This window comes from Oncorhynchus masou, chromosome 13 (assembly GCF_036934945.1).
Source record: "Oncorhynchus masou masou isolate Uvic2021 chromosome 13, UVic_Omas_1.1, whole genome shotgun sequence".
Classification (NCBI taxonomy): Eukaryota; Metazoa; Chordata; class Actinopteri; order Salmoniformes; family Salmonidae; genus Oncorhynchus; species Oncorhynchus masou.
In genome coordinates, this window is record NC_088224.1 from 24,830,587 (window position 1) to 24,950,217 (window position 119,631).

Genomic DNA, 119,631 nt, shown 5'->3' on the forward strand with positions numbered 1-119,631 from the left:
ACTGGTGCACTTCACAAAATAGATGGCATCATGAGAAAGAAAAATTATCTTGATATATTGAAGCAACAAAGTTAAAGCTTGGTCGTAAATGGGTTTTCCAAATGGATAATCACCCCAAGCATACTTTCAAAGTTGTGTCATAATGGCTTAAGGACAACAGAGTCAAGGTATTGGAGTGGCCATCACAAAGCCCTGACCTCAATCCTATAGAAAATGTGTGGGCAGAACTGAAAAAGCATGTGCGAGCAAGGAGGCATTCAAATCTTACTCAGTTACACCAGCTCTGTCAGGAGGAATGGGACAAAATTCACCCAACTTATTGTGGGAAGCTTGTGGAAGGCTACCCGAAACGTTTGACCCAAGTTAAACATTTTAAAGGCAATGCTACCAAACACTAATTGAATGTATGTAAACCTCTGACCCACTGGGAATGTGATGAAAGAAATAAAAGCTGAAATAAATCATTCTCTCTATTCTGTCATTTCACATTCTTAAAATAAAGTGGTGATCCTAACTGACCTAAAACAGGGTATGTTTACTATGATTAAATGTCAGGAATTGTGAAAAACTGAGTTTAAATGTATATGGCTAAGTTGTATGACACAAAATTATTGGTTCTCTTCTGACTTCAACTGTGTGTATATATATATATATATATATATATATATATATATATATATACTTTTTTGTGTGCGTGTTTGGGCAATATACAGTGGGGCAAAAAGTATTTAAACAGCCAATTGTGCAAGTTCTACCACTTAAAAGGATGAGAGAGGCCTGTAATTTTCATCATAGGTACACTTCAACTATGACAGACAGAATGAGGAAAAAAAATCCATTAAATCACATTGTAGGATTTTTAATGAATTTATTTGCAAATGATGGTGGAAAATAAGTATTTGGTCACCTACAAACAAGCAAGATTTCTGACTCTCACAGACCTCTTTAAGAGGCTCCTCTGTCCTCCACTCGTTACTTGTATTAATGGCACCTGTTTGAACTTGTTATCAGTATAAAAGACACCTGTCACCAGATACTCAACTAGTCTAAAGAAGGCCAGTTTTATTGGTTCTCTAATCAGCCCAACAGTTTTTAGCTGTGCTAACATAATTGCAAAAGGGTTTTCTAATGATCAATTAGCCTTTTAAAATGATAAACTCGGATTAGCTAACAACGTGCCATTGGAACACAGGAGTGATGGTGGCTGATAATGGGCCTCTGTATGCCTATGTAGATATTCCATTTTAAAAATCTGCCGTTTCCAGCTACAATAGTCATTTACAACATTAACAGTCTACACTGCATTTCTGATCAATTTTATGTTATTTTTGCCTTGGCTCCCCAGGGACTTTACCCACACACTGCTACTGGTCCTTTCGGGAGCCCAGATTGTATTTATAAATCCCATCATTGGATGGTTCGGTAGTTGGGTTTTCCAAGGGACTCCATAGGCCAGTATAGCTGACCTAAGTTGTAAATATAGAAAAAAAGAGTTGTAATGTGTATGTGTCTTTCAAATCTTGGAATGTTCTCATACCATTACTGTCCATGATATTGACATGGGTACTGATCCCACATTTGGACCATTTGGGGGATGCAAAAGACCACCCTCCAGATCACAAGTCATTATTGTGAAATATTGGAGTATGGGCATGCCATTTTGATTCCCAGTTACATCGTTTTTCAAAGTAGAGCCAAATAGAGATTGTGTGAGCAATAAAAGGACCAAAGCTTTATTCAAATAAAATAAAATCACATTTTATTAGTCACATGCACCGAGTACAACAGGTGTAGACCTTACAGTGAAATGCTTACATAAACGCCTCTAACCAACAGTGCAGTTTCAAAAAATATGGATAAGAATAAGAGATAAATGTAACAAGTAATTAAAGAGCAGCAGTAAAAAATAACAATATATACAGGGGGTGCCGGTACAGAGTCAATGTGCGGGGAGCACCGGTTAGTTGAGGTGGTATGTACATGTAGGTAGAGTTAATTAAAGTGACTATGCATAGATGACAACAGACAGTGGCAGTGGTATGGAGAGGGGAGGGGGGAGAGGGGATGGCTATGCAAATAGTCTGGGTAGCCATTTGACTAGATGTTAAGGAGTCTGATGGCTTGGGGGTAGAAGCTGTTTGGAAGCCTCTCGGTCCTAGACTTGGCACTCTGGTACCGCTTGCCGTGCGGTAGCAGAGAGAACAGTCTATGACTAGGATGGCTGGAGTCTTTGACAATTTTTATGTTACCTAATCTATGGATTTCACATGATTGGGAAAACAGATATGAATCTGTTGGTCACAGACACCTTAAAAAAAAAGTAGGGGCGTGAATAAAAAAACAGTCACATCTCCTTTGCATAGAGTTGATCAGGCTGTTGTTTGTGGCCTGTGGAATGTTGTTCCACTTCTCTTCAATGGCTGTGCGAAGGTTCTGGATATTGGTGGGGAACTGGAACAAAGCCGGATGTGGAGTTCCTGGGCTGGCAAGTTTACATGTTGTCTGCGGTTGTAAGGCCGGTTAGACGTACTACCAAATTCTCTAAAACGATGTCGGAGGGGGCTTATGGTAGAGAAATTAACATTAAATGATCTGGCAACAGCTCTGGTGGACATTCCTGCAGTCAGCATACTAATTGCATGGAACATTTCTGGGATACTTTAATTCAAATCATGAAACATGAAACCTGGGACCAACACTCTTTAACTTATATTTTTGGTTGAGATGGAGACGTGAATCAAAACAATGTCAGTTATACATTTGTAGACTAATTGGATATTGAATTGTGTTTAGTTGTCAAATAAACCAAATATTAACATTTGAAGGATATGTATCTTCTGCTTGGTTAGTTCCATCTGAGCCACTGACTTGATTCCAGTTTGTCCACAAATTAACCAGTTGGATTTAGGGGGCGCTATTTTAATTTTTGGATGAAAAACGTTCCCGTTTTAAACAAAATATTTTGTCACAAAAAGATGCTCGACTATGCATATAATTGACAGCTTTGGAAAGAAGACACTGACGTTTCCAAAACTGCAAAGATATTGTCTGTGAGTGCCACAGAACTGATGTTACAGGCGAAACCCAGATAAAAATCCAACTAGGAAGTGCCGCATTGTTTGACACCGCCTCATGCCAATGACTCCTTATATGGCTGTGAATGAGCTATGAATGAGCTTACGTTTTCCACGTTTTCCCCAAGGTGTCTACAGCATTGTGACGTCTTTTTAGGCCTTTCCCTTGAAGAATGGCTGTAAGGGACCATATATGGCATGTGGTCACATGGTGTCTCCCGCAGAAAACCTTGCGTAAAATACTGAGGTAGCCATTTTTCCAATCACTTCTTATGAGAAAACAACTGCCTCGACGGATATATTATCGAATATATTTGTTAAAAACACCTTGAGGATGGATCCTAAACAACGTTTGTAGTGTTTCTGTCGATATTATGTAGCTAATTTTGAAAAAAGTTTGGCATTATAGTTGTAGCATTTTTCGGTCGATTTCTCAGCCAAGCATGGTGAAGAAACGGGAGCTTTTTCGCCTACAAAAATAATATGTTTTGGAAAAAAGGAACATTTGCTATCTAACTGGGAGTCTCCTGAGTGAAAGCATCCGAAGTTCTTCAAAGGTAAATTATTTAATTTGGTTGCTTTTCTTATTTTTGTGAAAATGTTGCCTGCTGCCAGCAGAGCCTAACATAGCATTATGCCATGATAAACTTACACAAATGCTTGTCTAGCGTTGGCTGTAACGCATATTGTGAAAATCTGAGATGACAGTGTTGTTCACAAAAGGCTAAGCTTGTGTTTGAATGTATTTATTTCATTTCATTTTTTCGATTTTCATGAATAGGGAAAAGTTTCTAGGGGTATTTATGTCCGTTGCGTTATGCTAATGCGTTTGAGGCTATGATTACGCTCCCGGATACGGGTTTGCTCATCGCAAATGGTTAATAATATATATGTTGGATTAACATCTCCATCTCAACCAAAAATGTAAATTAAAGAACACGACTAAATCAAATCAAACTTTAAGTAAACTTTAAATAAAGTTTGATTTAGTCATATTATTTAACTTTGATTATTGGTTGAGATGGAAACGTGAATCCAGCGTATAAATTGATTAATTAAAACTGAAACCAAAGCAAACACAATTCAACATCACTTTTGCAATACAGTAAATAGCCTATTAACTTGTCGACAAGTTGACAAATTATGTGTTGGAATCATGTCTCCAACTGAACCAGAAATGGAAGTTAAAGAATAGGATTAAGACAGTGGATGAGATTAAACTATTTTTCATTGTCAACCAAACACAATTCAATAAAAATTTTAATACAGTAAATAGTCTAAAATTAAGGCTGTCTTACAAACTAATGTAACAGTATTTATTCAACCTTAAAATGAGTAACATCCATGGCAACAGACCGTAACTATACATATCTTATTATGTAATCATAGAAAGTGTACATGTTCAAGACAGCACGCAAAGGTTGCAGGTCTGTGGAGATCTTCACAATATAAATATCTGTGCAGAATCTTGAACAGAATTGATCACTTGTACTTTTAATGTAATCTCCACTGCAATCCAGGTCATTTGGTTGTACTATTAGATGAAGCACAGTGATAACACATTAAGTTGTTGTATAAATACAAAAAATCTGTCCTTGTATTTCCATTGGAATTCAGACCCAAGGGTCTCCCGGTCACGGCCGGCTGCGACAGAGCCTGGACTTGAACCCAGAATCTCTAGTAGTACAGCTAGCACTGCCTTAGACTGCTGCGCCACGCAGAAGGCCTAACAACGTGCCTTTTAATAAATCTCAGCTCTGAAAATGAAATTTCCCTAGTGTCATCACAGTCACGACATTCCTAACATTCCCCTCTTTTTTGACTAATGATGATGAAGTTGGCTTTAAACCAAGACTCTTTCTTTAGAAATCTCTTTGTGTTTTGGTATTCGTTTTGTAGTCCTCCATTCTCAAGTGTCTCTGTGTCGTCACCAGTCTCAACGGTCTTCATCAACGTTTGTTACTTTACAAACAACGTTTGGGGGGAGAGAGGGGAAAGAGGGAGGTGAAAGAGGGAGGGAAAAGAGGGAGAGAAAAGAGAGAAAGAGGTATTAAGGGATTTACACTTCAAATACTCCTTCACTCTCACACATCTCCCTACTCATTATAGAACAGATGATAATATACAGTACCAGTCAAACGATTGGACACATCTACTCTTATGTGTTATTTCATCATTTTGATGTCTTCACTACTATTCTACACTCTAGAAAATAGTAAAAAGAAATAAAAACCCTTGAATGAGAAGGTGTGTCCAAACTTATGACTTGTACTGTAGTTGATCGTAGGAGCTGTTCTTTCATCCAAATGTTTCTATTCTTAAAAAACAACAACATCGCACTGTGCACAGACTTCAATTCAACATCTATTCCTTGTTGATAATTTAATTGAAATTATGTGGAAACATTTAACCAGTGTTTGCCCAGTGGTATGAAACTTGTTTTTCAACTCTTCACCTCTTGACTAACCAGGTCGTTGCTAAAAAGAACTTCTCCATGACTTCTAAATAAAGACGTATTCATGACAAATAATGTTTGACCTATTGACATCACAAAATCATATTTTGTTTTTGATTCAGTATCGGTTATATGAGTAAAGCATTTTTTCCCCATTGTAAGGCAACATTGATGTTGTGGGACTTCTCTAGTGTTAGGAGAGAACACTCTCATTTTTTGAGCATGTTCTAATCTAGTGTAATCCCTCAAACACAGAGGGGATTTGAGAACAACAACACATTATTGTTTAACCTCTTGAATTGTTAATGCTGCTTCAATATTTTATGCTCCAGTGCCAGTCAACCACTGACATAATGGTTTTGGTTTCTTTCAACGGTCAGACAATATCTTTGAGCCCTCAGTTACGCCTTCAACCATTCACAGCTCTGTTTTCTCTCTGTTTCTGCCTCTCCCCTTCTTTACCCCTCTCTCTTTCTATCCCTCTTCTCCCTTCTCTCTCTCTTCTACTCTCATTTGCAGCACCAATAAACATATAATATTGATCAGAAATGTGGAGTGTACTACACTGGGGGGTCCAAGTCCTGTGATTAATAGAATTTTAATATTAAAATAGATAACTAAATAATTAACTCATAAATAAATGGATGGATAATACACTGAACAAAAATATAAACGCAACATGTAAAGTGTTGGTCCCATGTTTCATGAGCTGAAATAAAAGATCCCAGAAATGTTCCATATGCACAAAAAGCTTATTTCTCTCAAATTCTGTGCACAAATTTGTTTACGTCCTTGTTAGTGAGCATTTCTCCTTTTCAAAGATAATCCATCCACCTGACAGGTGTAGCATATCAAGAAGATGATTAAACAACCCAATCATTACACAGTTGCACCTTGTGCTGGGGGCAATAAAAGGCCACTCTAAAATGTGCAGTTTTGTCACACAACACAATGCCACAGATGTCTCAAGTTTTGAGGGAGCGTGGAATTAGCATTCTGACTGCAGGAATGTCCACTAGAGCTGTTGCCAGAGAACTGAATCTTCACCTGCAGGATCGTCTGAGACCAGCCACCAGGATAGCGGATGAAACTGTGGGTTTGCACAACCAAAGAATTTCTTCACAAACTGTCAGAAACGGTCTCAGGGAAGCTCATTTCTGTTCTTGTGGTTCTCACCAGGGTCTTGACCTGACTGCAGTTCGGTGTTGTAACCAACTTCAGTGGGCAAATGCTGACCTTCGATGGACACTGGCACTCTGGAAAAGTGTGCACTTCACGGATGAATCCCGGTTTCAACTGTACTGGGCAGATTGTATTCTGTGGGCTAGAGGTTTGAGTAGATGTCAACGTTGTGAACAGTGTATCCCATGTTGGCAGTGGGGTTATGGTATGGGCAGGCATAAGCTACAGACAATGAACACAAATGCATTTCATCAAAAAGCCATTTGAACGCACAGATATACCGTGAAGAGATCTTGAGTCCCATTGATGTGCCATTCTACCGCCTCTATCTCCTCATGTTTCAGCATGATAAATAATGTACAGCCCCATGTCGCAAGGATCTGTGCACAATTCTTTGAAACTGAAAATGTCCCAGTTCTTCCATGGCCTGCATACTCACCAGTCATGTCACCCATTGAGCATGTTTGGGATGCTCTGGATCAATGTGTACGACATCTTGTTCCAGTTACCGCCAATATCCAGCAACTTCTCAAAGCCGTTGAAGAGGAGTGGAACAATATTCCACAGGCCCCAATCAACAGCCTGATCAAGTCTATGTGAAGGAGATGTGTCGCGCTGCATGAGGCAAATGGTGGTCACGCCAGATACTGACTGGTTTTCTGATCCACACCCTTACCTTTTTATTAATGTATCTGTGACCAACAGATGCATGTATTCCCATTCATGTGAAATCCATTGATGAGCGCCTGATGCATTTATTTCAATTGACAAATTCCCTTATATCAACTGTAATTTAGTGAAATCTTTGAAATTGTTGCATGTTGCGTTTATATTTTTTTCAGTGTATTACAGTTTTTCTCAATTGCTAAAACACTAAAACCCCATTGGCTGAACAAAGTTATCAGTTGCCTGGACTCATTTAGCTCATTATGCCTTAAACCATTTCACATGGTAACACACAGTCTGTTGTCAATACCTTAAACCATTTCACATGGTAAAACACAGTCTGTTGTCAATACCTTAAACCATTTCACATGGTAAAACACAGTCTGTTGTCAATACCTTAAACCATTTCACATGGTAAAACACAGTCTGTTGTCAATACCTTAAACCATTTCACATGGTAAAACACAATTTGCAGATCTCACTTAGACTTTTCAGCAAAACTCTACATACATTCTCATTCTCAAAACACATTCTGCACTCTAATGCACATGTCATCCATACTGGTAAACACAAGTGGCAACAATCAAATACAAATAGAGAACCCATGTCATTGATTGAGCACAACCACTCAAATTTGATTTAACCTGTTTCAAAGGATGCGACACAACCAATATAAGCCAGTTCAGAGAGCAAACAGGTTGTTGGAGGTGGGAAGGAGAAAGTCTGAGAATGGATAGAAGACAAAATGTGAGAGGACGAGAACGAGTGCGTATGCGAGGTGGGCGACGAGGAAGAAGAGGAGGAGGAGGGCAAGAAAGAGGAAGAGGAGGACGAAGAGGAAGACAAAGAGTGGAAATATCTGATGAAATTCGAGCAACAGTTATAGACCATGTTCTTGTCCATGGACTGACCATGAGGGAAGCAGGACTTAGAGTGTAACCCCATTTGAGACAATTTTCTGTGTCCACCATAGTAAGGACATTCAGAGAAGAAAACAGGTACACTATACTACTGTATTTTTGTAATTGCACATTTACTGTACTACACTATATGCAGCTGTTTCAATAGACATTTGTAAAGTTAATCACTGTATGTATTGTACTGCATGAATATGTTTTGTAACTGCACAACTACTTTTTGTAGAATTGTAAGGCTGCCACATGCAGGTGGAAGGGCAGCTAAATTCACTCGGGAGCAAGAGGCCGTTATAGTTGGCATGGTCCTTCAAGATAATGCAATACGACTCAGAGAAATCCAGGAACGAGTGATACAAGACAACACATACTTCCAGGGAATCGACAGTGTGAGCATTTCCACAATTGACCGTGTCCTCCATCGTAACAGGATGCGAATGAAACAAGTATACAGAGAACCTTTTGAGCACAACTCACCAAGAGTGAAAGAACTGCGAGCTCAGTATGTGCAAGTAAGTGTACATTCAGAAACATTTACTGTAATCCAGATTGTCTACAGTACTAACACATACTATGCGAATGACATTACTCTTCAGTACATACAATGTATGTGAATCAGAAGCCGAATTGTACTCTACAGTATAGCACTGTCTCTGTACGACTTACAAAATCCGACATACAGTATATTGTATTTCTACACAGACAATATTTGACTTGGAATCCTTGGACAGACCCCATGAGTTCATCTTCGTCGATGAAGCAGGCTTCAATCTAACAAAGAGGAGAAGGAGAGGCTGAAACATGATTGGACAGCGGGCCATTGTTGAAGTCCCTGGTCAACGAGGTGGCAATGTCACAATCTGTGCTGCTATCAGCAACCATGGTGTTCTACATCACCATGTTACACTCGGGCCATATACCACCCATCACATTCTAAGATTTATTGCCAATCTAAGAGTTATTTTATATGAGCAGCAGGGTCAAGAGCTAATTGAGAATCCCATTCCCACCTATGTGATAGTGTGGAACAATGTCAGTTTCTACCAAGCTGCTCAGGTAAGGGAATGGTTTAACATCAATTGGAAGTTTATGAACTTGTACCTCCCTCCATACTCGCCTTTCCTGAATCCAATTGAGGAGTTTTTCTCCTCTTGGAGATGGAAAGTGTATGATAGACAACCCTACACCAGAGTAAATCTGCTGCAAGCCATGGATTTAGCCTGTGGTGATATAGGTGAGGAATCATGTCAGGGCTGGACACGACACACAAGAGGCTTCTTCCCCCGTTGCCTCAGGAGGGACAATGTTGCTTGTGATGTCGACTATGTGCTCTGGCCTGACCCAGCCCAAAGACAAGAAGAAGCACATTGATCACATGTTTACTCCTTTTATTTTGTCCCTTTTAGTATTGTATACTGTAGTACAGTGCATTGTAGGCTGTATACTGTACAATGGACAAATTGTATGACCCTGAACATTGTGCTTTCCATTGATTAACAGTACTGACTGCTCAATAGATTTTGACTGGTTGCAGGTTCATATCTGCAGGTTCATATCATTTTTCGGGGGGATTGTTTACTGACTGCTTGAGAGTGTATGTAATTTCGATCACTTTGTTTATGATTTGAGAGCAGTGTTTGATTTTCAACATAGATAAAACTGTTTTGAGGCGAATGTTTAATTTTGCGAGAGGAGTCAGAGGTGATGTAAATAGTGCTTGAAGATGAGGTTTTGTGTTTAATGTTTTCAGGAAATGGAGCAAGGTTTCAGAAATTGTGTTTTAGCAATTGAGAAAAACTGTAATAAACTTGAATAGATAATATTCACACATTTTTATATACAAATATCTATTTGTACCTTCGTTCTAGCTCAGTGTTTTGTGCAAGTGTGTAAATGCACCTGTGCACGTGTGTGGAGGTCATATTCAGTTGTCAGTGTGTGTTTGTGTGTGACCCTCTATTGATTGCGCAAATGACAGTCATGCTGTGAGTCTGATAAGTGTATTGATGATCTGATGTAACCCTGAGTTAACCCTGTGTTATCCAAGTAGAACAGGTTTGCTTTGTTCAACTGCTATTGACTAAATCATTATCCCACCATCTGTCACCACTTTGTATCACTCTGTTATAATATCATTATCTGATGACTTTTAAATGTTGAGCACATCCCAATGTTTGTCTATGTGCGTTTGAGTGTGTGTGCACCCGACTGTGTTCCTGTGAGTGTGTGTGTGTGCCTTGACATATTGAAGAAACATACAGTACATTCACCACTTCATCATGTCTATTCGAAAGAGATAAGAGTTAGATCGGCCTGAATCCCATGTCATTAACATAGAGCCTGAGGGCTGAGGGGATGAAGTCAAGCTCTGAAGTCATCACATTTTTCACATCAAATAGACTCTGATAGACCCATCTCCTCTGGAGCCAATTATTGTCTTCTTTTCATAACACAAAGACAATGAAATTCAAACTGAAAAAACAATGAGAGAGAGAGAGAGGGAGAGAGAGAGAGAGAGAGAGAAAGAGAGAGAGAGAGAGCAAGAAGAAGAAGAAAAAAGCGACGGGAGAGCGAGGGCGAATTAGTGCTATCCTGGGGGTGTGTATTAGCAATTCTGATCGTCATGCTACCTCGGTTCTGGAATTGTTCTGGAAAGTTCAACAGATACTCCAACAGTCAATATACCTGATAAATATTCATGTTAATAATGGGGAATATGAAAATATGTGCATATTTGTGAACAGTTCAAGCTGTTACAGTCATTATGTTTGGACCACGAGGATTGTTGTTGCCTGGCAAATGAGTAGAGAAAAGGAGAAAGTCCACAGGTTACATTAAGATGGGGGGAAAATCCATTTTAGATAAACATTTGCTATTTGCTAATGAGTCTTATGGAAATAACGTGTAGATGACGGAGCAAGAGAATCATGTAATGCTTAATAATGAGAACACACACTCCAGTAAGAATAGTGCAGGTCAGGGTTGTTGTCAATTTCATCCCAATTCTGTCAATTTGGAATTAATGAATTAAAATATCAATCGAAGAATTAAAGAAGTACAATTTATTCCGAAATATAATTGTAGTTTTTTAAAATATCATTTTCTACCTAGAAGCTCACTTCTATTTGAAATGTCAAGTCTCAATAAGAGTCAGAGGTTTAGAATGATTCTAGAAGTTATATTTACTCAAATCAATCCCTTGCCATGTACTTTACATTGATCATTATGTTTGGTTGAACTGTGCTTGTGAGATAATCAAGTATTTTCATAAAAAATATCACTTGAAGATTTTGTTCAGAAATGCACATAAACACATATTTGCAACACAGACACAGACACACACACAACTGTCTCTGCCCACGCATCAATCTGTTTGCCGTTAGTTCAGCGACTTTTCCTGTTGACCCGACGAGACATAGTTGGAACTCGTTGTAATTGAACTATGATTCATCCCTGCTCTCCTATGGTTCATTTCACAACAGATAGACCAGGGGTTAATGAACTCTGCTGGCTCAATCGGGCACCTATCTGTTTTTCTGTCTGGTTCAATCCTTTTACTTAGTCTTGGTGTGATAGTCAGGCTGTGTGTTTGTGTTTGTGCGTGTGTATGTTTGTGTCTGGTGTTGGTGACGTCATCTTCCCTAAGAGTGGAAGTTCGGTGCCACGTACACTACCGTTCAAAAGTTTGGGGTAACTTAGAAATATCCTTGTTTTTGAAAGCAAAGCACATTCTTTGTCCCTTAAAATAACATCAAAGTGATCAGAAATCCCGTGTAGACATTGTTAATGTTGTAAATGACTTTTGTAGGTGGAAATGGCTGATTGTTTTATGGAATATCTACATAGGTGTACAGAGGCCCATTATCAGAAACCATCACTCCTGTGTTCCAATGGCACGTTGTGTTAGCTAATCCAAGTTTGTCATTTTAAAAGGTTAATTGATCATTAGGAAACCCTTCTGCAATTATGTTACAGCTGAAAACTGTTGTTCTGATTAAAGAAGCAATAAAACTGACCTTCTTTAGACTAGTTGAGTATCTGGAGCATCCGAATTTGTGGGTTCAATTACAGGCTCAAAATGTCCAGAAATAAAGAACTTCTTCTGAAACTCGTCAGTCTTCTTGTTCTGAGAAATGAAGGCTATTCCATGCGAGAAATTACCAAGGAACTTAAGATCTCGTACACCGCTGTGTACTACTCCCTTCACAGAACAGTGCAAACTGGCTCTAACCAGAATAGAAAGAGGAGTGGGAGGCCCCGGTGCACAGCTGAGCAAGAAGACAAGTGCTCAACTGGCAGCTTCATTAAATAGTACCTGCAAAACACCAGTCTCAACGTCAACAGTGAAGAGGCGACACTGTGATGCTGGCCTTCGAGGCAGAGTTGCAAAGAAAAAGACATATCTCAGACTGGCCAATAAAAAGACACGATTAAGATAGGCAAAATAACACTGGACAGAGGAACTGCCTAGAAGGCCAACTTCACGATCAATTAGTCTTTTAAAATGATAATCTTGGTTTAGCTAAGTCAACGTGCCATTGTAACACAGGAGTGATGGTTGCTGATAATGGGCCTCTGTACGCCTATGTAGATATTCCATTAAAAATCAGCTGTTTCCACTACAATACTCATTTACAACATTAACAATGTCTACACAGGATTTCTGATCACTTTGATGTTATTTTAAGGGACAAAGAATGTGCTTTGCTTTCAAAAACAAGGATATTTCTAAGTTACCCCAAACTTTTGAACGGTAGTGTACGTGGCACCGAACTTCCACTCTTAGGGAAGATGACGTCACCAACACTAGGCTACTCTTCTACCTGGACACCATATTTGGGAAACGATGGGGCGGCCATCGTATTTGGGTAGTTAGGGGAGGACGAACCATCTCATAGTAATCAGGTCACTGTGACTCCCGGGCTGGAAACAGGATTTCTAATGATGGGATATGATGGGATACGATTACTGAGAGAACATCAGGTAATGTACCTACTGGCCTGGAGACACACATCACATGCACACACACACATCGACCATACCCAATCCTGATGATGTCTGAGAATATAGCACAAAGGTCTTATATAACATCTTTCAAATCAGACAAAGAGAGGAACACTGTGTAATACAACCCTAGTCATCTAGATTTCCTATCACTTTCTTTCCTTCTGAGGTTTAAAGGGATTGTTCACTTTTTAGATTTTTTTTGCTTATATTTCAATTGTTTTCTTCAGTTTTTTGTTGTTGTGAGTATTATCCTTGGCTGTTGTTGTTTTGTCCATTTCATAAGTGTTTCATCCATTTTAAAGACATGGTCCAGTACTTTGGCAAGTAGTAAGTACTTTTTAAACCTCCCACTTCGGGCTGGCGGATGTGTCAATGTGTAGTTTATAAATGGATAACCTATGAGCAGAATTAATGTCTTGTCTGGGTGCAAGACGTTGGTGTCTGCGACGGGGCTGGTTTTCTTTTTGTAATCCGTGATTGTCTGTAGAACCTGCCACATACGTCTCGTGTTTGAGCCGTTGAATTGCGACTCTACTTTGTCTCTATACTGACGCTTAGCTTGTTTGATTGCCTTGTGGAGGGAATAGCTACACTGCTTGTATTTGGTCATGTTTTGGTCGCCTCGCTTTAAAAGCAGTGGTTCACGCTTTCAGATTTGCGCAAATGCTGCCATCAATCCACAGTTTCTGGTTAGGGAAGGTTTTAATAGTCACCGTGGGTACAACATCCCCGATGCACTTGCTAATAAACTTGCTCACCGAGTCAGCGTATACATCAATGTTGTTGTCTGAGGCTATCCGGAACATATCCCAGTCCGCGTGATCGAAGCAATCTTTAAGCGTGGTCGGACCAGCATTGAACAGACCTGAGCGAGGGTGTTTTCTGTTTTAGTTTCTGTCTATCGGCTGGAAGCAACAAAATGGAGTCGTGGTCAGATTTGCCGAAAGGAGGGCGGGGGAGGGCTTTGTATGTGTCGCGGAAGTTCGAGTAACAATGATCCAGAATGCTGCTAGCTCGAGTTGCGCATTCGATATGCTGATCAAATTTAGGGAGCCTTGTTTTCAGATTAGCTTTGTTAAAATCCCCAGCTACCATAAATGCAGCCTCAGGACATATGGTTTCCAGTTTACATAGAGTCCAGTGAAGTTATTTCAGGGTAGTCAAGGTATCTGCTTGGGGGGGATATACATGGCTGTGATTATAATCGAATGCAATTCTCTTGGTAGATAATGCGGTCGGCATTTCATTGTAAGGAATTCTGGTCAGGTGAACAAAAGGACTTGAGTTCCTGTACGTTGTTATGATTACATCAGGAGTCGTTAATCATAAGGCATACACCACCCACCACCAGAAAATATATTTAATAAGATAAAACTTTAAAATAAATTAACTATCCCTTTAAAGATGGAATCCGTGGTAGGGGAAACAGCACCACTGGCCGCCCCACCACTGTTGTTACTGTAGATTTTGTGCTCTTCCATCACCAGTGCAATAACGTCAAAGGGGAAAAAACAGTGCTCGTTTTTTGCAGTGACTTCTTTGCTGGTGTAATATTGTAAACGGATATGGCTGTTTCACCATTAAGTATTCTAGATTTAATCTCTTATACTCTTATGTTGTTGGGAGTTTGAAGTTATTCATATAATCTACAAAGAAAACTCAAGTTATCAGAGAGCAGATTATTTTCTGTTGAATGGTGTTTCAGATTCAGTAGAATCAGTAGAATGATTGTTTTAGATTCAGTATGAGACAGTAGAATGTTGTTTCAGATTCAGTAGTCAGTAGAATGTTGTTTCAGATTCAGTAGAATGTTGTTTTAGATTCAGTAGTCAGTAGAATGTTGTTTTAGATTCAGTACGGAACAATTGTCACGACCGCCTCGTCGCCGGCCTACTTGCTGCCACTGATTATTTCCTCCCCTCCTTATGTGTTTATTGAGTGCACCTGTTTTGAGTTGGGTATAATATTAGTGAGGCTTTATTAGTCAGCCGGCCCGCCTGGTTCCTTGTGCGGGATTCATTATTGTGACCTTCTGTTTTGTGTAACTTGTGTGCACGTCTGTGGGTTACGTGTTTTCCCATTTCGTGGGTTTTTCTGGACAGTTTAAGTCCCCGTTTGGGGGCGTTTGTTTGTTTATACGCCCTGTGTTTCCGTGGGGTTGGCTTATGTTCGCCGTTTTTTGTGCATTAAAATAGCACTCCCCTGAACTCTCTGCTTCCTGCGCCTGACTTCTCACCCACTACACTCAGAACGTTACAACAATAGAATGTTGTTTCAGATTCAGTAGTCAATCAAACATTTCAGATTCAGTAGTCAGTAGAATGTTGTTTCAGATTCAGTATGAGACAGAATGTTGTTTCAGATTCAGTATGAGACAGTAGAACGTTGTTTCAGATTCAGTATGAGACAGTAGAACGTTGATTCAGATTCAGTATGAGACAGAACGTTGTTTCAGATTCAGTATGAGACAGAATGTTGTTTCAGATTCAGTATGAGACAGTAGAACGTTGTTTCAGATTCAGTATGAGACAGAATGTTTGTTTCAGATTCAGTATGAGACAGTAGAACGTTGTTTCAGATTCAGTATGAGACAGAATGTTGTTTCAGATTCAGTATGAGACAGTAGAACGTTGTTTCAGATTCAGTATGAGACAGAATGTTTGTTTCAGATTCAGTATGAGACAGTAGAACGTTGTTTCAGATTCAGTATGAGACAGAATGTTGTTTCAGATTCAGTATGAGACAGTAGAACGTTGTTTCAGATTCAGTATGAGACAGAATGTTGTTTCAGATTCAGTATGAGACAGTAGAACGTTGTTTCAGATTCAGTATGAGACAGTAGAACGTTGTTTCAGATTCAGTATGAGACAGAATGTTGTTTCAGATTCAGTATGAGACAGTAGAACGTTGTTTCAGATTCAGTATGAGACAGAATGTTTGTTTCAGATTCAGTATGAGACAGTAGAACGTTGTTTCAGATTCAGTATGAGACAGAATGTTGTTTCAGATTCAGTATGAGACAGAATGTTGTTTCAGATTCAGTATGAGACAGTAGAACGTTGTTTCAGATTCAGTATGAGACAGAACGTTGTTTCAGATTCAGTATGAGACAGAATGTTGTTTCAGATTCAGTATGAGACAGTAGAACGTTGTTTCAGATTCAGTATGAGACAGAATGTTGTTTCAGATTCAGTATGAGACAGTAGAACGTTGTTTCAGATTCAGTATGAGACAGAATGTTGTTTCAGATTCAGTATGAGACAGTAGAACGTTGTTTCAGATTCAGTATGAGACAGAATGTTTGTTTCAGATTCAGTATGAGACAGTAGAACGTTGTTTCAGATTCAGTATGAGACAGAATGTTGTTTCAGATTCAGTATGAGACAGTAGAACGTTGTTTCAGATTCAGTATGAGACAGAATGTTGTTTCAGATTCAGTATGAGACAGAACGTTGTTTCAGATTCAGTATGAGACAGAATGTTGTTTCAGATTCAGTATGAGACAGTAGAACGTTGTTTCAGATTCAGTATGAGACAGAATGTTTGTTTCAGATTCAGTAGAATGTTGTTTCAGATTCAGTAGAATGATTTATTTTTATTTTTATAATATGTTTATTATTTTCCAATAAAAAAAAATGAAAAAAATAAAACAGAGATAGAAACATTGACAAAACAAAGCTTCATTCACACGTACAATGAAACAAAATCCTATTATGAGGTACATACAGTTGAAGTCGGATTACATGCACTTAGTTTGGAGTCATTAAAACTCGTTTTTCAACCACTCCACAATTTCTTGTTAACAAACTATAGTTTTGGCAAGTCGGTTAGGACATCTACTTTGGGCATGACACAAGTCATTTTTCCAACAATTGTTTACAGACAGATTATTTCACTTGTAATTCACTGTATCACAATTCCAGTGGTTCAGAAGTTTACATACTGTCACGCCCTGACCATAGTTTGCTTTGTATGTTTCTATGTTTTGTTTGGTCAGGGTGTGATCTGAGTGGGCATTCTATGTTGGATGTCTAGTTTGTCTGTTTCTGTGTTTGGCCTGATATGGTTCTCAAACAGAGGCAGGTGTTAGTCGTTGTCTCTGATTGGGAACCATATTTAGGTAGCCTGTTTTGTCATTGAGGGTTTTTGGTGATTCTCTGTGTTATGTTGCTTGTCAGCACAGTGTTTTGATTAGCGTCACGGTTGTCACTTTGTTGTTTTGTAGTGTTCCGTTTTTTCCATTAAAATGACGAACACCTACCACGCCACATCTTGGTCCTTCTCTCTATCTCCAGACGGCATCCGTGACACATACACTAAGTTGACTGTGCCTTTAAACAGCATGGGAAATTCCAGAAAATGGTGTCATGGCTTTAGAAGCTTTAGAAGGCTAATTGACATCATTTGAGTCAATTAGAGGTTTGCCTGTGGATGTATTTCAAGGCCTACCTTCAAACTCAGTGCCTCTTTGCTTGACGTCATGGGAAAATTGTAGACCTCCACTGATTCATCCTGGGGAGCAATTTTTTGGGGTGAAAAGTGCAAATCAATCCCAGAACAACAGCAAAGGACCTTGTGAAGATGCTGGAGGAAATAGGTACAAAAGTATCTATATCCACAGTAAAACGAGTCCTATATCGACATAACCTGAAAGGCCGCTCAGCAAGGAAGAAGCCACTGCTCCAAAACGGCCATAAAAAAGCCAGACTACGGTTTGCAACTGCACATGTGGACAAAGATCATACTTTTTGGAGAAATGTCCTCTGGACTGATAAAACAAAAATAGAACTGTTTGGCCATAATGGCCATCGTTATGTTTGGAGGAAAAAGGGGGAGGCTTGCAAGCCAAAGAACACCATCCCAATCGTGAAACACAGGGGGTGGCAGCATCATGTTGTGAGGGTGCTTGCTGCAGGAGGGACTGGTGCACTTCACAAAATAGATCACATCACGAGAAAGGAAAATTATGTGGATATATTGAAGCAAAATCTCAAGACATCAGTCAGGAAGTTAAAGCTTGGTCGCAAATGGGTCTTCCAAATGGACAATGACCCCAAGCATTCTTCCAAAGTCGTGGCAAAATGGCTTAAGGACAACAAAGTCAAGGTATTGGAGATGCCATCACAAAGCCCTGACCTCAATCCTGTAGAGAATTTGTGGGCCGAAATGAAAAAGCGTCTGCAAGCAAGGAGGCCTACAAACCTGACTCAGTTACACCAGTTCTGTCAGGAGGAATGGGCCAAAATTCACCCAACTTATTGTGGGAAGCTTGTGGAAGGCTACCTGAAATGTTTGACCCAAGTTAAACAATTTAAAGGCAATGCTACCAAATACTAATTGAGTGTATGTAAACTTCTGACCCACTGGTAATGTGATGAAAGAAATAAAAGCTCAAATAAATAATTCTCTCTACTGTTATTCTGACATTTCACATTCTTAAAATAAAGTGGTGATCCTAATTGACCTAAGACAGGGACTTTTTTTACTGGGATTAAATATCAAACTCAGTGAAAAACTGAGTTTAAATCTATTTGGCTAAGGTGTATGTAAACTTCTGACTTCAAATGTATATAAGAAGACAGCATATAGTCAGTGCAGTTAAGCCAAAAATAAATATTGATTGGAGTACAGCACAGAGTAGCAGCAGATCATCAACCCAGTTATGAAGCGGGACTAGACCATTTATCCAGTATCGGCTGCCATATTTTGTAAAGCGTTGGACTTCTATTGGAGGTATTGTATCGAAACCTTTCCATATGCATTACATTCCCTAAATCCCGTAACCACAATTCAAAGGTAGGTACAGTCTCCATTTTTCAAAATTGCAACATGAACCTTTTGGTTAATAGAGTACAACGAGAGACAGCCTTCCCTTCCTGGTTATTCCCATCAACTGTACCAAACAGAGAGATCAAGTCAGTAGAATTTTGATTCAGATTCAGTAGAGTCAGTAGAATATTGTTTCAGATTCAGTTGATCCTTCATCACAGAGGAGGAAGGTAGATGGTGAGCCTACATTACTGAGAAGAGGGGAGAACATTCTTTCTCTCCGGCCTTGTTTGTCTCCTCTGCTCTGTGTCACTAATGCAGATAAACATTGTGTGTGTGTGTGTGTGTGTGTGTGTGTGTGTGTGTGTGTGTGTGTGTGTGTGTGTGTGTGTGTGTGTGTGTGTGTGTGTGTGTGTGTGTGTGTGTGTGTGTGTGTGTGTGTGTGTGTGTGTGTCCATCTGTATTGTGGTAGTGAGTAGTGGACGATAGGCATGAAAATGGCAGGAGGAACAGAGAGGGTCAGATGATATGACTGTATGTCTGCCTAGGCAGGTTTCCAAAGATCCGGGTTAATTTGACAAAAGCAATGTCTCAAGAAAAACATTGCGACATGTCAATTGGAAACGGCCGATACAGGAACATTTTCTAAAGATTGACAACATTTTTATCCTTTCGACATATGTGGATTTTTATTTTGTCTCACTTTATTGCGACAAATTATGATGAAACTGTTGGTTGAATAAATTATGATTGCAAAATAATTTTTAAGGTACGCGGGGCACGTGATGTCATCTCATAACTATAAAACTCCACTGCACATTTAATTCTAAATTCCAACTGCTTACAAAATCAATTTGTTCAACTGTATAAAAAAAGTGTTTCTTTGCAGGACAAGGATTGTCAAGAATGCCTGAATTTCTTTGCATTGCTTTTCGCCATCCAATTATTTGAAATCCACAGGACTGCAAGTTTCATCATGACAGGGACCATGGCGATAAGTTGGCACATGAGAATTATTAGAATATGGCAAATCTTAATCAGTTCTTGCAATCTATCCATACTGGCTTTTGTGTGCTAACTGAGACATGAAACAGATAGGTGGGAGGGTATACAGGCTGTCACCAAGTTGTATTGTTTTTGGTGTGTTGTAATTATGTCCAGCTGTTTTTATCAAAACAAGATTGTAAATGGAAACACACCGTAACAGGCAAATGACGTGATCTTCCTGTCTGCTGTTTTCAGCTCTCTAGAGACAGCAGGAGTGGTAGAGATACTCTTAATGATCGGCTATGAAAAGCCAGCTGACATTTACTCCTGAGGTGCTGAATTGCTGCACCCTCGACAACTACTGTGATTATTATTATTTGACCATGCTGGTCATTTATGAACATTTGAACATCTTGGCCATGTTCTGTTATAATCTCCACCCGGCACAGCCAGAAGAGGACTGGCCACCCCTCATAGCCTGGTTCCTCTCTAGGTTTCTTCCTAGGTTTTGGGCTTTCTAGGGAGTTTTTCCTAGCCAACGTGCTTCAACACCTGCATTGTTTGCTGTTTGGGGTTTTAGGCTGGGTTTCTGTACAGCACTTTGAGATATCAGCTGATGTAAGAAGGGCTGTATAAATACATTTGATTTGATTGATTTGAAATGTCACATCTATTTTCTATGCAAACTTTCTAAATGTCGACAAAAAAATCACTGGACAAGTTAATGGAAGCATAGCTACAGACTGCTTTTTGCAACACAGAGACAAATCTCTCCTGAATGATGTGTGTAACCTTTATTTAACTAGGCAAGCCAGTTCAGAACAAATTCTTATTTACAGTGAAGGCCTACCCCTGCCAAACCTGGACAACACTGGACCAATTGTGCACCGCCTTATGGGACTCCCAATCACAGCCAGATGTGATACAGCCTGGATTCAAACCAGGGACTGTTGTGACACCTCTTGCACCAAGATGCAGTGCCTTAGACCGCTGCGCAACTTGGGGTTCAGTGTCCCATGTAAGAATTAGGGTTAGGGTTAGTGTTAAGGCCAGGATGTAGATGTGAAGCTAGGGGTAGGATTGGCCGCACAGGAAGCATGACCCGGGAAAAGGGTAAAGGCTATCCCTGACCTATGAAAGAGCTCTGGTCAATATTGTAGAAATGTCAGTTGATTGGCTGGGACAGAGAGGAGCTTTGAACAATGTTTGTGTTGAAATCTCAGACAACTCCCTGGAGCTTTCTCTCTTCCTCATATCTCTTCCTTCTTTTTCTTTCTCTCACTGTCTGATTGTCTCTTTCTCTTTTTTCTCTGTCCTCTCCATCTCACTCTGCCCCTCTCCCTCCCTCCTTCCTCTCTCCATTGGCTGAGTGGGATGATGCTGTGAGAGCGCCATGGCCAATCAGGTCCTACAAGTTTCATCTATGTCACACATACGACACTCCTACGTCAGGGTTATGTCAAGCCTACGACAGCTGTCATGAACACTCTTATCCGACTTTCTATTCCTTCCATCTATCTCTCTCTCCATCCTTCTCGCTCTCTCCATACTCTCTCTCTGCGTACTCTCTATTGTCTCTCTTTTTCAGAACTGTGCTTCTCTCCTGTCGTCACATCTGTCAGTGCCACTGCAGCGTCTTAAAACTTGGTCACAGTGGAATTGACCAAACATCTTTGATAATACTCAGAATATCACAGTACACAGGGATATATGAATAACAACAGTATTGCGTAAGAAGTGTTGCTCAGTTTTTTATGAGACACATCTCTCTGTACCATTTACAGGGATGGTTATTCACTGGCATCTTCATCATGCTGTCAGTGAGGTCAGCTATTCGGACCTGACAGCCAGAGAGCCAGGTCAACATTACTGTGGATGTGTGTGACTTTCTCAATTCGAGTGAACGCCACACACACGTATTCTTGAACGCACACATGCACGCAAACACACCACACACAAACACACATGCATGCATGCAGGCACACACAAACACACATGCATGCAGGCACACACATGCTCTTGAGAAGACTCAGGTCTGGATTCAATCAGATCAAGCGTTAACCGGCGATAGCTGACACCCACATAGCTGATGTTTTGTTGGTGTTGGAGGCAGAACTGTGTTGGAGCTGTCAAATTAGTAAGCATCTGTTCTTAATAATTGTCACAAAGTCACACTGGTGTTAGAAGTTCAGAACGAGAAAGTGTAGGCTATATAGAAATAGTTATGCGCCAATTTCAAATTTCAACAAAATAATGAGGGTTTCTATCAGCCCAATCGAGGCTTAGATTACGTCTCACGTTCTAGTGCTTGAACTTATAAACAAGGTTGCATGGGATATCTCTCAATGCGACTCCGTGCAGACAATTTTTTTTATATTTATTTAACAGGAAAGACATATTGAGAACAAAAGGACTCTTTTTCAAATATGCCCTGTATAATACAACATAAATATACACATTATACCAAAATAAATACATACAGTTGAAGTCGGAAGTTTACATACACCTTTGCCGAATATGTTTAAACTCAGTTTTTCACAATTCCTGACATTTAATCCAAGTAAAAATTCCATTTTAGGTCAGTTAAGATCACCACTTTAATTTAATATTGTGATATGTCAGAATAATAGAACAGAGAATAATTTATTTCAACCTTTATTTCTTTCATCACATTCCCAGTGGGTTCGAAGTTCACATACACTCAATTAGTATTTGGTAACATTGCCTTTAAATTGTTTAACTTGGGTCAAACATTTTGGGTAACCTTCCACAAGCTTCCCACAATAAGTTGGGTGAATTTTGGCCCAATACTCCTGACAGAGCTGGTGTAACTGAGTCAGGTTTGTAGGCCTCCTTGCTCGTACACACTTTGTCAGTTCTGCCCACACATTTTCGACAGGTTGAGGTCAGGGCTTTGTGATGGCCACTCCAATACCTTGACATTGTTGTCCTTAAGTCATTTTGCCACAACTTTGGAAGTATGCTTGGGGTCATTGTCCATTTAGAAGACCCATTTGCGACCAAGCTTTAACTTCCTGACTGATGTCTTGAGATTTTGCTTCAATATATCCACATCGTTTTCCTTTCTCATGAAGTGATCTATTTTGTGAAGTGCACCAATCCCTCCTGCAGCAAAGCAGCCCCACAACATGATGCTGCCACCGATGTGCTTCACGGTTGGGATGGTGTTCTTCGGCTTGCAAGCCTCCCCCTTTATCCTCCAAACATAACGATGGTCATTATGGCCAAACAGTTCTATTTTTGTTTCATCAGACCAGAGGACATTTCTCCAAAAAGTACGATCTTTGTCCACATGTGCAGTTGCAAACCGTAGTCTGGCTTTTTTTATGGCGGTTTTGGAGCAGTGGCTTCTTCCTTGCTGAGCGGCCTTTCAGGTTATGTCGATATAGGACTCGTTTTACTGTGGATATAGATACTTTTGTACTTATTTCCTCCAGCATCTTCACAAGGTCCTTTGCTGTTGTTCTGGGATTGATTTGCACTTTTCACCCCAAAGTACGTTCATCTCTAGGAGACAGAATGCGTCTCCTTCCTGAGCGGTATGATGGCTGCGTGGTCCCATTGTGTTTATACTTGCGTACTATTGTTTTTACAGATGAACGTGGCAACTTCAGGCGTTTGGAAATTGCTCCCAAGGTTGAACCAGGCTTGTGGAGGTCTACAATTTTTTCTCTTGGCTGATTTCTTTTGATTTTCCCATGATGTCATGCCAAGAGGCAATGATTTTGGAAGGTAGGCCTTGAAATACATCCACAGGCAGACCTACAATTGACTAAAATGATGTAAATTAGCCTATCAGAAGCTTCTAAAGCCATGACATCATTTACACAGTAACTGAACAAAAACAAGATCCCACAAACTCAGGTGGAAAACAGGCTGCCTAAGTATGATTCTCAATTAGAGACAACGATAGACAGCTGCCTCTGATTGGGAACCATACCCGGCCAACAAAGAAATAGAAAACTAGAATGACCACCCAATTCACACCCTGACCTAACCAAATAGGCTCTCTGAGGTCAGGGCATGATAGATACAGTGAGTTATAGTTGAAATAATCTGTCTGTAAACAATTGTTGGAAAAATTACTTGTGTCATGCACAAAGTAGATGTCCTAACCGATTTGCCAAAACTATAGTTTGTTAACAAGACATTTGTGGAGTGGTTGAAAAACGAGTTTTAATGACTATATATGCAGTTGAAGTCGGAAGTTTACATACACTTAGTTTGGAATCATTAAAACTCGTTTTTCAACCACTCCACAAATGTCTTGTTAATAAACTATAGTTGGAGTCATTAGAACTTTCTTCTGAAACTGAAAGTCTATTCTTGTTCTGAGAAATGAAGGCTATTCCATGCAACAAATTGCCAAGAAATTGAAGATCTCGTACAACGCTGTCTACTACTCTCTTCACAGAACAGGGTAAACTGGCTCTAACCAGAATAGAAAGAGGAGTGGGAGACCCTGGTGCACAACTGAGCAAGAGGACAAGTACATTAGCGTGTCTAGTTTGAGAAACAGATGCCTCTGTCCTCAACTAGCAGCTTCATTAAATAGTACCTGCAAAATACCAGTCTCAATGTCAACAGTTGAGGTCATCAGACTGGGGTGAAGGTTCACCTTTCAACAGGACAATGACCTTAAGCACACAGCCAAGACAACGCAGGAGAGGCTTCGGGACAAGTCGGTGAATGTCCTTGAGGGATCCAGACAGAGCCCAGACTTGAACCCGATCGAACTTCTCTGGAAAAACCTGAAAATAGCTGTGCAGCAACGCTCCCCATCCATCCTGACAGAGCTTGAGAGGATCTGCAGAGAGGAACGGGAGAAGCTCCCCAAATACAGGTGTGCCAAGCTTGTAGCATCAAGACGACTCGAGTCCGTAATCACTGCCAAAGGTGTTTCAACAAAGTACTGAGTAAAGTGTTGGAATACTTACGTAAATGTGGTATTTCAGTTTTTTTTATACATATAAAATAGCAAAAATGTCTAAAATCCTGTTTTTGCTTTGTCATTATGGGGTGTTGTGTGCAGATTGATGAGATTTTTTTTTTTTTTTTTAATCAAGCTTTGAATAATGTTGTAACCTAACAACATTTGGAAAAGTCAAGGGGTCTGAATACTTTACGAATGCACTGTATATATATATATACACATTAAAATACAAAAACACAGTCATGAGAAGCACAAATAAAACATTACAAGTCACCCAGTAAACAATGGCAATGCCTGTTTTAGGTATAATGTTTTAGGTATAATGTTTTAGGTATAATGTTTTAGGTATAATGTTTTAGGTATAATGCTTTAGGTATAATGTTTTAGGTATAATGTTTTAGGTATAATGTTTTAGGTATAATGTTTTAGGTATAATGCTTTAGGTATAATGTTTTAGGTATAATGTTTTAGGTATAATGCTTTAGGTATAATGTTTTAGGTTTTATGCTTTAGGTATAATGTTTTAGGTTTTATGCTTTAGGTTTTATGCTTTAGGTATAATGTTTTAGGTATAATGCTTTAGGTTTTGTGCTTTAGGTATAATGTTTTAGGTTTTATGCTTTAGGTATAATATTTTAGGTTTTATGCTTTAGGTATAATGTTTTAGGTTTTATGCTTTAGGTTTTATGCTTTAGGCATAATGCTTTAAGTATAACCTCGGGCGGTAGGTAGCCTAGTGGTTAGAGTGCTGGACTAGTAACCGAAAGGTCTGACAAGGTAAAAATCTGTCGTTCTGCTCCTGAACAGGCAGTTAACCCACTGTTCCTAGGCCATCATTGAAAATAAGAATTTGTTCTTAACTGACTTGCCTAGTTAAATAAAGGTAAAACAAATCAAATTAAATTGGGTATAATGCTTTAGGTATAATGCCAGGAGCCACAGTTCCATCTCCAACACCACCAAAACAACGGCTATGGGGACGTCAGCTAAAACGGATCTGATTGAATAGAGCCCTTAGTCTGACATGAGAACATTGTAGAGCTCTGTCAACAGAAAACTTCTTGCTGAACAACAAACAGATTGTTGGGATGATTGGGTGTGTGTGAATGACAATGTGTGTGTGTTTACTCAGGCGTAGCAACCTGGATCATCTCTCTGGCACTTTGTAGACAAGATAAGCCCTGTACAGCTAATTGGCTCCTCTGAGAACACACACACTGAAAATAATACATACACAGAAAAACACACACACACACACTCGCCTGCGCACACACGCAGTGTGTTGATTGGTGTGTGTGTGTGCAGTCATACTTAATGGTGTGTGTACTAAAAGGCACTTCCCCACCATCTGGTGGGTTTCACCAGGTGTATTGTGGGTTGTTGTGTCCTACTGACATCTGAGTCGTGACTGAAACGCTTTCTGGACTGTGTGTGTGTGTGTGTGTGTGTGCTCAAGTGCACCATTGAAACAGTATGAAATGTTACGTTCTCTGGTTAAATGTACTAAGGCAATAGTGACATCAAGCTGTAGAGAGAGGCAACTACAGCTGGTACCACTACAGCTGGTACAGAGTAACCCAGTGGTCACCTACTTCAAACAGTTAAAAGTGTGCAGGCTTTAGCTTCAGCCCAGCAATAAGACACTTTTTGATCACCACATTGAATAGTTTGATGATTAAACTGCATTAGGTGTGAATGATCCCTGGACCAGAGTTGGGTACCTTGAGATGTGTATGCTTAATTTGTGTTTGAATCATGCAACAACATTGATAGGAGATTTGTGCAACAACAAAAAAATCCAGTTATACACAAGTATTTCAGGATTTAGCCCTAATTGATTTGAGGATGGGAATTCACATATCCTGCAACTTCCCCTTTCTCCACTAGAGGGCACAGTGTACAAAATGTACATTCCAGTACATTTTTTAATTACTGTCATTTAGCAGACACGTATCCAGTGTGACTTACAGTAGTGAGGTCATATATTTGAATACCTTTATTCATACTGACCCCCGTGGGAATCAAACCCACAACCCTGGCGTTGCAAGCTCCATGCTCAACTGACCGAGCCACACGGGACCTGGATGCTAGTTTGATGGATGACGGTCTACTCCGCTGCACCATCAGAGAGTTCTAGAAGCCCAATGTTCCTTTCTATTCTTGTTTTCCAAGAACTCCACTAAATCAGTTACATATATGAGCATTTCCCAAAAGCTTTCTGAATGGAGATACAGGGAAAAGGAAAGGTTTATACAAGATTTTGCGAGAGAGAGAGATGAGATTAGTAGCACAGTCTACATACATCTATAATAATATGACCTTGAACGCATGCAGCTCTGTCCCCTGCAGCACAACAGGAGAGGGTACCAGAGTTCAAGGATCGCTTTGAACAAGAATGATACTAACTCTTACACAACGTAGGGGCTCAGTTGAGTTGATGAGATTTCTGTCTTCAATTTGAGCAAAACATTTTTTTTAGACAACTGCAAACCAAGGAGTTGGTCCGATGTGGTGATTGTCCTCCCCGTTGCTTCAGGAGCAATAGAGGTCACAAGAGGACATCTCTCTCCAGAAGGGGTAAGATTCCTCCATGAGTGTTTGTGATGAAGGATATTCTTTAATTATAATAAAACAATAAATAATCATAACAATGGTCAAACCTTCTCACTTAATCAGGAAATAGCTTGCAATTTATGTGAAAAAAAAAGAGCTACAGACAGAAATCAAAGAAATACAAGTTTATTTAAGTGTAAACCAAATAACTGCATAGGAAACGTTTAACGTCCACAGAAGACAGAGTGTAGCAGGTAACCGATATATTATAGTCTACTTTGCCATATTTCGACTGAACACCTGACATCGGCACTTCCACACCAACCACAGTGTGAAAGGGGGAAACACAAACGCACACAGGTATGCGCATGCACATACACACACAAAAGTACACCAACACAAAACACTCATGGATGTGCGCCCCCCCACACACACACACACATATAGAAGCGCCAGCAGCACCCATCTAAACTTGGCTGGTCCCTGCCTTCCTCCTACCTCGTGGACTGAGAGGAGAATACATTCAGTGGTTTTCTGTTCAACAACACGATGCAGCGCACAAACACACACACACTACCTGCCTGCACACAGGATACAAAACAGAACAGGGTCAAACTATTTTAAGACACAGCCACTTCTCTAGCCGTTAACTCCTTGTTTTATCTAGACAACTTGTTAGGACAACTCCTTGTTAAAAGCTGTGATGTTGAATTAGCTGTGCATTACCAAGCCCTGGAGGAATAGGCTTACAGAGTCTAAGTGTTGATAAACTGAGACTTAAAATTCTTAAAGATGCCATATTGTCACAAAAGCTCCATGACAGTAACATTCTGAATTGCAACTCAGTGGAACATCATTGGCATGGATTATTGGATGACAATGTGGCATCCGTTCTAATTCTCCAGACTCTGATTGGTTGGTAGTACAGTATCAGTCCTGTCCTGTGTTCCTGCTAGCAACGGATAGGGTGTAATCGAAAATCAACATGAACTCCCAACAAACCCTTTTCTTTAAAAACAATACATTCCAAAAGGGTCGCAGAGAGTCGTGTGGTCTGGAGTATTTGTCCTTTTGTGTTAATCAAACAATTGAAAAATGAAACAAAAATAAAACATGAAAATAAAAGAGTACATTTGAGGGAGATTATCTAAAAAGCCCCCCAAAAATGATACATTTCTTTTCCAGATTGAAAACTAATGTGTACTATGCTAAACGGACACACATAGAACTTTTGGTCGCGTTCCAGCCCGTCTTTACCACAGTCGTGCTGCACATCTCACAAAGCCTGTAGAGGTGTTTAAAAGCACAGGAACCATATAGAAATCCCATCGTTTGCACAGCGCGAATGCAAAACAAGAATGTCCTGAAACGTGACCAATGAGACCAGTACTGAGGTCATAACAGAAAGGTTCACTACATTATCACAAGGGGGGACATGTTTCACTGTGACACCCGCATCACTGGGGAGACATGTTACACTGTGACACCCACAGGGTAGGGACATAGAACTACCTGAGTTTCTTTTCTTTTTTATCTTTCAATTTTTTTCCATATTTTTATTTTCTTTAAAGATGATACAATCATTGACAAGGTCTAAGACCTTGCAGACTTTCCAGCTGGTGCAGTTTCACTTTTAAAAACGTCTCTTCTTTTTCTTTTCTCTTAATGCTAAGAGAGGCCTGAAACAAAATGGTGGACAGAACCACAGGGGCCAATAAAACCCCCGCCCAACAGGAGTACAGGCGACCAATCACATCCTCCGAAGACATCACCACACTTCCCGGATATCATTGAGGGGGAATCAAGCAATTCTAGCGATGCTAGGCAGCTAAACTTGTCAATAAACCTAGCTTCTTTTCACAGATAGTGTATGAGGTTGCAAAAAACACTAGAGGAGGGGGGGGGGTTTAAAAAAAAACCTGACTGTGCAGCTTTACAAGTTGTTGTTGTACTAACCGGCTCTGCTACATCTCTGTTTTAAGGGATGGCGAGTTGAGCTGTTTTTTTCCCATCTTAGGATTCAAGACATGGCCAGTCGAGCACTGATTGGCTTCTGCAGAGCCTCTTGGTTACAGGAAATACATTCGCAAAGGTCAAAAGGTTAAATACATCCAATGTACTCCTAACACACACACACATCTTTGGCTATATAATCATGATAAAATCATCCAGATTCAGTAACCCACCCATCTGAGTTTACAACACCCATTTATCTGTGAGACGTTGTTTCACTGTAGAGAATTTTGAAAGAATGCAACAAATGAAAAATAAAAACAATGAACAAAACAGTTTAAAATACATGTTTTTCCTCTTTAAGAGTGAAGACCTAAGGATCTTAAAGATAGAATTTCCTGCAACTTAATTTAAAAAAAAGATTGATTTCCTGCAACTTAATTTAAAAAAAGATTGATGCAGACTACACATTTCATATAGTAATACTGAAACCCATCGACAGATCATATCGGTGAAGCGGTTGTGGGTTCTAAGCAGCAGGGTCTGGGGACTCCAACTCACTTGCCCTTTAATGTGCTAACGTCTCCACTGTATTAACATGTAATAAACAGGCTTATTAATGTGAAATAAACATCTTATTCACTCAATGTGTTCCTATACACCACAGTTTTGCATTGTCAAAGAGTTGGACTTTTACACTCATCTCAAAATAAATGACTATCCTCCTCAACCAACACTACGCTAACTCAACCAACACTACGCTAAGTCCACACTTGTAAATGTTCTTACTGAGGAGAAATGGTGTATTGTGCTGAAATTAGAGGTCATTCTTGTACATCTAAGGGGAGTAAGATGGAGGTCCTAACTCTTTAGAGAGAACACTCCCTCTCCCGCTAACGCATGGCAACAAATGACAAGGGGTATCTTAACATGATCATGTGCCTCTGACATCACTAAGACTCTAAGGCCAATCAGCCAACAGTGACATCACAATCACTCTCACTGTTGGACAATCAGGTTACAGCTCTGCTGATCTGCAAAATGAGGTAAAGCAAAAGGGGGCCAGCCCCCCTAAGTGCATCCAATCAAAGCACAGGGATCTGTCCCCAACTGCTTTGATTCGCTAAACACATATCTAGGATATAATGGTCCAATGACATTCTCCATGTATGACAGTGTCATTCTGATGCCAACTCCATTTGGCACCAAACTCTCACAGATATCTTTTTGGCACAATTCTCAGATCTGCATTATTTGGTTTCTCCATATGATTAAAAGGCATAATTCACCACACTTCTAAACAACCCACTCATGGACACAGTGTGACGAGAAGGCCATTTGTAACTTGTAATTTCAAATTAAATGGAGATCTTTGGTCTGACAGGTGAGGTAACCTGTATTAAATTGTGAGTTGAGGTAAAAGTAAAATGAGGTATGTTAAAAAGTAAAGTAAAGTGAAACTAAGGTATACAGTCCATAAGAGAGACTTTATGTTTATAAGTTACTAGTCAACATACTTGAGAGGTAGGCCTATGTGTACTGTATGTAACATGAGGCATTTCAAGTGTGAGGTCAAATGTGTGCTGAGGTATATTTGCAAAATGACATTTGTATGTTGATGAGGTCTGAGAATATAGGTTCTGTAACAGTATGTATATGCAAGTTACTGGTTGAGGTAGGCTACATTAGAATTGAGATACACATGAGTAAATGTGAGGAATATGAAAGTTGAGGTATATATATGTTGAGGTAAATAAAGAGATGTGTAAGTTGATGCAAATTGGGATGGAAAGTGCAGGCAAACTCTTTCCTCTGAGGTAAGAAGTTCAGTCAGCGACCTACTAATAGCGCCCATACCGCTAGGCTAGGATATGCTAAGGGAGTGGCTAACTTTACAAATGAAAGGGGTATTTACAACCCCTCTAACAGTTCCACCTCAGAGGTGATAAATCAGGAATCTGTTAGCACTCAATGGTTGTGTAGGCTGAGATGCTAATGCTAATAAGGGATGCTAGTTATGAGTCATATGAGTTATGAGTCGGTGTCACGTTAACATAGGTGGTGATGCTAGACTGAAATCACACACAGATACTCTTTGGTTGCTGTGCGTTATGGTCTGGTTTCAGACCTTTCTACAACGTTCTCCTCAGACGTGGGCCTGAAAAGTACTTCAAAATCAAAGCTACATAAACCTATTGAGTTTTATATGGCTGGGATTCTTGTCTCAACAAGATGTTACAGTACTGTGTGAATGTTAATAATATTTCACCACAGTTGGCCCTATATTCCTCTTCTCCCCACCTGACTGTCATTGACAGCATTGACAGTGCTTTGAATGCATCTTTTTGGTGACAGTTGGAGGGTTTTAGACCTCCAACACTGATGATTAAACAACAAAGGGTTTCTTTCAATTTGTAGTTCTTTAGATGCCAAACCTACAGGTGGCCGTTGTGCAGAAATTCTATCTTTGGTTGACTCCACTAGCTGGGCTCTATATACCTCCATCTTTTGGAGGTCAGGTCCCAGATTCACAAAATACTTCTTACGCAAAAACTTAAGAAGCTTCTTAAGAAAGAAAATAAGAAGTTCATAAGATAGTTCGTAAGTGCAATTCCTCAACAATATCTTAAGATGTAATGATTTTCTTACGAACTTTTCAAATATCTTCTTACAAATCCTAAGATGTTTGTTGCTAGGGAACCATTTTGGCTATCTAGCTAGCAATTGCAATCATGTTAGCATATTTCTTACTGAGATTACTGTTCTAAAATATGTTCTTGGGTTTAAAATAATCAATACTGAAACTTTCAGTTGAAGTTTGTGAGTGAATGAAACATGTTCAATTGCTTTTTAGATTTTCTTCTCTCACGGCCCTGAGTTTAAGACAATGGTTTAAAAACATTTCCAATAACTTTTTTTATGCACATGTTCCAGAAACACTCTCTCTCCAGCATTCCAGACTGGAAGTTAATAAATAGGGAGGGGCTTTGCAGTGACATCACTAGGGGATTAGATTCAATTCTAGGCCCCAAGAGCAAATCGGAATGCCCCACAAATCAACACACAATCCAACCCTGATCTCTTATTTGCTCTCACTGTTGTCGGTCATGTCCTGTGGACAGTTACTCAAGATGCTCTCTTTATGGAGGCATCGTTCTCCACCTGCATCATTCATAACAATTCCTCATCAATAACTGATACAACATCCTGATAACTCCAGATAAACTTCTAAAATACTTTGGTGGGCCCTCTGTTTCAGAGTAGACAAACACTCTTTTTTTTTGTTGCATTTTCATTATTTTTCTTATACTGTATATAGATCCAGCATGCTTTGCTTAATCAATCATGAACATATTCCTGTAATACTTTGATGCCTGACAGGGGAATCAACAATAGTCAATTGATAATAGGATCATTTGGGACAGCAGGGACAATCTCCCCACAACAACGACTACCTCGTGATTCCAACCAATCATCAAACTGCATCTGTCCCAGCTCCGCTGCGATCTATAATCAATAAACTAGTAAAGCTTAAAGGAGATTCTTCTGATTCTACTGATCAGTTTTACCTCAACATCAGTCTCCTCCTGTGGCTTGAGCTAACTAACTAACTAATTAACTAACTAACGCTGAATCAGTCTAAACAGGCTTGGCATTACATAAAACCCTCTCTTCTTCTTTTGACAGTGCCATGACACTACACATTGAGAGATGAGGGGGCAATTCTAAACAGAGATTTACTAACTAACAAGCTACCCTAAATCTAGATAACATAAAATGACACCACTGAATGCTCTAGACTACACTACAGGTCAGGTCGGGCTTCTATAACCAGAACTAAACATGCAGTGTAGAACTACAGCATCCGAGTGTCTCAGCAACAAAACACATTACCCAAGATGCACAGCATGAATCCTATTAATCCTGTGCAAATATATATATATATATATATATATATAAAAAAAACATTTTTATGTTGCTCTTTAAATAAAATTCAGTATTGAGGTAGACTTTCTTTTCTTCTTTGTAAAACTTGACGGACTAGACCTCTGCTCGGAGAGTGTGAGTACATTCATAAAGAACTAGATGAGGTAGGTGGTGGAGCAGTGGGTTCAATATTTCAAGAAATGTGAGAAAAGTCCCTGAGATGGCGATTTGAGGAGAGTTTAGCGAGAGAGCTTTGAGCAGTTGAGATAGAATAAAATAGAAATTACGGATATCTTTTTTGTCACTTTCACTAATGATTATCAATCATCTTAGTGGTCCCCTTTGTCATACAGTATACCACAATCTGAAGCTAAATGTAAAGAAATACAAACAATAATCAACAAATCCATTTTCCCTTAATTTCGTAATAAAGTATTTCCGTCTGCTCTGTTCATCTCTCTGTTTAAACTGTCCTCTCTGTGTGTCTGTCTGTTGATTCCTCCTCTCTTTTATTTCCTCTCCCAAACTGAGAAACAGAGAGCAAAAAAAGCGAGAAAAAGAACGAAAGAAAGCAAAAAGTTATTAGAACTCTTCAAAACTTGAGGATGCGGTTGTTTCCAAAATCGACGACCACGATGACTCCGTCAGGCGTCACGGCAACACCGGAGGGGCGGTCCATCTGTCCAAAGCCACTCCCTTGCATACCAAATTTACATAAGAAGTTCCCGTTGGGCTCGAATACCTGCACCCGGTGGTTCCTCGAGTCAGCCACGATGATCCGGTTCTCCTGGTCCACAGCCACGCCCTGCGGACGCAGGAACTGCCCGTTACCGGTTCCCTCTGAGCCCAAGAACCGGGCAGACTGGCAGTCCGGCCGGATCACCAGCAGACGATGGTTGTTGAAGTCGGTGACGACCAGGTGGTCCTCGTGGTTGAAGGCGACGCCGCGCGGTGAGTCAAAGTGTTTCCACAGAGCGCCTTCAAAGCCGTACTTGTTGATGAAGGACCCATCAGGGCCAAAGAGCTGGACACGGTGGTTCCTGGTGTCAGAGACCAGTATCTTCCCTGCAGAATTCACCGCCACATCCCAGGGGTAGTTGAACTGCCCGTTCTACAATAGAGTAGAGTAGAATATCATTATTAGTTCAGCTCTAAAGTTTGTGTGTATATACTGTAAGTAAGAGTGTGTGTGTGTGTGTGTGTGTGTGTGTGTGTGTGTGTGTGTGTGTGTGTGTGTGTGTGTGTGTGTGAGAGAGAGAGACTGATTTCCCTATCCCATCTGGACAAGAGGAATACATGTGTAAGAATGCTGTTCACTGACTATATCTCGGCATTCAACACCTTAGTATCCTCCAAGCTCAACATTAAGCTCGAGGACCTGGGTCTGAACCCCGCCCTGTGCAACTGGGTCCTGGACTTCCTGACGGGCCACCCCCAGGTGGAGAAGGTTGGAAACAACACGTCCACTTCGCAGATCCTCATCACTGGGGCCCCACAAGGATGCGTGCTCAGCCCCCTCCTTTACTCCCTGTTCACCCATGACTGCGTGGCCATGCATGCCTCCAACAATTAGGCCTGTTTACCAACAATGACAACACAGCCTACAGGGAGGTGAGGGCCCTGGGAGTGTGGTGCCAGGAAAATAACCTCTCACCTAACGTCAACAAAACTAAGAAGCTGATCATGGACTTCAGGAAACAGCAGAGGGAGCACCCCCCATCCACATTGACGGGACCGCAGTGGAGAAGGTGGAAAGATTCAAGTTCCTCGGCGTACACATCACTGACAACCGGAAATGATCCACCCACACAGACAGTGTGGTGAAGAAGGCGCAACAGCACCTCCTCAACCTCAGGATGCTGAAGAAATTTGGCTTGGCACCTAAAACCCTCACAAACTTTTACAGATACAAAATTGAGAGCATCTTATCGGGCGGTATCACCGCCTGGTACGGCAACTGCACCGCCCTATGCGGTTTGCCCAACGGATCACAGAGGGTAAGCTACCCGACCTCCAGGACACTCAAGGCCAAAAAGATCATCAAGGACAACAACCACCCGAGCCACGAGAGACTTAAAAACAGCTTATATCTCAAGGCCATCAGACTGTTAAATAGCCATCACTAGCACATTAGGGGCTGCTGCCCTTATAAACTTTAATAACGGAACACTAGTCACTTTAATAATGTTTACATATTTTGTATTACTCATCTCATATGTATATACAGTATTTTATCCTATTCTCATGTCTTAGTCTATGCCGCTTTGATATTGCTCGTCCTAGTATTTATATATCCTTAATTCCATTCCTTTACTTTAGATTGTGTGTATTGTTAGATATTACTTGTTAGATATTACTGCACTGCTGGAGCTAGAAACACAAGCATTTCGCTACACCCACAATGACATCTGCTAAACATGTGTATGTGACAAATAACATTTGAGTTGGATTTTATTTGATTGAGAGTTTCTACCTTAGTGCCCTTCTCGCCGAACTTGAGCATGAACTGCCCGTCGAAAGTGAACACCTGCACGCGGTGGTTGTCTTTGTCCGCCACGATGATCCGGCGTTGGCTGTCGCATGCCACGCCCGCTGGACGGTCAAACTGACCGGGGCGAGAACCCAGGGAGCCAAACTTGTGGTAGAAGGCACCGCACGGCTTAAAGATCTGGACGATAGGAGTAGTAGCAGAAGGACATTTTTGTTGTTTTACTTTTTTTTGTTTGACTTGATATTAGGTTGCCACTGTACACGCAATCCTTCAGCTCTCACTATAGAAACAACATTTCTCCTTAGGATTACAGCTGACACCAAACCAAATCCACGACACGAAATGTATGAAACCCACCTGTACGCGGTTGTTACTGCGGTCGGCCACGACCACGTATCCCTCTTTGTCCACGCTGATCCCCCAGGGGCGACACAGCTGCCCCTCCCCCTCCCCCTCACCTCCGAATGCAGACACCGGGGACCCCAGGGCGCCATAGCTCCGCCCAGACTTCACCAGCACCTTAGAACACAGGCAGGGAGAATGTTAACATTCTAACTTAACATTCTACATTACCTTCTGCAATGTTAAAGTTGAATTATTCTATTGTTGCTTAAGACAGGGGTTCCCCAACTTTTTCACTCAGGCCCAACTCCCATCATTGGGGAACATACCAGCCCCCCCTGTGTGCGCGCACATGAGCCACGTCTATTTCTATGGGAACAAGCACGGTTCATGATACATACGGTTCACACCCCTCTTGTTGGCAGAGAGGACCTTATGCAGGTTTAAAGCTTTTGTCCTGCAATTCTACACATTTTATTATGGGGTGCAGAGAAAATGTTGCAGTTTTTAAAGCTCATTTTCTTGCATCTTGCAATTCGATACATTTTGCCATGTCTAATGTGTATTCATGTGATATTTGAGAGACTCAAATATTACTACAAAATATATGGGTTAAAAAACCTAACTAAAAAATGTTAGCTGACATGGGCTATTTGATCAAGACATTTCTGACAAGTTATAAATGCCTCTCTGAGGTCTGACATGTCTGACATGACAAGAGGAACTGATGATGCACTGGCCAATTTAGAAAATGACTGTTGCATTCTACTATTACAACTTTCAAGAGTAAGTTGAAAGACGGAATGAGTTCCTTAAAAAAAAGGCACGCCCCACAGTTTGGGAACCACTGGCTTAAGATGGTTATATATATTATTTGGTTGTGGTAACTAAAACAATAATATACATTTTACCTTAAAGGGGCTACCCATGATGTGCTGGTTACAGACCAGAACTGACACCAGATATTCTCCCTCTGCTTTGGGCAGATAGCTGACTGTGTATGACCCGTTCAGGTGGTCACACACCTCGGCAGCCGACAGGTTACCATCCACTGCTGCCATCACTACTGCTGACACCGCGTCACCGCCCGAGAGGCGGGGCTCCCCGTCATGGTCGTAGCCAATCACGGTGAAGGATGCAGGCTTGCCGCGGAGTGCGGTCTTTAGGCCCTCTCCGTGAGCTTTGGTGACGGTAGCGAACGCTCCGCTACTGATCAGCCCCATGGACTGGATGGCTATGTACAGGGCCTGGGAGAGATAATAATGATATCATATCAATAATATGGACGAGTGGATACGGAAAAATTATGTACAAGAAATTGGCAGACAAGTCAATAATTTCATTAGTCCAAAGAGACCAGAAATTTGGCAACAGTGTTGTACTATTACTGTAACAGTCAATAACATTGGCTCAGAGTGCACAGAGAGCCCACATGTCTCTAACCCCTCTCCTCTGGTCAGGGGGAGTGAACATAATGCAGTTATTTACCTGGTCTGGAGGCATGAACATGAACCTGTCGTCTTCCTGTGGCTGCAGCAGGCCTCTGAGAGACTTGAGCTCCTGGATCTGGGTCAGCATGCGCTCTCTGGCCAGCAGCACGTCCAGGTGACGGCCCTCGTCGAGCACCTGATGTTAAGTTGTGAAGTGAGGAGACACAGACACCATATAATGACTTTGATGCCTTTGGACATTGTATTTAAAACTTGGTCGCCTTGCGTCCCCCCCTGTATGGGGACATGCTACTTCTCCCATACCTGAGTGACGGCTGCAATGGTGCTGTCCAGCTTGGTCAGGTTCTGATGCAGCTTCTCTACCTGCAGGTACAGAGACTTGGCTTTCAGCTGGCGGATCTTCTCAACCTAGGAGAGGGAACAGGAGAGGGGAGGGTGGGAGAAGGGTAAAGAGGGAGATTCATTCATTGGGTAAGGGCAACCTCCAGTAGTGTGAAAATGGTTTTGCTCTCAATCAGGAGTATGATTTACTGCATATATATTTTATGAATAGGGATAGCAACATAATGACATACCTAGAGTACAAAAGAGGAGAGATATTATTTCCACTTCATTTCTCAACTCCTAATATTGAGTAAATGACGCTCATTGAAGCTAATTACACTAACATAGGCTTTGAAAAAGCACCCGCAAGAACCAGTCGCATCAATTATTATTTTCATTTATTTATTTTACCCTTATTTTACCAGGTAGGTTGACTGAGAACACATTCTCATTTACAGCAATGGTCTGGGGAATAGTTACAGGGGAGAGGAGGATGAATGAGCCAATTGGAAGCTGGGGATGATTAGGTGGCCATGAGTGCAGCTGGCTTTTGGTAAGCATTCTTGACTTTAACATACATTTTTGCCAACACGACTAACATTTGTTTAAGCAGCTAAACAGCTGCTCTTAGCAAAAATATATTTGGAGTTACCTTTCTAGCCAATTGGCTATGTTAGAGTTTATACTTCCTCTTGCGTCAAAATAATGAAAAGCTATTTACCAAATCTATTCATTTTTAAATGTTGATTACTTCTCCTTTCCATTATCATTCATCTGGTGAGAAGGCAATACATACAGGTTTGCCTGTGTGGGGGTCTCTGGGCAAGAAAACGTTGAAGACCCCTGCTCTAAATGATTTGGTTCCCTGAGTAGCTGGTTTGCCTGGGTGGGGTTCTCTGGGCAAGAAAAGGTTGAAGACCCCTGCTCTAAATGATTGGGTTCCCTGAATAGCTGGTTTGCCTGGGTGGGGGTCTCTGGGCAAGAAAAGGTTGAAGACCCCTGCTCTAAATGATTGGGTTCCCTGAGTAGCTGGTTTGTCTAGGCAGGGATCCCTGGGTAGCTAGTTTGCCTGGATGGGGGGTCTCTGGGCAAGAAATGTTTGAAGACCCCTGCTCTAAATGATTGGGTTCCCTGAGTAGCTGGTTTGCCTGGGTGGGGGTCTCTGGGCAAGAAATGTTTGAAGACCCCTGCTCTAAATGACAAAAAGTGTAGAATGTAAATCAGTTTACAGATTTATAGTGACCTGAGGAACACATGCAGACCTTTCAAACCAAGACGTGTTCCCACTAACTTCAGCATCCTGACATCTCTTTATAAATGAAAGGTATTGCCGCCAACTGACCTAGTCATGATTGTGGTAAAGTTCTGCCTACGGCTTAGTATGAAATGGAGTCGTAATGCCGAGGCAAAATTGGCACGCACTACGCTCTTGATGGTTGCTAGGCAGCGCCCGTTACTACTGTATTCCTACCAGTTGTAAACTTTGCAAGGCATGTCACTTCACCCATCTCTTTGCATAGCCCACCACATGCACTGTTTTCTGAACCACGACTGGATGGATCAATAAAGAATTACTGCGGGATGAATATCACTGATGAAAATATTGAAATAAAGTGGGCTAATGCAAATACAGGCATCAAATTGTTGCTTACTGAAACTCCAAAAGTCATCCAATTGTTATAATACATTTGAAGCATTAGCATACCAGTGTGTGTTCAACTATTTCAGAACCGTTTTATTCTGCTTGGAGACAAGCGTGGGGACTCGTTTTGATAAATTCATCACTGGAATCTCCAATTGGATATTGGTTACTAGGCTGTGCAAATGTTAGCTAAGTTGAGGTAATTGCTGCTCATCAGAACATTTTTCCAGCATGTTATGTAGCTTATCAAGTGGATTATTTTGCTCTTCACTCTGTCGCTTAGTAACCTAGGACTACTCTCAACCAAAAGCCTGTGACTTGTCTTAATCATCAATGTGATTTTGTTTCACTGAATGTCCGTCTGTATATTTGGTTAATTCTCTGGCTGGGAAAATATCTATCGCTGATCAGAAACATTTAGCATGCAATAATGTAGCCTAAATCAAGTGTAGGTCTATTATTTTGATCGATCGTGTATAGGCAACTTCAAAATCACGCAGAGGTTGTGAAATATGAACACTCGACACACATGCTTTTGAAAATATAGATTGCTATTGTTTTCTATTGGTATCTTGATGATGCTTCTACATCTGCATTGCTTGCTGTTCTGGGGTTTAGGCTGATGTAAAAAGGGCTTTAGAAATACATTTGATTTGATTGAATGTAAGACCCTACGCCTGCTCCCAAACAAAGCTGAGTAAGAGTAGGAAAGAGATGAAACGTGTATCAAAAACGCATGGGCTTGCCTTGGGTTCGGTTTCACAGATTGTCGTGACGTTATGTGGGGGAAATATTATTTGTATTTGATCCGGTATATTTGATTATATTCTTAGCCTACTATAAAACATGTATGTTGACTGTGATCAGTGGTGTAAAGTAAACATTATTTACAGTACTACTCAAGTAGTGTTATTGGGTATCTTTACTATTTATATCATTGACAAATTTTACTTTACTACATTCCTAAAGACGATTATGTACTTTTTACTCCATACATTTTCTCTGACACCCAGAAGTAGTCGTTACATTTTGAATGCTTATCAGGACAGAAAATGGTCCAATTCGCACACTTATCAAGAGAATATCCCTGGCCATCCCTACTGCTTCTGATTTGGTGGACTCACTAAACACAAATGCTTTGCTTTTAAATTATATCTGAGTGTTGGCTATCCGTAAATTTTAAAAAACAACTCAATTGTGCCGTCTGATTTGCTTAATATAAGGGATTTAAAAATGATTCATACTTACTTTTGATATTTAAGTATATATTAGCAACTACATACATGTTTGTATACTTAAGTATATTTATAGCATTGCCTGTAAGTAAAATTAATCATAACATATTTGGCATTCAACTCATGATGATATTTTGTATGAATGGTCATTTTTAATGAGATTCAAGAATCTTCTTGATAGCCACATGGATCAGTGCATTTGATCTTGTCATGTCTTGGGGAATCATTTACATCCGATTTAATGCATAATGCTGCATATTTCTGTGTTCATGAACATGTATACAAATACATACTGTGTTATTATTGAGAATTAAGCCTAGTACTCAGCTAGCACACAATAAGTCATACTCCTTGTTCTTTTCTTTCCATATTTCAGTTTTGCTCATTTCAGTCACTATTACTGTATCTACGAAGTGGTGGCAATAAATCAACACAGTAGCTGTACCGAGTTTATCTGCTGAGCTTAAGAAGGGGACTCTTGTGAGGGCAGAATACAACTACTTTTCAACTTTAACTGGCTGACTTTCTTTTACTTGAGTCATTTTCTTGTAAGGTATCTTTACTTTTACTCAAGTATGAGAACTGAGTCCTTTTTCCCACCACTGACTGTGATCAGGGGAACCTAACGGTGTCCTGTCCGTTGAACGAACAAAATAACTATTGATTTCATGTGCATTGCGGAGCCATGTAGCCTATAGGCTTCACACACCAGCAACATCATCAAACTCAAAATATGCCATTCTATTCTTTTGAAAATACATTTTATTAGTAATGTTTCTTAGGACCTGCCTAAACTAATGAATAATGGATTTCTTTGTGATTGTGTACATTCAATGATTTGAGTAAAATAGGCGTCCGCCCACATCGGCCCACTCTATTCCCAGTCCGATACGACCCGGCATGTGCACGGGAGATATAAAAGGGGTCATGTGGTAAAAATGGGACTGTAGGAATTGGGCTCTAAAAAATGGCAGATTTTTTGTTTTGTTTACAGGCAACATACCGTAAAGTCTGTAAAGGGTAATACAGTGACATTACTGACTGAAAAGACCATTCAACAGAGGAAGGAGGGATGGGGGGGGGGGGGGGTAATAACATTACTACACAAAACTTAACAAAAGGCCAACCTCTTCCTGTGTTAAAGAGAAGGACTAAACCCCCAGTGGGTCTGGTTCTATGTTAAATAGAGCCTTTTAGCAGAGACAAAGGAGGCTCTAAAAGAGAGAGGGGGTCTTTGTTAGACCCTGTTGGAAGTAGAAGTGTGGTTTGAATCAGGGATAATGCTGTTACGGAGACGAAGGGAGCCGCCAACCTGGATCTTTCTGTCTCACACACACAGACTTGCACACACATGCGTGCACAATTGATGGTTAAACCACACAACAGAAATCTCACTATCTCCTCTTTAGGTGTACTCCTTCTCCCTCCCGCACTCATGCACACGCACTCACACACACACAAAAGACTGCTTAGATTTCCAAGAGAAGGAGCGAGTGTGTGTGTGTGTGTAACGGGGTTAGCCTTTAATGACTTTATCAGGAGAGAAAAGTGAAGCTGGGTTCTGTGGGCATATATGAGGGCTTTAAAGAGAGAGCAAGGTAAGTGAAAACCTCCTCTATTATCTTCTGACCTCACACACACACAAGCTGGGCAATATGGACAAAAATCTGTATTGCGATAAATTGCCTGAATTTATGCGATAAACCAGTTTTAAGAAACTACTACTACTACTAGTAGTTTGATGGTTGTAGCCATAAACTGGCCCAACAATCACCCATATTAGCAAACTTATTTATTTTAAATGTCACAGCCCCTAAACCTTTCGAACACACAACCAAACATACACACTCACACAAATATGAGTATTCTACATATTATAGGGTCTTTAAAAAAAATCTGCTTGATATTCATCATCTCCAGCACGACCCAAAATGTGTAAATAGCAATTAGTAAGCAAGGCCTACTCATAATTGGTTAAAATCACATAATGTATACCGATTATGTTGTTGGAAACATTTATCTTCCTTTATCTTTTTTTCTACAAAACATAGAAACATGCCATTTTCACATATGTTGATGGTGGTGCTGGAGATGATGAATATGAAGATAAAAATGGTTGCATTTCCCTTTAAATCAAATCATATTTTCCTTTAACTTGTGAGAATGTGCATATGTTACCACTGGCTCTCTGGGTTTCACATGAGTTATATATCTTATTACTGAGCTCCAACAGCAGCCCATTTTTATTCTAAATCCAAGACTTCCTCTTCAGAGTCAGATAGAGTTGTGTATCAGAGTCTGGAGATCCTGGGTACAGCTTACTTGGTTTGTTATTGAATCTTCAATGGGTCAGGTTTCACTCTGCATTTAGGCCAGGTAAAGAGAGAGGTTCGTAAACACTGGCTGAGTCAAACACACACACAGACAGACACACACACACAAAGCACTAGTAAAGTCGTAAGTCATGTGGGTGGACAGGGAGAATTAGGTCCCTGCTTCCTGGTTCTGAGGCCTGGGGCCACATGGTCATACCTGTGTCAGGCAACACGTGTAAAACTCCTACATACCACACCGCACACTCCAGCTACATGCAAATACTCCCCTACACCGTTAGGTGGGTATGCAGACATGTAGAACCAAACATGTAGAACCAGTGTCTGGAGGTGTGAACAGCTTCCCAACAGTGGAGGCTGCTGAGGGGAGGACGGCTCATAACAACGGCTGGAACGGAGCAAATGGAATAGCATCAAACACACGGAAACTATGTATTTGATGTATTTGATACCATTCCACTCCAGCCAATACCACGAGCCCGTCCTCCCTAATTAAGGTGCCAACAACCTCCTGTGATTCCCACTTCATAACATGTCTACTGTAGAAACACACCTTTTGTTTAAAACAGGTCAGTCAAACAGTGACTGAACACCTGTCAAACCAGCTCTCTACCATGTAAACGAGAGAGAGAGAGACAGAGAGAGAGAGAGAGAGAGAGAGAGAGAGAGAGAGAGAGAGAGAGACAGATGGAGAAAAGAAAAGACTTACCCTCCAGAGTAGCTGACACTCTCTCTCCTCCAGGGCTTTCTTGTGTCTGAGGATGATGTTCTTCACCTCTGTCTGAACCACCTTGGCCTTGATCTCTACCTGCTCCACTATGGCCTGGGCTTTCTCCATACTCAGCTAGAACAGGGGAACACGATAGGGTTAGAAATCTCATACAACACCACTGGACTTGCCTCCTTCTCAAATGAAGAAGAACAAACAAGGTCCTAAATAGCACACGTCTTCATATACTCAGCTACAGCAGAGGTAATAGAATATAACAGGGGTTTGAACAATCACACACCTCCTCCTGGTTGGTCCATAGTCAACTCCACACAGGAATATCAACTACATCATGCAGGAAACAGGAAGTGGCCAGGAGATATGATTTAAAGGTGTAATCCGCAGTTCAAACAATAACAAAGCATTCAGTAAAAAGCTGAGGGATGGGGCTGGAGACATGTAAACTCTCTCAAAAGCATAGACAAAGCTGTAGATGCAAGGACTGACCATCCATGCTATCAAAAGATTTAACAATGTTTTGAGGCTATACAATGTTGGTTTACATTTACTTTGTTTACAAACGTTGGAGTAAAACAATCCAATATTTTGAGTTCTGATGGGGTATGACAGCTGAACTAAGCTCATGAAGCATTTATTTGCTATATCAAGAATCATTGGGGTACATTTCATTCATTTATAAGTCCAAAAATGGATGTAGCAACTGTAGTGCCCGTTTAAAGACACTCTATGACACATCATCACCCTCTTATGTGACAAGGCACCTGCTCTGTTATGACATACTAAAATACAGGAAATAGACAGGACACAGGATATCTGGGGGTCAGGAATAGCACATAACCTCACACAACACAATGACACTACATCCCTCCTAACATTGCTGGAAGTTCCCAACTCTTTCTTAACATGAGCAGTGGCCTGAAGTGGAAGAGTGAGTAAGATGATATGAAGTAGTAGAGTGAGTAAGAAGATATGAAGTAGTAGAGTGAGTAAGAAGACATGAAGTAGTAGAGTGAGTAAGAAGATATGAAGTAGTAGAGTGAGTATGAAGACATGAAGTAGTAGAGTGAGTAAGATGATATGAAGTAGTAGAGTGAGTAAGAAGATATGAAGTAGTAGAGGGAGTAAGATGATATGAAGTAGTAGAGTGAGTATGAAGACATGAAGTAGTAGAGGGAGTAAGACGATATGAAGTAGTAGAGTGAGTAAGAAGATATGAAGTTGTAGAGGGAGTAAGAAGATATGAAGTAGTAGAGGGAGTAGTGCCACATTGACCACCATGTTGTTCTCACTCTATATGAGGGGAAGTGATGAAGTGGTAAAAAATCTGAGGAATAGTTGGGTAAACACTTATTGCCGTTCACCGTGAGTAAAGTATTGCTTCCTATATTTTCAATGCATTTTTCCGCAAAAGGTAGGTAAACGCTAGCGCCAAATACAAAAGGTAGGTAAACGCTAGCGCCAAATACAAAAGGTAGGTAAACGCTAGCGCCAAATACAAAAGGTAGGGAAACGCTAGCGCCAAATACAAAAGGTAGGTAAACGCTAGCGCCAAATACAAAAGGTAGGTAAACGCTAGCGCCAAATACAAAAGGTAGGTAAACGCTAGCGCCAAATACAAAAGGTAGGTAAACGCTAGCGCCAAATACAAAAGGTAGGGAAACGCTAGCGCCAAATACAAAAGGTAGGTAAACGCTAGCGCCAAATACAAAAGGTAGGTAAACGCTAGCGCCAAATACAAAAGTTAGGTAAACGCTAGCGCCAAATACAAAAGGTAGGGAAACGCTAGCGCCAAATACAAAAGGTAGGTAAACGCTAGCGCCAAATACAAAAGGTAGGTAAACGCTAGCGCCAAATACAAAAGATAGGTAAACGCTAGCGCCAAATACAAAAGGTAGGTAAACGCTAGCGCCAAATACAAAAGGTAGGTAAACGCTAGCGCCAAATACAAAAGGTAGGTAAACGCTAGCGCCAAATACAAAAGGTAGGTAAACGCTAGCGCCAAATACAAAAGGTAGGTAAACGCTAGCGCCAAATACAAAAGGTAGGTAAACGCTAGCGCCAAATACAAAAGGTAGGTAAACGCTAGCGCGAAATACAAAAGGTAGGTAAACGCTAGCGCCAAATACAAAAGGTAGGTAAACGCTAGCGCCAAATACAAAAGGTAGGTAAAAAGCATTTACCCTCCACTTTTTTACCCATTTACCCTCACCACTGATGAGAGGTTACATTTTAAAGGGAACTGCATAAATGTTAAAATAGTGTGGTAAAAATCGTCAAGGGGACCTAATGGAAAATGTATGGAAAATCATTTTCAAACACATTCAATTCTATATTACTGGTATACACTGAGTATGCCAAACATTGGGAACACATTCCTAACACTGAGTTGCACCCCCCAATTTTGCCCTCAGAACAACCTCAATGGACAAGGTCTCTAAAGAGTTCCACAGGGATGCTGGCCCATGTTGACTCCAATGTTTCCCACAGTTGTGACAAGTTGACAGAGTCCTTTGGGTGGTGGACCATTCTTGATACACATGGGAAACTGTTGAGTGTGAAAAACCCAGCAGCGTTGCAGTTCTCGACACAAACCGGTGCGCCAAGCACATACTACCATACCCCTTTCAAAGGCACTTCAATTTATTGTCTTGCCCATTTACCCTCCACATACACAATCCATCAATAAGCTTTCACATAGATTCCCCTGGTCAGTCGATGTCATGGAAAGAGCAGGTGTCCTTAATAGCTTTCACCTGGATTCACCTGATCAGTCTATGTCATGGAAATAGCAGGTGTCCTTAATGTTTTGTATATTGTTAGTCATTTATATCTCTCTCTCTCTCCATTTCTTTTCCCCCCTCTCCTTATTCTTCCCCCTCTGTTTATCACTCTTTTCCTCCACTCTCTCCCCCTTTATCAGTCTGTACCTCTCCCTCCTTCATTTGGTGGGTCAGGGTGATTTGGACCTCACACTGTTGGGGGGAAGGGCTCTTTTGTGACATCACCAGGAGTGGAGTGTCAAAGGTCACCTAAATCCCCCTGAGGTCATTGACCCCTGATCCATGGCTAAAGACCCACACCCTGGGGAACAAAGCCTGACAGCAGGGTCCTTTCTTCTCCCGCTGGCCGTTTGGGACGGGCAGCTAAAGGTTCAGCTATATCAGGACCCCTGGAGACAACAGCAGGAAGGGAGGAGGGGAATGGCTTCATCAATACTGACAGAGAAAGAGAAGGGGGAAGAGAGAGGGGAGAATGAGAGAGGGGAGAATGAGAGAGGGGAAGAGAGAGGGGAGAATGAGAGAGGGGGAAGAGAGAGGGGGGAAGAGAGAGGGGAGAATGAGAGAGGGGGAAGAGAGAGGGGAGAATGAGAGAGGGGGGAAGAGAGAGGGGAGAATGAGAGAGGGGGAAGAGAGAGGGGGAGAATGAGAGAGGGGAGAATGAGAGAGGGGGAGAATGAAAGAGGGGGGAAGAGAGAGGGGGAGAATGAGAGAGCAAGAGAGTAATAGGAGAGAGAGAGGGAGATTTAGGACTAATTGTAAGCTCAAATGTGTAACTCAAATGACATTGAATTAATGAACTGGGAGATACAGTATGTGGTCCTTGTCCTGTGTGGCTCAGTTGGTAGTGCTTGGCACTTGCAATGCTAGGGTTGTGGGTTCAATTCCCACAGGGGACCAGTATGAAAATGTATGCACGCACTACTGTAAGTTGCTCTGGATAAGAGTGTCTGCTAAATAACAGAAATGTAAAATGTATTCAACTGTTAAGCATCGATATGGCTGATCATGTTATATGTGGCCAATAAAGCAGCAGCTTGGGACACAGGAGGTAAAATTGACCAATCAGAAAGCAACATAAGGCAGCTCTGGCCAACCAGCAGGTCACAAGTCCAGGGTCGGAGGTCAGAGGAGATAATTGATGTGGAGTGGGCAGAACTATTCTGGTACAAAGGTGGTGTGTGTGCCTGTACGAGGTCTGTATCAGGATATAAAGAGAGGGACTAGTTGTAGAGTGACAATAATGTGGACTCTTATGACGTACATAACGTAACCTTGGCTTGCTGGACTAGATAGTGTTTCAGGGTTACGCTCAGTCCTGACCAGAGTAAAGCCAGGTGAACACTACACGATGTCAGCCCCGATTTAGCTGTCCCAGACAGGTTTGTGAGATTGGAGACAAAATCCCCATGTCGTTGCGAACGGCCGTCACCGACGCTCGTTTAATGAGACGCAATCTGAGGGCTACAGATCTCATCTTTGATGTCCCAATATTTTCAAACACATTTGATTTTATCGACACAAAATTTGCAATACTCTTGTAGCGTGAGATCTGCAAAGACAAGTTTTGAGAACGGTAATCAGACATAGCCAATGAGAGCTCGCCCGAGAAGAAACCAGTGAGATGATGACATTGTTTTGCATCACCCAGAATGTGTAGACTCTCGAGCAGGGGCCATGACTACTACTAGTATGCGTTTGTACTTGCCAAAGCCAATGTGTCAAATTGTTACAGCTCTGAAGTTCACAAGCAATGTTATTCAATTCAAAATGTTAGCTAGATATTACAACTCTGTATGGCAAGCGTGAATGTCTGACTGAAAACATTTCCGAGGCTGCTTTGAGCCACAGCTCGTTGTAGCTACGTAAAATCTAATTTCATCATCACTGTTCATCATCATCATTGTTTTAGCGAGACAGCGTGGTAAGGAGACTCCTCACAACCAAGTGAAGAATCTTGTAGTGTGTGACCCCTGCCTGTTCCACATTGTTCAGTGTGCGCGCCACTATGTTAGCAAGACAAAAAAACGAAAGGAAAGATGGTTGTTTCATGTGAGTCTCAGTGATTTTAGGATTTTGAAAGTGGTTTACTGTACACCTGGCTTTACACACACATTCCAGTGTCGAAGTTCACAACATTGCCCAACGTTCCATGGAGGTTACATAAAATCTCACAACTCCTGGTAACTGTGGTTTCCAGGAAGTACTGTAACAAAGCATCCCTTTCAGCATCATACCCATCTGTTTCCAAACCATTCTCAACAGTTCAGAGGGAGTGAACATAATTCTGCAGTCCCCAGTGGACATTCAGAGAATGTGTGTCAGACAGAGTGATTACATCAGTAACTGTTTTTTAACACTTAACCCTTTGGTACTAATAGGCAAACCTACTCTTAAAATCCATAACTAATAACACAACACTGTACAACAATAAAGGCAACGCTTCATAAAGTAAAGATTTTCTATAACCATAGAAATAGAATGAATAGAATACTATTTATGTGTAAAAGTTTTGACCGTTCTAATATATAAATTTTTTAAAATGATTATTATGTGTGTATTGTTTATCTTATTATTGCTAGGTATTACTGCCCTGTTGGCGCTAGAAACACAAGCATTTCGCTGCTCCTGCGATAACATCTGCAAATCTATGTATGTACACGACCAATAAAATTGGATACCATTTTTCTCAGTCTCAGAGCCAGCTGCTTGTCAGTGAACACGTGGCTGTGTGGGAGGACATGGGTATCAACACCATGGCTGACTAGATACTATCTAGCATAATCAGTAACACCCATCTTCTCTCCCTTCCACCGTCTTACCCGTCTCCCCTTATACTCCCCTCTTTTTTCACCCCCCTCGTCCTGCTTTACCTTCCCTCTTCTCTCTCTCCTCTTCTCATCCTCCCCATCTCACCTCCTCCCCCTCACTTCCTCTCTTTCACATGCGTAACTTGCGTAAATGCCATTCTCTGCCCTCCCCTCCTCTCCTCCCCCTATCCACTCCCTCCCCTTTGACCCCCAGTCCTATCCCCTGCCCCCGTCACCCCAGGCAACCCACCCCCTCCCAGGGCCAGCTGGCTATGTCTAACCCCATGCTACAGTGATAGGAGTGTGTGGGTGATATGCAGAATATCCCACATTTCTAAACTGGTGCTGTGACAAAAACAACCCTGCACATTGACTCGGTGCCGGTACCCCCTGTATGTATCCTCGTTATTGTTATTTTTATTGTGTTACTTTTTTTACAACTTTTTTTGTGTGAATATTCTCTTAAATTCTCAAAACTGCATGGTTGGTTAAGGGCTTGTATGTAAGCATTTCACGGTAAGGCTGTATTTGGCACATGTGACAAATAAAATAGGATTTATTCGATTTGACACACACACGCAGACACTCACCTGTACAGCCTGTCTTCCTTGCTGTGCGTCGGCCAGTAGCTGGATGGTGATGGCTCTGGAGTCCTGGACAGCGTCCTGTAGATAGACGAAGCTGTGGCCTACGTGTCTGCCCACACTACACTCCCTACAGATCGGCACCGAGCACGTCTCACAGAAAAACAGAAACACCTAGACGAGAGAGGGAGAGAGTTCATTAAATCATGCTATCAAAACATGATCAAATATATAATATATCGTTTTCTAATGGGTTAAGTGCTTTAATATGTTACGCATTAATTGCCATGGTGAGTGTAAGAGATCAGAAACCATTGGGAGATGTTTTTTTATTGACTATGAGGTGTGTTGACATGTAAATGCTGCAGTTTGATTGAACACATCCCCTGATCCTCCTCAGACTCAGAGGGCTGACAGTGAGATAAGACAGGCCTATATGGGGCTTTATGGATCAATACACCAATAAGAAGGGTGAGTACACACACGTACACACACATAAGCTTATATTTGGTTTCAAGAAACTGACTCACTAAGTGACAACTTCCAAAAAGATCATCAACAACTGATCATAACAAAATGCATTGATACATCTATAATTTCAACACATTGAATTACATTTAAATATAATATTTAAAAAATGATTTAATGCTGACTCATTGATAGTCACACGTAACCATTAGAATTACCCCAAACTCCTATACACTGTGATTGGTAACAAAAGACTAATTAAATATGCGCTGAGCGACAAATCCCAGAGCGACAGGGATCAATGTTGTCCAATGCGAGTAGAGCGGAGGGGGGTGGGAACAGCAATCAATCCATCAATAATGGCTACGGTCCCAGGGGAGGCATGATATAATGGCTCACACACACACTTTACTTTATGCTACTCCTTTCCTTTTATCCTCTGCTCCACCGATCTCCTTTCCTCCTCCAGCCCCTCCACACCTCCCCCCACCCCCCTTCGTCAACCTCTCCAAGGGGAGGGCAGAACAAAAGGATGGAATGCAGCTGCGTATAGATGGAGGGGTGAGGGTCAGACAGGAGAGAAAGTCTTCCATCTCCAACCAATGAGCTGAATCATCCTGATCATTAGATCCTAAAACACATCTGCTCTTCACTCTTCTTATCATGTTGTTTTTCCTTTCCTCTTTTTCAAAGACATCAGATAGATTGGACTAAAAATGACTGATGTTTCAATATGGAGGAAAAACCAACATAATTGAGCATTCAGCATTCCTTTAATAACATATTCTAATTGATCATTAGACACACAAAATAAAGTTGAGCTTTTCTGGGAAGAGACAGAAACAGGCTGAAGGATTTTGACCATTGTTGTGTCAAGCATGGTTGCGATGTTGAGATGAGACTTACAGAGAGAACAGTGGTGTCATGTTTTCACTGTAGATAGATTACATGGCCAGTTGTATAAAACAATTACTAAAGGGACTTCACCACCACTATCATGTTGGCTTTAAAAATGGGTCTCACACACAGGCTGGGGTTTCTTGTGGATTACATAACACCTGGAATGGATTTAATATTATCGACTGACCCACACAGGATCCACTAGCAGGAGGAGTAGATTCCCCAATTCCCCAGATTCATAGCCTCCAAGAATACATCACGCACACGCACACGCACACACACAATCCTAGTAGGAACCAAACATTTCTGAATTTTCCTTGTTTTAGTATCTGTGTGAGGTCTTCTGGTACCCATAAGCATAGTTAAACAAACACACACACATATTCTCTAGGCATTCCATGGGCCTGAGTGACAACACAACACACACACGTTGACAACAACAAACACACAGAAAGCACATGACACAGAAACATGAAAAACAAGATGTGTTTAGGTGTAAAACATCATAGGTGTGCTACCACGTTAGCGGGGGTTGTAAATTCTACACAGAACATTCTAGAACCAAAGGAGGCCTTTAGGGACAAATCATTCACAGAGTCACGCACAGACACCACCCCAATCCACTCCTGATCACAACCACTGTCCTCCTAGCTATTGTAACCATTTATGCAGGCTTTATAACTGTTTATGACCCCACTAAGCAGGCTGTGTGACCCTTGACCATAAAGTCATAAAGCCAAGACCAGGCTCTATTCTCTGCTCCCTGTGTTCAGCTCTCAGGTCCCAATAAAGCATTACTATTTTAAAAGAAGAAAAGACAGACAGGTTGCTATGGGAAAGGGAGATACCTAGTCAGTTGCACAACTGAATGCATTCAACCGAACTGTGTCTTCGGCATTTAACCCAACCCCTCTGAATTCAAAAAATATATACATATTTTACCTTCATTTAACTATGCAAGCCAGTTAGGAACAAATTCTTATTTACAATGACGGCCTACCCTGGCCAAACCCAGACGACGCTGAGCCAATTGTGCGCCGCCCTATGGGACTCCCAATCACGGCCAGATGTGATACAGCCTGGATCAGAGAGGTGGGGTGAACTGCCTTAAATCAATGTCCACTGCCTTACTCAAGGGCAGAATGGCATTTTTCCTACCTTGCTGGCTCAGGGATTTGAATCAGCAACCTTTCGGTTACTGGCCCAACACTCCAAAACGCTAGGCTACCTGCCGCCCCTATGATCTGTGATAGTACAACTGCCAATGACAGGAGAGAATGACACATATTTGACCTTCTATGTATGCATGCATGTCACACATACACTCACCCACGTAAGCAGAAACATTGCACATAAACCCAGCAAATACATACACACACCATAGGAAGGAAAACATGGAAGGTGTGTGAAATGGGTTGTGGACTGGGGAGCCTGGGAGCCTTCTGGGAAGGATGTCACACACGCTCGCTCACACACACACACACACACACAAACACACGCACGCGCACACACACACACACACACACACACACACACACACACACACACACACACACACACACACACGCGCACACGCACACACACGCGCGCACACGCACACACACACACACACATACACACACACACATAAAAACCCTTCACTGCAGAGCTACAGCAAAGTGAGTTATTGTATTTCATTAGTGCACCGGACTTTACTGCTCCCCCTCCCCCTCCCCCTAAGCACAGAAAGCCCCCCTCCCCCTCCCCCCCCCCACACACACACACACACACACACATACACACACACACACGTAAACCTCCTTGTTTCAAAGTAGAATAATAACAGTAACATAAAGCTAAACAATTTACATGGTGGCTAATGGCTATATCTGGTATACAAAGCTAAATGTTACCATGGTGGCTAGCTGTCTGGTTTGCTACAAGGTTAGCATGGTTGCTAGCTCTCTGGTAAAGAAAGTTAATAGCAGCACGGTGGCTATTAGCACTCTGGTTTATAAAACTAAAAGGTTAGCAATCATGGTGGCTAGCTCTCTGGTAAACAAATATAAAAGGTTGGCAATAGCATTGTAGTGGTAGTTAGGACTGGAATTCACATTCCTTGTAGCCAAAGGGATACGGGGGAGGGGGTTGAATAGCCAGTAACATCACACCATGGTGTCAGAAGCTCAACCTGCCTTGGAGAAACACTGTAAAAAAATGTTTGTAGAACAACCATGACTGCTTCACATTATCCCTTTCATACACAGACCAACATCCCACAAATGTACTATGTCTGCTTTGTTGTATATCTCAAAGAGGAGTGGAGTAAAAAACAAAAACAGGGTAAATTGAACCCCACTAAAGACCTAGTCATGATTCCTGCATTTTCACAGACCCTGTAACCAAAATACAGGCGTTGGGTCTGTGTGATTGGTTCTCTGCTTTTTAGCAGGTAAATTAATTTATGCTTCTAGTGTTTAACACCTCCCTCATTTGAAATACAAACCAGACCCCATGATATAACACCCCCCACACCCCATAAAAGGGGTGTAAATAAGTGGAGGTCTTAAAGGGGGTCATATCAAATCAAATGTTATTTGTCACATGCGCCAAATACAACAGGTGTAATGCTTACCGTGAAATGGTTCCTTACATACCCTTAACCAACAATGCAGTTAAGAAAATAGAGTTTAGAAAATATTTACTAAAAAGGTAATTTGTACACGTAGGTGGGGGTAAGGTTTTTGGGGTCCTTCCTCGAACACTGCCCAGTATATAGGTCTTGGATGGCAGGAAGTTTGGCCCCAATGATGTACTGGGGCACTACCCTCTGTAACGCCTTATGCCGAGCAGTTGCCATACCAGGCGGTGAAGCAACTGGTCAGGATGCTCTCGATGGTGCACCTGTAGAACTAGTTGAGGATCTTGGGACCTATGCCAAATCTTTTCAGTCTCCTGAGGGGGAAAAGGCATTGTCATGCCCTCTTCACAACTGTCTTGGTGTGTTTGGACCATGATAGTTTGTTGGTGATGTGGACACCAAGGAACTTGAAAATCACTACAGCCCCATTGATGTGAATAGGGGTGTGTTCAACCCGCTTTTTCCTGTAGTCCACGATCAACTCCTTTGTCTTGCTCACATTGAGGGAGACGTTGTTGTACTGGCACCACTACCAAGTCTCTGACCTACTCCCTATAGGCTGTCTCATCGTTGTCGGTGATCATGCCTACCACCGTTGGGTGGTCAGCAAACTTAATGATGATGTTGGAGTTGTGCTTGGCCACACAGTTGTGGGGGAACAGGGAATACAGGAGGGGACTAAGCATGCACCCCTGAGGGGCCCCAGTGTTGAGGATCAGCGTGGCAGATATGTTGTTACCTACCCTTACCACCTGGGGCTGCCTGTCAGGAAGTCCAGGATCCAGTTGCAGAGGGAGGTGTTTAGTCCCAAGGTCCTTAGCTTAGTGATGAGCTTTGTGGGCAATAATGTGTTGAACGCTGAGCTGTAGTCAATGAACAGAATTCTCACATAGGTATTCATTTTGTCCAGTTGGGAAAGGGCAGTGTGGAGTCCGATTGAGATTGCGTCATCTGTGGATCTGTTGGGGCGAATTGTGTGTATGTGTGTGTGTGTGTGTGTGTGTGTGTGTGTGTGTGTGTGTGTGTGTGTGTGTGTGTGTGTGTGTGTGTGTGTGTGTGTGTGTGTGTGTGTGTGTGTGTGTGTGTGTGTGTGAATTGGAGTGGGTCTAGGGATTCTGGGATGATGGGGTTGATATGAACCATGACCAGTGCTTCAAAGCACTTCATGGCTACCGACCTGAGTGCTACGGGGCAGTAGTCATTTAGACAGGTTACCTTCGCTTTCTTGGCCACTGGGACTATGGGGGTCTGCTAATAAGCATTTCTTATAAGAGTCCGGATTAGTGTCCCGCTACTTGAAAGCGGCAGCTCTAGCCTTTAGCTCGCTGTGGACCTTGCCTGTAATCAATGGCTTCTGGTTGGGATATGTACGTACGGTCACTGTTGGGACGATGTCGTCTCTGCACTTATTGGTGAAGCCAGTGACCGAGGCAGTATACTCCTCAATGCCATTGGATGAATCCCGGAACATAGTCCAGTCTGTGCTAGCAAAACAGTCCTCTAGCCAAGCATCTGCATCTTCTGACAACTTCCGTACTGATCAAGTCACTGGTACTTCCTGCTGTAGTTTTTACTTGTAAGCAGGAATCAGGACGATAGAATTATGGTCAGATTTGCCAAAAGGAGGGCGAGGGAGAGCTTTGTACATGTATCTGTGTGTGGAGTAAAGGTGGTCTAGAGTTTTCCCCCCCTGGTTGCACAAGTTTTTTCCCCCTGGCTGGTAGAAATTAGGTATAATGGATTTAAGTTTGCCTGCATTTGAGAACTTGTTCTCAACTGGCCTACCTGGTTAAATAAAGGTGCAAACATGACAGCCTGCTCGGAGTTTGACCAAAAGGCACCTAAAGACTCTCCGACCATGAGAAACAAGATTCTCTGGTCTGATCAAACCAAGATTGAATTCTTTGACCTGAATGCCAAGCGTCACGTCTGGAGGAAACATGGCACCATCCCTAAGGTGAAGCATGGTGGTGGCAACATCATGCTGTGAGAATGTATTTCAGCGGCAGGAACTGGGAGACTAGTCAGGATCGAGGGAATGATGAATGGAGCAAAGTACAGAGAGATTCTTAATGAAAACCTGCTCCAGAGCACTCAGGACCTCAGACTGGGGCGAAGGTTCACTTTCCAACAGGACAACGGCCATAAGCACACAGCCAAGACAACACAGGAGTGGCTTTGTGACAAGTCTCTGAATGTCCATGAGTGGCCCAGCTAGAACCCGGACTTGAACCCGATCAAACATCTCTGGAGAGACCTGAAAATAGCTGTGCAGCGACGCCCCCCATCCAACCTGACAGGGCTTGAGAGGATCTGCAGAGAAGAATGGGAGAAACTCCCCAAATGCAGGTGTGCCAAGCTTGTAGCGTCATACTCAACGACTTGAGGCTGTAATCACTGCCAAAGGTACTTCAACAAAGTACTGAGAAAAGTGTCTGATTACTTATGTAAATGTTATATTGCTGGGTTTTTTTCTAAAAAACTGGTTTTGCTTTGTCATTATGGGGTATTGTGTGTAGATTGATTAATCAATTTTAGAATAATGAATTTTAGAAAAATTGAAGGGGTCTGAATACTTTCCAAATTGCACTGTACCTGCTCCTGGTGTGAGGAGGCACACACCATTCTAACGGAGCAAATTTGGGTGTGTGAAAGAGAACTGAAGCAGCTGGTAGGTATTTTGTTTTGCTTGTCTGACATGCACACTGAGTGTGTGTGCAGGAGCTGGGTCTGTGAGGTCAAGGGTCAGGCAGATATCCTCCATCACAGTGACACCATGAGACCTGACACACACACACACACACACACACACACACACACACACACACACACACACACACACACACACCAGCGTGTCAGCTTAAAGAGATTGATCCGTACATGGAAGTGTCCTGCTTACACAAGGAAGCTGACACTTCCATGTGAGTGCATGCCTCGGTGTGCAAAGAGTAACATAGTACACACACATGCACGGAAGAGACGCACACAGAGAAATTAGCAGTCGATATAAATAAGCTTCATTTAATGACAGTGTGTGTGTGTACACACCAACGACACAAAGAATACTACTGATTTTTTTTTATTACTCCCAATGAGATCACCAGGTTAAAGAAATTATGACAAAAGAAGAAGAGTAGACTAAGAAAAAGAATCTCTCTAAGACAGAGAAAGTGTGTTGTCAGAGGGGAACGTAACAAAGGGACACACACAGACACGCTCACTCACTCACACACACACACATTGGGGCAGTTCTCTAATTGTGAGGCACATGTTGTGAATTAAGGCCCTGGAATTCCGACTCCACATAATCTAACCTGCTGGCCGCTCAGAACACACACACACACACACACACACACACACACACACACACACTCTTCAGAGGATAAATGCCCACAGATGGAAGATACACAAAGGAGGAACTCTGAAACTTCAATGCCTGCCCTCCACAAACACACCCAGGCCAGACAGAAAGACATTTCCATGAGATGTATTGACAGTCAACAGCCCCTCCAAGGAATAATCACAATTGTCTTCAACAAACTGCTGATGAGAAACACAGGCCTGCAGAGAGCTGGGGAAATCGCAGATGTGTTTTTGTGTGTGTATTATATATATATATATATATATATATATATATATATATATATATATATATATATATGTGTGTGTGTGTGTGTGTGTGTGTGTGTGTGTGTGTGTGTGTGTGTGTGTGTGTGTGTGTGTGTGTGTGTGTGTGTGTGTGTGTGTAAAAGGGAGAGAGAACTTGAGGAGGCCCAAATTCAGTTACGGGAATTCCTTTGCTCTTGTATCGGTCTCAGCTCTGGGTCGAGTTTCCTCTTAAGGCCTCACAAACTGACTCTGCGTGTGTGTGTGTGTGTGTCAGATAAAGCTCTCCTTTCTGATGTGTTCTCTCTGATCGTGTTCTGGCAGTAGGAACCTAAAACTAGTCATTCGCTTGGGGAATCATTTCAGCACGACAAAGAAATAGACTCTGTGGGAGGCCCGATAGCTGCAATCCAATCGTGCTGGGCACAAACAACACAATGGTGTGGATCAAATCACATTATTTGTTGCATACACAGTTTAGGAGATTTTATAGTGGGTGCAGCGAAATGCTTGTGTTATGCGAAATGTGTGCAAGTGTTTTTTTTTAATCTCTAGAACTGGTTTTAGCCTAACAACCAGTAGTAATAGTAGCTGAACATACTGATCAACCAGTAGTAGTAGTAGCTGAACATACTGATCAACCAGTAGACAAGGAAATGGAGAGAGGTTGGGGGAGGTGTGTGAAGAAAGAGTAACAATGAGAGTGACTTGTGTGTTGATGTGGAAATGAATGTTACACTAAGCTACAATACAAGGACACTCCTCTTCATTAAAACAATAGGCCCATGTGTAAAACCTACCTCCCATGGGACAGGGGGAAGAGCATGAAACCGATTAGTTAAAACCTTTGGCCTCACCCGTACAGTGCAGATTTTGTGTGTGTGTGTGTGTGTGCGCCCGAGCGTGCGCATCTGTCCATCCCCCAGCCTAACCCAGTGACACTTCACCCCTCACCTCTGACCCCCAGCTAAAAAAAGACCCAGAGATGGGAAGTGTGTGTGTTGGGGGCGAAAATAATGGCGTCCTTTCAATAGCATAGCTCCTCCTTTGGACAGAGCTGTGTGTGTGTGTGTGTGTGTGTCCAATTTTCAATCACCATTGCTTGCATGACAGAGCCCATGAGAAGAAGGGATGACAGGGATCTGTCACACGCACGCTTATCAGCGAGGGAGTTTGATAAAGCTGAACCGCGGTGCACTGGGCTATGGCTGGTGAAGTGACTGGGCAAACGCGTTTTATATATAAAGCATATATTTTGTATTTTCAAACGACTTTTTATTGGGAAGGCAGATAAAGCATTTCAATTTTGGATGTGAAAACCCAGAATCCTACTCATTACTCCACGTGCTTAACCTATTGTATGTCACTTTTGCCTTTGTCAGCCAAAACGGGGTACCTGGCTCAAGGCCGGAATTCCAATCAAAGCTAACCCGGTGCAAGCGGGGCATGGCCCGGGGCGTTAATCTAATCCCCTCAGTGTGTGGGCTACTCCATCGTACACAACCAAGTAGATATCATATAACGGAAAAGATGTTGACTACAGAGAAGCTGACAACCATGACGACTAACTATAAAGCACCACAACATTCTCATGGCAAACCCTTTATCCTGCAATGAATCAAATAATCAATCTGACCAACTGAAATGGTTATTTGGACTTGTAGTGAGCTACAAGCTACTTGTAGTGAGATTTTTTAAACACAACTATTACGCGTTCCCCAAGCTGCAGAAGTTATATCTCTATTGAAATTTGTGTCTTAGTGGTTAGAGGTCAACAATGTGAGAACTCAGTGGAACTGGCTTTGAGGTGCAGAGTTGAGTTTGAGGGACTATAGAGTATGGACTAATTGATCAATTGTGAGGAATATGAGTTTGTGATTAAAATCATTCGTATGCCATATTTGTTCACTAACATTCTGGCCAGGTTTTCAAACAGGTAGAGTAAGTGAAACCCAGTGTGTGGAATTCAAACTCTCCATGTCTCTTGCGAGATGTTACATTTTACATTTATGTTTACACTGAACAAAAATATAAACGCAAAGTGTATTTCTCTCAAAGTCTGTGCACAAACATGTTTACATCCCTGTTAGTGAGCATTTCTCCTTTGCCAAGATAATCCATCCACCTGACTGGTGTGGCATTTTAAGAAGCTGACTAAACAGCATGATCATTACACAGGCCCACCTTGAGCTGGGGACAATAAAAGGCCATTCCAATATGTGCAGTTTGGTCAAACAACACAATTCCAGAGATGTCTCAAGTTGAGGGCGCGCGCAATTGGCATGCTGACTGCAGGAAAGTCTCTACCATAAACTGCCTCCACTGTCGTTTTAGAGAATTTGGCAGTACGTCCAGCCGGCCTCACAACCACAGACAACGTGTAACCACGCCATCCAAGGACATTCACATCTGGCAAAAATACAGAATAAATTATATTGGAGTAAAACAGCATGACTACGCCCACTAATGTTGGTTCAATTTAGATTTTGCCGCCATTGCCCATTTGCAAGTGTCTCGCGAATGGAAAGAGTGGACAGATCGAGAGTGAGAATCCGTCGAACATCAGAAGTCATTCACAGAACCACAGAATTTCTTCATTTCTAAACTTAATTAGAATTCCAGGTATGTTCACTGTTATTGGTCAACTTTGTGTGCAAATTAAAACTGTTGAGCAACTTTACAGCTAGCTAGCATTGTAGTGTAGGCTTACTGTTACTGCACGATTTGAATAGTCAGATGCTAATGTGAGCATCTAGCAAGAGCTAATTAGCTAGCTCGCTACAGTAACATTAAGTTATACCACTTTTAGTGGTTTATGGACAGTATGTACACCCGGTGGATCAGTGCATCACCTGTTTTAAATTTTCAACAGAGCGGTATTAGCTATTATCAGTAGCTAGCGGACTTTACTGACTTCTGGCAGCAGGCTAGTCAGTGCAACATGTGTTTTACTCTGAAAAGCGAGCTGCTAGCAGACAGTTAGCGGCAGTTGGTCTGTGCTACATGTGTTTCTCACTCAAGTTTAGAGCTATTAGACAGTTTTTAGCTGCAGTTTGGTCGGTGCGACACCTGCGTTTTACTCTGAATAGAGCTGATGGACAGTTTTAGAGCAGTTTGGTCGGTGCGACACCTGCGTTTTACTCTGAACAGAGCTGATGGACAGTTTCAGAGCAGTTTGGTCGGTGCGACACCTGCGTTTTACTCTGAACAGAGCTGATGGACAGTTTTAGAGCAGTTTGGTCAGTGCGACACCTGCGTTTTACTCTGAACAGAGCTGATGGACAGTTTTAGAGCAGTTTGGTCGGTGCGACACCTGCGTTTTACTCTGAACAGAGCTGATGGACAGTTTTAGAGCAGTTTGGTCGGTGCGACACCTGCGTTTTACTCTGAAAAGAGAGCTGTTAGTAGACTAGACTGTTAGTAGACAGTATTTAGCGATAGGCAGGTCCATGCAACATGTGTGTTTTACTCTAAACAGAGCACTGCTCTGTTGTAATGTGTATATTTGTGTTAATGCAATTTAAATAAACTTTTTTTCTTGTCATCGAGGTTGCAGGCTGTACGCGTGAAGTACAGGGATTGTCAGAAATACATTTGTTATGAGGGGCAACTGACCTTCAAATCCTTTTTGGATTGTGGTGAGTGAAACATTTCAAATTTCACACAATATCCTATGGAACAACATACTTATACTGACACTCTTTAAATATACTTATATTACTGTCAAATTGATAGCTGATTTCCTTGCTGATAATGAGTACAAAGCAATCTTGCGCCTCCCCAAATCACAGATCAGTTCAAAGATTGGTTTATGGTTCATTGTCTTTGCCGGTCATGAATGGTTTTAAAGAATAAGTGATACTAACATTTGTATGCCTCTACAATCTCAGAGTTGATAGCTATCTGTGGTGTATTGCTATAATACTCAGACTGCTGGTATAATAATTCAGTACGTGGCAGTAGTAGACAGGCTGTAGACTGCATATAATTGGAATTGACAAGGAAAGGAGCACAAAGTCAGTTTTGGGGTTACGATGTTCACGTAAGGTGACCTCTTTATTTCTGTCTTCTGTTCTTTTTTTTTTTTTCTAAAAATACACAACATATTTAATCAATAAGGTTGTGCAATCTATTTTTGTCTTCACAGTTGCCAATAAATTTGACATTCCAACCTTGGACTTAAAAATCTATGATAAATTGAAGACTGAAGTTGATGAGTTTCTTCTAAAAAACAAAGCCTTGGTGTGCTGGAGGTTTGTTTCCCCCCAGACCCAAATCCCGATGGTGAGTTGCATATGAGCTTAGAGCTTCACATTCATCCATACAGTCCTGGCTAGCCTAACACATGTTCTGAATATGTGAGACAAGCAGATATATCTGCTGATTTCTTTTCTCATTTTGAATTTTTAAAATTGTTTTTTGTTTCTGTGCTGACCTCTCCCACCCCTTTTAGAACAGTAGTGGGCCTAATCAATTCCAAATGTTACATTTTTGCATTCCGCCTGTCATTAACAAAAGTCCTCTAATCATGATAATGGATGTTTCCACCTAAATGTGTTGTAATTAGTGTTAAGCACACCAGTTAAATGTTAATATGATTGCTAGATTCGTTGAGCTCCTCTGCAAGCAGCTCCTTATCAAAATACAGTAGAGACAATGAGGGGGAGTCCTGCTACAAGAAAGACAGCTGAGGATAATTGTCTCTCATGTAAGTGCTGCACATTTCCAGTTTCAACAAATGCCAAACTTGAATATTTTTTTTATTTTTTTAACCTTTATTTAACCAGGCAAGTCAGTTAAGAACAAATTCTTATTTTCAATGACAGCCTAGGAACAGTGGGTTAACTGCCTGTTCAGGGGCAGAATGACAGATTTGTACCTTGTCAGCTTGGGGGTTGGAACTTGCAACCTTCCGGTTGCTAGTCCAACACTCTAACCACTAGGCTACCCTGCCGCCCCTTACCGATAGCTATCAAGATTGAGTGATAAATTACATCAATGAAAGTTGGGAGAGGATGATCATGGTGTGTTTTATTATACTTGCTATTTCATTGCTGTTTTAAACGTTTTAGTGTGTTCATTTTTTAAATTACTCCAACGTAGACGATTGAAGACATTCTGAAGAACAAACCTGGAGGAGAGAGGATCATGAATGAGTATGCTCGGACAAAAAGCCTAACAGATTGTCATGTCTTGTTATGTCTGTTCCTGTCCTTTCTCTTCACTCTGTCTCTCTCTGCTGGTCTTTTTAGGTTACCTTCTCTGTCTCTCATTCTTCAGCTGTTCTACATCTCCCCTAACTAGCTCATTCACTCTTTCCCACCTGTTCTCTCTTCCCCCTCTGATTAGGTCTCTATTTCTCTCTCTGTTCCTGCTACTTTCAGTGTCTGATTCTTGTTTGTGTTTTTGATGCCAGAAGCAAGCTGTCGTCTCGTTTGCTTCCACCTTGTCCTATCCTGTCGGAGTCTGCCTGGCAGGTGCATCCTGCACTATACTAATGTTCTTTTTGTTCCATTGACAACGTTGGAAGAGGATTTATGCCATTCCTGTTTTTCATTAAAGAACTCTGTTTTCTGTTAAAACCGCTTTTGGGTCTTCACTCAAGTACATAACAGAAGAATCAGACCAAGAATGGACCCAGCGGCTCCGGACCCTTTTCACTCCGCCGTCGAGATCCAGGGAGCGATGCTAGGCAGACACGAGGAGGAATTGTCTGCTGCTCGACATGCCGTTGAGACCCTGGCCGTCCAAGTCTCCGACCTCACAAGACAGGTTCACCAACTCCACCTCGATCCACCGCCCACTTCCAGGGTTTCCGAGTCTCCGGAGCCCAGGATCAACAACCCGCCGTGTTACTCTGGGGAGCCCACTGAGTGCCGCTCATTCCTCACTCAGTGTGATGTGGTGTTCTCTCTCCAGCCCAACACTTACTCCAGGAGCGCAGCCCGCATCGCCTACGTCATTTCTCTCCTTACCGGACGGGCGCGTGAGTGGGGCACGGCAATCTGGGAGGCGAGGGCTGAGTGTATTAACCAGTATCAGGACTTTAAGGAGGAGATGATACGGGTTTTTGACCGTTCTGTTTTTGGGGAGGAGGCTTCCAGGGCCCTGTCTTCCCTATGTCAGGGGAATCGATCCATAACGGATTATTCTATTGAGTTTCGCACTCTCGCTGCCTCTAGTGACTGGAACGAGCCGGCTTTGCTCGCTCGTTTTCTGGAGGGTCTCCTCGTCGAGGTTAAGGATGAGATCCTCTCCCGGGAGGTTCCTTCCAGTCTGGACTCCTTAATAGCTCTCGCTATTCGCATAGAGCGACGGTTTGATCTTCGTCGCCGAGCTCGTGGAAAGGAGCTCGCGTTCTCCGTTGCTCCCCTCTCCACATCACTGCCACCTGCCGCATCACTGCCACCCTCCTCCGCCGGCTCGGATGCTGAGCCTATGCAGCTGGGGGTATCCGCATCTCGGCCAAGGAGAAGGAACGGAGAATCACCAATCGCCTCTGTCTCTACTGCGGCTCCGCTGGTCATTTTGTCACCTCATGTCCAGTAAAAGCCAGAGCTCATCAGTAAGAGGAGGGCTACTGGTGAGCGCAACTACTCAGGCCTCTCCTTCTGGATCACGCACTACCTTTCCGGTCCATCTCCGCTGGCCCGGTTCATCTGCTTCCTGCAGTGCCTTGATAGACTCTGGGGCGGAGGGCTGTTTTATGGACGAGACCTGGGCTCGGGAACATGACATTCCTCTCAGACAGTTAGGGGAGCCCACGGCCTTGTTCGCTTTAGATGGTAGTTCTCTCCCCAAGATTCAGCGTGAGACGCTGCCTTTAACCCTCACTGTCTCTGGTAATCATAGCGAAACCATTTCTTTTTTAATTTTTCGTTCACCTTTTACACCTGTTGTTTTGGGTCATCCCTGGCTAGTGCGCCATAACCCTTCTATTAATTGGTCTAGTAATACTATCCTATCCTGGAATGTTTCTTGTCATGTGACCTGTTTAATGTCTGCTATCCCTCCTGTTTCCTCTGTCTCTTCTTCACAGGAGGAGCCTGGCGATTTGACAGGGGTGCCGGAGGAGTATCACGATCTGCGCACGGTGTTCAGTCGTTCCAAGGCCACTTCTCTCCCTCCACACCGGTCGTATGACTGTAGTATTGATCTCCTTCCGGGAACTACTCCCCCCGGGGTAGATTATACTCTCTGTCGGCTCCCGAACGTAAGGCTCTCGAGGACTATTTGTCTGTTTCGCTCGACGCCGGTACCATAGTCTCCTCCTCCTCTCCCGCCGGAGCGGGGTTTTTTTTTTTGTTCAGAAGAAGGACGGGTCCCTGCGCCCATGCGTGGATTATCGAGGGCTGAATGACATAACAGTTAAGAATCGTTATCCGCTTCCTCTTATGTCTTCAGCCTTCGAGATCCTGCAGGGAGCCAGGTTTTTCACCAAATTGGACCTTCGTAACGCCTACCATCTCGTGCGCATCAGGGAGGGGGACGAGTGGAAGACGGCGTTTAACACTCCGTTAGGGCACTTTGAATACCGGGTTCTTCCTTTCGGCCTCGTTAACGCTCCAGCTGTCTTTCAGGCACTAGTTAACGACGTCCTGAGAGACATGCTGAACATTTTTGTTTTCGTTTACATGGACGATATCCTGATTTTTTCACCGTCTCTCTCGATTCATGTTCAGCACGTGCGACGCGTCCTCCAGCGCCTTTTGGAGAACTGTCTTTATGTGAAGGCTGAGAAGTGCACTTTTCATGCCGCCTCTGTCCCTTTTCTCGGTTCCGTTATTTCCGCTGAGGGCATTAAGATGGATCCCGCTAAGGTCCAGGCTGTCATTGATTGGCCCGTTCCTAAGTCACGCGTCGAGCTGCAGCGCTTTCTGGGCTTCGCTAATTTCTATCGTCGTTTCATCCGTAATTTCGGTCAGGTGGCAGCTCCCCTCACAGCCCTTACTTCTGTTAAGACGTGCTTTAAGTGGTCCGTTTCCGCCCAGGGAGCTTTTGATCTTCTTAAGAATCGTTTTACATCCGCACCTATTCTTGTTACACCTGACATCTCTAGACAGTTTGTTGTTGAGGTTGACGCGTCAGAGGTGGGCGTGGGAGCCATTCTTTCTCAGCGCTCTCTCTCTGACGGCAAGGTCCATCCTTGCGTTTTTCTCTCATCGCTTATCGCCGTCAGAACGTAACTATGATGTTGGTAATCGCGAACTGCTCGCCATCCGCTTAGCCCTAGGCGAATGGCGACAGTGGTTGGAGGGGGCGACCGTTCCTTTTGTCGTTTGGACTGACCATAGGAACCTTGAGTACATCCGTTCAGCCAAACGACTTAATGCGCGTCAGGCTCGTTGGGCTCTGTTTTTCGCTCGTTTCGAGTTTGTTATTTCTTATCGTCCGGGCTCAAAAAACACCAAACCTGATGCTTTATCTCGTCTCTTCAGTTCTTCTGAGGTCTCCACCGACCCCGATGGGATTCTCCCTGAGGGGCGTGTTGTCGGGTTGACTGTCTGGGGAATTGAGAGGCAGGTAAAGCAAGCACTCGCTCACACTCCGTCGCCGCGAGCTTGTCCTAGGAACCTTCTGTTCGTTCCCGTTCCTACTCGTCCGGCCGTTCTTCAGTGGGCCCACTCTGCCAAGTTAGCCGGCCATCCCGGCGTTCGGGGTACGCTCGCTTCCATTCGCCAGCGTTTCTGGTGGCCCACTCGGGAACGTGACGCGCGTCGATTTGTCGCCGCTTGTTCGGTCTGCGCGCAGACTAAATCTGGGAACTCTCCTCCTGCCGGCCGTCTCAGACCGCTTCCCATTCCCTCTCGACCGTGGTCTCACATCGCTTTAGATTTTATCACCGGACTGCCTTCATCAGCGGGGAAGACAGTTATTCTTACGGTTGTCGATAGATTCTCTAAGGCGGCTCATTTCATTCCTCTCGCTAAGCTCCCTTCTGCTAAGGAGACGGCTCAGATCATTATCGAGAATGTTTTCCGAATTCATGGCCTTCCGTCTGACGTCGTTTCCGACAGAGGCCCGCAGTTCACGTCTCAATTTGAGGGAGTTTTGCCGTTTGATTGGGGCTTCCGTCAGTCTCTCGTCCGGCTTTCATCCCCAGTCTAACGGTCAAGCCGAACGGGCCAATCAGACTGTTGGTCGCATTTTACGCAGTCTTTCTTTTCGTAACCCTGCGTCTTGGTCAGAACAGCTCCCTGGGCAGAGTACGCCCACAACTCGCTTCCTTCGTCTGCTACCGGTCTATCTCCTTTTCAGAGTAGCCTCGGGTACCAGCCTCCGCTGTTCTCATCTCAGCTCGCCGAGTCCTGCGTCCCCTCCGCTCAGGCTTTTGTCCAGCGTTGCGAGCGCACCTGGAAGGGGGTCAGGTCGGCACTTTGCCGTAATAGGGCGCAGACTGTGAGGGCCGCTAATAAGCGTAGGACCAAGAGTCCTAGATATTGTTGCGGTCAGAGAGTATGGCTCTCCACTCAGAACCTTCCCCTTAAGACAGCTTCTCGCAAGTTGGCCCCGCGGTTCATTGGTCCGTTCCGTATTTCTCAGGTCATTAATCCTGTCGCAGTGCGACTTCTTCTCCCGCGCTATCTTCGTCGCGTTCACCCGGTCTTCCATGTCTCCTGTGTTAAGCCCGTTCTTCGCGCCCCCGCTCGTCCCTCCCCCCCCCCCATCCTTGTCGAGGGCGCACCCATCTACAGGGTTCGTAAGATTTTGGACATGCGCCCTCGGGGCCGTGGTCATCAGTACCTAGTGGATTGGGAGGGGTACGGTCCTGAGGAGAGGAGTTGGGTTCCCTCTCGGGACGTGCTGGACCGTTCGCTGATCGATGATTTCCTCCGTTGCCGCTAGGTTTCCTCCTCGAGTGCGCCAGGAGGCGCTCGGTGAGTGGGGGGTACTGTCATGTCTTGTTATGTCTGTTCCTGTCCTTTCTCTTCACTCTGTCTCTCTCTGCTGGTCTTTTTAGGTTACCTTCTCTGTCTCTCATTCTTCAGCTGTTCTACATCTCCCCTAACTAGCTCATTCACTCTTTCCCACCTGTTCTCTCTTCCCCCTCTGATTAGGTCTCTATTTCTCTCTCTGTTCCTGCTACTTTCAGTGTCTGATTCTTGTTTGTGTTTTTGATGCCAGAAGCAAGCTGTCGTCTCGTTTGCTTCCACCTTGTCCTATCCTGTCGGAGTCTGCCTGGCAGGTGCATCCTGCACTATACTAATGTTCTTTTTGTTCCATTGACAACGTTGGAAGAGGATTTATGCCATTCCTGTTTTTCATTAAAGAACTCTGTTTTCTGTTAAAACCGCTTTTGGGTCTTCACTCAAGTACATAACACAGATAGCAGAAGACACGATGTGGTCAAGATATTGGTTGCACAAGTGAACATGGGTATATGTCATATACTCATTACATACTGTACCTTACCACCTAACACAATTTTTAGCAGAAGTTGTGATTTACACATCAATATTTTTGTTTGGATCTCAAACAGTAAAGTGTGTGTGTGTCTAGGACATGTCCTTCAAGGCGTGTTAAAGAGGACCACGCCATGGCCATCATTGCCTTGTTCCCATACCTGGCTGATCCTAGGAGCAAGTTATGTAAGTAAATTAAAAACAAAGTCTAACCTTTTCAACTCTCTTACACCTTAAACATTTTTCAGAATGTCAATATTCAAATGGTTGTTTTACTGTTGGGTGATGTTTTTATTTAAACTAACGATCTGTTAACACGTCTGTATGCCCACCATCTCTGCCATCTCTTCTAAGCTCAACTCTGGTGGTATAAAAGCCTTGTTAAGTTCTGCACTGCGAGGGTCAGACCTGTTGAATGAGCAATTCTTCATCTACGGGCGTATCTGTAGTTTTAAGGATAAGAATGAACATGAAGATATTTTAACCTGCTCACTCAAACTGAATTATACACTGCTCAAAAAAATAAAGGGAACACTTAAACAACACAATGTAACTCCAAGTCAATCACACTTCTGTGAAATCAAACTGTCCACTTAGGAAGCAACACTGATTGACAATACATTTCACATGCTGTTGTGCAAATGGAATAGACAACAGGTGGAAATTATAGGCAATTAGCAAGACACCCCCAATAAAAGAGTGGTTCTGCAGGTGGTGACCACAGACCACTTCTCAGTTCCTATGCTTCCTGGCTGATGTTTTGGTCACTTTTGAATGCTGGCGGTGCTTTCACTCTAGTGGTAGCATGAGACGGAGTCTACAACCCACACAAGTGGCTCAGGTAGTGCAGCTCATCCAGGATGGCACATCAATGCGAGCTGTGGCAAGAAGGTTTGCTGTGTCTGTCAGCGTAGTGTCCAGAGCATGGAGGCGCTACCAGGAGACAGGCCAGTACATTAGGAGACGTGGAGGAGGCCGTAGGAGGGCATCAACCCAGCAGCAGGACCGCGACCTCCGCCTTTGTGCAAGGAGGAGCAGGAGGAGCACTGCCAGAGCCCTGCAAAATGACCTCCAGCAGGCCACAAATGTGCATGTGTCTGCTCAAACTGTCAGAAACAGACTCCATGAGGGTGGTATGAGGGCCCGACGTCCACACGTGGGGGTTGTGCTTACAGCCCAACACCGTGCAGGACGTTTGGCATTTGCCAGAGAACACCAAGATTGGCAAATTCGCCACTGGTGCCCTGTGCTCTTCACAGATGAAAACAGATTCACACTGAGCACATCTGACAGACGTGACAGAGTCTGGAGACGCCGTGAAGAATGTTCTGCTGCCTGCAACATCCTCCAGCATGACCGGTTTGGCGGTGGGTCAGTCATGGTGTGGGGTGGCATTTCTTTGGGGGGCCGCACAGCCCTCCATGTGCTCGCCAGAGGTAGCCTGACTGCCATTAGGTACAGAGATGAGATCCTCAGACCCCTTGTGAGATCATATGTTGGTGCGGTTGGCCCTGGGTTCCTTCTAATGCAAGACAATGCTTGACCTCATGTGGCTGGAGTGTGTCAGCAGTTCCTGCAAGAGGAAGGCATTGATGCTATGGACTGGCCCGCCCGTTCCCCAGACCTGAAACCAATTGAGCACATCTGGGACATCATGTCTCACTCCATCCACCAACGCCACGTTGCACCACAGACTGTCCAGGAGTTGGCGGATGCTTTAGTCCAGGTCTGGGAGGAGATCCCTCAGGAGACCATCCGCCACCACATTAGGAGCATGCCCAGGCGTTGTAGGGAGGTCATACAGGCACGTGGAGGCCACACACACTACTGAGCCTCATTTTGACTTGTTTTAAGGACATTACATCAAAGTTGGATCAGCCTGTAGTGTGGTTTTCCACTTTAATTTTGAGTGTGACCTCCATGGGTTGATAAATTTGATTTCCATTGATAATTTGTGTGATTTTGTTGTCAGCACATTTAACTATGTAAAGAAAAAAAGTATTCAATACGAATATTTCATTCATTCAGATCTAGGATGTGTTGTTTTAGTGTTCCCTTTTTTTGTTGTTGAGCAGTGTACTTTACTTTAGGAGCATTATTACAACGCAGAAGATGGGAGTGGATATCTAGCATGTAGACTGAAATTTGTTCAAAGGGAAGCGTCACGACAGGAGACCATGCGTCAGTCACTGACGTGTAAGTGATTTTGATTGTAGTTAAGTCTCATTCATGACACATGACCAGAGAATAATTGTGTGTAAACATCTGTATAAGCAAGTGTTTCTTAGAAATACTGAAAGAGTAAGATACTCAGTATTAATTCTGTTTCTGAGTCAAATAAATCCTACTTTTCATCTGGTGGCATTACTGCATGCATGGCCGTCCTTGCAGAGTTTCTCAGCCTCGTTTTGTATATCTTATGACACAATACCATATACTTGTGTAGAGCAGACAAACCCAGTAATCTGTAAAAGTTTCACCATGTTACAGGTGGTCCAAAAGCGGATAGAGACCCCTTCACAGAGAAACTATCCAACAACAGAAAGCCTGTGTTGAGGCCATTGCCCGGATGAAGCATACAGCTGTTGAAGCAATTGTAAAGAAGAAGATGAAGCAGACCTTCGCATATCGCCAAAAGATGGTTCATGACCCACTGAAGTCAGATGCAACTTTCAGTGAAAATGTGGACTTTCAGGATGGGACAGTGACATGTCCTCCATGTTGGTCCTTGTCCACCTTCTGCCACCGTCCCCTCATGGCCGCAAGAAACCAGGAAAAACCACAGCCAGACACACCAGTGACCACATTGTGAAGTTTATCAAGGTGAGGTTACAGTTGACTGTTCTGTCCCCATTCCTAATCCTAATAACTACTTTTAAGATTATGGACAAATCATGTTATAGCTGTAATTTACATTTTCACAAACTGTTTGCGAACCGTGATTCATTTTAATAGCACACTAATGAAGTTCTCGTGTCACAGACTGGGACCAGCATCCAGGGGCATCTGGAGAGCGTCATGGAAAGCCTTCAACCCAATCTGCTTGCTGTGGGGACCCAGATGAGTGCGATACACAAGTACTTCATTGCGATTGATAAACATGCAATACCGTGTAAGTCACCAGACTCTCTTGCCTGTTTTGATGAGCTTTTCAAAGCTCATTTTGTCTTCGGTACCTTGTACAAAGCATCTTTATAAAGCACATGAACCTTGTTCTGGTCATGGTGAAGGCCCCTCTACAGCTGAATATGTAGCAGTAAGTCATTTTGATGACTTGCCATCAACAAGTTCCCCTTCTGCCTCAGTCCTTGTCAATAAGAGTCTTGTAGACAGCTGCGCTGCAACCATAGCTGCACTTAAAGTGGCAGGTGTAGGTGAAACAACCATTAACTCTGGTCATTTACATGGAAGAGACGGTTGATGATATTCATATTCAAGCTAAAGAATCTGTGAAGACGTTTCTGTCTATACAGGAGCCTATTAAAAGTGACATTGAGTGTAAAATTGATCAGCGTTTTGAGAAAATGTCAAATCCTTTTGGTGAATTAGATTCTGAAAGTAAGAGAATGCAGTATTTGACAGAAAAGTGGGGAAGGGTAGACCCAGTTGAATACGTTCTTGGTGCTTTGATACACGACACAATCAGACGACGGGAGGCTATGATCAAATTGTTGTTACTGATCCATTTGTCTACGTCCCCATTTTGAAAACATGACCGTTTATTTACAAACACCCTGAATATAAAGGAGATGATGCAGACTGACTCCAGTTGAAGAAGACTGTATGACTGACGGGATGGGGATCTGTTCACGAGCCATGCTCTGTTTTCAAAACAGAAGCAATTCAGATACAGCTTCTCTATGATGATTTTCAAACTGCAAATCCTCTTGGATCATAACGGGGAATACATAAATTAGGAGCAAACGACGTCAATTTACGGAATTTTCCTCCAAAGTTCAACTCATTTCTGCTTAATATTCATTGGGTTGCTTTATCTCATGCCCAAGACATTAAAACATATGGCTTTTCTAACATACTTGATCCAGTTGTGCAGGATATTAAAGTACTTGAGAGGGATGTAATTATGGTCCCCTTGTATGATCAACCAGTGTATGGAACTATTGTCCAAGTTACAGGTGACAACCTTGGTCTTCACTGTTTATTTGGTTTTGTTGAATCATTCAGATATTTTTGCTGCTTTTGTCTTGCTGAGAAAGAGGACTTTCAAACTGAATTTGATGAAGATTCACCCAAGATAGTTATGCATTTACATTTACATTTACATTTAAGTCATTTGGCAGACGCTCTTATCCAGAGCGACTTACAAACTCAAGCACTTCATGCAGAACACAGGAAAAAAAAATAGCCAAGTCCCAGTCTTCCCTCTGTGATGGGTGTTAAACGTTCTTGCATTCTAAACTCCTTGCAGTACTTCAATACGTGAAAACTTCCTTGTCGAGATTATGCATGATATCTTGGAGGGAGTGGCACAATATGAAATTAAACTGCTAGTACTGCACTTGATAGACAAGTACACAACATCAAATGAAAGACAGGAGAATAAAGAGCTTTAACTATGGTTACATGGAGCAAAACAACACACCTCCTGTAGTGAATTTAGGAGAGGACTAATGACTTGGGGTTAAACGCTATCCAGTCCTGGTGTTTACTTCCCAATCTACTACTTCTCTTTGGATACTTAGTTTGTCCCAATGATCTACACTGCTATTTACTGTTGCTGTTGCTTCAGATTGATATCATTGGAGAAAATAAACATTTTACTAAGGTTATTACAATTTTTCTTAATCGCAGAGCACCACAGGTTATTCAAGCAATTGTTTCCAAAAAAGAGGCTGCTACCGAAGCATCATTTTATGGTGCATTACCCCACATGTAGGCTTAAAATTGGACCAGTTTTGCATAGCTGGTGCATCCGCTATGAAGCAAAGCATAATTTCTTTTCTTTTTTTACAATTAAAAAGCTTTAAAAATGTAACTAAAACATTGGCAAAAAAAACACCAAAGTCAAATAGCAAACATTTGACACCAACAGAGTCATGATCGGTCCAGGTAAAATGTTATCTTTAAATGTGGTGGACTGTGGCTGTAAGATGGCTGAGACTCTTCAGGTACCAATTGACACCACGGTTTTAAATGTTAAATGGGCCAAACACCATGGACATATGTATCGTTCAGGTTTAGTTGTTTGTCTTTAAAGTCCATTGTGAGATGCCAGTTTTTCAGAAAATCCACCATGTTGTTGTTAAAGATGAGAGGTTACTGTTGGTTACTTTTGCAATAACAATATGTCTTGATGAGCATTTTAATGCATATAGAGTTGGGTGTACAACAGAGGGACCTTATGTAGTTGATGATAAAGAGCTTTTCTGTCACAAAGCATTTGATATACAGATGTCTTACAGTTGTGATGAGTCAAGTTAGTTTATTGTCCCATACCGTTTCCTGTGATTGTAAAAAACTGCACAAAACCAAGATGTATTGTATTGCAATATTGGATTTTTTTTATTTACTTGTAATAAAGGGGGGACAGATGCCAAAATGTCATGTTACAGAGGCCACAATTTTATTTTCTCATCAGTGTTTTTGATATGTGAGATGCCAGTTTCACAAAATCCCCCATGTCATTGTTAGATGTATTGAATTGCAATATTGAGCTTTTTTATGTACACGTATTAAAATGAACAGTGGCCAACATTTCATTTCAGTCCACAATTTTATTTTCATCAGTATTTTGATGTATGTATTGCAAATGTCTTACATTTAAGAATAAAGTGCTTCTGGCTGTTGTCATATCGATCCCGTTAGCGGGATCTCAGCCATAAGATTAAATACGGACTTCTGATTTATTGATGTTAAGTTTAGTTGTACAAATGCCACTCTTGACTGATAATATTAAATTCTATATTGAGTGAATTGGCAGAGTTTTTATTTTAAGCAAAATAGAGTAAATTAAGTTTGTAGAGTAATATAAACACTGAATAGAGTAGAAATAACTGAAAATTGAACTCTGCAACAAGATACATTTTTACTCTATTTAGACTGGGACCAAATGTGATCTTTGAGTAAAAATGTATTCAATTTGAGTAAGAAATGACACTTTCCACAGATAATATAAAATTCTATATTGAGCGAATTGGCAGTAGAGTTGTTTCCATGTTAAACTAAATAGAGTAAATTACAGTTTGTAGAGTTAAATATAAACACTGAATAGAGTAGAAATAACTCTGTAACAATAGTATTTTTTACTCTATTTAGACTGGGACCAAATGTTATCTTTTGTAGAGTATAATTGTATTCAATTTGAGTAATATTTACTGTGTACGGGTGTGTGTATGTGTGTGAATTCCGGACACACAGCATTCCCCACAATAGATTTTCTGCCCCACCCCCCAAACATTCCCCACTCTTCGATTCCAAGACTTCTAAGAGGGGAGTCGGTTACACGTGTGTGGTGTGTGAGTGCACGCCCACACACACTAGACACATAGCTGTCCATTTCCAAACAACTCACATTCCACATTGGCCTGTAAAAGACACCATCCCCACTTGAATGCCAACCAACCCTTTACACTACTCAACTCTACCCCCAACACCTGCCTCCAACTCCAGTGTGTCGTGTGTGTGTGAACGTGTGTCTAGTTTGTCTGTGTCTAATGTGTGTGCATATAGTGTTTGTGAATGTGTGTGCCTGGCGAGGGGGCAGTGTGCTGGCGAGGGGGCAGTGTGCCTGGCGAGGGGACAGTGTGCCTGGCGAGTGGGCAGTGTGCTGGCGAGGGGACAGTGTGCCTGGCGAGGGGGAAGTGTGCCTGGCGAGTGGGCAGTGTGCTGGCGAGGGGACAGTGTGCCTGGCGAGTGGGCAGTGTGCAGGCGAGGGGCAGTGTGCTGGCGAGGGGACAGTGTGCCTGGCGAGGGGGAAGTGTGCCGGCGAGGGGACAGTGTGCCTGGCGAGGGGGCAGTGTGCTGGCGAGGGGGCAGTGTGCTGGCGAGGGGGCAGTGTGCTGGCGAGGGGACAGTGTGCCTGGCGAGGGGACAGTGTGCCTGGCGAGGGGGCAGTGTGCTGGCAAGGGGGCAGTGTGCAGGCGAGGGGGAAGTGTGCTGGCGAGGGGCAGTGTGCAGCCATCTGGTCAGTATGGTTGATGGTGGTCCAGAGTCTCTACAGATCAAAGGGTCACTTTTCCTCTTTGTACTGATCTTCCTCATCTGCGTACAGACCCCAGTGTGTACGGCAAAGGTTGGAGAACTGGGTCACTGTGTGTGTATTTGCCCTCAGGGAGAGGAGAGGTGAGGTAGGGTGATGCAGGGTGAGAGGAGAGGTGAGGTAGGGTAAGGCAGGGTGAGAGGAGGGGTTAGGCAGGATGAGAGGATAGGTGAGTTAGGATAAGGCAGGGTGAGATGAGGGGTGAGAGGAGAGGTGAGGTAGGGTGAGAGGAGGGGTGACACAGGGTGAGAAGAGAGGTGAGGTAGGGTGAGAGGAGTGGTGAGGTAGGGTGAGAGGAGGGGTGTGGCAGGGTGAGAGGAGGAGTGAGGCAGGGTGAGAGGAGGGGTGTGGCAGGGTGAGAGGAGGAGTGAGGCAGGGTGAGAGGAGGGGTGAGGCAGGGAGAGAGGGAGAAAGGAGTTAGGATAAGGCAGGGGGAGATCGGGTGAGAGGAGGAGTGAGGCAGGGTGAGAGGAGGGGTGTGGCAGGGTGAGAGGAGGGGTGAGGCAGGGTGAGAGGAGGGGTGTGGCAGGGTGAGAGGAGGGGTGTGGCAGGGTGAGAGGAGGGGTGTGGCAGGGTGAGAGGAGGGGTGTGGCAGGGTGAGAGGAGGGGTGTGGCAGGGTGAGAGGAGGAGTGAGGCAGGGTGAGAGGAGGGGTGTGGCAGGGTGAGAGGAGGGGTGTGGCAGGGTGAGAGGAGGAGTGAGGCAGGGTGAGAGGAGGGGTGTGGCAGGGTGAGAGGAGGGGTGAGGCAGGCTGAGAGGAGGGGTGAGAGGAGGGTGAGATTGGGTGAGAGGAGGAGTGAGGCAGGGTGAGAGGAGGGGTGTGGCAGGGTGAGAGGAAGGGTGAGGCAGGGTGAGAGGAAGGGTGAGGCAGGGTGAGAGGAGGGGTGAGGCAGGCTGAGAGGAGGGGTGAGGCAGGGTGAGAGGAGGGGTGAGGCAGGGTGAGAGGAGGGGTGAGATAGGCAGCGACATCTAAAATAAACAAAACCACTAGAACTAATCGTCAGCTAGAGGACTAGAGGCAGTCACATCACGGTTCAAACACACCATTGAGTGAGTCATGAGTGAGACATTACTGGAAAACAGAGCCCTTACTGGAAACTTGAACTCTTACTGACAATTTGACATTCATGTATGTATGTGTGAGTCACTCCCTCCAACAGAGGCCATCTGGTAAACAAGACTTATAACAACGAGTGAGGACAACCAAGACTTGATTTTAAGTAATGTTGCTCTTGTGGAATGTCTCTCCTTGACCACTACAGATATCCCAGAAACCAAGGTGCAGTTGCATGTGAAAACAGCATGGTTTCCATTTGCTCCATTGTTAATGTTTCATCGGACACCCTCTCTACTCCCTCGCTGAGCCACTACAGTCTTCTCTTCCCACTGCCTATGGGTTCTTTGCCGTCAGCGAAACATGTGGTGTTGGAGTGAGGGGCCTCTCCCTCTGGCCGGTGGGGTACAGCGTAATCAGTGTGTGTACAGTGCATGCCTGTGTCTCCAGGGAAGTAGGTGAAGAGCCACTGAGCTCGTCCTTGAACTCCAGACCATATGGCCCTCTGTGAGGCCCTGGCTACGGCACACTTACTCTAATACTATTACACTGTGTGTGTGACTACACATAATGCTATTACAGGGCAGGAAGCTGTGTGTGTGGTTACTACACACATAATGCTATTACACTGTGGTACCAGGGGGTCAGGGGTTGACTGGTATCACTCAACGAGCTGGCATTACAGACAGAAGTGCTGGGCTTTAGACAGTTTATATATTTTTTTTTTTCCAATGACAGCCTAGGAACAGTGGGTTAACTGTAGGGGGCAGAACGACAGATTTGTACCTTGTCAGCTCGGGGGTTTGAACATGCAACCTTCCGGTTACTAGTCCAACTCTCTAACCACTAGGCTACCCTGCCGCCCCAGTTAATGTTGGTGTTTTTTTTTTGACATGGCTGTGTGTGTGTGTGTGTGCTAATGTGAGAGTGTCTAAAGTCCACACCTATGGCCATATGAAGACCAGCTGTAAGGACTAAACCTATAGCTGCAGTGTAGTGATTTAGGGAGAACAGTGTAGTGATTTAGGGAGAACAGTGTAGTGATTTAGAGAGAACAGTGTAGTGATTTAGGGAGAACAGTGTAGTGAAGCAGTGCTCGAACCCGAAACCCTGTGGATCCACAGAGTGAAGGCACTAACTCCTGTTCCATACACCGTTGGCCAAGGCCTCCTTTCCGTTTGAATGTGTGTGTGTGTTTGTGTCCCTACCTCGCTGTCGTGGTTCTGACAGAAGCTCATCCTGTCCTGGAACAAAGGTAGCAGGGAGAAGTTGTAGTGAAAGGACTGGGCCAGGGAGACGCCCACGCCTCCCCCCCCTTCTCCACCTCCTCCTATGGGGATGACCTTGCCTCGACCCGCTTGGTGCTGGTGCAGGCTCTCAGCTAGCCTCTCAATGAAGTGATCCTTGGTCAGCCGGACCCTCTGGTGGGCACGGACGCAGTTATCACACAGGTACTCCTGGCAGTCCAGGCAGTGGGAGCTGGCCGGGTTCCCCTCGTCACAGGAGCTACACGTAGGTTCTCCCAGGCGGTGTGGGCGGAGGAGTCCGCCGTGGGGGTGGTGGAACCCGGGTATGGAGCCCCCGCTGACCCCCCGATGGTGGCCGTTGATATTCTGGCCGAGTTGGAGCTGCTCCTCGGAGCTCACCACCACATCCAGAAGGTTACTGAAGAGGAAGTTGGAGGAAGGGAGGGAGTCCACTCCGGCTTCGGAGATGGAGACCTTCTGATTGCAGGTGGGGCAGCTGAGTTTGAGAGGGTCCCCAGGGCTGCGCTGGCCCTCCAGACACTGCCTGCAGAAGGCGTGGAGGCAGGGGAGGACATGGAGGCGCCGGGAGGTTAACGACGAGGAGGAGGAATGAGATGAGGAGGATGAGGTGGAGGAGTTGGAGGAAATGGGAGTGGAGGAGGAGCCACAGAGCTCCTTGCAGAGAGGACAGGTTTGTAGGTCGGAGTCTGAGAATGAAGCCATCTGAGGGGTTTTAAACAAGGCTACACTTTATAAGAACATCCACTCAGGTATTACTGGGGTATTCATTTGGGAAACGTACGTTTGTTTCTCCCCTTGTTTTCTCTTCTGTGGAAAACAGGTTCTTGAGGTAGGTCGTTTTTTACAGTCAAAATGCTCTACATACATAGGATAGGCCCTATAGGTGTTATCTCCAAAAAATAACCGTCAACTGATACCAGATACGCAAATAAAGTCCGCCCTTTTATAAGATTCTCTTCAAATCAAATTAGCAACATTAATTTCAGTTCACAATGATACAATATCTTCACTTGGATACGGCTTTAGAATAATTATTACAGGCTACTCACTACAAGTATGGCCAACTTTACATAGGCCTAAATCTATTTTGTCTTTTTTGGGGGTGGGCTATTTTCATGAGGGCAAATCCAAAAGAGACACCTTTAGAGTTCACTGTTTTTTGTTTATTCATTCGTTTGTTGTTGTTTTTGTTGTAGATGTCGCGGCCTGGCGGGTTTATAGAATAGTCCGAAAACAGATCTTGTACAGGATCCTCCTCAAAGTGCCCAAAGCTCCTTTTTTCCTCCCCAACCAACACAGCATCACACTACTCAATGCAAATATTTCGTCCCGTTTTAGCGTCAGCGTCGTCGGCCCTCTAGTCCACCATCCGGGCCCTCTCCTACGGCGTCAGAGGCTTGCAGAAGACGGTGGTTTCGGTTCGCTCTCTCTCCGCCGACAAGACCGTAAATGATTCATCAAAGCATTGGCTCAACAGCAACTCGATCTCATTGCCGCTCTATAGGTCCGTTTGGCGACAAAATAACCCCAATCGTCTCCGTTTTTAAACCCCCCCTTCTATATGCACAGTCCCACAGTCGAAACCAGCTCCAGGCACGTATGCATTTACGTATGCGTATCCCCCTTCTTTCTCTCTCCCCCCTCCCTCTCTTCGAGAGGAGGAATGCACAGGGCTTTTCTAAGCGCCTCTCTGGAACCTTGGAAGGGGGAAAGGCACGAGCCTCCGAGTCACTCCAATCGCATAAGCCTGGAGGAACTCCGAAGTTGCAATTGAAAGGCCGTTTTATAGCGATTCTGTAGTCCCAATTGGTCTATCTGTAGTTCTATTTTCTGTTCTGGTAAACACGCTCTGAAACACAGACACATACACAACACGGTGCGCTCCTATTGCTGGCCACGCGCTCGTCCCGTCCTGTTTATGGGCGCGTGTTGCTTGCTGACTGATCCTCCAACCGCTTTAATCCTACTGGGAGGAATGGACACACTTCCGTCCTGGCTGGGAGGAGGGGAGGGGAGTGGGGTGGAAGAGAGAGGAAGGGAAACGGGCAGGGGCTTGGCTTATTGCTTGTGCTGCGAATGAGGGCGAGGGGTTCCGGAGGCTCTTGCCCTTGTGATGGACGTGTGCTATAGGCTCAGGCAAATTACATTTTCAAAAAATAAATAAACGTTTCCAGACAGGTGATTTTAGAATTGTATTTATTCCCCGACTCGAAGTCTGGAGGACCTCTTGTAAAACAATTTAGATGAATGAATGTGTTGTAGCCTAGCCTGTTGTACGGTTACTGGTTGGGCCAGTAACCGAAGGGTAGCTAGATTGAGTCCCCGAGCTGACGAGGTAAAAATATTTCGTTCTGCCCCTGAACAAGTCAGTTAACCCACTGTTCCTAGGCCATCATTGTAAATAAGAATTTGTTCTTAACTGACTTGCTTAGTTAAATTACATAAATAACAATGCATCTTTCTTCCATTAGAAGCACCTGTCTTTTTGTAAACATTTATTCCAAAGTCACTGATCGATGGGTTCTATGGGGACACATGAATCCCCTGTAGATTTACTTATTTGATATTACATAAATCTCCGTGTGTGCATGTGTGCTTGTGTGTGTGTCAGGGACGAACTGGTCATAGGGCAATTCTGTCAAATTCCAGATGGGCTGGTCCATTCTCAGCCCAGCGGGCTTGTCTACATTTTCTGCAAAGTTATCACTATTTGGCTAAAAATGGGGGCTTCAAGGAAAAACAATTGTTCGGTGTGGGGGTGTCGATAAATGGGCTGTCATGATAAAAATGCCAGCACTAATTTCTGGTCCGTGTGTGTGTCTGTCTGTCTGTCTGTCTGTCTGTCTGTGTGCGTGTTTACACTTATATGTGTGAAGTATATGTGTGAAGTGTGTGTGTATATGTGTGAAGTGTGTGTGTATATGCGTGAAGTGTGTGTGTGTGTATATGTGTGAAGTGTGTGTGTGTGTGTATATGCGTGAAGTGTGTGTGTGTGTATATGTGTGAAGTGTGTGTGTGTGTGTATATGTGTGAAGTGTGTGTGTGTATATGTGTGTTATGACTGACATGACATCCTAGAAAGTAGCCTTGACTCAAATAACCAACAGGAAGCTTTGTCACAGTTGGAAACAACACACTAACTAAATGTATGACATGTACGGTATATGATCGGCATGTATGCAACAGTGATGTGTTCCAGAAAAGCCCCATGTCTGACATGCCTTGTTTAAGAAGATAATATACTGTGTGTAGGTGCAGTAAGTACAGTATTATAACTAGGTGGTTAAAGCCTTGAAAGCTGATTGGCTGACAACTGTGGTTTTTCAGACCGTATACCACGGGTATGACAGAACATTTATTTTTACTGTTCTAATTACGTTGGTAACCAGTTTATAGTAGCAATAAGGCACCTCTGGGGTTTGTGATATATGGCCAATATACCACAACTAAGGGCTGTGTCCAGACACTCTGCGATGCGTTGTGCCTAAGAACAGCCCTTAGCCGTGGTATATTTGCCAATGTACCACACCCCCTCGTGCCTTATTGCTTAATTAGGTCATTCACTCTCCCATACATGCTTAGAACATGTATTGGGTACATATTCCTTGCGATTGAGGGGAAAGATGAAGCAAGGTTGGAACCAGCAACACTGTCCATGGGGCAAGTACACTACCACCTGTGTCATTAAGGTCCAGATCTCGTAGCATTGGCTGTAGTAGTAGCCTATTCCAATGAGCTCCGTTCAGATACACATATCTATGGAATAGGGTTGAATATGGAAGCCTTCAATAAGGAAAATGGGGGGAAAGAATTAAAGGCGAGGAGAAATGCAGTCAAAAACAAGAGAGGGCTGGACAGGGTTAGGGCATGATTATGGGATTGTTGTCTGAACTCATGATAGGGATATACACTGGTAGAAATGCATTATGTAGAACAGACATGCATCAGAAAGAGATATTATTTAGACAGACATAATTGAGGATATTTCATATTGGACAGACATAATCAGAAGAAATACATTATTGAGCATGTGTGTGTTCCCCAAAACTATTGGTCCCAGTTCCATTTCTGTTGCTAAACCCATTCCCCAGAACTCTTGGGCCCAGTTAAATTTCTGTTCCTAGACCCCTTCCCTTCCTATAGTTCCTTCAACATGCACAGACAGACATGAAATGACTGGATTAGGGCGAGGCCAGACTGGTATACAACGGAAATCTAACCATCCGGATATGGGACGGATATGTAACCCAAAGCCAATTTCTCCTTTGGCCGCCTTTCCTTCCAGTTCTCTGCTGCCAATGACTGGAACGAATTGCAAAAATCACTGAAGCTGGAGACTCATATCTCCCTCACTAATTTTAAGCATCAGCTGTCAGAGCACCTCACAGATCTTACACCTGTACATAGCCCATCTGTAAATAGCCCATCCAACTACCTCAGTCCCATATTGCATTTTTGTTTCTCCTTTGCACCCCAGTATCTCTACTTGCATATTCATCTTCTGCACATCTATAGCTCCAGTGTTTAAATGCTAAATTGTAATTACTTCGCCACTATTGCCTTACCTCCCTAATCTTACTTCATTTGCACACACTGTATATATATATTTTTCTATTGTGTTATTGACTGTACGTTTGTTTATTCCATGTGTAACTCTGTGTTGTTGTTTGTGTCGCACTGCTTTGCTTTATCTTGGCCAGGTCGCAGTTGTAAATGAGAACTTGTTCTCAACTGGCCCACCTGGTTAAATAAAGGTGCAATAAAAATATTTTAAAAAATACGAGACCGTTTGCTCTGCTGCGGCACGGCAAGCGGTACAGATGCACAAAGGCTGGAACCAACATCGACTCGGTACTGATAGTCTATCCCTGTATATAAACGATACTCATTGTGTATTTATTATTCCGTGTTATTACTTTTCTATTATTTCACATTTTTGTCTGTATCGTTGGGAAGGGTCCGAAAGCGTTTCACTGTTAATGTACACCTGTTGTTTACAAAACATATGACGAATAAAATGTGATTTGATCTGTTTAGCCAATTAGAAAATAGGCAATTTTATGTCTTACACTCCACACAAGCACGGACCAAAATTAATCTGTTCTAATTTGGTGTCCGTTCTCCACGCATCAGTCTCGTCTCGCATCAGTTTTAAGAGTTCCCCTCAAATGAGCGAATATCAAGACAGCTCTAAATATTTTCTGTTTGCATTTTACAGACGACGCACTCCCTCTAGTGGAGCTTAGGTAGCATTACCAGCTAAACCTAAATATAATAGTTATACCACTTAGCAGGCGCTTTTATCTTTACATTTACATTTTAGTCATGTAGCAGACGTTCTTATCCAGAGCGACTTCAAGTTAGTGCATTAATCTTTAGATAGCTAGGTGGGACAACCACATAGCACAGGCATAGAAAGTACATTTTCCTCAGTAATGTAGCTATCAGCAGAATCAGAGCTAGAAAGGGGGTTGGGGGAAAAGTGCTGTTTATTAATTATCATTATTTATTTATTTTAATTTGGTGGGGGGTCGAGGTGAGGAGGAGCATTATTTAAGATACTCTTTGAAGAGGTAGGGTTTCAGACGTTTTCAGATGGGCAGGGACTGCTGTCCTAGTTTAAGGGGGAAGCTGGTTCCACCATTGGGGTGCTAGGACAGAGAAGAGCTTGGACTGGGCTGAGCGGGAGCTGCCCTCCCGTAGCGGTGAGAGGACTAAGAGACCTGAGGAGGCAGAACAGAGTCCTCGGGTTGGGGTGTAGGGTTTGAGCATAGCCTGAAGGTAGGGAGGGGCAGTTCCTAAAGCTGTTCCGTAGGTAAGCACCATGGTCTTGTAGCGGATGCAAGCTTCAACTGGAAGCTAGTGGAGTGTGCGGAGGAGTGGGGTGACATGAGAGAACGTGGGAAGGTTGAAAACCAGGCAGGCTGCTGTGTTCTGGATAAGTTGCAGGGGTCCGATGGCACAAGCGGGGAGCCCAGCCAACAGCGAGTTGCAGCAGTACAGGTGGGAGGACAAGTGCCTGGATTAAGACCTGCGCCGCTTCCTGTGTGAGATAGGATCGTACTCTATGGATGTTGTAGAGCATAAACCTGCAGGAGCGGGTCACTGCTTTGATGTTTGCAGAGAACAACAGGGTGTTGGCCAGGGTCACGCCAATATTCTTTGCAGTCTGGGAGGGCGACACTGGAGTTGTCAACCATAATGGAGAGGTCTTTGAGCAGGCAGGCCTTCCCCGGAAGGAAGAGCAGTTCCGTCTTGTCGAGGTTGAGTTTGAGGTGGTGGGCCGACATCCAAGTTTATATATCTCCCAGGCACGCAGAGATGCGTGTTGCCACCTGGGTGTCAGAAGTGGGGGAAGGAGAAAAGTTGCTGAGTGTCATCCGCATTGCAATGATAGAAGAGACCTTGTTAGGTTATGACGGGGCTGAGTGACTTGGTGTATAGTGAGGTGAGTAAAGGGCCTAGAACCGAGCCCTGGGGGACACCAGTAGGGAGAGTACGTGGTACAGACACAGATCCTCTCCACGTCACCTGGTGGGAGTGTCCTGCCAGGTAGGATGCAATCAAAGAGTGTGCATTGCCTGAGACACCCATCCCTGAGAGGGTGGACAGGAGGATCTGATGGTTCACGGTGTCAACGGCAGCGGATATATCTAGTAGGATGAGAACAGAGGAGAGAGAGTCAGCTTTGGCTGTGCAGAGAGCCCCCATAACACAGAGAAGAGCAGTCTCGGTTGAGTGACCCGTCTTGAAGCCTGACTGGTTTAGAAGATTGTTCTGAGAGAGTTTAGTTCTCCATTTTCGCTCAGAGAGAGTAATGGGAGAGAGAGCGAAGATTGCGATGGCACATGACCATCTGGGTAGGGGCTGAGTGGTTAGGGTTGAAGAAAAGGGAGACAGAAAATGAAACAAATTGCCTGCCTTGTGAGTTGGAGGGGATTGGGAAAGGGTAAGGTCAAACGAGTTAAGGAGGGGAAAGAGAGAGTTGGAATAAATTAATTGAAGGCAGATGTCGGAAGGTTGAAGTCGCCAAGTACGAAGAGTGGTGAGCCATCGTCAGGAAGTGAGCTTATCAAGGTGTCAAGCTCATTGAAAAACTCTCCAAAAGGCACCTGGTGGGCGATAGATGACAATAATATTAAGCTTGAGGTGACAGGTGACAATGACAGCATGGAATTCAAATGAGGAGATGGACAGGTGAGAGAGAGAGAGAAAATAGAAAATCTCTACCACCATGACAACCAGATGCTCTCGGACTATGAGAGAAAACATAGTCAGATGAAGAAAGAGCAGCTGGAGGAGCAGTGTTGTCTGGGGGGATCCATGTCTCCGTCAGCATGGGCTGAGATGAACGCAGCTTCTTCACCACGGGTTGGCAGTTCCAACCACGTGGGTGGTGCGTGCAGGGTCCACTACATTAGAAGGGTGGCAGCCATGGGGTGGGGAGTGTCTGTAAAGCCTACACAGAGAGGTGTCAATATGTAGAGACAACACACACATAGTCGACAAAGCTACAAAATAGCTCAATTACATCATCTGTAAATAACTAGGTAAGATACTAAAGTGAGAGAGAGGTGTGGAGCCTCCCTCGAATAATTACGTAGAACTCTTTGTTTCGGCGACGGCCTTATTTTTGCCTCAAAACTGCCACTGACACAACCTCCGCTAGGAAACCAGGGGAAACTGACAATAATTGCTAATTGCCTAGCAGAGGTGGAGAGCACACTATCAACAACTATCTGCAAATTATGAGCAGTCAGTAGTTCACACATCAAGCAGGCCACTGGGAAGACAGGCAGCACTTAAAGTAGCACTTAAACCACAACAGACAAAGACAAAAGAGAAAATATACACACCTGGAGATATCAGGAGTCATCTAGCCATAGACTAGTAGTACAGTAATAATAATAATACATGGGAATGTCAAGGACCTAAAGTTGCTTTACAGTTATAGAAATGAAAAACAAAACATCAGACTAAACAAGACATGAATAAAGAGATGGGTGGGCACAAAGAAGGGAAAGAGTGTAATGTATCAGTGTATGGGGAGGGATATAAACCCGGTTTAGGGTAAGGGGTAGGGTAAGGGCTAGGTGCTGCTCAGTATGGTGAAGAGATGAGTGGCTTAGTAGTGCATTTCTTTGCTTGTATGTGTGTATGTGTGTGTTCCAGAGCCTGGAGAAGGCCCTATCGCCAAGGCTCTGGAGCTTCGACCTGGGGATGACAAAGTGACCCACTGTGGTGGAATGGAGTGCGTGTGTGGGTTGGTGGGGGAAAAGGTCTGAGAGGTAAGGGGGAGGGGCAAGGTGGGGAAGGGCTTTGTACAGTGAGGGAAAAAAGTATTTGATCCCCTGATGATTTTGTACGTTTGCCCACTGATAAAGAAATGATCAGTCTATAATTTTAATGGTAGGTTTATTTGAACAGTGAGACACAGAATAACAACAACAAAATCCAGAAAAACACATGTCAAAATTGTTATAAATTGATTTGCATTTTAATGAGGGAAATAAGTATTTGACCCCTCTGCAAAACATGACTTAGTACTTGGTGGCAAAACCCTTGTTGGCAATCACAGAGGTCAGACGTTTCTTGTAGTTGGCCACCAGGTTTGCACACATCTCAGGAGGGATTTTGTCCCACTCCTCTTTGCAGATCTTCTCCAAGTCATTAAGGTTTCCAGGCTGACGTTAGGCAACTCGAACCTTCAGCTCCCATCACAGGTTTTCTATGGGATTAAGGTCTGGAGACTAGCTAAGCCACTCCAGGACCTTAATGTGCTTCTTCTTGAGCCACTCCTTTGTTGCCTTAGCCGTGTGTTTTGGGTCATTGTCATGCTGGAACACCCATCCACGATCCATTTTCAATGCCCTGGCTGAGGGAAGGAGGTTCTCACCCAAGATTTGACGGTACATGGCCCCGTCCATCGTCCCTTTGATGCGGTGAAGTTGTTCTGTCCCCTTAGCAGAAAAACACCCCCAAAGCATAATGTTTCCACCTCCATGTTTGACGGTGGGGATGGTGTTCTTGGGGTCATAGGCAGCATTCCTCCTCCTCCAAAACACAGCGAGTTGAGTTGATGCCAAAGAGCTCCATTTTGGTCTCATCTGACCACAACACTTTGACCCAGTTGTCCTCTGAATCATTCAGATGTTCATTGGCAAACTTCAGACAGGCATGTATATGTGCTTTCTTGAGCAGGGGGACCTTGCGGGCGCTGCAAGATTTCAGTCCTTCACGGCGTAGTGTTACCAATTGTTTTCTTGGTGACTATGGTCCCAGCTGCCTTGAGATTGACAAGATCCTCCCGTGTAGTTCTAGGATGATTCCTCAACGTTCTCATGATCATTGCAACTCCACAAGGTGAGACCATGCATGGAGCCCCAGGCCGAGGGAGATGGACAGTTCTTTTGTGTTTCTTCCATTTGCGAATAATCGCACCAACTGTTGTCACCTTCTCACCAAGCTGCTTGGCGATGGTCTTGTAGCCCATTACAGCCTTGTGTAGGTCTACAATCTTGTCCCTGACATCCTTGGAGAGCTGTTTGGTCTTGGCCATGGTGGAGAGTTTGGAATCTGATTGATTGATTGCTTCTTCTTCACTCTTAAAGGGAGTGCTCCTAATCTCATCTTGTTACCTGTATAAAAGACACCTGGGAGCCAGACATCTTTCTGATTGAGAGGGGGTCAAATACTTATTTCCCTCATTAAATGCCAGAATTTTGACATGCGTTTTTCTGGATTTTTTTGTTGTTATTCTGTCTCTCACTGTTCAAATAAACCTACCATTAAAATGATAGACTGATCATTTCTTTGTCAGGCGGCAAACGTACAAAATCAGCATGGGATCAAATACTTTTTTCCCTCACTGTAGGTTAGAAGGAGGTCTTGTAATCCAGTGGTTCCCAAACTTTTTATAGTCCCGTACCCCTTCAAACATTCAACCTCCATCTGCGTACCCCCTATAGGACCATGGTCAGCGCACTCTCAAATGTTTTTTTTTGCAATCATTGTAAGCCTGCCACACACACACTATACAATACATTTATTAAACATAAGAATGAGTGTGAGTTTTTGTCACAACCTGGCTGGTGGGAAGTGACGAAGAGCTCTTATTGGGCCAGGGCACAAATAATAATATAAAAATAATCAATAATGTTGCTCTTTATTTAGTCATCTTACATACAAAACCTTCAAATCAAATCAAATGTTATTAGTCACATGAGCCGAATACGAGCCCCTAACCAACAATGCAGTTTCAAAAAATATGGATAAAAACAAGAGATAAAAGTAACAAGTAATTAAAAAGCAGCAGTAAAATAACAATAGTGAGACTATATACAGCGGGGTGCTGATACAGAGTCAATGTGCGGGGGGCACTGGTTCGTTGAGGTAGTATGTACATGTAGGTAGAGTTATTAAAGTAACTATGCATAGATGACAACAGAGAGTAGCAGTGGTGTAAAGAGGGTGTGAGGGGGGGTAGGTGGGGCACTGCAAATAGTCTGGGTAGCCATTTGACTAGATGTTCAGGAGTCTTATGGCTTGGGGGTAGAAGCTGTTTGGAAGCCTCTTGGACCTAGACTTGGTGCTCCGGTACCGCTTGCCGTGCGGTAGTAGAGAGAACAGTCTATGACTAGGGTGGCTGGAGTCTTGGACAATTTTTAGGGCCTTCCTCTGACACCGCATGGTATAGAGGTCTTGGATGGCAGGAAGCTTGGCCCCAGTGATGTACTGGGTCATTCGCACTACCCTCTGTAGTGCCTTGCAGTCGGAGGCTGAGCATACCAGGCAGGAATGCAACCAGTCAGGATGCTCTTGATGGTGCAGCTGTAGAACCTTTTGAGGATCTGAGGACCCATGCCAAATATGTTCAGTCTCCTGAGGGGGAATAGGTTTTGTCTTGCCCTCTTCATGACTGTCTTGGTGTGCTTGGACCATGTTAGATTGTTGGTGATGTGGACACCAAGGAACTTGAAGCTCTCAACCTGCTCCACTGCAGCCCCTTTGATGAGAATGGGGGCATGCGCTGTCCTCTTTTTCCTGTAGTCCACAATCATCTCCTTTGTCTTGATCACGTTGAGAGAGAGGTTGTTGTCCCGGGACCACACGGCCAGATCTCTGTTGATGGGTCGGTTGTCATTTAGGCAGTGCTCTTGGGCACAGGGACTATGGTGGCCTGCTTAAAACATGTTGGTATTACAGACTCGGACAGGGAGAGGTTGAAAATGTCAGTGAAGACACTTGCGAGTTGGTCAGTGCATGCTCGCGGTACACGACCTGGAAACACAGTCTTCCGGAACAGCTTGTGCTCTCATGCATGTTTCAGTGTTATTTGCCTCGAAGTGAGCATAGAAGTAGTTCATTTGGTAGGCTCGTGTCACTGGGCAGTGCTTTCCTTCATAGTCTGTAATGGTTTGCCGGTGTAGTATGACTCGATCTTAGTCCTTTATTGATGCTTTGCCTGTTTGATGGTTCGTCGGAGGGCATAGGGGGATTTCTTATAAGCTTCTGGGTTAGTCCCTCTCCTTGAAAGTGGCAGCTCTAGCCTTTAGCTCAGTGCGGATGCTGCCTGTAATCCGGATCCTCTGTTTTGCCCACCACCCAGGATAATGGATCGGATCCCAGCCAGCGAACCAAAACAACGACGCCGTAAAAGGGGCAGACGAAGCGGTCTTCTGGTCAGGCTTCGGAGACGGGCACATCGCGCACCGCTCCCGAGCATAGTACTTGCCAATGTCCAGTCTCTTGACAACAAGGTTGATGAAATCTGGTCAAGGGTAGCATTCCAGAGAGACATAAGAGACTGTAACGTTCTTTGCTTCATGGAAACATGGCTCACTCGAGACACGCTATCGGTGTTGATACAGCCAGCTGGTTTCTTCACGCATCGCGCAGACAGAAACAAGCATCTTTCTGGTAAGAAGAGGGGCAGGAGGGTATGCCTTATGATTAACGAGACGTGGTGTGATCATAACAACATACAGGAACTCAAGTCCTTCTGTTCACCTGACTTAGAATTCCTCACAATCAAATGTCGACCGCATTATCTACCAAGAGAATTCTCTTTGATTATAATCACAGCCGCATATATTCCCCCCCAAGCAGACACATCGAAGGCCCTGAACTAACTTTATTTGACACTATGTAAACTGGAAACCACATATCCTGAGGCTGCATTCATTGTAGCTGAGGATTTTAACAAGGCTAATCTGAAAACAAGACTCCCTAAATTCTATCAGCATATCGATTGTGCTACCAGGGCTCGTAAAACCATGGATCATTGTTATTCTAACTTCCGCGACGCATATAAGGCCCTCCCCCGCCCACCTTTCGGAAATGCTGACCACCACTCCATTTTCTTGCTCCCTGCCGATAGATAGAGACTAAAACAGGAAGCTCCCGTGCTCAGGTCTGTTCAACGCTGGTCCGACCAATCGGATTCCACGCTTCAAGATTGTTTCGATCACGTGGATTGGGATATGTTCCGCATTGCGTCAAACAACATTGACGAATACGCTGATTCGGTGAGCGAGTTTATTAGCAAGTGCATCGGCGATGTCTTACCCACAGAAACTATTAAAACATTCCCAAACCAGAAACCGTGGATTGATGGAAGCATTCGCGTGAAACTGAAAGCACGAACCACCGCATTTAACCTCGCAAGGCTGCGGCCCAGACAGCATCCCAAGCCGTGTCCTCAGAGCATGCGCAGACCAGCTGGCTAGTGTGTTTACGGACATATTCAATCAATCCCTATCCCAGTCTGCTGTTCCCACATGCTTCAAGAGGGCCACCCTTGTTCCTGTTCCCAAGAAAGCTAAGGTAACTGCACACTGCCCTAACCCATCTGGACAAGAGGAATACCTATGTGAGAATGCTGTTCAACTACAGCTCAGCTTTTAACACCATAGTACCCTCCAAACTCATCAAGCTTGTATGCAAAGCAGTAATTGTTTCAAAACATCTCCTGCCATGTCACTGACACGTCGTGAAACAGTGTTGTTTGAAAGCATTGCTTGTACCGTTTTTTTGTCCTTTCCCCAAGCATTGTCCCAGCCATATTTACGTAAGCAGGTAGAATTAAGTCCTTAACAATAGTATGGGGCTTGCCTGTCCTAGCCACTCGGTAGCTCACCATATAAGACGCTTCTAGACCCTTCTTATTAATGGTATCTGTTTCTTTTATACATGTCTTACAACTCAAAAGTCATCTTTATTCTCGCTCAAAAACCTTGTGTGGCTTATTTTTCAAATTGTCATGTTTCGTTTCTAAATGTCTGCACAAGAGTGAAGGTTTACTGCGAGAGAATAACGGGTAACGTGATTGGATGTTTATTATTTGACCAGGCTACATGTATTTTACATTGTGTTATTTCCATGAATTTTATTTTTGGTAGTGAAATGAGGCTCCTCAGGCGAGAGAAAAACCCTCACCCAAATGTACAGCCCATTAGAAAATATAAATGGACTGTTTGAAAATGGGAACATAAAAAAACACAAAAAAGTTTTTATAAATGTGAATCACATTTTTATTTTGGCGTACCCCTGACGGCATTGCACCCCGTTTGGGAATAACTGTTGTAATCAGTGCGTTGGGAGACAGGGACTTGATGTGAGTGAGGAGTCCGGCTGCAGTGTTTTGAATAATTTGGAGCTGATGGAGAGAGATGTGTCATTGGCATAGCATTGGAAGTCAAAGTTTAAATGACGGAAGGTCTGACCAAGAGGGAGGATGTAGATGAAGAGTAATGGAACCAGCAGAGCCCTGGGGGATACCCTATATAACTGCAGTGGAGTCTGAGGTGTAGCCATTGAGGGAGATGTAGTGGGTCTGTTTTGTGAGGTATGATAAAAGGTAGGAGTCAGAGCACATACACAGGTGATTCCTGCAAGGGTTAAACCCATGACTTTGGCATTGCTAGGTCCTTTCCCCTTATCAACTGAGCCACATCTTGCCTGACGACTCACCCGGAATTGAATTCCGCTGTTCTATTAAAGACTGCAACATACATTCAGCGAATGGCTCATCTCGAACAAATCAAGAGTATCAAAATTGACAAGGTCGTCGTCAAATAGGCTGGCTCTGGCCCAGCCCGTCAGTTTCTGCGACCAATCAGAACAGTCAGAATACGTTCGCATTCTAAAAATTGTAGGAGATGGAGGCAAAACCAGACTCCTCGTGGACATCAGTTTGGCTAGAGTGATGTGGATGGATAAGCCAGGCAAGAGCCACACAAACACATTATTGATAATACACACAAAAACAGAAGTCAGTCAGTAGTAGTTTATTTTTCCTTTAAGAAATACAAAATAAGACTAAAACTAAATAGAAGCTTCTAGACTTGTTCCAGAAAACAATGTGTTTTACACAACCAAACATACCTACAGTAGAAGATGCTGAAATACTGTTAATCGCTAAAACCAGCGATAGACTTAGAACCAGGTTCTCGACAATCACTTTGAAGCACGAGAAGAATTGAATGATTTTGCAATGGAAAAGGAAACAAATAGGAATGTAAAGAAATCAGGGAAGTCGTAAACACTGATGTGATTCCAGCTAGGACCATTCGGTTAAATGGGATCAAAATGTGTTTGTGTCTCAAAATCACAGTGAGATCATAGAGTTTTGGGACACGCTTGCTTTCTTTACAATAATAATAGTACTGTTGTGAATTTATTCCATTAAAATGTAGCATTACTGAAAGAGCTGACTGACACAAAATAAAACATTTTAGGCTTTTAAATCTGCCTAGAAACAAATGCTAAGGAAAATAAACATTTTCTGAAACAAACCTTGTAGTCAAGTATGAATGGTACCCAGTTCAATACCGACATTCTTTCATCTTTTTTACATTTCTTACAAAACAGTAAAATCTAGCTTCACAATTGTTCAAGTGCCTCAGAAATGTGCAACAAAAAGTGTTTAAAGACAATCAAGCTAAATCAAGCTAAAATTAGAGAACTTTCAAATAAACCACATTTTTCAAAAAAAATCTAGTCAAAGCCAAACAAACTTGGAAAGTTCTTCGTACTTTCTCACCTCCATTCAACAGTTCCTTTAAATTAAAACGACTTACAATGAAAAACTCAACATACAATTAAGTTTTGTAAAAACTCAAACAATTATATGCAGTTCTGATAGTCTTTTCTTGATATAAATCCCTTGATCAGATCAGCCTGTAAAGTCTAGATGCTGCAGGTTAAACTTCGAAGAGTGTCACACACACGGCCATGGAAGTGTTCCGTACAACCTTGTCCTGTTCCAAACCTTCCTGATATTCCCAGAAAGAACCCTGGTCGGTATTCCCAGGATGGGAACGTAGGTCAGTATTCCTGGAATGCTTGTATTTTTAGGAATGTGTCCAGACCTCGTTGGCCCAGGTGTGGTTGTGTCGGAGCCAGCGGCGTGCGGTGTGTGTGTCGACCGTGAACAGCTGTTCCTGACAGGAGTTGACCGCTGTATAGTGGACGGTCAGTTTAGGGTTGGGGACGATCGCTGCCGAGAGGAGGCGACTGCCTGCCGCCAAATACTCACTCTCACGGTCCCCTGTTCTGTAGAGGGCGAGGGAACCATTAGTATGTATAGTCAACTGCCAGTACTAGACATTCACTTTCAGTCTCCAGTCCTACAGGAAAACCCATGTATGCACGCACGCACGCACACACACCTCTTGAGTGTGATGATGATGGACTGGGGTGTGCCTGTTGTGTTGAGGATGGTTGTAGCATTGAAGGTGAGGACCATCTCAAAGGCCAGAGCTATCTCCATCTCCCCCAGGGAACAGGGAACGGTCAGTGCTAGAGAGCCTGGCACGGACTTCACACCAGGGTAATAGCCTAGACACAGGGCCTCTGAAACACACACGTCGCTCTCAAACTACAGTGTTTCCTAATAAAAAAAAAGACCTATTTTTGATAGATAACCATGTTTTATTATCTAGTAAGTAATAGACTCACGTTTGAAGAGAGCTCTAGCCCGTAGCCAGATGTTTTGCTTGCCCAGTTTGTGCAGCAGAGTGTGCAGCAGAGGAGGGTCCACAGCCAGGCTCTTAGACAACATGAAACCCAGCGTGTCTGAGGCCACAGTCACAGTTTGTCTGTCGACACATGACTTGAGGTGACTGTTGAACAGACAGCCATATATGGAGATGTCTGCTAGTTCTGGGGGAGGGTCACACACACACGGTTGGTAACGTCATAAATAAATATGCAACTCACTGGTACCTCTTGGGCCATATACACTACCAGTCAAAAGTTTTAGAACACCTACTCATTCAAGCGTTTTTATTTTTTTTCCTTTGTAGAATAATAGTGGAGACGTCAAAACTATGAAATAGCACACGGAATCATGTGGTAAATCATGTCGTAAAAAAAAAAAAGTTTTTATATTTGAGATTCTTCAAAGTAGCCACCCATTGCCTTGATGACAGCTTTACACACTTGGCATTCGCTCAACCAGCTTCATGAGGTGGTCACCTGGAATGCATTTCAATTAACAGGTATGCCATGTTAAAAGTTTAAATTCTGGAATTTATTTCCTTTAATGCGTTTGAGCCAATCACTTGCGTTGTGACATGGTAGGGGTGGTATACAGAAGACAGCCCTCCTTGGTAAAAGACCAAGTAAGGAAAGAGAAAATGACAGTACATTACTAAGACATGAACGTCAGTCAATATGAAACGTTTCAAGAACTGAAAGTGCAGACGCAAAAACCATCCAGGGCTATGATGAAACTGGCTCTCATGAGGACCGCCACAAGAATGGAAGACCCAGTGTTACCTCTGCTGCAGAGGACAAGTTCATTAGAGTTACCAGCCTCAGAAATTACAGCCCAAATAAATATGTCAGGTGTTCAAGTAACAGACAACTGTTCAGAGGAGACGGTGTCAAATTGCTGCAAAAAAAACACTACTTAAGGACACCAATAAAAAGAGACTTGCTTGGTCCAAGAAACACGAGCAATGGACATTAAACCCGGTGATATTTTTCCTTTGGTCTGAAGTCCTAATAGGAGATTTTTGGGTGTGGGTGAACGGATGATGGGTGTGGGTGAACGGATGATGGGTGTGGGTGAACGGATGATCCCTGCATGTGTATTTCCTGCCGTAAAGCATGGAGATGGTGTGGGGGTACTCTGCTGGGGACACGGATTTATTTGGGCTTAGTGAGAATATCTTTTTTTTCTTCCACAGGACAATAACCCAACAACTTCAGGCTGTGTAAGGGCATGTTGACCAAGGAGAGTGATATTTTATTTATTTCACCTTTATTTAACCAGGTAGGCTAGTTGAGAACAAGTCCTCGTTTACAACTGCGACCTGGCCAAGATAAAGGAGTGATAGTGCTGCATCAGATAGCCTGGCCTCCACAATCACCCGACCTCAACCCAATTGAAATGTTTTGGGATGAGTTGGACCGCAGAGTGAAGGAAAAGCAGCAAAGTGCTCAGCATATGTGGGAACTCATTCAAGACTGTTGGAAAAGCATTCCAGGTGAAGCTGGTTGAGAGAATGCCAAGAGTGCAAAGCTGTCAAGGCAACGGGTGGCTATTTGAAGAATGTCAAATATATTTAGAATTTAAAAAACAAACACTTATTTGGTTACTAGATCATTCCATATGCGTTTTCATAGTTTATGTCTTCACTATTATTCTACAATGTAGAAAAGTCAAAATAAAAACCCTTGAATTAGTAGGTGTTCTGTAACTTTTTACCAGTAGTGTAGGTTGGTGAGACAGTTGGGGTGTGTACCTGCAGGTTCCTTAAGACCAGGCAGGTTAGTGAGGACCTCCAGTGTGTCTCTGTGGGATGTTATCTCAGCCAGTCGTACCAGAACAGTTGTTCTCTCCGCTACGTCCTCCACCGAACACGGCCACACACACGAACTCAGGAACCACTCGTTATCTACAAGACACACCAGAGGTCTCAAATATCAAACACACACCTTGTTCAATCACTTGAAACTTGGTTTCCTGTGTGTGTGTGTTACATGTTTACATTGGAGTGTGTGAGTGTGAGACTGTGCATTCGTTACCTCGGAGTGTATTGAGTGCACCCTCAACACTGTTGCTCCTAAGGAAAAGTTCTGTAGCTATTGTGATTAGGTGACAGCGAGAAGCTCCATCCTCGTTACCGAACAGTCCCTTCAGAGTGGAGTAGTTTACCTTTAACCTGGATAACACATCCACCAGCCTCCGGCCCTTCACAGACATAGAGACAGAACACATACAACCTGCATCAGACTCGCATACACACAAATATTACAGACCACATCAGCCTTTGATCCAGTGTGAGAGAAACAGTTACCTTGGCCCATTGTTGTGTCTTGTGGTATCTGAACATCAGAGAGACTCCTATTCTCCCCAGGAAGCTCTTGATCAGACCATCATCCCAGTCCTCTGTCTCCTGGTACACTGGAACAGAGAAGAAAACTATAAACACACAACAATTAACAATTTTACTGAGTTACAGTTCATAAGGAAATCAGTCAATTGAAATCATTACATTAGGCCCTTATCTATGGAGTTCACATGACTGGGAAGGGGCACAGCCATGGGTTGGCATAGGCCCACCCACTTGGGAGCCAGGACCAGCCAATCAGAATACGTTATTCCCCACAAAAAGAGCGTTTTTTTTTACAGACAGAAATTCTCCTTAGTTTCATCAGCTGCCTGGGTGTCTGGTCTCAGACGATCCCGCAGGTGAAGAAGCCGGATGTGGAGGTCCTGGGCTGGCGTGGTTACATGTGGTCTGTGGTTGTGAGACCAGTTGGACCTACTGGAAAATCTCTAAAACGACTCTGGAGGCAGCTTATATAGAGAAATAAACATTCAATTCTATGGCAACAGTTCTGGTGGACATTCCTGCAGTCAGCACGACAATTGCACACACCCTCAAAACTTGAGATATCTGTGGCATGGTGCCGTGTTAAAATTGTACATTTTAAAGTGGCCTTTTATTGTCCCCAGCACAAGGTGCACCTGTGTAATGAACATGCTTTTTAGTATGCCACACCTGTCAGGTGGATGGATTATCTTCTCCTATGACAAATGTTCACTAACAGGGATGTGATGTTCACACCAAGTGGAGAAATCCATTTTTTGTGCATTTGGAACATTTCTGGGATCTTTTATTTCAGCTCATGAAACCAACACTGCATGTTGTGTTTATATTTTTGTTCAGTATAATATCATCCCAGTCCTAGGTCTCCTGGTACACTGAAACAGAGACAACAAACTAATACACACTTATTCATTCATTCATTATCAATGCTCAAAGACCTGTCTATCTCTGTAGTGTCTCACCTGTCTCAGTGAAGGAGACGAAGGGCAGGGCTAGTCTGTCTTTGTCCCCTTTGAGCAGCGCTATGGCAACGCAGCCGCTGAAGTGCTGTAAGTCGACAAGGCTTCTGTGGGAGTGGCATATGGAGCGGAAGACTACACCCAACCTCCCCCAGTCCTCCTGCTGGGAACACAACTAGAGGGAGGGAGGGAAGGAAAGGAAGGAGAGAGAGAAATGTGCCAAAATGATTACATTTAGATCAAACAAGCAGCAGAACTAGGACAAAAATACCTCACCTCCACGAGAGCATGGGCCAGACTCAGCGCTTCAGGAGTGGGAGCTTCGGTGTTCATCGACCTGGAGTGATGGACAAGTCAAACAGCCAATCAACCAACACCAATGACAAGATAAAAACATGGGCTGCGATCAGTACGAAAAACAATGTGCAATGTTAAAAATCAACAGAAACAGTACTGTACGACCAAATTCAATAACAGTATGATTATATGGCGGCCTAGAGATCGTATAATGCACAAGTTTTGCCATTTCTCATTGCCACACCCACATTGAGCAGACTAGCATCCTGTCCAGAGGGTGTACTTGTACAACAAGCGGTCGCATGTTCTCCTATGAGTCGAAGGCTACTTAGTTTATATTGGTCTTGCGACACCTCGTCACACCCCACCAAACGTGCCTCAAAGGCTTTTGAAGAACGGTGCACACCGTTTTGGGGAAACGTCACTTTCAGTACAAACCATCACGCAACGTAGTAAACATTGAATCGAATTGAACGCACCCATGGGTTTCTCAGCCAGTACCAAAACAACTCCTAAAACAGGCTTGGGTTGCCAGGTACAGGACTGACCCGAAGGTGTGTGGAAGATGACTCACCTGTGGTTGCCAGGTTTAGTTGTGTAATTCTCAGGTGAGTCTGCTGGGTGGTATTGTGGCGACTTAAGGAACATGTGTAGGACACGCTCACATTGGTCCACATTTAACCCCAAGCCTGCATCCACCATCTGAACTCACACCAGTTAGATCAGCAGGGTCACACGCTTTACTTAAAACAAATAAAACTGACAAACAACAAGTCAGCTTCAGTGCACACACACCAGAGGAGGCTGGTGGGAGGAGCTATAGGGAGTAAAGGCTCATTGTAATGGCTGGAATAAATGGAATGAAGTCAAAACAAGGTTTCTATATGTTTGATACCATTCAATTGATTCCATTCCAGCCATTACAATGAGCCTTTCCTCCCTATAGCTTATCACACAATCCTCCACTGACAGAGACACATACACCTTAGTACCTTAGAGGTGAGTTGAATGAGTTCAGGTAAGATGGATTGGTCTCTCTCTCCCACATAGTCGAACAGAGCCAGGAGAAACGCTGGACTGGGCTAGATGGGGGAGAGGGACAGTCAAATAATACCCGTTTGCTTTGCTGACCACTAGGGGTGTAGCGGTAGACGTATTCGTACTGAACCGTTCCTGCACGGGGACCTCTGTTTTTCTATATTCATTGGTGTGCGAACAATCTACTAAAACACTAGGCCAATAGGCTATGCCTACGCTGCATTGTATGCCATTGTATCAAGTAACTGAGCTGAAAAGCATTTGTAGGGCATATTGTTAAAACAAGAGCCTATACGCACATAATAGAAATGATAACCTTAACTGGCACATTCCTTTTGTGAAGCGCTGCCGGGAACTAGTACTGTACGATGGCGAGTCGTGGGGTCGATCCTCCATCATAGTTTAAATCTCCAGTTTGGGAACATTTTGGCTTCACAGTAGATTATAATGGCGATGGACAGAGAGTTGCTGATAAAACATTAACAGTATGTCACCACTGCTCAACGCGAATAGCCTATGCAGAGTGGCGCGTGTAGCATGTCGGCCAATCACAAGTCATCAAAACGGCGCTATGGTCAGAGCCTCCGCGTGCGGCAAAGCAAGTAAGGAGATTATGTAATCAAAGGAAATCGTTGACTTAAATGAAACTATGCCACAAACGACCAAGAGTCAACAGGTAGGCTGCTACCTAATCTAAATGGAGGTGTTGTTTTAACAGTAGGACAGGGAGAAAAGCACATGCAGCCTCAATTAGCCATACTAGCGAAATTAGCCAACTTGCTTTCTCAGTTTGATGCAGCCAAGACAAGTACTACTTAATCATATTGGATGATAAATAAACTCAGTTATTTTACTAGCGTGACTCAGCTTGGTTGGTTGCTCTCCCTCCTCCTCGCTCCCTGTGTACACACACAGCAAGGCCCCTCCGTCGCCTGCTAGAGCGTGTCTCCCTCGCACATTACCATCTCTGGTTATTAAAGTAGCTAACGAATACAAGGTGTACCGGCACGAGTCAATGTGCAGGGGTACGAGGTAGTTGAGGTAATATGTACATGTAGGTTTGGGGTAATAGTGACAACGCAATCAGGATGGATAATAAACAGAGTAGCAGCAGTGTGTGTGTTCGTACCAGTATGTTGTGGGCGGTGCTGACGTGCAGCACCGTGATGATGTCAGACAGAAAGCCAGCTTTGAGCAGAGCGGCCAGGAGAGAATTCAGGACCAGAGGGGTGTGGTAGACACCTGGAGGACTGAACTGGTAGTATGACGTAAACACTGACACTGAAGGGAGATGTGGACGGAGGTGTGAAAGGAGAGAGAAGGGACACAGACCGTAAGCGAGAGCAGGACAGTGAAGCGTATCAAAGAACCATCCATCTGTGTTGTTCATGCATCTACCTCAAGTCAGATATGTCTGAGGAGCAATCAGCACTACAATTTAATCAAAACACACTAACCTGCCCTCTGCAGACAGACAGGGTTGGAAGACCTGACAAACCTCAGCACCGTCTCCACACAGAACTAAAAGAAAATAAAACCCATGAAATAGTCAAGACATAACACTCAGGAATCTTCACATGGAAAGAATTCACAGGTCAACCAACAGACACCATCATATCCATTAAGCCTTCCAGTTGGCATGAACATTATCAAAGCTCAAGTTCTTAACCACATGCAGAAGGTGCTCTTACATCAGCAGTGCTACCAATTTGGACTACAGCTCAATTTATTTTCCATAGCTAAATGTTTTTGCTACGGTGCACCCTAATGAAGAGGACCCAGGTGGTTGTTGGAGGCAGTAGCAGCCTACCTTCTCGTCTCCTCTCTTGGGCACATGGAGGAACCAACAGGTCTTATGGAAACAGTCCGACATGCTGAAATAGTACTTGCAATACTGAGGGAGGAGAGAGGGAATGGAGGAGAGGAGGGAGGAAAGGAATGGAGGAGAGAGGGAATTCATCAAATCTGGGGGGGTTTTATGGATAACTTGGGAAATTCATAAAAGTATATTTGTATAAAGACAAATATAAGTAGTTTTATTATGAGGTAGTTACACTGTCAAATTGTCTTTGAGGGCCGGTGTCTGCTGCCGCTGGGTCTTTACATGAGGTTGTATGTCCTGTGGAACGACATGAGTCAGCTCTCTCTGCGGCTTCACATCAAAGCTGTACAGATACAAGTTTTCATTATGTATTGTGGATGTTGTGTCTTCCCACTCACCGTTGCACCAGGAGTCTCCAGTCATCAGATAAGGCAGTGTGCTCTTAAATGAGTTCAGAGACTGGATGGCCTGGGCCCTGCAACACAACTTAATCATCATTCTCCTTCACCCCTGAACCATCATTGCCACCACTACCCTTCTCAAACATCATCATCTCTCTAATAGAAGTGCAGTGGTATGAAAGGAATGAAGTCTTGATGAACAGTACTATCGCAGAAAGAGCAGTAGAGGTGTAGTGTTGGAGTAGGCCTACATGGTATATTGTATTAGTCAGTGTAAGTAATATACCTCTCAGAGATCTCTGCCTTCATAAGGCTGTAGTTGTAGTCAGTTCCACCCTGCTCAAACACACAATACAGCAATGTCACAATTGTACTTATTCAAAAGCAGTTTGTTTCCTGAATTGAACCCAATCATGGTTTATGCTATGAGCATCTCTCTCTCTGCATATATAGATCTGTAAATTGTAGATCCTCACCATACTGCAAGTCAGCTTATACTGCATATTCTGTATCCTGACTATGTGTCTGTAATCTGTTACTACAATGTCTATTGCTGGCAGCACCTATTCACTGAGTCAAATTCTGCACATTGGTAAATGTACTTGGTGAATGAAGTGATTGTGATGCTATGAGCTGACCTGGTCTGGATGTAACGTGTGGACAGTAGGGGGCCAGCTGTTGCTGTGGACCAGGGCAGGCTTAGGGTTGGAGATGGCTACAGGTCTCCAAGATGGTTCTGCACTCTCCTCATCTAAACACAAAACACACATTACAACAGCTTTACACTATCAGCTCATATTAAAAGGTCATTATTGACCGACAAAAAGAGATTTAGCAGAATTTCACACTAGTTGGATTTCAGTCTTTCCATAGTTTATATTGTGACTGTGTGTGTGTGTGTGTACACACACACACACACACACACACACACACACACACACACACCTTTAAAGTGGATAATTCTTCTCTGGTCAGTCTTAAAACCAGGAGGCCCATCTGTACCCGTGGTGGAGCTATAAGACAAAACAGAGAGAAAGCATTTTCAAAGTCCTGTATAAGAGGTAGCTAACAAATTCAAACTTAAACCGATCATACCTTTTCTCAGTGGCCCATGAGGGACCTGCACCCGTGAGTAGTAGGGCTCTCCCTGCCCCAATGGTGGTCCTGGCTCTAGGGGCCCTTCGTCCCCTGGTTGACCCCAGCATGGGTTCATGGTCCCGAGACAAGCTGCCAAACAGCTCTGGGTCATCCGGGAGAACATCCACAAGCAGGATGTCCTGCTCGTAGGCTGTGAACTCATCCAAGAGGTGAGCTTTGGGGTCACTAGCCAGCTTGACTTTTGACCCTGCCCTAACTTCTACTTCCTGGTGTTGAGTGTGTGACCCGGAAGAGGAAGGAGTGCCGGCTTCCTGGTTCTCAGATGTGACCTTAGTACAGGAAGTGGACTGATTATGATGATCGACATCATCTTCATCAGTACAGGGCTGGGTTCTAACAGGCTCTAGTGTCCCATCTCCAGAAGACTGTGATTGCCCCTCTTCACCACATGTTCCATCATCTTCATCAGTGGAGGATGCCTGGGCCTGTGTTCCAACACCTACTGCACTGGACAACTTCTCTTTCTGGTCTACAAAGTCATCATCCTCTTCTGAGTAGCTCTGTGTCTGCAGCATCAGGCGTGTTATGCACAGCATTGGTGTTTGACCTCCAAGAATCCCAGGGGCGAGGTTACTGATCGTGGCCACCACAGCCTCTCCCTCTTTGGGCTTGCCAAGCGACGAGCCCCCCTGTGTGCTCTTCTGCTCTGGACGCTGGTGCTCCTGCTTCTCTGGACTGGAGGACTCACTGCCTGGTAAAACCAAAACTTTCAGTTCTCCACTTGCAGCCACCTCTCCTTTCATTTCATCTCCCTCTCTGCTCTGCACCTTTACTCCCTCTGCCTTTCTTTTTACTTGAGGCAGAAAAGAGGAGCTGGATGAGAGAATGGAGGATTCAGCTATAAGACAGGAGAAATCTGGTGGAAGAGGGGATGACTCTGCTGAGTGAAAGGAGTCTGAGTGAGATGTTTCAGTCTTACTGTCCACAGCTGATGGGGAGGATGTTGCATTGAACATAGCCCCACCTTCATCCTTCCTTCGAGTGGAGGAGGAAGTAGGAAAGGAGGAGGGAGTAGGAGAGGAGGGTGGTGGGGATGTCTCTATGTTTTGGGATGCAGATGAGAACAGCAGAAAGGCGGCAGTGGCTATGTCACTACCGACGCCTATAGGAGGGGGGGTGGAGGCTGTCTCACCGCCGCCACTGACTTTAGCTGGAGGAAAGGTTGAGACAGAGTCAGTTTTGGGTGGAGAGAGGCAAGAAACAGTGTCTGTGTCAGTATGCGAAAGGTTGGAGGAAACTGAAAGAATTGGATCAGTTTCACTGTGGTTTTTGGGTGGAGTGAGGAGGGTGGAGATGGTGGGAGCTTTAGATGGAGGGGAGATGGAAGCTTTGTTGCGATGGAGACCCCTAGTTCTGAGTTGGGACTGTGGCTTCTTGTGACAGAGAGGATGGGATGGGTACACCTTGCTTGAAGTGTCAGGAGAGAGTGAACACTGGGTCACGCTCTCATCCTCTTCTCCTCCTTCTCTTCCATTGCTCATGTCTTTCTCTTCCATCATGTTTCCCTCTCCCTTCATCCCATTCCTATGAGCATAGACCTGGTAGCTTGTCTGTGGAGTGTATTCATTGAGTGTACAGTGAGAGGTGAGAACTCTGGTTCTCTCAGCCCTCACAAGTGAGTCTCCATATCCGTTCACCAAGGCTCCATTATCACAGCCCACAGCTGATGACACAGACTCCGCCGGGGGTGTCAGTGGTCCATTTGCGTTGAGGACTGATGTCACAGAGAGTGACTGTGCAGAATCAGGTTTGGGGAAGGGCCAGGAGAGGTAGGTGCGTGCACAGGACAGGTGCAGCCTCTTGATGTAGGCCACCACTCTACGACAGGAGAACAGGTCTTGGTCCTCAGTGTCGCTGTCAGAGGGGTGGTCTACTCCCACTCCGTTCTCCACGGACCATGGAGACAGCGTCCCGTTGGCAGGGGACTCCAGTGACCTGTCACCTCCCCCGGGCCCTCCCCTCCAGCCTCCATCCTGTGTCATAAAGTGGTGTGATCTCACAGGAGCATCTGTAGCGTTGCTATGACTACGACTGTCATGACTTGTGTGTAAATGCGGCGGGACGTCACATGGCATCTCAGACCACGTCTCACTGTCTTCAAGGGAAGCGATAGCTATCGCAGTATCCAGTTCTGGTTCACTTGGACTAGAATGTTTTTGCTCCATTAGGTCTCCGTGGACATAACCCAATCTCATCCGCTTAGCGACTGGCTTTCCTGTTTCTACGTCATCACTTCCTGTTCCAGAGTCTTCAAGAATGCCTCTGTCATGCGTTCCAGCCCCGCTTGACCCCCTGCTCACCTGCTGCTTACCTAGTGAGAGACAAGCAAAACCATTGGTGGAGGCTTCAGACATCCCGCGATCCGAGGCAGCGAGAGATGCAGAACGATTTGACTCAGTCAATCTGTGCGCCCCCGTGTGCACGCACTGGTGAATTTCAGTCTGCGTCAAAAGCTGACCATTCTTCCCACACTGAGAACAGTGATGCAACTTCTTTCTACTAATGCGCTCCCAGGTCGTCTCACTCCCATGGCTCCCTCTGCTGCAACAACTAGGCCCTAACAGACCAACTTTGCTCCGATAGTCCCACTTGAAACAATGCACTACTTTGGAAGTAAGGAGTTGGGCCGGCAGCAGGCAGGAAAAGCCCCCAACCGAGACGTCACATACTTGAGCTACATCGCAGAGCTTGACCTTGGGGTACCTCCCTATCCAGATCACCAGCTTCTTGGGGGCCTTAATGGTGGAGGTGAAATTCTTCCTGGTTTTAACCCTGACCTTAGGCTGCTCAAGCTCTACTACTCTGCTGAGGACGATGGCCCTGCCTCTGCCTGTCACTCCAACTGGCTCAACCCTGGTCAGCTTCCTTCTCTTAGGGGGCGTGTATTTAATTTCTCCACACAGGGCGCAGCACAAGGTTTTGACCACTCTCCTGACTGACCGCTGTGGACAGGATGGCGAGCTGAGAGGGGGTTTGGGGCGATGGCGTGTAACAATGGGACTCCTATCAATATCTGGAAGCGGAGATGAATACCGTCAGTTGATCTAAGTTATTTTCAGCTAACTATGGGTGTATCTCAATAGTTTCAACTGGCTTCCTCTCCTTAACTCATCTCCTTCATTTAACTTCACTAGAATATTTAGAACAGGAAAAGGCCTACACTTGTCCAGTTTTTTGACGGCAGTGCAAATTAAGGGAAGGAGACAAGGGGGGAAACCAGAGGTGAGGGAAGGAAAGGAGACGAGGGGAGGAAGTCAATTATCACTATTGAGTTGCAACCTATAAGCTAAGTAGTCTGAAAATGCATCTACTTCAACCAACGACATATAAACCCTGGATTGCTGATTCTATGAAACAACCGGTTGATGCTATGAAGCAACCGGTTGGCCATATTGGCACTCCAGGAGAAGCAGTCCTCCATAGGAATTAATGGAATTCTATATTATTTCAATTAACTGATTCAAGGACAAAATGACATGTATTTACGTATTTTTGTTGTAGTGGGGACAGTAACATTAGCACTCTAATAAAATGAATATATATTATTTTCTAAATTTTGTTTTTATGTTTAGCTCACATAATATAATTTAAAAGTATGCATTAAGGTGTAATAGAATAAACGTGTCAGAAACGTAGACATTGTAGAGTTGTGCCAAGATGGCTGTGAGGTGGCTTCAATACAGCGCCCCCTGTCAGTCATCCAGAGTTTATACACAGACTTCAACTAATTTTAAGCATAAATAACGTGTAGATTAATTGGAAATCTATCAGTTACAATCGATTGAAAATCAGGCTCAAACGTCATAAAAGTTAACTAGATCGCTTTTCATGGGTTGATTGGTCAAAGCTGAATTACCCCTACAGACTTCTCAATGCATTAATACAAATTCATGCAACTTTAAAGCTATCTAGCCATGTGAAATAAATGCCTGCTAGTCATCAACTGTCTCCTGGGAAGCTAGAAATGCAGACTGCGTGGAGCACAGCATTCATAATGTAATTTTGGTCGACAATGTAACAGACATTTCAGAAGCAACAGCTAACTGAGATTGCCTCAACAGTGACGTTTCATTCATTGCCACGTTGCTGCAGGTGGAGTTAGCGCCAGAGTGAGCGGTACTGATTACAAGCCAGCTAGTTAGCTTAAATGCTAGTGGGCTAGCTAGCTATACCTAGCATGTTGAGGCAGGCTAGCTTGCATACGAAACCAGTCAATCACATTATCGATGCAGTGCTCCATTCAATACGATAAAATTGTAAAACATGTATCTTACTTGAAATCCCATTAAGTAGGGAGATTGCCCTTTTTACGGCGTGGCCAGCATCCCCTTCGGTAGATTCTGCACCTCCTCGTTCTGTCCCTGCACTTGTTGCAGATCGTAAGTTCTCAACTTCAAACTTTCCTTCGCTCCCTTGCGCTTTCGCAAGTTTCAAAGCAGCACTCACCCGGTTACTGGTTCTTTTTCGTGACTGCGCTGGAGACTGCTCTTCAACTGCCTGGTCTGACTAAACAAGAGACGTTCCGCCTGCGCTCTATTGATCGTGTTTTTCTCAGCACAGATTTTCTAGTTGTTTTCTTGGCCAATGTCGCTGGAGACTTGCCAGCAGCAACATCTCGAGTATTGACAGCTGCACCGCACGCTCTCACTCTGGACTTCACCGATATGTCGCTCTCTATGTAATAAGAAACGTGCCTAGAGTTTTTACCCTTGGAAATTGCTTGGTTAAAAGTATTGACTTTATCAGTCAGTTCGTTGAAGCCCTCACTGCCAAAGGACACCGCGAACTGCAACACAATTATTTCTAATGCCCCGCTGTCACCCTATTCGGCCTAGTTGCATATTTCCTTCTTGTGTGAGGTCCCCCGACTTTAGCCTGGACATATTTGCTTCTAGTATATGGCCCATCTACTTTCACCTCAATCATTCCCAGTGCTCAAATGCCCATTGTATTTAAAATAATTTCTTGGACAGCTCCATACCTTCACATTCAGTCAATGGTGGTGACCTCTGTTCCCCACTGTCTGCTGGCACCACAGTTGTTTTTCCGACAGCTGTCTCACTCGCAAGGTGCCCCTTTTCTGTCCCCAAGTATGGGGGGAAATTATGATTTTCGGATTTCGAAACTGTGGATTCAGTGTACCCCAAAACAAAGTCATCCTTCGTTTTCAATTCGCTGTTTTCCTCGTTTTGTGAAGAGCATTCCAGAGTTTTACTGATGCTGTTAGGATCGCCATGTGTATCGCCGGTTGGCGAGTACAACACTTTGAATGACCGTCTCCGTCTGGGCACGCTTGGCAGTCCATTATTGCCTTCAACTTTCAGCACGCTTCGATTTAATTTGACCCTCCCGGTAGATGGGAGCATGGTCGCATTTCAGAGCTATTTTATCAGCGAACACGAAAAATATTTTATTTGCACCGTTTTTTCTTCACTTGTCTGTCAATGCGTTATTAGAATTTGATAAACCTTGCTGAAAATATCTGTTCAAAAGCTAACTTTGAAAGAAAATGTAAACCAAAATGGTCTCTTCCCACTAATAAAATAAACGTAAGTTTAACTTAGGCAACGGGAAATACCATGTACGGGCTATAACTATTTTTCGGATGATAAATAAATAACACAAATGTCAAATTTAGACGCTGGCAAGTAGGCGAAAATCGCTCCATTCAATTTCGATGCAAATGGAGAATTAGTAGTGCTACGTGATAAGAATGTCACCGAAATTAGTAGCCCTACACGACTTATTTACACATATTATTCTTACAAACAACTCTGGTTTCAAACGTTCTCGTTAATTGAAAATGTTATGTAGAGCCTTTCCAGGCTAGCGTTCCCTGCCTCACTTCCCATTTAAATCACACCTGTTGCAGCGGAGCTTGATGCTATCCTACTGGGCATGCGCATAGCCACGAACGTCCGACAATTTACATACATTTTCTTAGATACTGTAGCCTAGGCTACATTTTTCATTTAGTCTATCCTATCAGAGAAAGTCAAACATAATGAATAATTCAACATATAGGCTATGAGTTTGAATGCTGAGCATGATCCCATTATTGTTGATCCCAAAAGTTGTCGATGGATGCAGGTTAAAGCCCCAAACCAGAGAAGCTACAATAACTATGCCTTATACACCTCACATAGATTACATGGCTACAAATACAAAATGGACACAACACAGGACTAAAATTCAATACATCTTTATTGTCTATGAAAGGTAGTTGACAAGATCATTGGAAAACATAAAAAATAGCATTTATGCAGAGATCTGTATATAATGACGAGATGCTCATGTCTCCTTCATAACAATAGGTAGATTTTTGACAGATTTTGGTGAGAGCTAAACCTCTCGCGTCGACTCTTCCTCTCTGTACTAGGATAGCAGAAGCCTTCTTTAATCATTATGTCAAAACAAATCAAAGTGTATTGGCCACGTGCACAGGGTACAGTGAAATGCTTATTTGCTAACTTTCCTTAACAATGCAGTACAATAATAATATTATTACAAAAGTCCCAAAATTACAAATAGTAGTAAATAGTAGAAGAAAAAAAAGAGTAATAAAAACTATTATGAGAAGTATGTAGGGTACATAATATAATATATACAGTAGCCTATGATTGAGATAAAAATCAGGACGGTTTAATACAAGTAGTAAAATGAGTAAAGGGACTTGGTATAGCAGTTTAAATAAATAGTCATAATAAGTTGTAACAGCAGTGCTGAATGTGTGTGCGAGAGTATATGTGTATGTGTGTCTGGCAGGCCAGATAAAGGCCAGGTTGTTCTAGATTGTGTCACATTAACATTGTGTCCTCATTGACCTTTTGATTATTGTCTAGTTGTGTAGTGGATTACTTTACGGAAAGACCTTTTTAAGCTGCAGTTGTGTTCATAGTGAATTTACACACAGCCTACGGGCCATCGCAACACCCTACCTACACTACCATCCCATTTCATAATCACAACATACATTATACAAAACCAGAGGCCTGGGATAGAGAAAGTCCCTTGTTTTTTTATTTTACCTTTATTTAACCAGGCAAGTCAGTTAAGAACAAATTCTTATTTTCAATGACGGCCTAGGAACAGTAGGTTAACTGCCTGTTCAGGGGCAGAACGACAGATTTGTACCTTGTCAGCTCAGGGGTTTAAACTTGCAACCTTCCGGTTACTAGTCCAACGCTCTAACCACTAGGCTCTGCCCTCTTCACTGCAGAGGTTACGGGTGAAAGGTATTTGACATATGTATTTAACCCAGCTCTGGAAGTCAGGGTTGAGGGGTCGTAGGTGAGAGGTCAAGGAGAGACCCTGGTGTTGGGAAGTAGCCGGTCTCATCACCACAGCGGCCTGATTCACAACACCAGCTGCCCCGCCCTACCGGACCTGACCAGTAGATGGTGCTCCAAATTCTCGGCCCTACCAGACCTGACCAGTAGATGGTGCTCCAACTGCCCCGACCCTACCAGACCTGACCAGTAGATGGTGCTCCAACTGCCCGACCCTACCAGACCTGACCAGTAGATGGTGCTCCAACTGCCACGCCCTACCAGACCTGACCAGTAGATGGTGCTCCAACACCAAACACAGTGGTCTTCTGTCCTGAGGGGAAGGGAGAAGAAAAGAGGGACATACAGATGATTGAGAGAGAAAAGTGTTAAGGGACCACTAAGTTCCCTATAAGCGCTAATATGACTGCAATATAGAGAGGGAGAGAGAGAGAATAAGAGATAGAGAATATGAGAGATGGAGAGTGAGAGATAGAGAGGGAGAGAGAATAAAAGAGAGAGAGAGAATACGAGAGAGTGAGAGACAGAGAGATAATAAGAAAGAGAGAGATACACAAAAAGAGCAGGAGAGATGAGCCTTCCTAGCTCCTCTCACAGCCATGGAGGATCCTGGGAGATTCGTTAACTGATAGGCTTTTACCCACAACCCCTTGCTCTACTGCCATCACAATCTGAGGCCTGACACGACACCCATCGCTCCCTATGCAGATTTTATAATCAGGGTGTGTGTAGTGGGAGAGAGGTTAGGGGAATATATAAGCTTTTACTTTGCATTTCAAATGATTGGGGATTAGTACTCGTATGAGATAAATGGGAAGAGAGAGAGTCAGCTCAAAGTCACAAGTCAGTCAGTCACTCGTCTTACTGTAGTTGACTTTCATGCACAATTTCTAATCTCATGACTTAAAGGAATCGGAAAAGCGAAGCAGACGTTTCTGGCGTTTGGCAAAAAAACTTAAGTTCTCTAAAGCCTCCATAAATGTTGTTTCATCTTTACATTCTCCTCTCTATGTCTCTCTCTTTCTCGAGAACTTCTCAAACTTTGTCTCTGGCAACCATGAGGTCCCTAATATTTTGGGTTGTAAACTGAGGGGTCTTGGTGCTTTATAAATGTTATGGTTTTAAAAAGCCTGTCAAAGAACCTTCACATATTATAACTAGGGCCCGGAGCTTTTTTTTGGTCAGGTCAAGTGACTTTAATTTAGAGCCATAGAGTTGCAGGATATTGCAGAGCATCACCATTAGAAAGACCATGTTAATGATGAGTTTGGGTTTCTATACATCTCTACTCTGATCTCAGGAAGCAGAATCAATCATGGAACTTGGCCTGCCAAGAAGACAGAGTGATCAAACATATACCAACATGGAAATACCTTCCATGAATCCAGAATAACAAAAAGTAAAGATGAAAGATGCTGCATGCAGTGGAGGCTGCAGAGGGGAAGTGGAAACCATGTGGAAACCATGTGGAAACCATGTGGAAACCATGTGGAAACCAAGTGGAAACCAAGTGGAAACCAAGTGGAAACCATGTTCAAACCAAGTGGAAACCATGTGGAAACCATGTGGAAACCATGTGGAAAACAAGTGGAAACCAAGTGGAGACCATGTGGAAACCAAGTGGAAACCATGTGGAAACCAAGTGGAAAACAAGCGGAAACCAAGTGGAGACCATGTGGAAACCAAGTGGAAACCATGTGGAAACCAAGTGGAAACCATGTGGAAACCATGTGGAAACCATGTGGAAAACAAGTGGAAACCAAGTGGAAACCATGTGGAAACCATGTGGAAACCAAGTGGAAACCATGTGGAAACCAAGTGGAAACCAAGTGGAAACCATGTGGAAACCATGTGGAAACCAAGTGGAAACCAAGTGGAAACCATGTGGAAACCAAGTGGAAACCATGTGGAAACCATGTGGAAACCAAGTGGAAACCATGTGGAAACCATGTGGAAACCATGTGGAAACCATGTGGAAACCACGGGGAAACCATGTGGAAACCAAGTGGATACCATGTGGAAACCATGTGGAAATCATGTGGAAAACAAGTGGAAACCAAGTGGAAACCATGTGGAAACCAAGTAGAAACCAAGTGGAAACCATGTGGAAACCAAGTGGAAACCATGTGGAAACCAAGTGGAAACCAAGTGGAAACCATGTGGAAACCAAGTGGAAACCATGTGGAAACCAAGTGGAAACCATGTGGAAACCATGTGGAAACCAAGTGAAAACCATGTGGAAACCAAGTGGAAACCATGTGGGAACCATGGGGAAACCATGTGGAAACCAAGTGGAAACCATGGGGAAACCAATTGGAAACCATGTGGAAACCATGTGGAAACCATGTGGAAACCAAGTGGAAACCATGTGGAAACCATGGGGAAACCATGTGGAAACCAAGTGGAAACCATGTGTTTGATGTATTTGATACCATTCCACTGATTCCATTCCAGTCATTACCACAAGCCCGTCCTCCCCAATTAAGGTGCCACCAACCTCCTGTGGCTGCCTGCTGTCTGGTCATATGAGCTCAGTAGAACGAGAGGGAGAGTTGATAGACAGACAGAGTAACTGCAGCTGTCTCAGTGGGAAATACACTGTAATGATCGCTCACACACCCTCTATCCAGGGACAGAGAGAGGAAATTCGAGGGCTTGTGTGTGTATTTAATGTCATGTAAAAATGTAGACTTTCCCCCCTTCATTCCCTTTACTGTATTGTATCATATCATATTGCATACTGTATTCTATTTTATTACATTAAGTTGAATTGAATGTCATTAAATTCCATTTGATTCTATACCTGGCCAGTGTAGAGCTGGAGAGAAATGGAACGGACAAGGAACAGTTCTAGAAATCACCCTGGATTCCACATTCTAGGGTTGTTATAGAATTCCTTAAATAGCCCTTTCTTCCACATCCTATATGGTTGCCATGGCATCCAGCATCCAGCCTCCAGCTTTAAGAGAACGCCCACAAGCTTTTAGAAATGTGGACCTATACTGTATAGATTCACACCGTTGTCTCTGCATGCAAGAGTGTCTAATAATACCTATAACATACCCCCATTGGTGATGATGATGATGATGATGATGATGATGATGATAATGGTTTTATGTATACATTTAGGGTTTTGTCATAAGTGTGTGTAAGTTCTCTCTTTCTCCATCTCTTCCTCCTCACAGTCAGTAGTTCAGTCGGGTGTTGGGGGGAGGGTGGGTGAATAGGATATTAACAATGTATAATTTTAGGGTGCATATAGGCAGTTTTCCTGGAATATGTGTGTTTGTATTTTCCTCTACTGCCGAGTTTGTCCTGAATATCCCCTAAGATCTCTGAGAAAAATACTGTGAGACTTATAGGTGTCAAATCAATTAGTATGAGAGAGAGATAGAAACTTCCTGTTATAAAACTCTCCCCCATTAACCTACAGGGAGGTAGCCATTTTGTTTCACCTAGCTCTCATTCCGACTGAGTTTGAACCATCTGTACGACACAAAAGTGTGTTGGCCCACTGAGATAAAGCCCTTGGCATAGGTTGTAGGACCTAACGCAATTATTCAGGTCTCAGGCAAGGTTACCCATTGCGCCATAAACAGGAGAGGTGAAAATAATATGGTGGGTAGTCAGAGACTTAGTGGGAAATTAGCTTTGAACTATCCGGTCTGATCCGGTCCTATCCGGTTGTTAGACATTCAGTGAGGATGAAGAAGATGAGAAGAGGAGAGGAAGACACTAGACTATTGAGATGCACTTTGTATTTTCCCTTAAAACACTCAGACAGACAAACAGTGTGAATACATTGGGCACACCTCAACACTTATGCAACTGTAGATTGAGTTGGAAAATAAAGATGTCGAAGCTGGGAGTCAGAGAGCCAATCTCAAGTGTGGTTTGTGTGTGTCAGAGTAGAGGGGAAGGGTGGTGACTGGATGTGGGTTTCACTCTCAGCAAAAGAGACACACGCACATACACACAGCTTGATGGCCGACTCATGACCCTATCCCTGCTGTCCTCATGCCCCCTACCGAGAAAACTGGAGAGAGAGACAGAAAGAGAGAGGGTGGGGGGGGGGGGTCAGAGACTGACTAAAGATGAATCTCTATAGGGAACCCACCTCTGTCTGCTCTCTCTTTCTCGCTCTCTCTCTCTGCAGTAATAAAAGATAGTAATCTAATGGCTTCATTCTATTCAGCCACATTGGAAGAGTCATGAGATGGAGAGAGAAACATAGAGAGACATAGCGAGAGCGACAGAGAGAGGGCTAGAAAGAGAGAGATAACGAGAGTCATACAGAGAGAGAGAGACATCGAGAGACAGAGAGACATAGAGAGACAGAGAGACAAACAGAGAGAGAGAGACATCGAGAGATAGAGAGACATACAGAGAGAGAGATATAGAGAGACAGAGAGACATACAGAGAGAGAGACATACAGAGAGAGAGACATAGAGAGACAGAGAAACATACAGAGAGAGAGAGAGATATATACAGAGAGACAGAGAGACATACACAGAGAGAGAGAGAGACATCGAGAGACAGAGAGACATACAGAGAGAGAGACATACACAGAGACAGAGAGAGACATACAGAGAGAGAGAGACATACAGAGAGACAGAGAGAGACATACAGAGAGAGAGAGAGACATACAGAGAGACAGAGAGACATACAGAGAGACAGAGAGACATACAGAGAGACAGAGAGACATACAGAGAGAGATTATTTATTTTCTTCCATGCATTATTTAGCCTGGAGGAAGAGGAGTTTAATCAATGAACAAAATCACACCACACACACGCGTGTGCTGTGGTAGTAGTGATAAGGTTGGATAGTCATTTTGTTCAGCTCAGTGTTGATTGAGTTTTCCTGATGAACTACTTATAGAAAATGCAGAAGCGGCAGTATTTGAATTCATAGCAAAAACTTTTAATTAATCCAGGCCATTTTCATAATCTGTGGCGGGTGTATGCTTCAGGGTCTGGTCAGGGCAAGTCGAGCCCTACCCTCCATGTAAGTAAATATAGCAAGTATAGCTATATAACTGTCTATAACTGTCTAAATACACAATACAGCCCATAGTTAGGCGTTGTGTGATTGTATATAACTGCAATGCATAAATAACCTTTGTGTTCGTATAGAGATTAAGATCGATGTGCCAGAGGAGCACTAACTCTGATGACTCCTCCAGGTGCCAGGAGTGAGTGTGTGTGTGTGTGTGTGTGTGTGTGTGTGTGTGTGTGTGTGTGTGTGTGTGTGTGTGTGTGTGTGTGTGTGTGTGTGTGTGTGTGTGTGTGTGTGTGTGTGCGTGCGTGTGTGTGTGTGTGTGTGTGTGTGTGTGTGTGTGTGTGTGTGTGTGTGTGTGTGTGTGAGTGTGTGTGTGAGTGTGCGTGTGTGTGTGTGTGTGTGTGTGTGTGTGTGTGTGTGTGAGTGTGTGTGTGAGTGTGTGTGTGTGTGTGTGTGTGTAAAGCTGTACAAAAAAACTACTAGTTCAGCTCTTCAGAAAAATCCACTCAGCAGCAGACAGTGTTTTATGGAAATGTACATTGTGTCCCTCAGTTGGTACTTAATGGCTAACAGTGACTATCGTTTTCACAAGAGGTCACTTTTAGATAATTTTATATATATTTTTGGGTTTATATTTTTTATAGTATGTAGAAATTGTGCTCCAATATTGAATCAAAAACGTATGTTATATCGAAGTGCCCTTTAATATGGTGTCACGCCCTGACCTTAGAGAGCCTTTTTTATTCTCTATTTGGTTATGTCAGGGTGTGACTTGGGTGGGCAAATCGATGTGTTCTATTTCTTTGTTGGCCGGGTATGGTTCCCAATCAGATGCAGCTGTCTATCGTTGTCTCTGATTGGGGATCATACTTAGACAGCCTGTTTGCTACCTGAGTTTGTGGGTTCTTGTTTTGTAAGGTTGCTTTCCTGCACTACAGAACTTTACGTTTGTGTATGTTTTTCATCAATAAAAGAAAGATGTACGCTTACCACGCTGCGCCTTGGTCTCCAGCTCTAAATGACCGTAATATATAGACCACATGGAGAATTCAATACATTTTTATATGATTAAAGACTTGGTAAAGTGCCCAAATTCTGCATTTTGACACCCCCCTATGTGCACCCTCTGTAACTTCCAGACAGACTTTAACCCATTTAACACCAACATTTCTCCAAGTTTCACCTTGATTGTAAAGCCCAAGATATTTTCTGAAGATTATAATTTATGTAACGTGATTAATGACTCATTTTAAGGTAAAAAAAACAACAACCTGTCCCTCATTTTAAAATCAAACTTGTTACATGAACTGAACTCTCAATTTTGTGAAACTATTCATTTTAAAATATTTAATAGTCAAATCATAGTGTAAAGCAGATGAGCTGGTTCTACTCTTTTTGGCCATTTTCTGGTGTTTTGTGGTGAAAACTGAGCAGGTCGAGCCTAACACGCCATTTTTTTGTGTGAAGAATGCGTTCAGTTGCTTCTTTCTGTTGCACACAACAACCCAGAGTACCATTTCCCCTGTTACAATAGGATTTACGGCTGATTTAAGAAGAAATTGTCAACCCTGTTACGGTAAACCCTGTTACTTTATTTGGCACTTAATAGGCCCATACTTTAGTCCTTAAAAAACAACTCTTGAGATGGGAAGATGTGTTTTTTATTCAGATGAACATGTGCTCTTTATGACAGAATGTTAAAATGAGGTGAAATCAAACGGGGGTTTTTCTCACCAAGTTACACATCTCAAAAGGCACCAAATTGGTGGAACGACCAACAAAGAAACTCTATTTTCATAGAAAACATAATATCTATACATTACATTGGGATAATGTATTTTAACTTTGCAGTTTTATATTTGGTGAACAGTGGATCCGGTGATCGAGACAGATTGGGAGAGAGAGTGAAATGGAGGGAAGAAGAAATACTGGAAACTTCCTGGCTGCCATCACAGACTGTGTCTAAACGGCAGCCATTTTACAGGGATGTTCCGGAATGTCAAATAAGGGTAATTGTTGCTTACGACGACAGTTCCTAGTGTTCCCAGCATCATGTACTCAACAACGTCTCAAATCTTTGACACTGAGGCAGCGAGACGATCTAAAGAAAGACATTCATTCTGTATTTAAAGCTCTTATCAGACCTCCACAAAACTGCCCAGGACTACATATCCAGACAGAACACATACACGCACACACACACACGCACGCACGCACACACACACACACACACACACACACACACACTTGCATGGACGCCCCTTCTTACAGCCACCCTGTGCCCTAACAAAGCTTCGCTTTCGACAAGGAGACAGAGGGGAGAAAGGGAGAGAAAGAAGAATAGAAAATGTGTCAATTTATAAGAGAAAGGAGTGCTATAGAGTGAAATGATAGAGAGAAATAGAAAGAGAGAAGCACACCTTGGTATTTTTGACTCCATCTTTAAATGTAGGATAGGCCTTCTGTCTCTCTCTCTCCTCTCCCTTCCTCTCACTGTCTCTCTCCTCTCTCCCTCTCGCTCCATGTAACCTTCCCTCTGTCTCTCCTTCTCTCTCTCCTCTCCCTCCCTCTCCCCGTCTCTCTCCTCTCTCCCTCTCGCTCCATGTAACCTTTCCTCTGTCTCTCTCTCTCTCCTCTCCCTACCTCTCCCCGTCTCTCTCCTCTTCCTCTCGCTCCATGTAACCTTCCCTCTGTCTCTCTTCTCTCCCTCCCTCTCCCCGTCTCTCTCCTCTCCCTCTCGCTCCATGTAACCTTCCCTCTGTCTCTCTCTCTCTCCTCTCTCTCCCTCTCCCTGTCTCTCTCCTCTCTCCCTCTCGCTCCATGTAACCTTCCCTCTGTCTCTCCTCCTCTCTCTCTCCTCTCCCTCCCTCTGTCTCTCTCTCTCCTCTCCCTCCCTCTCCCCGTCTCTCTCCTCTCTCCCTCTCGCTCCATGTAACCTTCCCTCTGTCTCTCCTCCTCTCTCTCTCCTCTCCCTCCCTCTCCCCGTCTCTCTCCTCTCCCTCTCGCTCCATGTAACCTTCCCTCTGTCTCTCTCTCTCCTCTCCCTCCCTCTACCCGTCTTTCTCCACTCTCCCTCTCGCTCCATGTAACCTTCCCTCTGTCTCTCCTCCTCTCTCTCTCCTCTCCCTTCCTCTCCCCGTCTCTCTCCTCTCTCTCTCTCTCTCTCCTCTCCCTCCCTCTCCCCGTCTCTCTCCTCTCTCCCTCTCGCTCCATGTATCCTTCCCTCTGTCTCTCCTCCTCTCTCTTTCTCCCCCTCCCTCTGTTTCTCTCTCTCTCTCTGCAGCTATTCTCAGTCCTCAGGAATAGAATCCTATGGAACATAGAATATAGAATATGGAATACTGGGAGTCGTCTCAGAATATAGAATATCTTGAAAAAAATATTCCCCACTCAGCATCTTTGTTTCTAGAATACTTCCTTTCGAAAGATAGCCTATAAGGAATATGGAATGTCATTCCCATGACGTTCCCATGACGTTCCCATGTCCAGACACGTTACATATATGTTACACGTTATCTAGTGGTAATATTGATCATACAGTGTGTGATGTGATGTTGGATAGCTAGGATGAACCAACGGGCGTATAGGGAACGGAGTCAGGAAGATATGGAGAATATGGCAGTGAGATGCATTACTTTCTCTCTCTATTTCTTTTCCTCTATCTTTTTCTCTCTCACGCTCACATGCAGTAAACAGACACACACACACACACATACTAGCTGATGTTAAACATCTCTTTGTCTGGGTTGATTGCTTAATAACCACAGCGGTCATACACACACACGCACGCACGCACGCACGCACGCACGCACACACACACACACACACACACACACACACACACACACACACACACACACACACACACACACACACACACACACACACACACACACACACACACACACACACACACACACACATGTTTCTTTCCTATTGTTCTATACCCATATATTCCCTGTTTAAACCAACCTTTCACTTCACATCATAACTCTCCTACATATAGTACATCATTCATGACACCCCTATAAACATGTATTCTCTACATACTGTATACACCAGAGGAGGCTGGTGGGAGGAGCTGTAGGAGAAATGGCTCATTGTAATGGCTGGAATGGAATAAATGGAATGGTATCAAACACAAAAGGTTGCAAGATCGAATCCCCGAGCTGACAAGGTAAAAATCTGTCGTTCAGCCTCTGAACAAGGCAGTTAACCCACTGTTCCTAGGCCATCATTGAAAATAAGAATTTGTTCTTAACTGACTTGCCTTGTTAAATAAAGGTAAAATAAAATAAAAAATTTAAAAATAAAAACACATCAAACATATAGAAACCATGTTTGACTCTATTCCATATAGAAACCATGTTTGACTCCATTCCATATAGAAACCATGTTTGACTCTATTCCATATAGAAACCATGTTTGACTCCATTCCATTTGGGCTCCCGAGTGGTGCAGTGGTCTAAGGCACTGCATCCCAGTGCTAGAGGTGTCACTACAGACCCTGGTTCGATCACGGCTGTATCACAACCGGCCGTGATTGAAAGTCCCATTGGGCGGAGCACAATTGGCCCAGCGTCGTCTGGGTTAGGGCAGGGTTTGGCCAGGGTAGGCAGTCATTGTAAAACATCATTTGTTCTTAACTGGCTTGCCTAATTAAATTACAAAAAAAATAAAAAAGTATTACATTCCAGCCATTACAATGAGCCCGTCCTCCCACCAGCCTCCTCTGGTATACCCCTATATACATATACCTCTATATATACCCATATATACATGTACACAATTCATTTCCTAGATGAGCAGTCAACAGAGTTGGGTAATGAAATCAATTTGACTCAAGAAGGAACCAAATTCAACATGAAACTGAATTTGGTAAATGAATTTGACGGTGATGGGACATTATCCCACCCTTCCATGGCTGTGAGTATACAACTCATATGCACAAACGATGCTTGCACACACTAATAAATGTATTAAAGAGTGGTAGACCAAGCATTTGCTTTGCTATAAAGGCAAAGGCCCTGTGTAGGCGTGTGTGTGTGTTTGCATGTGTCCTCAGACTCACCTGGTGATTCCCCTGGAAGTGGTTGTCGTGGCGATGCAGCCTTCTCTGGGGATACACGTCTCTTCTCTCTCTCCCTCTGTCCCTCTCTCTTTCTCTCTATCCCTTTCTCTTTCTTTGTTGTAGTATAGTATCAGTAGGTACATTAACTCAGAAAGAACTAAGAACTGAACACTCTCTGTAGCTGCCAATCTCTCTTCTTTTCCTTTATCTCCCTTCCCCTCTCTTACCTGTCTCTCTCCTTCCCCTTCAACATCCCCTCTCTCCCTTTCTCTATCTCCCTTCCCTTCCCCTCTCCATCTATTTCTTTCTCTCTCACTCACTCTCCATCTCTCTCAGACAGAACAGAAAGAGACATGGAGGAGAGGTCTTATGCAGGCTGAAGGACCGTACCATGTTCTACCCCGAGATGGGGGTGTATCACCCATGAAAGTCCTCAGTCCAAGTTCAGATTAATCCAATGAAACAGATCTTTGTGGAACTATAAACCAAACAACGTCCATGTATAGTCTTCAAAAGGTGGGAAAACACACTCAGAAACACAGATGTATGGTAT

At 43.5% G+C, this 119,631-nt stretch overlaps 2 protein-coding genes and 1 long non-coding RNA gene across 3 annotated transcripts; all 3 read right to left on the reverse strand.

Moving 5' to 3' along the window:
• Positions 1-27,731: 27,731 nt before the first annotated feature.
• On the reverse strand, positions 27,732-79,638 carry LOC135551986 (E3 ubiquitin-protein ligase TRIM71-like). Its single transcript, XM_064983314.1, has 9 exons — positions 77,638-79,638; positions 50,167-50,334; positions 43,969-44,103; positions 38,029-38,133; positions 37,763-37,900; positions 37,186-37,521; positions 36,290-36,451; positions 35,915-36,109; positions 27,732-34,552 (listed from the first exon to the last, which is right to left on the reverse strand). Exons 1-9 carry the CDS (start codon positions 78,397-78,399, stop codon positions 34,034-34,036), a joined length of 2,520 nt encoding a protein of 839 aa, XP_064839386.1. The 5' UTR covers positions 78,400-79,638; the 3' UTR covers positions 27,732-34,033.
• Positions 79,639-91,976: 12,338 nt separating this feature from the next.
• LOC135551381 (protein TOPAZ1-like) lies at positions 91,977-97,334 on the reverse strand. The gene is made up of 8 exons (XM_064982602.1): positions 97,277-97,334; positions 97,004-97,175; positions 96,006-96,112; positions 95,734-95,899; positions 95,451-95,603; positions 93,658-93,861; positions 93,369-93,552; positions 91,977-93,252 (listed from the first exon to the last, which is right to left on the reverse strand). The coding sequence occupies exons 1-8, from the start codon at positions 97,331-97,333 to the stop codon at positions 93,051-93,053; spliced, it is 1,245 nt and encodes a 414-aa protein (XP_064838674.1). The 5' UTR covers position 97,334; the 3' UTR covers positions 91,977-93,050.
• A 3,890-nt stretch (positions 97,335-101,224) lies between these two features.
• LOC135551382 (uncharacterized) lies at positions 101,225-106,199 on the reverse strand. Its single transcript, XR_010457292.1, has 3 exons — positions 105,991-106,199; positions 101,504-101,571; positions 101,225-101,309 (listed from the first exon to the last, which is right to left on the reverse strand). It is a non-coding gene; the product is annotated as an uncharacterized LOC135551382 (long non-coding RNA).
• Positions 106,200-119,631: the final 13,432 nt, after the last annotated feature.

What these genes read in the sequence shown, in the direction of transcription:
- LOC135551381 (XM_064982602.1), bottom strand. Translation starts at nt 97,333, where the DNA reads ATGAACACCGAAGCTCCCACTCCTGAAGCGCTGAGTCTGGCCCATGCT. An exon ending in TGGCCCATGCTCTCGTGGAG is followed by an intron (nt 97,176 to 97,276) that starts GTGAGGTATTTT and finishes CCCTCCCTCTAG; the next exon opens with TTGTGTTCCCAGCAGGAGGA. An exon ending in TGCACTCAATACACTCCGAG is followed by an intron (nt 95,604 to 95,733) that starts GTAACGAATGCA and finishes TGTGTCTTGTAG; the next exon opens with ATAACGAGTGGTTCCTGAGT.
- LOC135551986 (XM_064983314.1), bottom strand. Translation starts at nt 78,399, where the DNA reads ATGGCTTCATTCTCAGACTCCGACCTACAAACCTGTCCTCTCTGCAAG. An exon ending in GTCAGAACCACGACAGCGAG is followed by an intron (nt 50,335 to 77,637) that starts GTAGGGACACAA and finishes TCTCTCGTCTAG; the next exon opens with GTGTTTCTGTTTTTCTGTGA. An exon ending in TCGGCGAGAAGGGCACTAAG is followed by an intron (nt 34,553 to 35,914) that starts GTAGAAACTCTC and finishes ACTCTATTGTAG; the next exon opens with AACGGGCAGTTCAACTACCC.